General features: G+C 40.8%; 3 protein-coding genes across 4 annotated transcripts; 1 reads left to right on the forward strand and 2 right to left on the reverse strand.

Annotated features, from left to right (window-relative positions):
• The first annotated feature begins 44 nt into the window (after nucleotides 1-44).
• Nucleotides 45-4,422, forward strand: prlhr2a (prolactin releasing hormone receptor 2a). The gene is given in 3 exon segments (XM_041788327.1): nucleotides 45-92; nucleotides 94-563; nucleotides 3,786-4,422. Coding segments are annotated over 3 exon segments (1,155 nt in total).
• Nucleotides 4,423-8,555: 4,133 nt separating this feature from the next.
• Nucleotides 8,556-29,631, reverse strand: rab11fip1a (RAB11 family interacting protein 1 (class I) a). Of its 2 annotated transcripts, XM_041787533.1 has the most exons (6): nucleotides 28,891-29,631; nucleotides 15,865-16,301; nucleotides 14,828-15,734; nucleotides 12,042-13,748; nucleotides 11,604-11,691; nucleotides 8,556-10,008 (listed from the first exon to the last, which is right to left on the reverse strand). In XM_041787533.1, the coding sequence occupies exons 1-6, from the start codon at nucleotides 29,238-29,240 to the stop codon at nucleotides 9,805-9,807; spliced, it is 3,693 nt and encodes a 1,230-aa protein (XP_041643467.1). In that variant the 5' UTR covers nucleotides 29,241-29,631; the 3' UTR covers nucleotides 8,556-9,804. The 2 variants fall into 2 exon arrangements, with proteins under 2 accessions (XP_041643467.1, XP_041643469.1); XM_041787535.1 differs by lacking the exon at nucleotides 12,042-13,748.
• A 2,570-nt stretch (nucleotides 29,632-32,201) lies between these two features.
• On the reverse strand, nucleotides 32,202-99,646 carry adgra2 (adhesion G protein-coupled receptor A2). The gene is made up of 19 exons (XM_041788426.1): nucleotides 98,686-99,646; nucleotides 66,358-66,429; nucleotides 45,945-46,016; nucleotides 44,858-44,929; nucleotides 44,686-44,757; nucleotides 40,908-41,071; nucleotides 40,306-40,519; nucleotides 40,003-40,167; nucleotides 39,726-39,924; nucleotides 39,495-39,644; nucleotides 39,244-39,405; nucleotides 37,519-37,719; nucleotides 37,207-37,396; nucleotides 36,542-36,750; nucleotides 36,328-36,455; nucleotides 36,116-36,239; nucleotides 35,886-36,034; nucleotides 35,125-35,214; nucleotides 32,202-34,974 (listed from the first exon to the last, which is right to left on the reverse strand). Exons 1-19 carry the CDS (start codon nucleotides 98,991-98,993, stop codon nucleotides 33,555-33,557), a joined length of 4,161 nt encoding a protein of 1,386 aa, XP_041644360.1. The 5' UTR covers nucleotides 98,994-99,646; the 3' UTR covers nucleotides 32,202-33,554.
• Between the last annotated feature and the right edge of the window lie 2,027 nt (nucleotides 99,647-101,673).

The raw sequence follows: 101,673 nt of genomic DNA on the forward strand, positions 1-101,673 counted from the left end.
AATACTCAGCCCAGAACAGTGTTCCATATAATCCTATAATATTTATGTATGTTAATCATTGCTTCTCCTTTCCAGGTTGACAGCAGCCCTCCGGGGATGGAAGACACAGGCAGCAGCTGGTCAGCAGAGCTCACCACTCCCTGCACCATGCTGCACGAGCTGAACGGTAACGACAGCGGTCAGGTGTTCGAGGTGGCTCTACAGAACACCTCCTCTAAGCGCAGCAGCCCTCAGTTTGTTGGCGTAGAGCTGCTGCAGTCCTTCAAGCTGCTCATCATCCCCTGCTACACCCTGGTGGCTCTGGTGGGCGTGTTCGGAAACTACCTGCTCCTCTATGTCATCTGCCGCACGCGCAAGATGCACAACGTCACCAACTTCTTTATCGGGAACCTGGCCTTCTCTGACATGCTGATGTGCGCCACGTGTGTGCCCTTCACGCTGGCCTACGCTTTCAACCCCCACGGCTGGGTGTTTGGCCGCTTCATGTGCTACCTGGTGTACCTGATCCAGCCTGTGACGGTTTATGTGTCTGTCTTCACACTCACGGCTATCGGTGTGGACAGGTAAGGGTTAAAGAGCCAAAGGGATGTGGGCAGACTGTATAAATCAATCTCCTAGGGGGTTTCTGTAGAGCCTCATCATCATGCATCGTGTGTTTTACTATCACATTCTGTAGGGTGCCACAGGCTATGCCAAAACTACAAGAACAACGATGATCCTCCTCAGGCATTAGTCAAAGTTGTCACTCTGAGATGAATAATTCACAGAGCTATGAATTCTAATGTGTATAATCAAGAGTATAAACCGGGTTAAACCTGAAGAAATGCTTCTAAGATTAAAACATCTCTTCTCAGCACAGTTAAAGGCTTTCTGTGTTGCAGCTCTTTTCAGATCAAAACAAATCTGTGCATCAGACACACCTTCCCATGCCCTCCTCCCCCACCCCTCCCATCCTGTTTCACTTTCAAGCTTCTGTGTGGCGGTGAGAGCTGATAAACATGATAAATGGACTTGAGCTTATGTAGCCCTTTCTAGTCTTCTGCATACTCAAAGCACTTTTCACATCACAGATCACATTTATCAATCACACCACATTCACACCAGGCTGCTATGTAAACCAACAATGTATGCCAACAAAGTAAATTCCCCCACATTGCCTCAATCTGAACATTCATCACATAGATGGAATGAGACTTGTAAATAGTCATCATACAGTATTTCAGCTAAACTGATAGTAGTAATGAGCATTGCATTCTTGGGATGCACAGTATCATATCAGGATCAGCAGATATGAACATTTCTGCCGATATTTGCGACTGATACAGTACCCATAAAAAGTATTCAACCTCTTCAAGTCAGTGCTGTGATTGCAGCTGAAGGTGCAGCTACAAAACACTGACTCTGTGTGGATATGTCTTCAGGCTTGCACATCTGGACACTGCTATTTTACTCCAGTCTTATTTGCAAAACTGCCCAAGCTCTGTCAGGATCAGACATGAAGGGCCCTTTTGAAGCCCTGTCTACTGGACTGAGGTCCGTGCTTTGACTCAGCCACTCCAGAACATTCACCTTGTTGTCCTTAAACCATTTCTGTGTAGCTTTCTCTGTGCTTCAGGTCATTGAAAAGAAATCTCTCAGCTCTTGCAGACTGAATAAGATTGTCCTCCAGGATTTTCCTAGAATTTGACACATTTATTTCAACCCTTACCTTTACAAACCTTCCAGTAGGCTGCCAAGAAGCATCCCCACAGCATGATGCTGCCACCACCATGCTGCACAGTGGGGATGGTGTGTTTGTGGTGATGTCCAGTGTTTTGTGTCCACTAAACATAGCGTCTTGTCTGATGGCCAAAAACATTTTGGTCTCAGACTGAAGAACTTTCTTCTCCTTCTCCATGGAGTCACCCACATGCCTTTTGGCAATCTAGTTGAAATTTAACATGGCCTCTCTCACTAGTCTTCTTCTTGCACGGTCTCTCAGTTTGTGAGGACGGCCTGATGTAGGCAGATTTACTCATGCGCCATATTCCCTCCATTTCTTGATGATGGTTTAACTGAACTCCAGGGGATTTACAGTGCCTTGGAAAAGTGACTGACCTAATTCAACAGAGGTATGGCCAGTTGGTGCTAGTAGTCTCACAGTGAAGTGGGGATCACCTGAGTGCAGTGAATATGTCTCAAGTGATTGTAGTATAAAGACACCTGCGTCTGGAAGGTCCAGTCACCAGTTAATCAGTATTCCTGGCTACCATTACGCCATGACAACAAAGAACTCTCCAAGCAACTCAGAAAAGGTTACTGAAAAGTGTAAGTCAGGGGATGGATGCCACTTTGTTGAAATTTTTTTTTTTCACTTTGACTTCAAAGAGTTTTTTAACACTTTTTTTGGCAAAAAAGCCAAAGTATATTGACCATGATTGATTTATAAAATCAATAAAAGTGTATAACATTCAAGGGGGTGAATACTTATTATAGGCACTGTACCTTAGGAGGAATGTTGTTAATGATAAAGTTTGTCCCTTTAGCTCAGAATTAAAGAAGTTACTTTTCCTTCTGATTGATTGATTTTAAGGTTTATTTATTTCAGCCAGTTAAAAAGTGTCAGAACGGTTGTAGATGTCAGGTCTAAGGTCAAGTCAGCTGAATTTCAACCTTGAAGTCATGCCTCGCAATCACTAGAGTATTTGTCTCTTTAGAAAGGAGAACAGACTTCTACAAACCTAAGAAAAGACTTTCACTCCATCATGACACCACAGGACACAGCTTTGCACAGTGTAGGCGAGGCCGTCTCTCTTCGCTTCCAAGGTTACAGTGTTAACAGCTGGAGACGAAGGGTTTCATAGAAAGAAAGGAATACAGGTGAAACAAAGACAAGCTAGAGGAAGCACCACCCCTAAATACTCAAATGTCCCTTATTAATGGGTTCTATCAATGAGCTGTCATTTATACAAATGTAATGTTCAATGTGGTACAAAATAAATGACTATAAAAGACTGTTAATTATATATTAAAACAGTGAATAGTTCATCCACAGTCATAAGAGAGAACATCTTCAGTCAGCTGTGTCTGCTTTCAGTATTCCTTAGAAAGCGTCTGATAAGATCTGCATTAAGTTTGAGGTCTTTTTGTTATCTATTTTAAGAAAAGGTAGCAGCTGACTTAAACACCTTTCTCCTCTGATTTGCTCTGACCTTTAGAGCAGACAGAATGAAAAGTTCCTGGGACTGCATACTTAAGTATACACCAGGTATAATGGCTTTGAATGTGCTCTCCAGAACCTTTAATGGACCTTCAACAATGTATCAGAGTTTCTTTGAAAAGTGGGCCTAAGTGCAGATCCTCTTTCAGAACTCTTTCGTTTGAGTTTCTGAGCTTTTGAGTTGAGTGTAAACTTGTCTGAATAGAGTATTCAAAGTTTGGGTGTGTTTATCAGACTGTACAAATGTTCTGCAGGGCTCCAAGGTCCCATAACCATGAGCTGTGCTTGCGAAGTCTTTCACTTCTCTCTGGGTCGACCTTGTCAACAACTGGCAGAGCTGAATGTTTTTGTGAAGCTAAAGCAAACTTTTCTATTGAGTGCAGTCAATTAGACATTGGCTACAGTCTGGCTCTTTTGTCTGTGGAGCTTACAGATCTGTTGTTGACAAGCAGGGATCATGAATGCTGTTCTTCTCCCTGCAGACACCAGAGAGCAATTAACTTCAGGTTGTCATGCTTCATTTGTCACCATCTGTTTGGATCATTTATATAATGTAAATTAACACGGACCTCCTCTTTGTTTCTAGATACTACGCCACGGTTCATCCTCTAAAAAAGCGCATCTCCGTCTTGGCGTGCACCTACCTCCTGTCCGGGATCTGGCTTTTGTCATGCGGTCTGGTGGCCCCGGCTGTGGCTCACACGTACCACGTGGAGTTTAAAAACGAAGGCTTCACTATCTGCGAGGAGTTCTGGATGGGCCAGGAGAGGGAGAGGCTAGCGTACGCGTACAGCACCCTCTTCATCACCTACGTCCTGCCTCTGTCGGCGCTCTGCATCTCCTACCTGTGCATCTCCGTCAAACTGAGGAACTGTGTCGTACCAGGACACCACACGCAGAGCCAGGCGGAAGCCCAGCGCATGAGGAAACGCAAGACCTTCCGATTGGTGAGCCTGGTGGTGGCGGCATTTGGCATCTGCTGGATGCCCATCAGCGTGTTCAACGTGCTGCGAGATATTGACATCGACCTGATCGATAAGCGCTACTTCTTGCTCATCCAGCTGCTCTGCCATCTGTGTGCCATGAGCTCCTCCTGCTGTAACCCTTTCCTCTACGCCTGGCTGCATGACCGCTTTCGTGCCGAGCTCCGAAAAATGTTCACCTGCCGCCGTCGAATCGGGATCTCGGCGAATAACTGTGCAACAGCCAGCGTGGTTCTGTGAGGCTGCTGGGTTTAAGGAGAAGCCTTGTCTTATTCTGGTGTCATTCAAGTGATGCTGCACGCAACAGAAGTAGATGTGTTTGTCTTTGGCAAGGGAAGGTTCAGTTAAAACTGAGATTATTGGAGGACTTTCACTGCAAGGATCCTGGTCTAAAAAAGTCCAAGTAAAAAGGTTAAATGTGTTTTATCCTGTGTGATGATTTCCATGGCTTCAGCAAAGTTCACAATGTGCAGTTTCTGTGCAGCTTTTTTAGTGTCATCATGTTCGCTGTGTGGAGTTTGATGTTCTGCTAGCTTACAGTGAAGTTATCAAGCTCTAAGTCTGTCCAGCTCCTCACTTGTCTTTAATTTAGGATTTTTTTTTTTTTTTACAAACCAGTACTCTACAAGGGTTATCTGTTTTCTTTAAATGCATGATTATGCTCTAATGAGGGAGAAAAGCTGTTGAAAAGTGACGCTGTTAGTTTTGTCTGTATTGCCAATTATCTCAGCACAACTTGAGCGTAGATGTAGCTGCTTGTAATGCATACATTTTCCGTTCTATCAGGTTGTGTGCATGATGGGTGATGGTGGCAGCTCCACTCATGGGAATGATGTTGCATCTCTCTGGTGTATAAGATGCAGAGGACAATATAAGTGGGGGGGAAAAAAAACAAAAAAAAAAAAAAACAGCTGTGAGTGGCCGTTGCAGCATGCCACATTGCTGATTCATGATTAGAAGTGCGGCTTATCACATGCTAACTATTTGGCTGTCTGTGAAAAGTGTCCAATATTTGGTTTGGAGCAACTTTTACTGTAGTTCCAGATGCTTTTGGTAGAAACAAACCTGGACGGTCAAAAGCTGTGATTTAAGGTAGCAAGTGTGCAACATCATTTAAGAGCCGAGCGCTCTGTGAAATAATGACCACATTTCTAAAATCATATACTAAAAGGAAAAAATAAAGCAGATGGACTAAATGCATAGTCTTGTCTAGGTATTTTGACTACAACACTTTACAACACAATAAGACAATTTTATATGCACACTAATAAAATTATTATTACTGGATTTCTGAAGTTACTTACTGTGTTAATTTCTTTCACTAAAATTATGACAAAAAATGTTTAAGTACATGTTCTTTCCATGAAGAAGACTGGACTAAGAGTAAAACTAAGACTAGCTAAAAATAGAGCATATCAGGTTAATTTCAAATCAATTGAAGCACTGATAGTCTGTTAAAAACTTAGCAGATGATTATCGTGTACATGCACAATAATCACAGACAACTAGTATGTATTAAACAAAGCAACATCAATGGTTATCAATATCAATTAAACAAATAACTACTATAAAACTAAACCACAACAAACAAACTATGCACAAACAATGCAAATCAAAGCGTGATAAATATGTGAGCGAGAAAGAGAAACGAGAGGGAGAAGAAGGCCTGTCATCTTAAAATGGTGGTCGTTTCCCATGTGGCTTTTAGATGATGGACTTTAAAAAAAAAAAAAGAAGCCCCCCTGGCATGGCTAAAGAGTCTACAAACTTAGTGTGGCAACTCCACAACACAGAAACCTAGTGGCCGGACTTTGATTCTGACAGCAGTCACTCTAGTTTTTGTGTAAGTAAAGACACTATACTGGATATAAATGGACACAGCAAAGTAAATCAACAACACATAAGCAGAGACAACAAGACAACAAATTGAGCTTTCAAAGAAACACTTCCAACAGCTAGTTCTGCCCACATCAAAGCCTCTTACTTGTGATCTTGGAGTGTGATTGGAGTCTGATGTCCAACCCTGATTATCAGATTATGCTGTTTACATGACTATGTGAGTATTTGTAAGCAGATACTGACCCCTAAATGAAAATCTGATGCACACAGCTTACTTTTTGCTTATTAATGTGATTACTCAGTGCATTATTCAGTTTATTCTGTTTTTCTCCATTCTATTGTATCAGCAAGGGATGGGAATTCATAGTGATTTCAGTACTTGAGCACTTGCAGGACCTTATGAACAAATACTAGAATACTTAATATTTTTCCATGAAAAAAACAAATACATTACACACTGATCAGCTGGTGTCTGACTATGTTTCCTCTGTTGTTCTGCCCATCCATACCTCGAATCCAAATTAGATCATCACCATAACTTGATTATTTTCAGTTATCGATTCATAAGTGAACGTCTAAACAGGCTCATTGATTCGAAAAGTCTAAATAAACAAGGCCTAAATAGGCCTAATGCTGAATAAAAAATGCCCATGTGTTGAGCATATATTAATGACACCCAGTCATTACAGACACAAGTAAAGTCTGTTTGTGGCATCAGCTGATCTATTTCTAACAAATAAGCGCTTCAGAACCTGCTTTTGTTATCATGAAATAAGACGGTTATCTGGAATAGTCAGATACATATGGTGTAAAATAGGCATGAAGAGATATGTTGGACCTCAAACAAATATACTTGCTTAATTTGGAGATTTTGCAGTGTACTACTCTTGAAGACATGTAAACAGACTTTGATTTGTGAATTCTGTGTAAATTCCCTTTAAGTTTGATGCATTAAATGCTTAAGGACTGCCTAATCTTGAGTTTTTGCACATTTCTCAGTCATGTTGAGCTACTGATTTTTGTAAACTCTAAAATACAAAACCTCTATTTTTAAAATGTCTTTCACCAAAGGACAGGGGAAAGATAAGGAAAATGCGACATTTTTATTATTGTCAGGACCGCCGACATCCTGGAAATCATTTTTTATTGTCTAACTTCCCTGCCTTCCATCTTTCAGCAGAGTGGAACATTTTGTGGTCTTTTAAAAAAAATGACAGACAACTGGGCACTAATCATTAGTGGGGCAGTGGTATACTGTGAATTTGTGGGTGATTATTTTCTGCTTTGGACTTGCTTTGCTGCAGTAATTACAGCTGCAGGGTGGATGTTGGATTGAGTGGAAATAAACTACAGAGCCTTTTCTCACCATAGCCAGTGATTCTCCTTAAATAAAGCTGTGATGATTACTGCTCGGTCTTTATCAGGCTTTGGAAACACTGTACTCATTAGAAGGCTAATTTCTTTGCATCTTTTGTCCCTTTGTAGAATTCATAGTCAAAATGAAAATGTATAACACTCTCATATTTCTTTGTAGATGTAACCTTGCATTAAAAAGAGATGTTAGGTAAGAGCAACCTTTCTACAGAGATTGTTCATACCTTGTTGATTTATCATAATAATGACTGTCCAATTAGTCACATTAACTATTGTAAAAAATATTAAAATGCCCATCTGAAGTGTTCGGATGCCAGAGAGGCATCTTTTGTATATAATAAATCATATGTTGTTTCCATGGCAAAGTCTGTTTTTTTTTCTTGTTGATCAGAGACATGCTGGATGTAAAAGACACAAACATGTTTACTAGAAAAGACTGAATATCTGGTACTAGCTGTTAATACAATAGAGAGCATGTTTAGCATGAATGATTTTCATTCATCAATTCTGATTCTGTTTCTTTCTTTCAGTGGTAATGTAATCATTTAAATCAGGGATAGACAACTTTGGTTACTCAGAGGGCCACATTTATTTTATTCTCACTGCTAGAGGGACACTTTTTTTACAAGGTGTGGGAAACTCTCAATGTAAAAATCAGTTATTCATACTTTAATGTAAGGAACAAATATATTGCTTCCTGCTCCAGAGATTCTGTGTGGAGAGGGGACAAAATTCCAGGAGGACAACCATCACTGCAGCCCTCCACTGATCTGGGCTTTAAGGCAGAGTGGCTAGACAGAAGCAATGAGTTTCAGGACTGCAATATGACAAAATTGAAAAAAGTGAAGGGGGTCTGAATACTTTCTGAATGCAATGTTTATCATCATTTCAGTTTATTCCAACCCCAGCCCCGCTTCGACAGATGGCTGACAACATAAGTCTACTTCTGCTCAAAGTTCCTGCCCATTAAAGGGTAGGTTTATGTCACTGATTCTACATACATTGCTAGTGCTGAGCTAATAGTGATTAGAGTTGGGTCTTTATAATAATTAGTCAAAGAGTTGGTCTAGACCTGCCCTCTTTGCAAAGTGTCTGAGATAACTTCAATTATGAATTGGTGCCATACAAACAAAGATTGATTGATACCAACACACTCAAACTGGTGAAACAATTAGTGTCTTTATTTCAAATAAAACCACATTATTTCTCAGCATCACCTCTGTGTGAAGTTTCACATGAACTCTAGTTTCATTTTCATGCAAGACAAAAACACTAAAATACATCAGGCTGCACGTTCTGTGAGCGCTCACTGCAGATAAAGAAGAGAGGTAGCCAGCTGTACATTCAGCAGACAGAGACGTCATGAAAAAGGCTTGAAAGGCACAAGTATGTGCATTAAGGAGATAAATGTGGTCATATAAAGGCATAAATGCAGGGTTCATTTATTAGTGTAGTTCAATACAAAGACAAGGCTGGTTCTTTATCACAGACACAGAGTCTATTATCCTCTGATCAGTAATTATAGATTAGCTCAGGTTTCATTTTATAAATACATCACAACAATCACAGGGATCAAAACATCCTACACTATTATTAGAAGAGTTTGATGTTATTATTACTTGCATATTATTTATTAAGTATGTGCACAGGCTACGCATCAGCCTCATGGAAGAAAGCTGCTCTATCTACTGTGTGAGTCACAATATGTACAGTACATAGCAGCTGCTTGCTTTTTTCTATTGCTGGTTCTCTAAAGAATACCTCTCTGATGCATTAATAGGCACAGGATGAGTTTCAAGGACTGGAAGACCAGCTGACATTCAACTGTGGTGGGTACAACAGAGAAATAGTGTTCATTTCTCGACACACTAATACATGCCAGCTAACAGGCTCACAAAGAAAGTAAAAAAATAAGACCTCAAAGGAGGAAGAAAGTCAATGTGCATTTTACATATAAACATTTGGAAGTTTGCCTCAGCTCATAAAGTCAAAAAGTCACAGTTAGGACCTGCAGGAGCTGTGCAAGGAATTCATTAAATTACTGAAATAAAATAGATAAAAGTTAGAATGTACAAAGGCCAGATAATAGCTTTTATATATTATGTCTTCTTTGCATTATTAATTTCTTAAGCTAAACCCAGGTTTAAACAAGTATAGTATATGAATCAGGTTGTGGCATATATTTCCATGTAACATGTTTCTTTTTAAAGAAAAACTTAGTACCTTAGTGTCAGAGCTAATACATTCAATTGCTTAGAAGAACATTTTTTACTTGCTTGTTGTTAAGTGATGTTGTATTTCTTCAGAGAAGATTTAAAAAGTGCATTTCCTCTGAGATCTTCAGCACACAGTGGTAGCAGTACCATCTCACCCAGACATGACTGGGGTGCTAGAGAGGCTCTCTTTGTCTTACACAGGCTTTGCAGACTGGAGAGACTGCAGGATTGTGGGTTTCTCCTCAATGACACGGACAAGCAGGTTGTCAATGTACTCCTCCAGCTCTACGATCTTAGCGTCCTTCTTGGACAGGTCGGTCTGCTGCTTCACCACCAGTGTGATCAGCTCCTCCTGTGTCAGCTGAGTGTACGGTCCGCTTTCTACAGAGTCTCCCACCTGAGAATACAGAATAATCAAAGGCTAAAACCCTCCTTCATTCACCTCCCTCCTCATCCTCTCAGTATAGCAAACCTTGAACCTGTGGTTTGTAGATGTCTTAAGCAAGTAATTATGGTAGTTGGAAACTGAGTAAAACTAAAAATAAGATGAAAATAATGCAAGTTTACCTTTAGATGTTTTGGTCGAAGTGCTTTTGCAAAATCTAATACCAACTTCTGCTTTTCAGAGCAGACTGATATAAGATTACTGATGAGAATGCTCCTAGGAGGCTGCAATAGCTCAGCCTGCTGAGACTTGGGTTGGAAACTAGTGGGCTGAGAGGTGCCGGTTCACCAGATGAACAGATCAAGCAGTTGATCTAGATTCCGACGACAGTGCAGGGGTCTGGGAGTCTCCATGAAACAATTTAAGCATCAAACTTGTATTTCCCTGCAATCTGATGAATATTTAGGTAACAATTTGTTGTGGTAAGAGATCCTTGCAGGGTAAAACAACTAGCAAAACCTGTGAGTGGACCTGTAGGTTATTCATACTACTGGGTAATACCTAGTAACTACAATAAATATAAAAGGAAAATGTAGAGTTCATTTTATTACAGGGCTCCTGCACACTTCTAAAAATCAAATTTAAGACTTTTTACACTTTTCAAGGAACCACAGGAACCTTGTATTAAAAAAAAATCTACCGCTTCATGCATGATGCTTTTATTGTTGCCATATATAATCTGTTATTTTTCACACTGTCATTTAAAAAGAGGGATTCCACTCATGCAATCTTTTTTAAATCTGTTATTTTACTTTTAGTTGATGCATCTTGTAAGTCTGAGCTTTCTTTGATGACAAACTGAAACACTGATGTGTTACACGGAGAACATTATTTTTGTGAAATCAAAAAATGCCAAGTTGCTGAGTATTACATCAGTAAAAAGCTATCAAGATGCGTTGCTCCTCCTGAGCCAAGCGGAAGAGGGGGACGCATGTACTGAGGAGAACTCCTTATGAATGTGTGCAAATGTGACATGAAACTGAAGGTTTCAGGTGAAGGTGTTTTGCTGACTGTACCACGGTGTTTTCCAGTGGTTCTGAAGCATATTGTCTCATGATAATGATGACAGCTGAAGCTTGTGGAAAGCTCTGAGCCAGCCTGCTCTGCATCCATTTCTGTCAGACTTTGGCAACGGCTGCAACAAGTGCATGACTGTGCATTGCCACATATGTCCTGTCATGCATGTTTACTCAGGTAAGGTGTCTGCCTGTACCAATCATGTGCTTAGTAGTGAAAATAATTTCTGTCCTTTGGGAATACCACAGGAATCCTGTGACCTGGGGGACTCCTGAAAAAAATGTCATCCTCTACCCTTTATTATTCCTAAAATAAAGGATATATGGGATACATTATGAAAGGGTAGAGCTTTTTGTTTCAACTCTTGAACCAAGAGTATCAGATTAAGTCAAAGTGTGGTGAGACATTTTCATGCTATTATCTCAGAAATCTTCCTACAGGATGTCAAGGTTAAATGTCAGCAGGTCTTTCCTGCTGTCAGTTTATCATTTATGAAATATTTATCACTGTTTATGCCAACACAAACGTACCTGAATCTTCCCTGCTGTAGTCTCACGGGCCTTTAGGTCTTTCACAGCGGGGCTCTCAGCTGAGCTCAAGGGCTTCACAGGATGAGGTCTGGAAGGAAAGGACATCCATTATAATAAAGCCCCAAAAAAAGCAAAAATATGCACAGAAACCTCACAGAGAATAACACAAGTATATTAAAGTGGAGCAAGAAATGAAACAACTTCTTCCAGTTTTACAATTTTTTCAGAATTTTCCCACTGTGATCAAAGCTCAATGTCTGAAATCAAACTCAAAGAAGGCCAAGACATCAGTTTTCAAAGTATTCACACACAGCTCACATTAAGTCCCAACACCATCAGCCTTTCAGTTCAACAACAGCAGCAGCCCTTACTTCTTATGCAAAGTCTACAAAAACATTCCACGAATGTATGCTCTGTAAGCGGCCTGTTCAATCTCACCTGCGTGCAGATAAGGCTAGCCCACCTCCATTGCTATTCTGAGCACTGACAGGCTGAACCTCAGAGGGTGAGATCCACACTCTCACTGGTGCCTTCCCCCCTGACACACCTCCTGCCTGCGATGCTGGCTCCTCCATGACTACAGGGAGGGGCTGCGAGGAGGTTAGGGTAAAAGGGTCCGCTCCAAAAGCCTCGTCTCCTCTGTAACGGGAGGTCGGTGGTTTCACATCAGCCTGAGCCTTTGATGTTGAGGACTCATCTTTTGTGTTGAGGCCTCCATTAGCTGTTGTCATGGTCGTGTCATATGCGGGTTCTTGTCGAGATTTGGAAGTCTTATTATCCAAGTAAGACAGGGGAGAAGGGGTCTGTTTCCGACGGCTGGAACCGCTTCTTAGGAAATTAGGACTGATGTCATCTTTTTCCCTGTTCTCAGTTCGTCTTTCTGAACCACTGCCATTGAAATTAGAAAATGGATCTGTTGGGCTCTCTGTACTAAAAATGTTATCAAGATCTTCTGGTGTTATGCCACAATCTTCAAGTCTGGAGTCTTTTTGGACACTGCTGCCAAAAACATCTGAAGCTTTGCTCTTTTCCGGCGGTGCCCATGGGTCTTTGGTGATGAGCTCAGTACTAGGAAATGGGTCAAACTCTGCAAAGCTCTCCTTTAAATCTTGGCTTAGATTAGAGCTAGTCTGGATATTACTGCTCAAGTTTTTGTCAGGGATTACTGACACAACAGCTGAGTCGTCTTCTTTCCCAGATTCTTTGCCAGCAGCTCTCTGCCTGGGTTTTGCAGTGGGTGGCTCTTTGTTCACACCGACTTGTGTTTGTCTTTGATCATCTTGTGTTATATCTCGGTCTGTTTGGCTGGTTGGTCTAGTTAAATTCACTGCTGCAGGTGAAGGGTGTAACACCTTCCTTACTCCATCCCTGGGCTTCACGGGGAGACCTTCCCTGCTGTAAATGTCATTATTTATAGGTAAAGGAACTGGAGATGGGTTAGGCCTGATTGGAGGTTGGAGAGCTGTAGTCTGGCTCCGTCTTTGACTTGACTCTGATTGCAGAGGTGCAGGTGCCACTGACTTTGGGGGCGCTGGAGCTGCTGCTTTTTTTGTAGACACAGGTTTGGTCTCATGAGTTTTATAAAGATCCATAGCAGGTCTCTCCTGTATTTGTGATGGCCTGGTTTTAGGCTCCTCTGGGCCATCCACACTCATTTCTGGACCCACACACTCAGGCAAAGAGTCTCTGTTTCTCTGATTGACCTCTGCAATGATGTGGTCCCATCGAGTTTGGCCTTGCACTCCGTGTCTCTTCTGAGGAAAAAGTGTGTCATAATCAGGAAGTGGTAGACTTGGCTTGTTACCTTGCTGTGGTCTATCTACATCTACATATGCAGGATTGTTGAACTCTCTAGCAGGCACTTGGGTCCCAAGTGCGGGCTGTGGGGGAGGCAGAGGGGCTCTTTTCTTCTTTTCTGCCATAGTGGGTGAAGATCCCCCAGAGGACAAATCCTCTGTGCTGCCACGAGGAGAACCAGGCGGGCTTTCACTTAATTTCAGAGGATCCAAGGACAAGTGGAGGTTGGTAGTGTCAGGGGACTCAGATGGGACACTAGAGAGGGTGGACTCAGTGGAGACTGGGGAATGGCTCAGCTGACTTGGGGATTGGGAGTCAGTAGGTTCAGACTCCAGAGACTGAGATGATCTGCCAGGGAGTGAAAACAAAGGCCTACAGGTCAGTGTGACCATCACCTCAGGTCATTTCCATCAAGGTACAACCCGTCACCATTTTAGCTTGAATCACAAATGTCAACATAACTTTAAATCTAATTTTTCAATAGAGCTTTTCACAGTTCAATTTCCCGCCAACTTTTCACAACTTGTAGAATTTTTTCTCTACAAGGCTGACACAGTTCAATATCATGAGCTGATCAAGACAAGGAGCTTCTTTATGCACATCTGAGGCGGTTACTTATGCTATTTTTAGCTTTGGCTCGCCCACATGTGACTGTCGAAGACGACAATGTGGCGTCCTCACTTTAACCCAATCAAACTTACATTATTCTATGCAATTCAACATACAAAACAAAATAATGACAATTTAATATTCAAACTAACTTTAAATACTTAAACTACTATCTATCTGTATCACACAACCTTGACCATGACTTGTTTAAGACCAGTGAAAATGGCAAAAACAGACCCCTTACCATTGTGAAGGAAATGTAACTCCAGTCCACAAACACCAACAGAAAAATCTCCAAACTAAATCTGACTACACAAGATATCCTTGAAGAAAGTAACACTGTGGCGCAGTCACTCTTTATGAGCCCCGCTCAGTCTACTACCTGTTCCACAACATCCTCACAAACACAAGCCACACCCAGATTCCCATCTGCACCGGGCCCAAACTGGTCAAACTGGCCCATCAACCCCAGGGTTGAATTCAAAGTTTTTAGTAATTCAAGATGGTCACATGCTTGAGTCAATGTGAGCAGAAACAGGATGGAAAGTTGTGAAATTACCCAGTTTCGGTGTCAAAAGACATGGTGTTAGGTCATATTTCATAATGTAAAACCTGTTTTGGTCTCTTAAATTCCATTTTATTTGCTTTGTGCCTCTTGCTTGTTCATGCAAAACAATGAAGAAAATGACAACACTCTTCTGAAATTAGCATAAGCTCTTATTCTGGATGAATTAAATGTAAACAGTATGTGTTGTTTCAATTCAAGCTTATTGAAGAAAGTAGTCAGTATGCAGTAACACAAAGAGAAAGAAGCCTACCTGGGTTTGACTGCAGACACTTTAGCGGTGCGGTTCAGAAAGACCATAGCAGAGGGAGGCTGTGGGTTATGGTTGGACTTCTGAAGATCAGCTGGACTTTCATTCATGCTGACTCGAGGATCTGAGCTGAGGGGGATGTCCTCAAAGGGGTTAGTGGAGCGGTGGGACAGTGGTGTATCAGAGTCAGCATGCAGGGTTGGTGGCAGCTCCTCTTTAATGAATGGTGGGACTTCCTCCTTCTTCTCCTCCTTCTTCTTGATGATTCCAAACAGAGAGGAGAGTCTCTCTGTCATGGAGGCCTCCTCCTGTTGTTTCTGCTCATCAGCTTTACGACTCTCCTCTTCAAGCTTCTGTTTTTCTGCTGCTTCCCGCATTCTGAGTTCTTCCTCTTTCCTCCTCCTCTCTTTCTCTTCCTCCTGTTTCTTCCTCCTTGCCTCATCCTCCAAGAATCGTCTCTTCCTCTCCTGCTCTTCCTGTAGTCTGCGCTCCTCTTCCTCCTGAAGTCTTTTGGCTGCTGCCTTGTATTTCTCCTCTTCCTCCAGCCTCTTGGCCTCTGCCAGGCGCTTCTCCTCTGCCTGTCTTCTCTCCTCCTCCTCTAGATGGCGCCGTTGCTCCATCATTGACCTCTCTGAGGATTCTATCTGTAGAGAGGGGACAGGAACATCTACAGGGACTTCAGTGAATTTGCGAACGTCCTCCACAGATCCCCGGCCTGAGCTGTTCAGACTGAGAGTAGATCCACTCTTGGACTCCTCCTCGGTGTAAACATGGCTGCCATTGATGCACAGGTTGTTTAGGTCACTGTTGCTCTGCTTGTTGCGACCTAGTAAGGAGAAAGGACCCTGGGACACCTTGCTGTCAGAGCTGCCTGATCGCTTGTGTCCCAGGAATTTGAATTTCTTTTTTCCTGAGGGAGGAGAGACAGCGGAGCATGATGTCAGTGTTGACATGCAAAACACCATTATTTAACTTTCACTGTGCTGCAGAGAACCGATGTGTAAACATACAATGCACACAGAGTAAAGGGGTTAAATTACCTTCAGGGGAGTCGACATTGAGACCAGATGAGCGGCTGCCGCTGAGTGATGAATTCTTCTCAGGAAGAGTTCCAAGAGTTGACATGGACTGAGAGATGTTTCGCTGCAAGTTTGATTTAGGAGCAAAGAGTGTTTTGAGCTTAGATTTCTTTTTGGTTCCTGGGAACTGATTGAGTGACTGTGCGTCAGGCTCTCCTTCACTGTCGGTGAGGACCTGGCTGACAGAGGGAACTATGGCTGAAGCAGAGTCGGAGAAACCGTCCTTTTTCTTTCCACGGACTTTGTCCTTCAGCTTGGAGATGCGGGAGCGCGGTTTGTCCTGCATAGAAAGGTCAAACATGCTCGCTGACATGTTGTTTCTCAAAAAGATGATATCCAGCAGCACCTCCCCACGTGCCTTGTCCTCTTTTCCAGTTTTGTCCACCAGCTTGAACCAACTGCAAATAAAAATAGATAATTAGATTAGAGTACATCTGAATTCAGATCTTTAAAATCAAATAGATACGTTATCAGGTTAATATGAATCCACTAATTAGTAAGACTTGTTTTCTCTAACACAAAACAAAAACAGTAAGACATTTTCCTCTTGATCCTGATGCATTTTTTTAATTGTTAAAAATGAAAATCATCATTTTTAGACTCTTAAAATTGTTCAACTGGTTGATTCCTTCTCTACACATTAAAGCAACTGAGTCCAGTTGAAAATAAATACAAATGAATTTTTTTCTGTTTAAATTGATTTCTAAGAATATTTTTCAAATTGGTGTTTTGTGCAAAAATGTACAAATAGGCAGGTCTAACAGGGACATTTTTTTCTATCTGGTATCCATTTCTTGTCCACCTGGATGAGGCTGATGATGGGTGAGAAGTGTCAGAAAATCAACGTATGGCTAATTTTAATGGCTGACAGCAAATTTCCAAAATTTTGGTTTATTTCGCTCCTACTCCTCATCTATGTCTTTCGTGGTGTTTGCTTTGGTTTCATTTTTCAAATGCAAAAAGCTACATATCAAACATTTAAAAATGCAAAAGCACACACTTTCTTCCCCTTAAATTTTATGTTTTACTCCTTTAAATTTAGCATTTCCAGATTAGCCATATTGTGAGAATGTGTGGGGAATATTTAAAACCATGTTCAGACAAAATATACACCAACATATAATTCAAGTACGTGTTTAATTAGAGAAAAACACAGGCTAAATGATGTACAGAACTCCCAGTTTGCAGGATTTATGGATGTATTGTTCTCATACTGTCTACATGTCAAACAATCAAACAATTGTGAAATCCAAAGTTAGAAAGAAATGGAAACATTTAAGTAGGCATGTAAAGATGCATCAGTTTAACATCAGTACTGGCAGATCTCGGCCCTACTGACAAACATTGACCACCAGTGGACTTTAGAAAAAAGTGGAAGAATTTTCTTTTATGACTACAACCAAAATCATTAATCCAAGAAATAATAAAAATCCTCAAAGAATGAAATAATTATTCTTGCAAACCTGCACTCAAAACTGAATTTTGGTTCCACAGAAATGTCATGTTATTGGTGTTAAAACCAAAACGAACCAAAAGCGACACCAAATTATGTTTTGGTCTTGAATTTAATTAAATAGAAATCTGACCTGTCATCATTGCATGGGAAACATAGAACATTTCTTGAAGTGGGATTGAATAAGGTTAAGTGCATGTTGTGCATCAAAAAACTATATGCTATAAATAGCCCTGTATAATAGTCCTTAACAGGTCTGACAGTAAAGGCTTGAGATTTGTTGTTTATCTGCTTTGTCTCGTCAGACTTGAGGCTGATAGGTGTCATTAACTGTGAACAGCTTGTTCCAGTTCCTGTTTAGAGCTCCACGCCAGCCACAGATACAGACTAACTATCACAGCCTTGTTTACTCCCACTAATGTGCACTGTGTTGGTCAGGATCAGCTTTAGCTCTTATTGTCTGCAGGGGAAAGGTAGGAGTGTTCTGGAGAGACCTTTCTAAAACCAGCCAAAACAACCAATTAGAGCCATTACATGCAGACGCTTCCTGCCTGTACAACTAAAGCCTTGCTATTATTAGACGGCTAATACAGTGACAGGGGTGCCCATTATGACAAGCTTTCTCCCTTTTGAACACTTTTATTCCACGGTAGACCCCTCTAGCTCTTCCATTTTTTTTTTACCACTGAGAAGTGGTAGCACACACATCAGTGCACGGAGATCACTTTTTCAACATTATTTAGACAGCACAGCTCAGCAGAACTAATGCTTTAATATTGGAAAAAAATACAATAATGCAACCAAAAAATTCCAAATAACAGGAGTAACTCATATACAAACATTTATCTCCTAACTTTAACACTTAGCTATACATATATGATGACATAAACAGAAAGAGCTAAAATATTTCTCTCTGATATCATCATTTTTTATTCACCTCAAAACTTTCCACCAATTAAAAAAACAAGTTCTTTAGTGCATGTGGTCTTTCTAGACCTGGCAATTTATGTCATATAAATGCTGCAATGAGCTTTAATATGCTTCATTTCTAATTCAAAGTCCACAAAACAGAAGTAATTTTACAATCTTTTAACAAAAACAAAAGCTCAAATATTAATAAGAAATACACGGATAAATCTTACACATATGAATACTATGCCAGTAAACCTGTATTTGCATTCTTCCACAATCAATCTTGCGTTCTGTGTCATACCTAAAAACTTTTGGTGTTATTCCTTTCGAGGAAATAATCCTTCCGCAGCAACCTTCCTCAAATATATCCAGACATCCAGCCTTCATGTCAGACAGTGACATTCAGTCTTGAGACTGGTGGTGGGCATTAACTTTGCACCTCTGTGAGAGAAGAATTCCTCTGTCCAGGTTGAGGAATGGACAGTGAGGTGGAAGGAATAGAGACACCACTCTGGGATGGGCTGTAAATCTCTTTGTTGGCTGGTACAGAGCTGTGAGACCTCAAATTGTCCCAGACATTTACAAAACCCTCTGGATTAGACCTCACCTGCCCCGTACTCTCACCTGGTGGTGACGTTGACCTTTTTAAGAGGTCATCAGGGACTGAAAATACAAACTCATTCTTATTCGGCCTAACGGAGAGTATGGGCATTTTATATTTTGTTTTATTTTTAGGCTGCCAAAATGTTTGTTACTTTTACAGATCTATGATACAATCTCTGTTATTTGAATGATGATGGTGTCCATAGATACTGAAATTTCAATTGCAGGCAAACTCCAGCACACAATTGTACATAACTTGTGAGGGTGTGCAGGATTCTGTTTGTGATTTTTGATGACAATAAACAAAAAAATCATTATTAAATGTCTGGGACTGCTATTTTTGTCGCTGTGGTATCAAAATGAGTATAAATGTGTTCTAAAATCTGGTATCATAGAAACTTCACTAGGAACAAGCTAGATTAGCATAGACACTGCCAAGATGTTAACATTTTTAATCATGATGAAAGTGGGAAGTGGGTTCTAGATTGCATTTCTCTGCTGGAAACTGTGGCAACCAGTTGAATTTAATGTGTACCTGTAATGTCAATACAATACAATACAATACAATACAATAACTTTATTTATCCTTTTTTCCTTTTTTTCCTCTATGTTACCATGGAAACATGTAAAATCCAGGATGGCGGCATCCATGGAGGGGACCCTCCCTATGTATGAATTAAAGGTTTATTCTGAGTTGTTTTTTTCAAAATAGCTATTTTTGAATTTAGATGACTAAACACTTATTTAGATAGACCGTCTTAGAAATGTTTTGCTTTATTTTACCAAGTTTGTTCAGCTAAATGCTACTAGGCTAAATATTACACACTGCACCTTTAATGTTAGAGTAATTGACTTCCTGTTTAGATATACACCTGCTCTTATTTTAAAGGGGAATAATGGATCTTTGGGTAGATCGAAGATTATAACACAAACTTAAGAATGACAAAAGGAATTTGTTATGAATTAAAAAGGAAACAAAGGAATGGTAAAAAGGTTCATGTTCAATAACACAAGGTGAGGATGAACCTTACTTGTCCAATGAGCTGAGTTTTTTTTTCAAGTGAAATGAGACATCAAGGAGCAGTAATGCACTTATTTTGTGTCACTGTGGCTGCAGGGAGACACTGCAATGGTATTATCACTGCAACACTACAATAAATGTGCAATAAAGCATGCAATTAATAGAAACTGATGACTAATTCTGGACCTTACTTGCATCATGACTAATGCCGACAGCCCTAAAATAAATGCATCATTTAAATATACAGATGATTTTGGTGGTGGCTTTGTCTGGTTCTTCTTCTCTGCACTAAAAATGATAGTTCATGTGTGCAGTGTTTTTTAAGCAGCGAAAAATTGATTTACGGTTTAAAACGCTTTCATATAACATGGCCCAATTAAGCAAAATAAAAGTTAAGCAAAACTGTAATGGATTGGAGCATAAACACGTGTACTCGCCATTACCAACATCATTTAGCATTATCGAATGTATTTCTGATACTGATACTGGAATAAGAATGAGTCTACTATGATATCAGTGTCGGCAGATCATGATTTTGTAACTGTGGGGCAGAGTCTAGGACAAACTGTACAACAGGAACGGAATTTCTTAAATTTGTTTATCCTTAAACTGTAATAGTGTGCTTTAAGGGCTGAAGTTTTAGGGCTGAACTACATTTAAATATTGGTCTCAATATTGGTACTGGCTTTTATTTTTATTTTTTTCAAAACACTGGCATATCAGATAGCAAAAATCCAATATCCTGCATCCCCACTGTTTCCCTATGATAATGAGTCAGGCCGGCCACTACAGGATTTTAAACCTGATCTGAGGAAAGATTTGCCTCCCCCAACGTTTGTGGGGGCGTATCCCTACCGGCGCCTGTTGCAAACCATTATTTGTCTAAATAATCTGCATGTGTGTGGTGTAAACATGATTATTTTACTGCTCCAAATCACGTCATATCCTCCCAGACTCCGAATTGTAAATATCAAACATGTTTGATATTTACGATTGTAGGTCGTGGTGCCTCTGATGGAGTACCCACAACAACCAATAAGAGCAAGCAAATGGGGGAGCATCACCAGCCAAATCAAACGTAATTTCACTGCTCATTACCATAAACACAACTGTAGCTTCATTCCAACCAGGATTTTCATCCTGAGTCTTTCCCTTGTTTTAGGATTTTAGCTGCACCTGTGATGAATGTTAGGACAGCCTGTTGTGGAGAGACAGCGAGAGAGTATATCGACAGACAGCCATGTTTGTTTGTTTTTCTGAAGTCACGTGATCACACGAGGTCGCTTGCAGGTTGGCAGGTGTGTGGTCTCCAGTGATCTGACAGTTTAGCTGAGTCGTCTAGTGTGGGCGCTCAGAGGATTAAGGAGCAAAAACTGTTTGAAATTGTCCTCATGTCTGTGGTCTCCCACATTTTAAAAATTGTTTAAGATTTAAAAATCGTCCAGTGTGTGGCCGGCCTTAGTGTCTCAAGATCTATACAATCTTCATTTTTTTAAAAAGGTACGGATGCACTCCTCTCTTTTGTCCCTTATCCATGTTCAATTGTATATTTTGTTCTATCCAAGGTCCTAACTGCAACATTTTTCATTAATAAAATTGAGCAGTTTAAATTTTTCCAGAATGTGAGTTGCGATTTTTAATTTAACCTGATTTTTTGTTCCCAAGGACAGACCAGAAAAAAAACACTGTTCCAACCTAGTTCACAGAATGTCAGGGGATCCAAAATAGTATGGAGAACTGTGTTATTAACTAAAGAACTGCTTAAGGTCACTGTTTAGTTTCCCTTTTTCATTATTCAAAAAATTGGTTTAATTAAAGATATATTGCATACATCACTGAAAAAATGAAGTGATGGTGAAGTAATCTATCAGTGATTTGAAACACAAAGCATAGCGTGTCATTAATCAGACAGTTATCTGCAGTTCATGTGGAGTTTACTGTTGCAGTTTTCATTAGTCATCAGCGTCATGCACTGAAGCAGACATCCACACAGGCTCTCTGGATAACAATAACAGTCAGGAAAGAAGCTTGGGAGTGAACCAACATTCCTCAAACACTTCAAACATGCAGGGAGGAGCTTTTCACTGAGTGATGTAATGAAAGTTAGTCTGGGCCTAATTCAAACATTCCTCATTTCCCTCCCTTAACCCAACAGGCCAAGTAAAACAATCGCTAGCTAAAGTCTGAGCACAACAACACAGAGATCAACCGCGCTATGGCCATTAAGGAAAGTGCTGGTTGATCTCGTCTTGCAGCTCAGTCAACAGGACATAGACAATGCATAGTTACGGTTATTAACAGAATAACAGGGTGTACATGTTCTGTTCTGTTTGTGCAGAATAAAGCGCCGTGCCCGATGAACGCTGTCACCGGTCCTGCTGGGCAGGTTCCCTCAGTTAACCGTCAAGGGCATTTCTCCTGTCTCATGTCTAATCATTAACAGAAGTGTGCATCTATCCTGTGAGAGGACACTAGATGAGGTTCAGCTGATAATATGAGGATGTATCAGAAATGTAAATACAGATGACTTCCTCCATAATATCATCCAACACTCTAAAAACTGTTCAACCATAATAATTCATTTTAAATAGCACCATTACAGAGTTTAACCTTCAGGCAAACAAAAACTTTATGAGCTCATATTTTGTTTGAACTTCTGAAAGTGTACTTTGAGTTAGATTTATAAAGAAAAAAGTTAAAATAAACTTCTAGATCACATAAGTTTTTAGTTTCACTGCTCTTTTATTGTTTATGAAACATAGTGGCTCAGGTGTCTCAACAAGTGAGCTCATTCTGGGGAGCAACTTAGCAACCGAAAACAATACAGTAACTCAATATTCAGCCCTGAAAACAATATTCAATTCACAGAAGTATCATAGGTTATTATTATCATGGACACATCATTTCAGGTCTTTTCTTGAGAAATTATACCAAAGATTTACAAGGATCTAGCTGTAGTTTTTAAAAGCTTTTAGTAAGTCATTGTAACACTACTTGTTGATAAAGGCACAATATGTAAAGTTTTAAAAAGCCAGAATCAACTTGAAGATAGATAAATCTATTGTTATATATATGATTAAGGTACTTACATTAACTCAAATAATTCCAATAGTTTTCAAAGAAGTAAATTCCTTACATTGTCTAGATGTAACTAGGAGTTTAGATTGTTAATTTTTAATCAATATTCCTTTTGAGCTTGAGTTCAAAAAGTTATAAAGGTCATCATTCCATCTTTTTAGTGCTAAAATAAACATTATTCATCTTCACAACTGTGATTATTTAAGTTTCTTGTTAACAACAGAATTGACAACACCATAACATTTTATTTACATTTACCTGAGAGTGGTTTAGTCTCTGACCTCCTTTCTTCCAATATAAACCACCTCACTTGGTGCAATCATCTGCTCACAAGGCTTTTCTTATCACTGCTATACAGACTATACCCAGCCTTTCCTATCCTTTTCTCCAGATGACATAACTGTCTCAGCTCGGATCTCTACCTGCCTTGCTGATATATAAATGGATGGAGGAATGTCACCTTCACTTCAATCTGTCCAAGACTGAGCTTTCTGTCATTCCAGTCAGTCCCACTATACAAAAAAAGATCAATATTCATCTTGGATCAAATAAACTCATGCCCACTAAGCCTGCCCAGAATCTGGTTGTCATGATTAATGACCAGCTAACCTTCCAGGTTCATGTGGCCTTGATTGCTCAGCCTTGCCATTTACTCTCTTTAACATCAGAAGGCTCAGATCCTCCCTCACAGAGCATGCAACACAGCTCCTGGTACAGGCTCTTGTAATATTGCACAACTTGTTTCTGGCAGGCCTCCCTGCATGCACATTTAAACCTCTGCAGATGATCCAGAGCACAGCTGAATGTCTGGTCCTCAACCAACCCACGACAGTACACGTCACTCCACTGTTCATCTCCATGCTGACTTTCAGTTGCAGCGTGCATCAAAACCCTACACATTACCTAAGCAGTAAGTAAAACTATTCCTGTTTACCTGGAATCCCACATCCAGGTCTACACTCCCTCTTGTCCACTATGCTTGGCTAGCAAAAGGCGGCCAGTATTTCCATCATGAGAGCCCTAAGTCACAAGCTTGATTCTTCTCATCTGTTGTCCCCCAATGGTGGAATAATTTACCCAACTCCATTCGATCAGAGCCCCTTGCTACTCTCAAAAGAATTCTAAAGACCCAAAACTTTAGAAAACCCTATTCATTTAGCTAGACTCTTCTCTGCTGTTGTCCCGTAGGAGAATGAGTCTCTCAAATACAGCTGGCTTGCACTGTCCCATTCTAGATCTGAGGAGAGCTCTTAGTGAGCAACCCAGCACTTGGTACTGTGGCCATTATTTGTTGGTGAAGAAAAATTAATTGATGGTGATGAAACGAGGTCTCCCGTTAATTATTGGTTGTTTTATTGCTGATGTTTATCATTAAAAACAAAAAACTCTACAGCCTATGTGCACAGCCTCTTGCACTGTATGCCAGAACCTCAGCCCAGTCCGATTAGACTTTGTGGTAGTTCACAATGTTGTTTCCTCCTGTCTAGATCTCGTACCAATTCCCGTTTGGATAAAAGCATCTACTAAATGAGATTGTACCATCATAATACAACCGTCTGTCCCCTTGTTTTATATCATTGTATGCTGAACACAGATTTCAACACTGCATTCATATTTTTCACTAATGGGACTTGCTACAAAGTTTGGGAGCACTTTCAGTGCTGATCTGAGCAGATGAAGAAGAAAACTGTCCTGAAGTAGCTGAAGCCAGTGCTATGATTGCATGCCACTCCAAGCGCAGCTGGAGTTGAAGGTAATGTATTATGTTTTAGTTTAATACACACTGCTGATGTGCTTTAGCTTATGTTAAAATGTTACTGACTATCAGGTATTGGAAAAATGCACTAATAGGTTGTAATGTACCTGGGTTTCATCTCCATCCCAAGTTGTACCAGGACGTGTCTTGTCATGGCAGCTATCTATCACGACACATGCAGTGGAAACTCCAGATAATCATCAAAGACGACAACAACATAAGGAAACGGGAATTGCTACTGGAAGTTGCTGTATCTCATGTTTTGAGCTCAGTTGTGATGGACCACTTTTGGTCTCTGCCATTGGCTGCAAGTTCTGTTGCCCAAGCTCCCCTGTGACATACAAACACATCTATTTAACTTGTTTGTCTTGACTATGGTACAGTCGGGGTTTACTGTATAGCAGGTAATCACTTCCATGATTCCTGCTACTCTGCAAGTCATGTTATTGCTTTGATTGAGAGACCCCTGGCAGTAGAATTTACATGGCATAACTAAGGGGAATTGTTAATTTGTAGTTTTCTGACATTCCTGAGCCATTTCAACATTAAAAACAATAATTAATGTGTTTCCCGAGCCAACTAGGTCTGTCATTTATTGTTTGATAAACTGTGTTAATAAATACTACAGATTTCTTGTACAAACTGAAAACTATACCCCTTTGACCTAATTTTGTATTAAAAAACAATCTTTTGTACTTTAAGAATAGCAGAGCTTTCTTCTAGCAGAAAAACAAAGTTCTCAATGTCACACTCTGTCTCAGCTCTGAGGGCCTCCAGGATGGAAATCTAACACCCCACGCATCAGTGCCAAACCAGCAACATCCCATACCCACACTGCATACTGGATCCTGAAGGAGACAGAGGGAGGAGGCCAGGAGAGAGACAATGAGAGTAAAGGCATTCAGACTAGGAGTGTAGAGACTGAACTTTGCCATTAAAGTGTACAGTAAAAACAGCCTGAGCAAACACAAGATAACGTTTCAGATATGATGGTACAATAAAGAAGTGAATGAGTTCACACATGCTGCAGGCTGCCTTTGGTGAAGAGATTACTGAGTTTTCCACATCACTCAGTCTTTACCAAAGGTCGTTTTTGAATAAAAGGAATGGTTTCAGGAAGTTTTACCAGGGTGGGAAACATTTCTACGAGTCTATATTAAACTCTTTATTTTTAGAAGACCCATTACATAAGAGGGTGCGCAAATAGAGATTTAACGCTACTGCAATGTTTTATTGTGACGCCTGTTACACCCATGTCACGCCCACGCTACGTAGTACCACAGATGTCATTCTGACTCATTCCTGGGTGTGCACAGTCGATCTGTTGTACACCAGTAAATAGCCCCGAAGAATGTACGGGATCAACAGCAGCAGTGTGGGAAATGATTTTCAGATAGGTGTCAATTACAAGGCTGGTGGTGACAGAGATGGCTTTCTACATATTTACAAAGAATACCGCTAAAGTGTCACACAAACATAAGGGCTGGTCTACAAAGAGGAAGAAGACACAGGGGAGTAATGACATCAGAGTTATCTTGGTCTGTTTTTCCCACAGTCCCCAAAGTTTCTGTGTTTCGTCTCAGACGCTGATAAGAAGAGGGAGGGGAGAGAGATTCCATCTAAGTCAACATTTTAAGGTTAATAGCTTTTTTCCATTTTGAGACCTGTAAACAGTACTCTGTTTGAAGGAGGATATCTCCACAAAAGGCTTCCTGGGAAAAATGCATGATTCATTTGAGTAAACTCAAGCTGAAAACACACGTAGAAACTTTTATTTGCTTTAAACTCAAGAATATAGAAATCAACTGGTAGGCTTAATACTTTGTTTTTCTTATCTCTACAAATGCAGGACAATGTCCAAAGTTGTTGCCATGAGTTGTTCAAGAAAAAAAATTTAATTACATAAAGCTTTATGAGTTTTTTATTGTTTGTTTGCTTTTTGTAGGAGAACAGATGAAATGCTGCACATTTGCAGTGGCTTTAATGGGCTTCAAATTCAAATTGGATGCCTCAGGTAACAATTACAGTTTAAAAATAGCATTTTCATAACAATTAGTTAAGCAATTGAAATGCTCTTATTATTCAGAATGAATCATCCCAATCACTGGATGCAAAAAAACACAAAAAAACAAAAAAACAAAAAGAAAGAAAGTGAGAAAAAGTAAGCCACAGCAGTTTTGTAATGGTTTAAAGAGGGTAAAATCTATGTTTAGTTTCATCTAGGTGTGTTTTAAAAACTCAAGAAGTGAAGTCATTGGTTTGACTTCTATGAGTCAAACGTGACATATTGAACTACAGGTTTATAGGACTGAGATATACAAATTGTTTGAAAAATGTGTTGTATATTTGTCACAGTTAGAGTGAGTGGGTCTTGCACAAATTGTTTTGGAGGGGTCTACAGCTATTAACACACAGGGGAATCAAGACAGGCCAAGTCAGGGTAAATACAGAACATACTAAATTAAATTCAGTACCTTTTAGGAACTTTTTCAAGATTGTCTTTACACATTTTAAGACCCTATCACACCTTCAATTTTTAAACCATTATATAAACAGCACAGTTATGCAAGTGTCTTGTGTAGTATTTTTCATTTAAGTATGGTTTCTTGAAGCGTTTGAGATTAGAATACAAGAAAAAGACCCCAGATTGGTATTATAAAGCTGCTGACAATAGAACATCAGATTATTTTATTTTTACTTAAATGACCTAGAGTAGCTATAACACAATTTTAAATATGTCATGTTTTGCACTGCAGTTAAAACTACAACAGCAAATATTTAGGGCTTGAGAAAAATCAAATGCATTATTGCGTATTTCAGCATACAATATTCTTTAATTCAGATTTTGATGCACTGATGTGTCCATGATCATTTTACTATTGCAGCTGATAAGCTACAGCTTACTATAGTTAAGTTATATCAAATTTAGGACTGTCAGAACATCATAAATCCTAATGGCTGTTAATCTCAGATTTTATGTAGTTATTCGCGATTAATCACACCCTAGTAATCAAATTTGAAATTTCCTTATTGTGCATTTAAAATTGTTATTGTGTCATTTTGGATTTTTTTACTGTTAACTAAGGGTCATGACTTCCTGTTTGGAAACAGACCTACTAACCGCAGAAGAAAAAACTATCGATGGATTTAAAGAAAATAAGGTCATGGTAGAAAGGTAAAAATTTGATATCATTAGGTGCTGATGACTTTTCACTTGACTGACATGTTTGAAAGTTTTTTGAAGTGAAATGAGACATGAAGGAGCAGTGGAGGATTTAGTCCATTTTACACTGAGGCTGTAGGGAGAGGCTGCAATGGCTTAACAAAGGAGAAATTAAAGAGACAGTGAATCATGCAATTACAATAATTCAGTGCCCTAAATGCAAATTGTAGTTAATTGCGATTAATCCTGACAACCCAAATTAATTCTTATAATTTATCTCAATAAGTCAGGGTGTAGTGTGAATTCTCACAGCATACACGCTTAGTAGGCTAAAACAAAATATAAGGGAGGCCTTTTTTAAACTTTCCAGTTACAGAATTAAGGCCTCGTAGTCTTGAATTTAAGACTTTTTAAAACTCTTTAAAGGGATAAATTTTCACCAAATTGATTTTTCAACTTTAAATACTTTTTATGGCCCTGCGAGTTGAAGAAAAGTGTGCAGGCTTATTAGTCAACATTTCAGTAGGTGGTACTGGACTGTATGTGGACTATTTTCATACTAGGAAAGTTTGCAGAGTGTAATACTTGTAATTTGTCTTTTTTAATCATGGCAAAGTTTCCTAACTAGAAAATTTGCTTCCAAGTTTACTTTCTGGTTTAATGCAACTACAATACATGAGAAACACTTTAACAAGGAACATTATCTTGTAAATGAAAATTAACCTTTTAAAAAGGGAAACACCTACAAGAATACATTCCTCAACACAAAGTGGCCATCAACGTGTTGTGCTATTTTTAACCCTTTCTTCCCCTCTAATGTAGCCTCATTTCCCCAGATAAAGTTATATTTCACTGTAAATTTGTGCAGGGTTGAAGCGCCAAAACAAGAAACAAACTTGAGGAGACTTGAGTGAAGTTTGCTCATAGCTTCCAGCCAAACATGCTGTGGGTGTTCTGGGTAAGTCTGCAACATGTTGGGGCCTATACAAAAGTGTACTCACTCTGTCTTTTTGCGGGTGTTGTTATCATGGAGATCCAGCAGGTTCACCACAGCCTGACCCAGGAACTTGTCGAGCCCCACCTGAGCCCGGTGCATTACTATGATATACAGGGTACAGCGTTCAGCGTTTCCTGGGTGGAAGAGCGGCAGGTCAAACGAAGCCTCTTCTTTCCACACAGGAGCGACACTTTTCTCGGCTACGGAGGTCGAAAACTTATCTTTGGCCACCTGGATGATGGCGTAGGCGTCGTTGCTGCCATTTTTACCCTTCGCGCGGAGGTTACGAGCCTGATGAACCGTTACCTGGACACTCGTAGGAAACCACTGCTGGCTCTGGTCGGCCAGAGACATCGCGAAAGTCCGGTAAGCTTTACCAAAAGTTAGTCCCTGCTGTCTTAATAGTAGCTTTCTACCTTTATTTGTCGGTTAACCTATTCCTAAGCTAGGTTTCCTTCCTTTGGCGTCTTCTGTGGCTGGTGGTTTAGAGTTACCTAGCTCGCCTTCAGTTCAGGAAGCTCAGGTTGATGTCGTAATACCTCTCCCTCCTCTTCGTAGCGATATACCTAAGCCTCTAATAACACTTTAGTTGAGCTAAAACTCGGCAAAACAACCTGAAGCTAGTACTAACCCGTGTAACCCGACCAAAACATAACGCTGGTGTGACTAATTCCTTTAAGAGGCTTTCATGAAAACATTTTCCACTGCCTTGCCTCCGCTTAGTAAAACAACTTACTTCCCTGATGTTGTGAGTTTCCACCCATACTCTACAAAGCGCGGTCTGATTGGCTTAGACTTCTGTCAGCTACAAAAGTCAGCCAGTGATTGGACAGTGTAGGAGGAAGGCGTTGTGACATTGTGGACCGTTAAGCAGCATTTCCAAGCACTGATCAGGAGTCAGTTTGGTGGAGTTGAAGTCATTGAGGAATTGCTCAAGATTACACATAACACTGAACTGAGTTCAGCGATGCTCATTTAGCATCAAATTAATCGTCAGTTTATTTTGGGTCTATAATTTAAAGAAATTGAATATTGATATTGTAAATAGAAGTGAACAAGAGATTGCCCTCACATTTAATTTAATAGGGAAAACCGATAGAAAATGTTGATAACCATTTGTTGTTAAAGGAAGCTGAATTCAGATAATGACTGACATTATGAAATGTGACCATATTACTGTTGAAAGTCATGCAGGTAGACACAGCTCATTCCTGATAGTGAAATATCTTCACCCAGCCTTTGATTAAATAATTTAACACAACTGGTTTCAGGTAATAGTCCATTATTAGCTCATAGATACTGGAGTCTGCTGTTAAGAACAAGTGTTTCATAACTATTTACCTTGTGGGTTTGTGTAGGCTCACACTGATGACCACTCAACAGTCAAAGAGTGTCAGAAACTAGAACTTCCTTAGCCATGTTTCTAAAATTTGATGCCAAAATATCCTGCACTGTCTCGTTACCTTTTTACCTACAGATTGTAACAGAAGGGAAAAATGGCAAAATTTCTTATCTTAAATGCACATTTGCAATAATTAATGTAAATTATGTCCATTCAGCATTCTGGCACCCTTTGCACACTCTGTAATCATAGCATCATTGCACACAGATGGTATTTACTGGTTAAAATACCTAACAAGAGCTTGTACATACAGTGCCTATAAAAAGTATTCACCACCTAGGATGTTTTACCCGTTTATTAATTTTATGAATCAATCATGGGCAGTAGTAGCCTATAATTTGGCTTTTTTGACAAAAAAAAAATACAAAGAACTTGTGACAACAGATTTCTACAAGGAAATGTCAACTAGATAAAAAAAATATATGTCATGTAAAATAAGTAGCTGCATAAATATTCACTCCCTTCAAATCAGTATTTAGTCAATGCACTTTTGGCTGCAGTCACAGCACTGAGTCTGTGTGGATAGGTCTCAACCAGGCTTCCACCTCTGGATTCTGTTATTTTACTCCATTCTTCCCAGTAAAGCTTTTCAAGCTCTGTCAGGTTGCATGGGGATTTGGGCCCTTTTCAAGTCCATTCTCAAATTCTCTACTGGACTGAGGTCTGGGCTTTGACTCTGTCACTGCAGAACATTCACCTTGTTGTCTTAAACCATTTCTGCATGGCTTTTGCTGTATACTTTGGGTCATTGTCTTGCTGGAAAATAAATCTTCTCCCGAGTCGTAGTTCTCTTGCAGACTGAATAAGATTGTCCTCTAGGATTTTCCTATATTTTGATGCATTCATTTTACCCTCTACCTTTACAAGCCAGGGCCAGCTGCTGAGAAGCATCCCAACAGCACGGTGCTGCCAGCACTGTACTTCACAGTGGGGGTGGTGTGTTTGTGGTGATGTTTGGTGTCCGCCAAACATATCATCTTGTCTGATGGCCAAAAAGCACTTTTATAGTCTCAGACCAAAGAACTCTCTTCTACTCAACCATGGAGTCTCCAACATGCATTTTGACAAACTCTAGACCAGATTTATAATGAGTTTTGTTCAACAGTGGCTTTCTCTCTGGCACTCTCCCATAAAGCTTTGACTGGTGAAGAATGTGGGCAACAGTTGTATGCAGAGTCTCTCCCATCTCAGCTGCTGAAGCTTGTAACTCCACCAGAGTAGTCATAGGTGATTTGGTGGCCTCCCCCACTAGTCTCCTTTTTGCACGGTCACTCAGTTTGTGAAGACAGCCTGATCTGGGCAGATTTACACATGTGCCATATTCCTTTCATTTCCTGATGATGGGAGAAGTCAGGAGAATATTCTGTGCCAAGGACATTTTTTCGTATCCATCCCCTGACTTATACTTTTCAAAAACCTTTCTCTGAGTTGCTTGGAGTGTTGTTTTGTCTTCATGGTGTAATGGTAGCAAGGAATACGGATTAACCAATGACTGGACATTCCAGACACAATTGTCTATACAACAATCACCTAAGACACATTCACTGCACTTAGGTGATCCACATTTCACTGACTGTGAGACTACTAGCACTAACTAGCTACACCTATACCTGTTGAATTAACCCAGTCACTTTAAAGGTAGTTAATATTCATGCAATCACTGATTTTACATATTTCTATTTGACTGATATTACTTTGTAGAAATCTGTTTTCACTTTGACATGTAAGACTGGGGTTAAAATTCCTTGTTGAGTAAGAATACATGGCCAATAAAGCTGATTGTCATTCTGATAATAAGGTTTAGGTTGCACTCAGCCATGACCTTGAATTTGAGCACAGATATAAAGAGAAGCTGAAAGAAAAAATGAACACAATGACACTGAAATTTATAGTGAATCAGGAAACAAGACAAATGTATCTCAAAGTTTATATTTGTTTTCCATGAGCGCTTCCATGAGTCACTGTCACAGGAAATAGATAAGTCTTTGGGTTCTTCATCCTGAATATAAACTATTCAGGGCATATCAAAAATCCCATAGTGCACACAGGAAATACAATAACACCATCTCAACAGACTGAATGTATTAAGAGACCATGAAGTTTCAAATACAGTATGTTATTGTGTGGATCTCGTAAAACTTCCTCTCAGAGAACATTAGGAAAAAGCCTTGACAACAGGCTGCATAGTAGACACACAATTTCCTCTTCACGTTATTTCCTGAATTGCAATTGTATCAGATTGTTTAAAAAGAGAAGTATGGCCTTTGCTCATCGGTAAACACATGAAGGAAAAAATTGACCAAAATAGTTAAAACGTACATGATCTACATGCATTGATGTTTCTTATTAGGTCACTGGTACGTGAAAAAAATGGTGGATACAAATTTGACATTTTTAATTAACATCTTTGAAACCATTATGAGGTTTAATGTGAGGTCAGAATAAATTAAGATGAATGGTAAGTGAGAATCACCCTACTGGACAGGACTGAGAGCTTCCTACACCATCCTCTAGGGGGCAATAATTTGTCAGGTTGAAGTGAGAATTGAATCAAGTGAAAGCCAATTACTTTCAACTCCTGCCTTTCGTTATTTCTTACTTTTTTAAAAAAATGAGCTCTGTCAGTGCTAATGGAAGTAAATACAATGAACATAAAAAAATCATCATTCTTATTTTCAAAAGCCTTGTATAGCCTTTTCTATTATGAGATTTTGTACAGCCACACAGATCCAATAATTCAGTATTTTATACATGTTAAACACACACTAGCACACACTCTCACACACAAAACATACAGAAGCATACATTAGCACACACAACTGAAGCAAACCTAAAGGTGAAAACTGTCCACAGATTAAATGCATAAAGCTGTACTTTGGAAATGGAGCATGCAGTGCCCCATTTCATGCTATAGTTGATATGCATAGAAAAATCAGTAATAAAACAGTAAAGCTTTCATTACACATCAAAAATCAACATCAAATGCTAATTTCAGAGATGTCTTGTATATTTTTTGTGAATTGAATAAAATAAATGAGTATCTTATTTTGAAAATGACAATAAAAAACCTGCATAATAAATTTAAACAATTCACAGCAAACTATTTATAATACTACAGAGGCAGATGTACCAGTTTAGGGTCCTGGCTGCCTCCATGATTTTATATTTAAATTATATAATTATAACAATCAAAAGACCATTAAAACATAACCCAATCATCAAGAGTCCATTAAGGTCATCCATAGAAGTTCACATGTAAGAATAGGTTACACTGTGGTTTCACTTTTCCACAAACCACTCTTCATCCCAACGGAGCTCTGTGATTGGTCGGTGCCACTCATGTCCTGCTCCAGCTCCAGCACTGAATTTTTCAGGGTGCCATTTGGAGCAGCGGCCCCCGGCACAGTGTTAGTGACACTGTTCAAAGGGTAAGAGCAGCGCTTAGTGTCTCGCTCTGCAGCAGCTGCAAGTTTCAAATTGTCTCTGCTGGCGCAACGTCTCTGAGCCCCGTGCATGGCCACTCTGCTGGCCATAGAGGGCAGCAGGGGGAAAGGTTTACGACTCCCACTGCTACCCCCATCACTCCCCTCTGAGGGGCTGGTCGCCACTGACTCCCCAGCACGCTTCCCATTGGTCAGTGGGCTGGCCTGGGTCTCTGAGAGGCTGTGATGGAGGCTGCCGTTCTCACTTGTAGCCTGTTTGTAAACCACATGTGAAGAACTGAGGTGATCTAACCCAGAGGGTCCTAAAGCTCCCAGGCTGCCTCCTCCTCCAGCAGTCCTTAGAGCTTTGAGGCGATAGTGACCCCTGCCCTCACCTCGATGGTGATACTGGCTGCTCCCTTGTTTAGTTCTGCTCCCCACTTTCCTCCTCTGAGGGTGCAGTGGGGCTGCAGAGTTAATGGTTGGCAGAACATTGTTTGTGGGCTTAGTGATGTTGTCAGTACTGGTGCTGGTGTTGTTGCTTGCAGGGGGACGGGTGGTGTTGTTTGGACTGTCTTGAGCTACCTGCAGCAGGTTTGTGAGTTTGCAAGGTCCAGGCCCCACGCTGCTGATTCCACTTGGTGTGGATGATGACCGAGCTGACGAGGAGTTATGAGACTCAGCAGGCGGATGGCAGTTAATAAAAAGCTGTGATCCCTGCTCTGAGGTCTGCACTCCACTCAGAGTGGTGCAGGTGTGTGTGTAAGTGGACATGGGTTGGGAGCGGCGGTAACCTGGACAACATGCGAGCCATGACGCCTGTACATCCAGGCGTCTGAAGCAGTGATGAACCACCAGAAACACCCCCAAAACTGTAGCAGTAATCCCATAGAGACTGCTGAACAACAAGCTGGAGCGACCCGTCAGCCACATCGCCATCGCCCCACAACACCACAGAGCCACAAACAGGAAGTGGGTTCCCACCAGCACCACGAACTGTGTCTTCAGTGAGTACTGGTCCTCTGGGGCCACAGCAGGAGTTATAGGCCCCACCACAGAGTCTGTTGAGAGGAGGCTGGTGCTTCCTGCCAGCGCAGGCTGGCTCTCAGTCACAGGGGTGGACAGCGTGGTTCCTGTGCATTCTTTGGCTACACGGTGCCTCAGGCGGACCCCAGTGCACAGGAAATAGATCCAGGTCACCAGCACCACCAGGCCAGCAGGGACAAAGAAAGAGCCCAGACTGGGGCGCCACAAGAGCCAACAGCTGCAAGAGGCAGAAAAAAAGTCAAGAGGGTCAGTGTGAAATAAAGAGACGTCTGTGAATTCATATCACAGGAAAGTTTTCACTTCACCAAACAAAACAACAAGAAGTCAAGAGATCAGGTGGCTCAAGTTTAAAGGCAGAAGTACTCACTAAGGGCTGTTGTCTCCATAGTTGTTGACATTGACAGCGGCAGTGATTCCACAAATGATAAGAGGAACTCCACCCGCTATCAAATAGAACCTTAAATAAGAGAGAAACATATCAAACATAGTTTCCCCGCTGTAGATTAAAATGCAGAGCAGCTTTTGTTTTATTCTACAGGATACTGTTTGACCTTTAGCTGCTACAATGTTTTTAAAGTGAGCATGTCAGTGTCATATTCCTCTTTGTGTTTTTATGTCTCTCAGGCTGTCTATAATCTGTGTGATTCTCTACTCTCAGTGGGCAGAGTGTTACAAGGGTCACTATGGGCTCCGGGAGCCTGTGATTTATTGCTGACTGTTCCCATGTGGCTGAGCAGACAACAAAGAGAGGGTGGGAGGGCAGTGGCACAGTGTATGACAGGATCAGAGGGGCAGAGGAGGGAGGAGACATAGAGGGAAAGACAGTGCAACCCTTGAAGCACCCTCCTCAGATTTATGATGGCCCCCTCTACTTCTGTTATGTCGGTTTCATACATTCCGCCCTCCGCCTCTTTTGGTTCTTATTGACTTATAGCGTTTTCATGCCTTACAGCAATACTCTGTTATGTCCATCCAAGTTTCTAGGGCACAATGGTCCACTTTGATTGCACACAGTCTGGGTGGCCATGCAACAGACTGCCCACATCTGTCTGAAACATCTACGGTAGTGACAGCAAACAACAATGCCCCAGTGCAGGAAGTGGGTGAAGGTGATTTGTGCTCACTGACCTGAGCATAGGTCGCTGAGTAGGAGGAGCAGGGGGCTCTCCTTCAGGCTGTCGGGGCGTTCTCCACACAGCTTCTTTGTAGAGAACCCTGGCACTGACTCCGATCCACAGCAGGGTCGACAGAGAGGAATAATGCAGCGCAATCCCCACCTGTCAAACAGCGCACTTTGATAAGAAATCATGCTTAAATTCCACATATATAATGAGGAAAAATGTAAAATCATCACTTACTGCTTGGCAAACCACTGGGTAGCTGGTCAAGCTTATACCTCCTGCATAAATAGCTGTTGTCATCGCGATGTGGAAGCAGGTGTTCAGTAATGTGTGCCAGCTTTTTCTTGATATGTGAATAGTACTGTAAGAGGCACAGAGGAATATAATTACAATGTCAAGCAAATAAAAAACAGCAGAAGAAGTCTGATTCTGCACGTTTATGGCCGTACCTGTGGTGAAGTATGTGTGTGATGATGATGGTAAAGAGGCAGAGGAGGAGCAGTGCAGTGCAGGCATACACCACAGGGTGGAGCATTCTTATAGAGATGGGTGTGGAGTTAGGAAAGTCAGGCACCTCCTAGAAGACAAAAACAGAAATTAAAGCCTCATTCATCCTTTGTGATCCTGAATGGATCATTGATAAATGACTTAAGGCTGTCCTACCTGCAGCACAGCGTAGTTGCTGAGCAGAGAACAGCGCATGGTGGAGGTGCTACTGTCACTGTAGACCAGCTGACAGCCCTCCTGGCTCCAGCTTCCCAATTTCTCCAGTGCCTTAAGGCTCCACTGCGCTGCCACAGCATCAGAACCAGGGGACAAATGGCGCAGAGAAACCCAAACGGGCTCAGAGTGGTTCCACATACTGCAGCCATCTATTATGGCAAAAGGGGAAAAAATCAAAACCTGGATTGGTGACTGAAATTTTCATTGTGCATCAAAGAGAAAATCAGTCATTATGTAGATTGTTTTTAATTGTTTAACAAAACAGTCTTCTATTGCCTAGTTGTGTTTCATGATCTTTAATATTTCTGCAACTCCCAACATGTATGCACAAAGATTTTTACCTCATTACATCAGTGCTTTACACAGAGTCTATTCCCAGTACTGACAAATCTACAAAAGCACTACCACTGGTGGCAAATCTGGCTTTCTTGTTGACCCCGTTACTTTATTGTTGTTAGTATTATGTCATATCTTGCACTGTTATCCAAAAGGACAAGTATAAGAAATGGCCAGGATATGCTAATTGTCCTCTTGGGTGTATTTTAGGATTTCCTTTACATGTGAGAGAACAAGATTTTACTCTAAAATCTGGGGCGTTTCCTCACCAAGGCCAACAAAGATGACAGGAGTGTTGACGCTACGTCTGCGCGAGTGTTCCCCAGTGCTGCTCAAGTTCATAGACAGGGGAAAAAAGCTGCCTGTTCTGAAGGCTACAAACTGCAGTTTACAGTCTGCAGGAGCGTCAGGAGGAAACAGAGTAGCCGGGAGAGTTACAGAGGCCAAGGCTACTGAATTCTGGAGAGAAAAAAGCACAAGACAAGAAAGTTGTGGTTAGTACTGAGGAAAATTAGTGCTAGAATAGCTGTGATCTCAGTTACAGTGAAGTTACAGTGGCTTAAGGGGTTTTAATTTTTCACCTTTAGGGGAAAATTGTTGAGCGAGGTGTTATGGGAGCCAGTGCTGCAGCGAAAACGAAGCTGCTGCTCTTGAGTAGACTCTGGCATTTCTACTCCCTGGCCGCCTGTTGAGACGTCCCGTCGCTGATAGGCAGTGCAGGTTATACCAGTGAAGTGGGCTGGTCGGATAAAGTGGGCCTCCATCACAATGTTCCTGGACACCTGTACGCATCAAAATGAATACAATCAAATATCAGCTGTTAAGACATTTTAATCTTAGCAGTTCTTTTTCATGTGCACTGTTAGCACCAATAGCTGCCTTCTTGTAGTAGCAACTATGACCCATGCACTATAGGGTAGTTAGCATCAGCATTGTCCCTACCTGGAGTCTACATGTACAGAGTCTGGGTCTGTTGATGGTGGCGGTAATGTTTGGGCTGTGATGTCCAGGTGGTAAAGTAGGGAAGATAAAGTTTGTGTCCATGCTGGTGAGTGGTGAGGACTAGCATGGAGACTGGTGGCTCTGGGATGCTAGAGATCACTGTTCTCACTTGACAACCCTGGCAAAGCGCAGGCTTTCTGCTGCCCATCGGTCTGCAAAGTTGACTTGTGGGGACCAATATAAAGGGCTTAACTGAGTTTAGGGATCTCCTCACTAAGAGCTTATCTTTTCAGTGGAGGACAAGTATCCTATGTTTCCTTCCTCATGTTTTTACTTTCTTTTAAGTCTCTTATGACACTCTAATCATCCAAAAATGGGGAAACTTCTTTTTTAAGAGGCAGCAAAGGCAGATAGATTTTTCAGACTCCATGTCTGTAATCAGGCAAATCCATGTTGAAAAGCTTCAATCCATACCGTTTGTGCCACACTGAACACGGTTTGGACCAATCAGTGTTAGTTGTACCTAAAGCCATTTGCGATGGCTACTGGTAGTGCAGTGATAAGCTCGGATTCAGTTATAGTATAACAATAGTTTTCCCAGAGCTGGACCACGTTTCTGTTTGAAATAAATACTGAAAGTTTCTTATCATGGAAAATATGTTTTTGCTTTTCTGCCAACTTGCTTCGACATGAGTTTGTGATAGTCATGGGGGGAAGGTGTTAGTTGTGATGTGAGTGGATATGTAATATCTGCTAGTTGAATGATTAGCTCAGATGAAGCCACAGCGACAGTTTTGTCAGAACTGGATGACATTTCTTTATTAAAACAAAAGCAAAGAGCCACACTGAAAGCTTTTTATGACGGAAAAGATGTTTTCACTCTTCTCCCGACCTGCTCCAGCATGGGTTTGCGATCGTTATAGGCAGGGTTTGCCAGTGGCTGCTGCTGCTACCGCAGTAGCTATTAACTTTAGTGTAGCTGCAGAACAGTGGCAGTTTAATCAGAACTGGACTACATTTCTTTTTAAAACAAGAGCAAAGCGCTACACTGATATCTTATCTTAGTAGAGATGTTTTTGCACATCTCCCGACCGGCCTTAGCATAAATTTTATTTGTACAGAAGCTCTGATTGCCCTGTCATGAATGTGAGGGTCAGAACTCTTGTCCAATCACCTTCAGAGAAATTTTTGAACCGCCCTACCCTTCCCAAAAGCTTCCTAAGGGAGCTTTCCCAGATGAATGTAAAATATATCCATGCAATGGCGATGTGGAACAGTCTATCTGGCGTGTCAGGTTATTAAACAAGATAACTGCAAAAAAACTGCAAATGTAAAACCCAAAAAGTCAGGTCAAAAGTCCCTACCATGGAGAAATCCTGAGCATGACTGTGCAGCTGAGGCCAGGCGAGGGTCTCCAGAGAGTAAACAATGGAGCTGCAGGCCCTCTTTTCTCTCTGGGCAAGTGCGAGGAGCTGATCATCTACCTGCATCAGGTTACTGCCCATCTCCACCAACACCTCTGACAACTGAAGACAAATCCACATGGAAATTATAGAGTGAGTGAATGGTACAGTAACACAGGGGAAGAACAATACACACTTCAACCTTTTCTTACCTCTCGTAACTGTTTGACATACTCCATAAACTTCTCCATCATTTGTGCCACATACAACACATCGACAGAGTCGGTGAAACCTGCAGCCTCCAGTGTGTATGTGCGCACCTGATGTGCCAGAGTGAGGGCGTTGGACACGTTGATGGGCCTCTGTAAAACAAAAGTACGAATCAGTGAGGGAATCCAAACTGATTATGTACTTTATACGATTGTTTGAACAGCATTACTTACCAGGATAAAAGTGTGAAGCACTCGAGTGATACCATTGGTGTAGTGACAGTCTGTATAGTTTGCATCTCTCCACTTTCCATTGTCATCACAGTATCTGGAAGCCTTTTTCTGCTCGATACCGCCCTCCATAGACAGGGAAGGGTATCGCATCTGCAGGCAGTACTGATATGAGGTGATGCCTGTCAGAGTCCTGGGCCATCTGAGGATCAAAACACTGAATGAGAAAAGAAAACTTTGAATCAGTAGGCTTGCATTAAAATCAGAACGAGTTACTAACCTGAACTCCCCACGGTTGTTGACAACTTTATCTTCTGGACAGAAGGAGGCGCTGTTCTCCAGCACCAGTATTTCTACACTGCGGGATGTGTTGCCCCGCCCGGTGGAAACCACACATTCCCACTCTCCTCTGGCCTCTGCACGCACGTTGTATAGAATGAGCTCACTGGATAAAGAGAGTAGAGACGGCTCATGTAAAGATTACCACTGCATGTGTGTATCTGAAAATAGTCAGATCTTCCTCCCAGTGTTTTTCACTCACTCTTACATGCACAGGACTAAAAGTTTAAGTGTTTTTCTGTACCTGGTGATGAAGGTACAGTCATGCAGGGCATTGCTCTCCAACTGGACACCCATCTCAGGGTCAGACTTCACCAGCTGGCCATTGTGACGCCAGTGTAAGGTAGTAATTTTGTCCACTAAGGCGGCAGTGCAATGGAAGGGCAGTCGGTCACCTTTAAAGACTACCTGACGCTGGGATGGCAGCAGGGACAGGGTGTGCAGCTCCAGAGGACCATCTGCAGGAAAGATGCAGATATGAGACATCTTACTGACTTATGTCTGCTCTTCAGCCATTACTCAACATCAGTTAAATTTTTCCACAGAAGCTATTATGAGTCTGCAGCTTGACAGCAGATTAAATGCAGGCAGCAGCAAATTGGTAAATGCAACCCACAGGATTAGTTGTCAACACAGTTCCATGATACTTTTAGAAATACATTCCTGCTGAGCTGCTTCTTTGAATCTGTTTCAGCACTTTTGGTCTTTTTTTTTTTTCTAAGAAATACTGCGACGATTCTAAGCAGCGTTAGGAGTGCACTGTCACTGTCATCCACAAGCCAACAGTCTCTGGAACAAAGCGGTGAACCGCCTCATTCATGTTTCCCATTCTAGCCTGGTTCTCACCACAGCTCAGCTGGCTCTCCCTCAGTCCTCGCAGGGGTTTTCCCCTCAGGTTTCTCGGGTAGGCACATAGGGTCTCATCCCCCAGCCGTGCTGAAGTGCTGCGAAAGTAGCCAGGTACCCAACGTAGGCCACAGTCACAAGAAAGGTAGTCTGAATTAAAGTTCCTAGAGATAGAAGGGATGGACTATTATTATGTGAGATAAAGATTGTTAGTCAACATTGCAGTATACAGATTTACCGCTAGTTGCATATGAGAAGCACAATCTATCCCAACAGTTAATAAATAACACTTTGAGGCTGCTGGTTTGCAGTTACGCTTACACTACATAAGTACACATATGAAAAAGAAAGGACTTAAAACAAGTCTTGCTCTTATTTTATATATCGTTTAATTAAAGGGAAATAAATTTCAAGCTGTAACTTGGTCTTTTTTTAGTGCACTTTGGGGTTTCAGGAGAGTGTTTCGTATTAGGGGTAACACGAGGAATAACGCTGTACAAATGCTAATTCCAGAAAAGTTGCAATGTTTAGTAAAATGTGAATAAAAATAGTAAAGTATGGCTGGCAAATCGTTTTCTACTTACAATGCAAAGACACATATTTAATGTTCAAATTGATACACTTTTTTTTGTTTTTTTCTTTTTCTTTTTGGAAATATACACACATTCTGAATTTGATGCCTGCAATGTGTCTAAAAAAAGTTGGTGCAGGAGCAGTTAGATCACCCTCTAACAACACTCTGTAATTTGGGGACTGAAGAAACTGAATACTGAGATATTGAAAGTGAAATTCTCTTCTCATTCTTGCTTTATGTGCATTATACGTTACTTAACAGAGCACGGTTCTCTTTGTCATGTTTTGCACCTCATGACGTGCAGTACATTTTCATTTGGGGGCCAGCCTGGACAGCTTGCAAGCCAGTCTAATACTAACACTCTTTTACTGTGAAGCCATGCTGTTGTAACTCTTGCAGAATGTGACTTGGCATTGCCTCGCTGAAATTAGAAGAATATGTTGTCTGTACAGATGTATATGTTGCTCCGAAGTTTTAATGGCATCTTTACTCAAAAGATTACTTTTTTTATCGCAATTAATATTAACATTTCTGTACTTAATCGAAATTAATCACACCCTTTTTATAGTATTTTAAAATTCCACTATTCTGCATTTAAATCTATTTTTGTGTCATTTTGGATTTTTCTACCATCTTAAACTAGGGGTAATTAGCTTCCAATTTTGATACAGAACTGCTTTTACAAGTAGAACAAAGATTTTAACATGAACTTAACCACAAGAAGGAACTTTTTATGTAACGAATGAGAAGTAAGTGAACAGTATAAATGTAAACGCTTGTTAACACATAGTTTAAATGACTTTTGACTTGTCCAATGAGCTTTTTAAATGTATGGAATGAGATATTAAAGAGCAGTGGTGGACTTATTTTACACACTGGCTGCAGGGAGATGCTGGCATGGCTTAACCAAAGCTTGTTGAAAGTAGCAATAAAGCATGTGATTAATCATGATCAAAAAAATGTTGGATCACAGGTGTTTGCAATTAATGCAATTGATCTTGACAGCCCTAGTCTTTAGAGATACAGTATGCAAGTTATCAATGCCATGGGCACTAATACAACCAAAGCCCATGTTTCCACTTCAGGTTAATCCATCTCAGATGAGCCTGAGCCAAGTGAAGTCGGCATTGCTTCTGGATGTTGTTAATTATTTGCATGGTAGAGTCTTAACTTATATTGTGCTATCTGACAAGATAATCCAAAACTTAAGACAAAAATAAGGATCCTCGTGATCAGTGGATTATATTTTGTTGTAACAATGCTTCTTGACAAGAAATCTTATATCTTTTGAAAGCCTGTTTATTTCCCTTTTAAATGTCGCCACATTTGTAAGAAAGATGCATTTGTGGGATGAGCAGCAGAGCTGAATATGAGGGTTGCAACCATGAACATTTTTCAAATCTTCTGCCAATGCCAAGCAGCTTATTCTGCCGTTGCTACTGACTCTTGTTTTGAGCTTCGGGTACCCCTAGGTGCTGACAATAAGATGCCTCATCGTCATCATTGGAGGCAATCTCAATGCAGAGAAATCAGGGCGAGAGTCTGCGTCCAGTGGCAATCCCATATCTTCACGGTCTAGGACCAGGGGCAGGGGTTATCAGGGACTACCTCCAGAATTTGAAAGTGGAATGGATGAAATGGCCTGCCAATATTCCTGACCTCAACACCACTGAACACTTGTGGGATCAGCTTGGGCGTGCTGTTCCTGCCAGAGTGACCAGCACAACCACATTGGCTGACTTATGTCAATGCTGGTTGAAGAAAGGGATGCCATCCCACAGCAGTGTGTGGCCAGGCTGGTGACCAGCATGAGGAGGAGGTGCCAGGCTGCTGTGGCTGTTTATGCTTCTCTCACATGCTACTGAGGCTCCTGTTGGTTAAATTACTAAATGGTTAAATTGCTAATATGTCTTGTTTCTTCAGACTTCAATCATCCAATCCACCAAACAAGAGTGAATGTCAGAATAAGCTGGCATTGGGAGATAAGATTTGGCAACTTCATGGGTGCAACCCTCATACTCAGCTCTGCTGCTCATCCTGCAAATTCATATTCCTCACAAAGGTAGCATCATCTATGAAGTCAGGGCTTGACAATTAATTGATTTTTGATTGTTATTTCAATTTTGGCTTCTCATGATCATAAAAACATTATAATTGAAGAAAAACGATTAATGTGTGCTTCAAAGAGTATTTTTGGGTTGTGTTTTTGGCTGTGTTATTAGTTGTTTTTTGCATGTTGCAAATTTTGCAAGTTTTACAGGATTGCATGTAGACTGGATATTTATTTTTATTTATTGTTTTTTATTGCTATTATTTAATATATTGTTATTATTTGACTTGTTACTAATTTATTTTTGATTGTTCTTTTAAGTTGTGGTTGAATAAATACTCAAATTTTGAAATCAATGAATAATTGTGCTTATTAATCGGGATTTCAATATCAATCAAAATAATCGTGCTTATTATTTTTGCCATAATAGTCCAGCCCTACTATAAAGGATATAAACAGGCTTTCCAACAGTATAAGATTTAATGCCAAAAAGCATACAACAAAGAAAAAATCTACTGAACACAAATTTCTTTACTTTTTTGTGCTGGGTTTATTTTTTTTTATGGGGCAGCATTTCTGACCAGATTGTCCAAAACATATCCAGGCAAAACCCGAGGGGAGTTGGGAGGGAATTTTAAGAGAAAAAACAAGATTTCCAAAAAATAGTATTTATTAGTAAAATCTATAATTAAGGCCTAATGTAAGGTGAAGATCAATCTTATCAGGTATTGTGTGGTTTGCTTTCTTTTAGGTCATTTAATTCTGTTTCAGAACAAGCTAAAAACTCCTGATGGCATCTTTTTATAAAAAGTGTTTTAAAGAAGAATGCGTAGTACTGCATATAAAAAACAGAGAACCTTTGTTTGAATTTAAATTGTTTGTAGACAGAGCAATCCTCTGATTCATGATAGCACAAGTTTAAATCTGGTAGATCTCCAAATACCATGAATGTATTCTAATTCAAATAACTAGATGCCAAATAAATCCTCTGTGCTTATTTGACTTCTTCAACAGTCATTGTAAAACACTGCTTAGCAAAATAAATATGAACTGAAAATAAATGTTATCTTTGTCTTGGATATTTATTGTTTTATTCAGATATGGAATGGTATGCAGGGTGAGTGAACTGTATGGAGTCAGACTGTCTTACTCACACTAGCTTGAGGGATGGCAGCTCCTGAAATACTCCTGGATCCAGCGTGGATATGATGTTGCCAGAGAGATTCCTACAGCACATAATGTTGAATGTAAACAAGTTAACTTAAGAGCTTGCCCACTTATTGTGAAAGTCAGACACTTTAAGGGAATCCATGTATCTTTTCTTACAGTTTGGTGAGGTTGGTCAACCCCTGGAACATGTCTGCAGTCAGGCAGCCAATGCGGTTGTTGGAGAGGTCGCTGGAAGTGAAAAGACAAAGGAATGTGTTGGATATTTTTGAAACAAAAGGACTTAGCTTCAGTGTAGATTGTGTTGTTTTGACTTTTTCAGTATCCATGTTGTTTTAGAGATATCTGATCAAACAATACACTCCCAACGTACAGGTAAAACTGTGCAGGAAGTCCTGTTTATGATAAAACAATGATAAAGGGGCTCTCCATCTCAAAAATAGAAAGCTTAGATAATTTAACATCTAAATAAGCATGTCCACAGTCCCTAACACTTTCCCTTATCTCCCCTCAATGGGATGCCAGTGAAGGTTTATCAGCAAAGGGGTAAACACAGGGCCCCTGTTCTGCCGTCCACCTCTGAGTGTGATGTATAGCCGCAGCCAGAGAGGGATCTGCTCTGTTGCACCTCTGACATTACCCAGCAGAGAGCTGTCCAGAGCATGTGTTTATCTCCCCCCTGTTTGTTTTGAGAAGCCCCAGACCTCGCAGGGAAAACACAAGAAGGGGGAGGAGGGACAGGGAGTCATGCGGGGCAGCATGGACAACTAACTACGATCCACGCCAAAATCAGACGTCAGAGTCCGAAAACACAATGAGCGAGAAGCAAAAAGCTGTCCTGTCGTACATAATGTCGGTGTGGAGCCTCTGCTTGGTCCTCAGGTTCTTAGCACTACAAGAGAAGCATCAAATGGTCTTGCTTGGTTTGGTGAAGAAGGCCTTTATTGTTGCAGAAACACCAGGAGCTCAATATAACATCTAACATGAGCTGCCAAAACAGAATCTGCTGAGGATAAACGTGAGTGGAGCTAGAGGGTCTGTCTCCTCTGTAACTGCTGGGTCAAATTTCTGACAATCTTGGCAATCAACACTGCTCATATAATTACAAAACTACTACCTGACTCCATCATTTGTCCCAGACCCAAATATTAAATTCAAAATTTCCATGCCGACGTTAAAAAAGTCTATTAATGTGTTTGCTTCTCTTAACACCAGAGGAATGTGAATCATGTTAATGTGTACTTACAGTTTCCGAAGCTCAGGCAGGCCTTGGAAAGCTCCGGGCATAATGGTGCTGATTAAGTTGTGCTTGAGGTCCCTGTGGAGACAGAAATATTAGGTCAATGAGAAAAAAGAGGCCTACGCAGGAACAATGTCAACATATCTTTAACTATTTATGCTACATTTTTAGACAAACTCTTCTAATTCTTGAAAACGTCAAAATTCTTTATGGTAATTGGAAGCTGAAGTCAAATAAGCCTAACACGAAGGCTGGAAACAGAGAGAACCTGCTAGCATGGCCATGTTAGGGAGGTAACTCAGAGCCATATCTTAAGCTAATAGTGTGTTTGGTGAAGAGTAGAGAACCTGAAGGTAAAAGACAACTGAGAATTTACTATGGGCTAAGTAATGTCTTTAATAAACCAAATGAGGTTGAATAAATACCTGAGAGTCCTAATTAGTTTCTCTGGAATTAGCCAGGTGAGCTCTTTCCATTGTTTATGCTAAATGTTTGGAGTAAACACAAGATACTCGTGACAGGAAGAAACTCCTAAACCGGGCTATGCCCTCTCAGGTCAACAGTGCAGACCAATGGGCAGCAAAAAGCCAGCAACAACCTTGCCAAGGATGTCAAGAGGAACCCCCTTTGCTGGTGTTTCTATCAGTTAATCCCATGACAGTGATCTCCAGCGCCCCGGGGCCATGCCAACACAAACATGGAGAGATTCTTTATCTTACCTACCCTACCATACAGCCATCGCAGCCCAAACAGCATCTCCACCTTCAAAAAACTAGGATCTGCACATGCATACTCCAGGTAGTGACAATGCTGATGCTTATCCTAGCACACAGCTCATAATTGCCAAGACAACAAGACAGATATTGGTGCTAACATTACACCTGAAAAAGAACTGAAAGAGAAAACAAGAGCTAATGGACAGAGAAAAGTCAGAAGAGAGAGCTTTATGAGCAGAGACAGGGTGAAGTGCCAGGAGGTCGGGATGACGAGGCTAACTTGCTAGCTGAAGCTTTGTATTTGAGACCTAAAAGGGGTATCAGTATATTTTATTTCCTAGACAGTTGGCTTATGACACTTAAAAGATAGAAGAGGACTAACCTTTCTTTAAATGAGGCTTCCCTTTTTTCATTATTTATGCTAGACTAAGCTAACTGGTTGCAAGCTCAGAAAGTGAGTAAGCATATTTCAAAATGTTGAACCTTCATCAACACACAGGTTTTTGTTGTTTAGTTTTGTTTTACTAAAAAGAAAGCGCTGGTACATTTCTGTTTTTTCCTGGCTAAGCTAACTAGCGCTCCAGCTCAAAAAGAAAGTGATCAAGCACATTTTTTAAGTGTTGAACCTGGCTACTTAAACTGGTTCCCCTCTTTCCATTCTTCATGCTTTGAGAGAGGACTTATCATATTTTCTCATACCAAGGGCTCGCGACACTTAAAAAGGAAGTACAGCCTTCTTTCCTTAAATGTGGTTTTTACTGCTATTTCCCCTCTCTCCATTTTTTATAATAGGCTAAGCTAACTGGCTACTAGCTCAGAGAGAGTTAGCATATTTTCTTAGTGTTCTCAAAAGTGAACTTTGGAGACACATTGGATTTAAACTTTCTGTTTTTTCTCTTTCAGTTTTTATGCTAGGTTAAACTAACTGGCTCTCGAGCTCCTAAGGAAGGTGAGTAAGCGTGTTTCCTAAGTGTTGAACCTATTCATAAACACTGAGGGTTTTTTCAGCATAAAGAAAGAAAGAGCCACATTTATTTAAACCTGGCTCTTACAGCTGTTTTCCCACATTTTTTAAAATCCAATCAGTTGACCTGCCACTAGCTCAGAGAGAAAGACAGAGACAGTGACAGAGCAAGTTAGCATATTTTGGTTACAGAAGGAAGGTGAGTTAGCGTATGGCCCAAATGTTAGGCCATTTTATCAACACTTTGGAGTTTTTTCCTCTTAAAAGAAAGAGCAGACAAATTAAACCTGGCTCCTCCAGCTGTTTCCCCACTTTCCTTTGTTTATGCAATAAGCTAACCTGCTGCTAGAAAGGGAAGGTGGAGACACATTGTTTTAGATAAGGCATCTCCTACCGTTTCCCCACTTTTCATCCTTTATGCTAGGTTAAGCTAACTGGCTACTAGCTCAGAGAGGAAGTTAGCATATTTTCCTTAATTTCTTCAACAGTGAATGTGTCTTTCACTGAAGTGAATGGAGAAGGAGTCACATTGATTTTAAACCTGGCTACTCTGTTTTTCTCTTGTTCAGTTTTTTGTAGATCAAGCTAACCGGCTAACGCGTTTTGAAAGAAAGTGAGTAAGCATGCTTCCTAAGTGTTGAACCTTCATCAACTCTTAGGATTTTGTTTCTCTCTGAGTGTAAAGAGCAGGTACATTTCTTTAAACCTGGCTCTTCTGTTTTTACCCCACTTTCTATTTTTTTATGCTATAAGCTAACCAGCCACTAGCTTAGCGAGAGAGTGAGCATTTTTTCCAACATGCTAAACTTTTGCTTCAACATGAAGGTTTTTTTCCATTAAAGGAAGTGGAGACACATTTCTTTAAGCCCTGTTAGCTCATGGGACACAGCGGGGTATTCCTACACACAGATAGGAAATCTTATCCCATCAGCCACCTGGGCTTGAGAGTAGGGATGCAGATTCTTCACCAAAGAAAATATTAGTTGAATCTAAAAGTGCCAGCAAAGTGTCTTGTCATGTTTTTTTTTCTTCTCATGATAATGTAAAAAATTATAAATATCAATTGGTATAACTTGTTTGAAGATCATCCAGCACTTTTCATTCAATGCACACAAACACATCCATTTGTCAAAGTCCTCAGCCAGATGCTCCTCTCCATCTGCTTTACATTTTGAATCCATGAAGTTTCAGACGGGAATATCGGGTTAAAGCAGGTCAAGAACGGGCTGCTATCAGTGGGATGTGGCTGATGTGGTTAAATTGGGTCTTTGTTCCTATACAGCATATAAAAACTCTGCTTCCATTGTAGGGAGAGCTCAAAAGTATACATGCTGCGGCTACATTTTTGTCCATCTCAGTTCTGCCAAAGATGTCACTGTGGTAGGCAGACCTCAGGGGATTTTTCTGGTCCTTTTTTCCGCAAAGATAATCTGTCATCACTGCTCTAAACCGCACTGCCTCACACCATGTTCAACCCCATGTATCTCTAAATCATTGTGCTGTCCACTTTCCAAGAGATGAGCTATTTTGATCAAACTGGGGCAAGAAAATAGCTGTAGAATATATCTTCCTAAAAAAATTACAGCGTGTGGTATGGCTGCAATGGAGCCAGAGACCAGAGGTTTGCTGATGGTCAAGGCTCTTGTTAAGCCATCGCTCATATCTGGATTATAGACAGCAGAGACAGGTTATAATGATGGAGCAGAAGTTTTTGGCCCTGGACCAAGAGGCTGAGGTCTGTTGTGTTTGTCTCAAAGCAGACAGTCTTGGACAGCTCAGCAGAGATCTTTGAGTGCATGCCAGCTTGTTAGATGAAACACTTTGCAACAACTTTACAGCTTTTTAAAAGAGTGGAGAAGTTTAGGATTCTGACTAAAAGAAGCAGAAGAAAGAGAGTGAAGGCAAAATGTAAAATTTATGATGTATTAATAGAGTTGAGAGGGGGAAACATTAAAATCAATTTGAGCCTTTTAAAAAAGTGTTAATCTAGATGTAATACACATGTTTCTGTGTGTCAGTAGCTCTATTGGATTTGCTGACCAGAGCAAGGGAGTACGGCTGTTTCTGGTCTGTGTGTCGTGGGGCTCATTAGTGTGACGATGAAAGGCGAGGCTCAGCCCACTTCTTCCTTTCTCTGGTGACCATTTCTCCCTCCGTTTACGCCCTTTTCACACTCTCGCACACGTGAATTCGCTGTGTAACAGTGACCTCCATTCAAACAGTTACCAGTGAAGTTAGCACAATCCTACAAGTATGTTATGACTACACCCTGATGAAGTTACTGCATTGCTAATTTTCTTTAAATTATCTTAAATCTCAAGCTTAAAATGACTTCTGTATTATAAGTAGATATTATATTAAATATTACATGGTCAAAGGATGCAATTTATTTGGGATTTTTTCCCCTCTTTTAACATTTCTGGGTCATAAGCGGACATAGCTATTAACAGTATGAATCAGTTTGCATAGAATAAATAAATCTGCAATCTTGTTGGGTGCAATATCCCACCAGGGTTATAGTTCATGAGAGGGAAGAAAAGGAGTCAGAAGTCTAATCAGGACCAAAGATGAATAAAGCTTTGTAAATCACTGAGACTTTTATTTAGTTGGAACACATTTTAGTGTTTGTTGGCTCACTCATGAAGATGAAAACCTGTGGTCTGGTCCTCATAAAATTAAATTTACAATAGTGGATGAGCTGTCTGGTAAAAATATTCAGGGTACAGATACGAGCAATCATCTCGGTATTTTGCCCAAATGATGCCTTCCCTGTCTCTCCTGGTAAAACATTACAGGTCAACCAATTATTGGTCTGGCTGATTATTGAGGCCAATTTGGCTGATTATCTGTACCAGCATTTCATATTAACCGCTAACTGCTAAGATCAGCTAATCAAAAAGAGGGCTACTTTGGCTCCACTTCAAGGTGTGTCTTCTGCTCTCGCTTTATTTCCACGTTCCACAGTCTTACCAATTGTTCTGCATACAACACAATCTGATTGGCTAGATGTCACATGAGTACCAGCCAATTAGCACTTCAGTCTGGGTGCAACAGACACATTGGCATCACTTCCTGTTTTCCTGTTGCCACTGTGTTTCTCCGTGTCGTTTCTCATGCTGATAGATTAGGGGCTAAATTGTTTATTTTCTTTCATTTTTTGATCATGCAATTTTTTTTTTTGTCACATTAGGTGCATTTTGAATATCACAACAAATGCATATCGGCCCCAAATATTGGTTATCAATCTCACGAATTACTTACATTACATCAAAATGAATGGTTGTAAAAGGGGAAAGCGGGGTCTTTATCAATTTAAGAGGAAAGAATAAGAAAACTGTACAGTTTAACGGTTACTGAGAGCCCAAATCCAGTGGCCAGGAAGGTATGCATGAAAATTATGACTTTTCTGAACAAGGATTGGCATCGTAACATCATAAAATTAAGTTGTGTGTGTCTTTACTGACTCTCTCTAGAGAAACAGCCCCATCTTTTGCCTCGAGATGTCATAAACCAACACCTCATACCTCATGTGTGTTTTTCAACCATGTTAAATGATATAAACTTAAGAGGACATTAAGGTGTTTTGGAATTTGGACTGTATGAGGTGCTTAGCCATAGTAGTTGTATTAGCGTCCAGAGATTTCAGTGAGCATTGTCCCTTCAAACTGGATGCTATACAGTGCTACTGACATACACCTTCTCCACATAACTGAATGAGTTTAAGGTAAAAATGGGCCAAAAAACAATGTTGGCGTGATTTTATGCTATACCGAAAAGGTGATAATTGGGATCAGCTGGCTGTTAGCTGATAAAGGCTGGGTGTGTTACTGTGTCCTGCATGAACCGACACTAAGCTTCATCAAAGAGCCTTTCTTGGTAAAAAAAACCAAACAAACAAAATGCTTCAAACAATTTTGATACAGCGTACAATGAGTCAACATTGTTTTTTGGCCTATTTTTACCTAAAACTCTGAGAAACTGTGTCTGTCTGCCACGCTGTATAGCCTAGCTTCCTCCCGTGGGTTGTATTTGAAGGGGCAATGCTCACTGAAATCACTGAAGGCTAATGCCACTACTATAGCTAAGTACCTCATACACCCCCCCCCCCCCCCCCCAAATATCCCTTAAAAACATCTTTAGTGAATGTGTGAAGAATCTCCTAAAAGGCAGGCAGACTACAGCTCCTGCTTTCATAGAGAAATCGCTGGCTTAAAGTCAGTAGGAACACAACAACGGTGCCACATTTATCCACTTTACTGCTCTCTAGTTTCAGCTCAAAGCCACAGAACTCTTCTTTCACACTCCTTTGCCAATTCAAGATAAAAAATGTCATTAATGATGGAATTTTGATTATGTGAAGAACATAATGCAACACATTAATGTTTGATCCCATTGTTGTTGTTTTCTAATCTACTGCCATTCACTTTTAGGACTTGTTTAACCCAAACGGGGCCTTGGTCACTCTGGAGTACATGAAGTGACATTAGATTGCACTTAGTGCATTTGTTGAGGGTGCAAGGCAACAAGTGTTGTGCAGCTGCATTCCATTTATTTTGGAAGGTGGGTGTTGGAGCTAATGATGATATCCCACCTGTGCTGACCGTTCCAGTACCGATACGTTTGTAACTCAGGAAACGTTGTTTCAAAGTTGGAATTCAAGCTTTGGGGGCATTCAGAAAGACGTATCCAACCAGCATCTCTGAATTATCTGGAACGTACCATTAGAAACCAAAGGGTGAGGGCGGGGACAGCTGGTGATGCAAGCAGGGACTCCTCTGTAGGCTAGACTGTCCCTGAGCAGTCTATGTAGGCTAGGCGCTTGGAAAGACTCAGAAATGAGATGCACCAAAAAGAAATAAAATCATGACTCTCATTTTGCTTTTTAGAACTTTTCTTTCTTTCTTTCTTTCTTTCTTTTTCCCACAGAAAGGCTCTGAGAGCCAAACAATGGTACATGACAATGAGCAAGCACCCCTGAAATATGAAGCTCTCCAAAGTGGCAAAAGTGTGCACCAATAGGAGAATGCACACCAAACATCTGCATTTCTTAATGTCTGCTCCTGCACATCTGGCTTCATAGGGTGTGATGCTGTGTGTGCCTTGGCCTGAAGAGTATCCACAGTCCATTACGTCTGATGCACTCTCTTATCACCTAGCTGGGGAATGTGGATGAGCTCACCACAGTCACAGGACATGAGGTGGGCACTTAGCCCAACCGAAGCCCAACGTTTCACCACCATAATCCCTGTTAAATCTCTGCTTGCAGTCCCTCTCAGATTTCTTTCTAGTTTTATTGCAAACCTTCAGTTTGAACAGCAGGCCTCACGCTCGGGCGATGACTTGTGTGTGTGCCCTCTGGAGGAGACAGCGCCCTGCCTGACAACAGCTTCACAGCTCAACGGCCTTCACACTGATGACAACAGCTGTCACCGAGCCAGAGGGCCAGAGCCGAGACGAGAAGTACTTCAAAGAGGGCACGAGCATGTAAATATCCGAGTTACAAAGGTCAGAAAGAGCAGCCATGACTTCAGGAGCAGCATGTACTCCCTCTAAGAGCTACATGATTGCTGGTGACACATCATTGTTGTGTCTTTGAGTTCTGCTTTGTAACCTTGAGAGTGCATTGCTTTCTCCCCTTAGCCACATGAGGTCTGCGTGACAGGCTTGAGCCCCCAGGAGGGGCCATTGTCTGCTGTCGATGGGGCCTAACACCAGCGGCTGCCATTAAGAATGTCTTTTCTCCCTAAAAACTCCTCCCAATCAATGGGGCCTATGCTCTGCCATTCTGGAGAGTAATTTTTCTGCAGGGACGAGGGATGAGCACCTGGGCCCCATGCAGGCTGGAGAGGAGCGATGTGCTCGTAGGGCAGCGAGAGGGTAATAATGAAGACATGGTCTGAAAGCGCTCCAGACGTGGAGTGCTCCATTATCAGGAGCACAGCAGCCGGGTCTAGAGTGCTCCACTGACATTGTTTAGGCCCTGGCCCCAGAGGGAGCTGGGAAAATGACTGAAGTCGGGAATGGCCGCTCATTATCGCCAGACTGGAATCAAGAATTTCCTGTTCCTGGAATTTTTTAATGGAAAGACATGGCACTGCAGGGCTGACTTAGTCCGATTTACCTCTGGATGCAAAGCAATATAAGAAAGTGCCTGAAGACAAAAACAAACATACAAGTCCACAGATGGATTAAAGGTATGTTGGAAACAAAGCAAAGGGGGGTTGCTGGCACCTCTGCTCTCACAGAGGTCACTGGAGACCATTTTTGTGCCGCGTGTCATTTCCTGTCTGGTTGGTGTCTCGAGCAGAGCCCCTCGCTCGTTTATTTTTACAGTTTCCTTTTTCTCCCTTTTTTTTACTAGCTAGCTTTCCCCTGTGGGGAGGGGCAGGTGGGTTAGTGGATTCAGTACTGAGCAGAATCGTCCCTGTGTTTGGCCCCGCAGACCCCACCTCCCTACTCCTCAACACACTTGCTCACAATGGGGGCTCTGTAGCGCCGGCCCCAAACCTACTCCTGCCTTCCCCCCTCAAAACAGGAAACCGGGATCTGCAGAGCTCTTGTTTTTCTTCTAATTTCCTGCTTTGCTGCCCCTTCCCCAGATTATTTTCTTTACTTTTTTTGTTCCTCTCAGATTGGTTACACCTAATCAACCTTTTGTACATGCTCATCTGGAAAACAGTTGCATTGCCACAGCCATGAAGCTAAATGAGCAAAGACATTTCTGTTAAATAAAACTCTTAATTTGAATCAAAACTGGAAACACGACAAAGATATTTCCTGGCGTAAAAATTCAGCACCTGATCATTCACTGCTGATATTGCACAATGTGTTATACAAATGGAGCCCAGGACCTGCTGATGACTGACAGTGATATAAACTCTGGATCAGATTGCATAGCATTCAGAGGCATGAACAGAAATAGAAATATATACTTTTATTTGAAGTGTAAAATGCCTCAGGCTGATTATATGTTTCTATAGTTTGCAGCGAGAGGAGCCAGAGATAATCCTGCCAAGGAAAACTGTGTAGCCCCGCACTGTTATTGACTTTAGCTCTGGCTTTTAGAGTGATGGGGTGATACCATTTTGGCACTTCTGCTGGTTTTCATAAGCTCTACCAGTATGCACTACAGTCAGAAAAACTGACAATTACTGAACAGTAGAGTAAAATATTAATGGTTAAAGAAACATTTGTTGGTTAAATTTAAGTTTAAGAGACTAAGACGTGACAATAAAGGTCCATAATTTGTGCATAACTTTTTTTTAAATTGCATGCTTTATCGTCCCTTTCAGCATAGTTTGGTGGAGCCACTGCAGCCTCTCCCTGCTGCCACAGTGATGTAAAGTAAGTCCATCCTGGCTCCTTAATGTAACATTTCAATTTCAAAAACTCAGACAGCTCAGTGGTCAAGTCAAAAGTCATTTGCACCATGTGTTATCAATCCTTTGCCTTTAAATGGCTCACATATTTCCTTTCTAGTCCATAACAAGTTATTATTTGTAAGATTCATGTCATTATCACTGATCTGCCTGAAGTTCTTTATTTCATCTCTCTAACCTTAGTTTAAGACAGCACAAAAATCCAAATTTAGATTCTCTTTTTCTTTTGAGGCTTTTTGCCTTATTCAGATATAGGAAGTATGGGGGGGGGGGGCGCTGCTCTACACAGACCCAAGATCAGGAATCAATCCCACAATCAGTGCACTGAGGACTCCAGTCCCTGCCAAGGCCGCCTATAAGGGGGAATAAAGGGGAGAGCATTCAGATGCACAGCCCAACATGACAGTCAGCAAAGTCATGGTCCGTTGGAAAGTTAAGCTGTGATAACCATATTTTCTAGATTTTTTTAACTGACTAATCACTTTTAGCAAAGCAACAAAACAATTAAGTTTGATTTATTTATGCTGTAGTTCAAATATAGCCTTTTCAAAATGGAAACCCATTTAAAAAAAAAAAAAACAAAATTATCTTTTTATTAGTGATGTAATTATTGTGGATGGCCAGATTGAACTAAATCATTTGTAAAGTGAAGTCAGACTTCAAAGCTAAACCATCATGTGCACAAATGCCAGGATGCCATAAAATAAAGCATAAAAAACTGAGACAACTTCAATGGAAAACAAATTACATAGTTGTGAAAAAAGTCAAAAGAAGTGTAAAATGCCTCAAACTGGTGAAAATGTGGCAAAAATTGACTAAAACTGGGAAAAGATATAAAAAAAGATGGAAAAAAGGGGCAAAAAACTTAGTGAAAGCAGCAAACACTGGTTAGCAGTTGCAAAAAGAAGATAAAATAGGGTAAAAGGGCAAAAAAACGGTCTAAATTGATAAATCAGTGGCAAAAAAGTGGTAATACATTGTGAAAAACAGCATAAATGGGCATAAAGAGGAAAGAAATAGGTTAAAACTGGCAAATAGATGTAGCAAACGTCAGCAAAAATGGCAAAAGTTAATGAAATGGGTTAGCTGTAGTAAAATGCCACAAAATATGGGTTAACAGTGGGGAAAAAGGCAGTAAAAATTGGCAAAAAGTGGCAAAAATGGGTATAAATTGGTAAAGCGGTGTTAAAAAGTGGCATTAAAGTACAAAAAACAGCATAAATGGGTCTACAGTGACAAAAATGGATTAAAAGAGGCAAAGAAGTTGTAAAAATGGGTGGAAAACATGTTGGAAAGAGGTTAAAAAGCAGTATGAGAAATATATCCAACACCAGAACCCAGTAATAGTTTAACACGCTCACTTTCAGGTCCAAAATGAGGTAACTGTTAGACAGAACTCTAGCACCAATGCCACTGGTCCAGCACATAATAACATAAATTAATCACAGCTAGGGAGGGCCCATTCACTGGGTTTTCAGGGGCCCAGCAGACTCTGTGGGCACACTGGCCTCTGTACAGGTAGAAGGACACCTGCTCCACCAAGTGAGCCAAACTGGCATGCAAACCAAAACAGTTTTAAATGCAAAATAGAGGAATTTAAAAAATGGGAGATTAACTGAGGTTAACAGCAAAAATCTTGCCATGAATTGCGATTTTAAAAAAGTAATTGTTTAACAGCCCTATGTTAATTTTTTATGCTTTTGCTCAGTCTTGAGTAATTTGACTTTAATCACTTTTATACGGTTAAGTGTAACTGTCTTCTTGAGTTGGTTTATTTGTTGCTGAATGTAGCTCAGTGTAGAAATCTTCTTGGATGATCTTCCCTGCTGAGTTATCAGCTAAAGTGATAGTTGATTTTTATTTCTGTCTCTTAATTAAATTAGCTCAAAATTTTTGTGGTTTGTTAATACTGATGACAATGTTCATGTCTCAGGTGATGAGTTTCTGTATTTGGTGTTGAGTCTGGGTTTGTGCTAGGGTTATTCACATTCATGCTCTCCTGTTCTTCATGTTTTTGCTTTTAATATTTTTTGGGCCAGTTTTCCTTTTTCTAGTATGCAGAATCTGAAATGGTTTTTTTTCGTACTGCTTTCCTAGAGAAGTAATGGTGATATTTCCCATGGATCAACCCATGGACACACGGCTACGGCATACATGTCACTTCTAAAAGGAAACAAACAACATCTTTAATTCAAATCATCAATAAACAGGGAGACTCATGTCCGTGACTGGATTTTCAGCCAGTAGGTGGACTACAGCTTGTGGAGATCGGAGAAGGGGGAGGACCAGGGAGAGACCCAGGGAGCGAGAGAGGGGAGCCGCAAAAATAAAGAAGGAACACAGACGGAAGTGGGGGGAAGTAAGACCAGAACGAGCTCAAGTTCCTCTGCCATTGAAACCATATCAAGTTTTCCAAATGAGTGTGCGAGAGCGAGTTACCGTCGTATAAAGCGTACGATTTGGTAATGGGCTTATGAGGGGGCTCACTCGCTGTTTCAATAAACCCCCAGAGCCGTGACTGAGCTAGGCTTGCAATACAAACACACCCCGTTCCTTCAGTTTATCTGAAAGACACATCTGGAGTCTATCAACTCCGGCAGCACCCCCCCTTTCTGTTTCCACTCTCCAGCACGCTTAACCCCTTCCTCACCCGCTCCACCCCTTCATGTCATGCACTCTCATTAGGTGACCGTAACCGAGGGGGGGCACTCGATGGCGTGTGCGGGGAAAAACACATACAAATGGTAATTTTTCAGCAATTTGCAGCCTTCACAGCTGGCTCCTACAACCTGAACCATGTCGTAGTCAAAGTGGTCTAGACTGAAGGACTCCTTGCCATGCTAACACATTTCTCCACTGTTTTCACACTCTTAAGTGGTGGCCACCTCTGTTTTGTTCCCACTTCTCACAGTCATTTGCTGAGCCTGTGTGGAAATATTGTTCATCTCCCACCAAGAAAAACAACCTCAAATTTATATAAGACAAACTGCCGGAGCGTGCTTTCCTTCTTACCCCCTCCCTCCTTCTCTCTCTTTCTCTCTTTGCAGCCATCATACCATCTTTAGCCATCTCGGCTCCGCTTCCCCTGTGTCAGATGGTAAAGTTGTTTAAGTTGGACTACATCCTAACCCCAGCTGCTCAGAATGGCAGCGGTGATTTCAAGGTCGGTTTCATTGAGGCTCAGGCTGAGCTTCCTGGATCCCCCCCTTTTTTTTAAAAAGTAAAACAGATATTATCAAGTCAGAGAGTGATGAATTGGCCTGAGCATTCTTAACCATAATGTGATAATAGTATATATGTTTGGTATCACGCTAACTTTTCCTAAACATGTGCAGATATCTCTCCTGTGGGAGTTATTGCTCACAGGTTTCAGTGCAGACTTCCCTTAACTCATGCTGCTCATACATAAATCACAAGCAACTCCTTATTGCGGGTCATTTCTGAGGATGTTGGATATACAAAACCCACCTAAAGGCTTGGAGCACTTCTGCTGCACATTGTATGTCAGTGCCGCTGTTTTGACTTCATCTATCATTGCATCTGTATTGGACTGCAAGTTTTTTTTATTTGCATAATTCTTGAGTTTTAGCTTCTCTCAGATGCTCATGTCTGCCACCAGTCTTGCATCTAGCACAGCAAGCCTAGAAGTTAAGTTACACCTTTCTGTCCTGGAATATTACGTTACTGATTCCAATATAGTTTTGAGTTTTGCCTCATATCAGTTCCCACCCACAATTGTGCTACGAAACATTTACTGTACATAATATTGATGGAAGGTTACTGATTGCTGCCATTTTGCCATCTTTAACTGAGGTTATTCTCACTGCTTGCACAACATTGTTGTTGTTTTTACTAATCCTTGATATCTGACACCGGTTCATGTTTGGGTGTAAGTGGTTATTGTAATGGATTAGCTCATTCAGAACATTTACATGTTGTTAAAAGGGTGATTATTTTGCTAGTCCAACTAAACATTGAATTTTAAAATGTAAACATTTTAGTCTGACTTGGTACCAACTTTGTTAAAGTTGGACAAGCACACCTAGATTTGGTTTGACTTTGTTTACACCCAAACTAGCCAAGGTGTTCTGCGCATACGCCAAAGTCTCTGTGCTAGGTGTTGACCTGGAAGGTGCACAGCATAAATACAAGGACGAAAGAGGAAAGCCAGAAAAAAATTTGCAAAAAGTTTTGCAGTAAAATTTGGTTTGAGCATTTGGATACCCAGTGACTGCACTTCAGTACATGCAAACATACTATGCATTAACAGTACATCTTCAGTGATGATGTGATATCACCCTCTAATGCAAACAGCTCATTATTTCTGTGGTTTTCTTACCTGCAGGATATGTGCAGGGAAGCTGCTGGCTATAAAATGAACTGGGGTTGAATTAGCCATGAACTTTTAAATAAAAGGATGATAAAATATCTATTGAATACACCTCGTGGGGTACTGGTTAGATAGAACTAGAGCCCCATGCAAGACTCTTTTCTTAATCCTGCTCCTGCAGGATTTCTGACCATTACCAACCGCTCCCGCAGCACCTGCCATCCACTCCTGCCCACACCCACGCCTGCATTCTGACAATCCATGTTAAATTTTCCGAATAACAGACATTTAATGAAAGGTAATAAAGATATGTTCACTTAAGCCCCACCCTTTTTCAGTTTCTTCTCTCTTAGAAAACATCCACAACCTTGACATGTGTGACCGTGCCACACACACTTTTTTGTGGAGCTTTGATGAAGCATCACATGGCGCACATCACTGGCTATGCAGAGACAGACCCATATTGATACAAGGTTACGCTGCATCGGCAACTACAGCTGACCAAACAACAGTTAAATTGTGATTTCTCAGTCTATGATTCTAACAGCAACCTGTGACACTTCTCCTGTATTATCTTGTTTATTATCAGCATGGAGAAGTGCTTTAAAGAGAGCTTGCTCTGATCAGGGATCATAGCGCAGGTGTATCATCTCATACAATTACATTTCATTGTGGGCGTGTTTTAACAAAGTCCAGTTGTTTCTGGATCTCTTACAAGCTCTAGGAATGGAACGCCTTCAACATGGGTGTGTCGTCATTCCCATCTCTGACATCTGACTTCAGAGGTAAATGGAACGCAGCAGAAGTCCCCAAATGATGACTCAATGCAACATTTTGGGATTTTATAGATAATCTATACATTTTTATGACTTTGTTGTGGTACCAGTTTCGAACCAGTACACCCACAAGGCTTCTGAGAGGTATCAAGGACAATCAGAGCATTGGTGTGGCGTGCAAATCAACACAGACAGACACACCGCCAATTATTGTATAAGATGTCCAAATGTTCATTAAGAGAGCAACTGGACTTGAACAAAACATTTCAATTCTCCTCCAAAAGGCTTATTCAGCTCTAAAGAGGAACCAAGGAACTGAAGAAACCTTTTGGAGGAGAGGCGAAATGTCTTCAAGAACCCAAAACAAGTCCAGTTGCTGTCTTGAGGAACATTTGGATAACTATGACCAGGATGAATGAGAACCTACATGGACGCTAGATTTAATGACAACTCAATTCAAGAAAAGTTATGAGGGAGTTGTGATAAGTCTTTTAAAGACAAGACAGTCGGGAGCCAGCTCACATTTGAGAGACTGTTTCCCATTTTTCCATTTTAGTTGTTTTAAAGCTATAAAAAGGCAAAAAGGACCCAAATGAAGAGCCATTTGGTAACTGATAGACTGGCTATTACTTCTCAGTTAAGCCAAATAAAAAGTATCACAAAAAAACCCACCATACGAGGCATGCTTTTGTCTACCAACAGAACACTGCTGATCATGTCAGATGACGTGGTGTTCTCAAGCAGCAACCTCCAGCCCTGAAGAATGAAGTCAATGTGGAAGTGCCAAAAAATTGCAATACGGTGAGTGTCCACTTGAGGCTGGCTGCAGGAACACTGCAGGTCAACAGCACATGTTAAAAAGCTGTTTTTTACACTAGAAATAAACTGGTTTACAGTCTGGTTCAAAAAACGAAACGTGTCTCATTAGCTAGTGTCTTCATGTCCTCTCACAGTATTGGGAATTTTTTTTTGAACCACAATCATTTTGATTGTATTTAGGAAAAACCTCACTGTGCACTCTTTGGCAGGTCTCATTTGATTGACAGATAGCTTGACAGGCAGACGCTACCACCAGAAGGCTAGCTTTAGTGTTAGCTAAGCTGACAGGAAGTCAAGCTCAATGGGCAGGCTCTTGTCTACCGTTAGGTTGATCCAAAGTTTAGTTGAGACAGCAATTTTAGTATGGAGGCCGCCACGGATTGGCTTCAGAAGCAGTTTGAGTCCACCTATTGTAAATAAGCAGCTGATCTCACACAGGCCTTGTCCAATTTCTTCTACAGCCTATGGCTGTTCTTCATGCGTACTAACATGCATTGCAACTACACGACCAACCTGGATGGAGGTATCCCAGGCTACCTCTGTATGCAGTCCAAGCTATCGTATATCAAATCCCCTTTAGTACGCATTGAGGTGCGGTCACACATAGTACAAAGCATTAAACCAACGTAGTAAGTTCATTTTTGGACTGATAAGGTGGCACAATTGTCCACTGTAAAGTTGTTTGCATTTTTAGTTCACCATTAAAGTTTGCCACTTACTAACTTATTTGTGGAATGTTTATGTGATCAGCTAAGAAGGTCCAATAGGAGCTGGCTATAAGGGAGCAGATTACCTACTAGAATCTGCTTGTTTAGTCCAACTAAACAGCCAAATCGAGCTAGCCTGACTCAACTGTGGATGTAAACATAATGATTGACTCACATGCTGACAAATACCCAGGGCTGCATCAGAAGTATAACTCAAAAATAAGGTGCTGAAGGGATCCTTTGAGGCGCTCTTGTTGACAAAGTCTATCATGCTGCCAACACCTTGAGCCTCTAACCACAGCCTTACTCCTGCCTTTCAGACCTGTCCACTGCACGCACCCTGCTGCTCCCTTATCCATCATCATCGCTGCCCTCTGCTCTCCTCTCTCTGCTCCCTCTCTCCCTGTACGGCAAGCAGACCTGGTAATGAGGGCCCCTTGTGCCCTGCCTGCTTGCCTGCCTGTCCTGTGTCCCATGGTGCAGTGGGGCCCAGTTGGACAAGAGCCAGACTACCTCGGTCCTCTTTGCTCATTATTCTCATTACCTCGCCTCAAATCAGCGCAGGACAGGCTGCTGGGATCTGTCCGCAACTCATAAAGGTCCCGGCTCGTTAGTGGAGCTGCCAGCGTCAGCTCCCATCAGAGAGGGCAAGAACAGAGGTGGAGGTGCCTTTAGGCGTGCCTGAAGGTGTCTTCTCTAACAAAATGCCAGGTATGATTCAACTGGTGTTTTATCCCAAAGAAAAGCTGGAACAAAATGAGGTATTCCAGGATCTAAATGTAGCTGTTGGATGGTAAAGCCCATTTAAAAGAGCTGCAAAAACACAGTAGTCCAGTTAGAGGGCAAAACAAACAAGGCTAAATTGCTCCTCTGCACTTGGGTGGTTTGGCAGGTTATGAAGGCAACAGTGGCTTTGAGGAGGTTTGTCCCAATGAAAGGGCTAACTGTGTAGATTGCTGCACTGTCTGGCCAAGGCCGGGAGGAGGGTGGGAGTTTTATTCTCTGACAAACAACAGCAGATCAGACAGCGTTCAGCATTACATAGACATCTGTGGGTGTGAGTGTTCGCCTGCTGAGAAGGGCCTGGAAATGACGGGACATGAGGCAAAGGTGCCCTAAGGAAACAGAGTTACGGTACACAGATGCAAGACGGACAGAGAGTGAGAGTGCATGCGCAGCCAGGGAGCAGTGTTTATCCTCGGCACATAGGGGAAGAAATGCAGTGTAATTCCCTGATGTGTGTTTACTCAGCCCTAGTGGGCCGGCCTTTGATTACAGCACTGACCACAGAATATGAGTAACTGCTCACTACCGCTGCAAATGACAAGCACATGTAGACGACACACTGGAAACAATGAGACGACCTGGAGAGTAATGGCTGCCTGACAAGACCAAACAAAAACTGAAAATGCAACCTAAAACAGTGCAAAAGTCCAAATCTTGACTGTTTTCATTCCCTTCAAACCTTTCCCTCACTGAATTTTAATGCTGCATTTTCACATCAGACAGCAATTTTAACCATGAGCTCAGATGTAATTATAAGCTGTGTAAGGCTCAATTAAAGGTCGAAAACGTCAGCGTGAGCGAGCAGACCTCCACCACTGTGTGTGTCAGAGAGCCAGCAGAGGTTGAGGCAGAGGAGTGAAATGAGGCCTGCATGATTTACGTTATGTCCTCTCCTTACACCAGACGACCACATCCCTCTCTGTGTGGAGAAAATTAGTGTGTGTTTGTAGTCCTTTCTGTCTTTTTCCCAGGTCTTTTACTGATGAACCTCAAGGAAAGCTCCACCCTGCATCCCCCCTGCTAGTTTTATCACTGCTGCAGCCACAAGGGCCAGCTAGTGGGTGAGCTCAGGTTACCCGACCCGGCGACCCCACGCCGCTACAGGGAATCTTGTCCGCACATACAAAAATAAGCAACATTGGCTCATTTTACATCAAACGCTTTAAACTACAGGTCTGCTTTTGCTTTATTTTACTATAAGATATTCTCTAAAGTCGTTTCTGTTTACAGGATTTGGTTTTGTCTCTTCCTGTAAACAGATTTATAAGCGTCTCTGGTTCAAGAGAAGAAGACTATAGAATTATGCACCCAGGGTGTTCTCATACCAGGCGTAAAAACAGCAATTCAGCAGATTTTGCTTTTGTTCTTGACTGGCTCATCTGGTGTGAGCTCCAGCAGGTAGCTCCTAATAAGCTAACAACTGCAGCTAATTACCATATATATTTTCTTCTTTTCTTTCAACATTTTTTGAGAAGCTTGTTAGCGTCATGGGTGGCAGCTCCGAGAGGCATGTGGAACTAATATACCTTCAAAATACACATCCTCCTGCTCCAAGAAAATAAGTATGTCTACCAGACTACAGTATCCAGATTGAAGCTGCGCCATGTGTGTTGTTAGCTACCGGGACGCTATAAAGCTTTACTGGCATGCTCTGTAAAACCCAACACCTTCTGGTGGGAAAAAAGCATGTAAGATGTGATTCTCACACCAGAGTTACAGAGACAAGCATGCTAGACAGCAGCACAAAGTGGTATACTCATATCATTTTCCTTAGTGCATGCTACTAGCTTGCTAATCAGTGACTTAAATCCAACACAACTCTGTCTCTCCATCTATCTATCCACGAAGGTGTAGACGCTGTTCGTTTTACAACAGATTATTTCCCACGCTCCTTTTAATATGCAAGGCCATCCAGAATATAGCCTGGGTTGTGTCAATCCTCCATCAAGCCTGATGGTGCACTCAGGCAGGTCACTTGTCACAGCTACACCTTTCTTCAGCCTTGGTTATTGGCCCAAACATCCCTACAAGTTCTGCACAGTACTGTACATGTACATACTCAAGTATTAAAAAGTTAACAGCACTTAATAACAGTAGTGTCATTCAAAACTGCACACTACCGTTTTTCACTAACAGGAAGTATGCTTTAACCACGTCTTTTTTTTTCTTCTATTTGTTTTTGATAGCAAATCACAGATGTAAGGAAATTATCATCTAAATGTGTCTGCTATTTCCACCAACTTTTAAATTCACCCTTGTTATCAGTTATTTTTATAACCATGCTCATATGGGGCTTTTCCATTAAATTGGGCAGCTTGGCTCTCCTTGATCGGACTTGGCATGGCAGCCCAGTGTGGCAGGGGACTTTTCCTCCACAACTGAGCTACCTGTTTAAGGGCGTGTCAAGAGCTGAAAGTGAAAGCTGAAATTAGATAGCTGTGCTACATTAAGAGTTGTTTTGTTCCTCCAGAGGAAGAAGAAGCTCCCACTATTTCCACTTTAAAGTTTTTTCTATAAGTAATTTCAAAGTTTGGTGCAGCAGCTGCAACCTAAACTCATCTGTGAAGCATCCTCAAATGATGAACCGCTGGGACGTCACCCCAGCGTGCTTTGACGTGGGGCGGTCCAGAGCGGGACCATTCTAGGCATGGCTTGTAATGGCCAAGCTAGTGATGGAAAAGTAAGCCAGCTTGGTTTTGATTGGCGTGGCCAAAAGTCACAGTGGGCATCCCCAACAGAGGCCCACTCTCAGTTGAGAATAGTTCAACTTTTGGAACAGCGCGGCTGTTAAAAAAATCGGGAATACCTTTGATATTAGCTTTGGAAACAGCAGAGCCCTTGCAGTAAAGGTGGGAAAATGGTGACTATGGACACAGGCCTTAAATATGATTTATACAGGCTAAAAACCCTTTTCTAGTGCTTGATCTATATTACACCGTTCTACATTACAGTGTCAGTGTAAAAAAAAGATAAAGAGTACAAAACATCTCCCTTTAGATAAAACTTGAAAAATATAAAGTCAGTGAAGGTTAGAGTTAGGGTGGATTACACTGTAATTGAAGGGACAGTGGATGGAGTTGGACAACTAGTCATGGGTGCCCTGCAGCACAACTATTTGTGACCTATTTCCTCATCTGTGGGATACTCTGCACATTTTGCACTGATTATATTTCTTATTTATTAGCTGTTCATAGATTTCTGTATCTTTAATTGCAATATTCTGAATAACAGCAACAGCTTGATTTCCCCTTGGGACTGAATGAAGTTTTTCTGGTTTTGAGTCTGATTCGGAAAACCAACAATGTCACCCTTATGGGGGTGCTAGTGGCTAGTCAGGGTATCACCAAAGTCTTGAGGATTCATGGGGATCTAACTGTCTTCAGCATGTTTTATGGCAGTCCATCCACTAGTTAGCTCTTTTATTAGAACAGGTCATGTATGTAATAAAACATGCTGCTAGTATTACTAATAAAGGGTGCTTCCACCTTCTTTTCTTTCTGTTTGTCCCCATTCATTTATATTTCCCCAGATATTATCCTGTCTATCAGCTGTCTAACACTCCATTTAAAGAGATAACACTGCTACTAAGAAGGTCTAGACTCTCTGTGAAGTCCAGGCAAAGCTGCCAGCACACACCTCATCCAAAATATCTCCCTTATCTTGTCCAGTGGAGTAGGGCTTACCTGATAATGAAGGGCTGAGGTGTAATTATGTGAACTTTTCAACATAACTCTGTGATAGCCAGTGTGAGTGTATCATCCTCCCTGCTGGACCAAAGCCCATGATTGAATAGCAGAGCACAGAGCTGCTTAGATCTCAATGATATCCTGTCTGTATGTCTCACAGGCCTTGAGGCAAGCTAGAATAACAGCTTGTACATCATGTAAAGAAGCATGACATTGCAGGATGGTAATAATAGGATAATAAACAGTGGCAACTCACAGTTTCTCCAAAGCAAAAAGTCCACTGAAGGATCCATTTTTCAGGACTCTGATTTTGTTGTGGCTCAGTATCCTATAAGAGAGAAACACCAGAGTTAAAAACTTTGCCATCTTAGCCTTCACTGCTGAGAAAAAGTTCAGGTTTAGCCAAAAGCAGAATGAGAGGATCACAAGTGTAAGATGAAAGTCAACTGAAATGTCCTGCCGATGCTGTGAGGAGATTATCCTGACCAGAGACGTTAGCTTAAGATGTTTTCAATTAATGCTAAAGACGGAATAGGACATCAAGATTAGGAGGGAAGCTGTAATCTTGATAACCATTCTGCATACATTTTTACATCAAAAGGATGTCTCTCCACATCAAACGAATGGCGGCACAGGCCATGTTAATTAGCCTTCTCCCCATTGGACAATCATTTGGCTTGTAGGGCTCTTATCAGACTAGAGGGCAGACGACCTGAGGACATACTGGAAGTGAGGGTGAGATTGTTTGGTCTGACAGCGCTTCATGGAAAGTGAATATTCACAGAAGGCAGTTTACTCTGAGGGACTGGCCTTAATAGAGGCCAATGCTGTTTTCTAACCAGGCTGTACACGTCTCATTCTGCTGTAAACTTGGACCTTTTAATATCAGACCCTTTAAGGACTCTGTAAATTTGTATCCGCAAGGAGGGGGGATAAGAAACCTGTTTCCATGTTATATATCCGTGCTTAATAGGAGGCTGGAGCCCACAGGTGTCAAACCTAATCTAACATACAACTACAATCAGGGGAAGAGGAATATTCAAACACAGGAAAACAGCCCTAATAATAAAGTCAACATGGTGGTGGTTTAACCTCTTTTTTTTAGCAGTGATGTAAACTTAAAGAGTTTTGTGTCACTGCTGGTAGAGGTCAGAGGTCAAACAGGCTTAAAAATAAATCCCCTCTAAGTAACAGTCTGACTGTTGTTCTTCTTTAACAACTACTGGAAAACTGACTTTTCTTATCAGTGGAATCTTAAGAAACTACCAACCATCCATTAATCCATCCATCTATTCATCAGTCAATCTATTCATCATCCATTTAACCATCAGTACATCCAACTATTCATCCATCCATCCATCCATCCTTCATTTGATCCATCTATTCATCAATCTTCAAATTCATCCATCCATCCATCCACCAATCTTTGGATCCATCCATCCATCTTTGAATTCATTCATCCATCCATCCATCTTTGAATCCATCCATCCATCCATCCATCCCTTCTTTTGATCCATCTATCATCCATCTTTGGATCCATCCATCCATCTTTGAATCCATCCATCCATCCATCCATCCCTTCTTTGGATCCATCTATCATCCATCTTTGGATCCATCTGTCCAACCATCCATCCATCCATCCATCCTTGGATCCATCCATCCATCTTTGAATCCATCCATCCATCCATCCATCCATCCATCCATCCATCCTTCCATCCAGCCATCTTTGAATCCTCCATCCATCCATCCATCCATCCAGCCATCTTTGAATCCATCCATCCATCCATCCATCCATCCATCCATCCATCTTTGAATCCATCTGTCCATCCATCCATCCATCCATCCATCCATCCATCCATCCATCCATTCATCCATCCATCCTTGGATCCATCCATCCATCTTTGAATCCATCCATCCATCCATCCATCCTTCCATCCAGCCATCTTTGAATCCATCCATCCATCCATCCATCCATCTTTGAATCATCCATCCATCCATCCATCCATCCATCCAGTTTGCAGTTCAGGAAGTTTGATTTCCCAGCTTTACATTGGTTGGATTCAGTTCAGGTTGGATGAGTAGGCCAAGGCCTATGTTAATAACTAAATGCCTGTTTGAATCTTGTATCTTGTGTTATTAAGCAGGCACCACAGTATCTTTGATACCTCTGTGCTTAAGTGCCTCAAAGACATTTGAGAAAGAAAGTGTATCCCATTTTAGTGTTCAGCCCCTCCAAAACTGAATATCCTGTTTGGTACTGCAGATTACCAGCAGACATGGTTCAATGTTTCCACAATACTGTGTCCACTCCTTGGACTCCACAGACCTGCCCATATCCCCTCAGCAGGAGCTCAGGGCGCAACAGGCCAGAGGCCCTGCTCTAGCGACAGCCCGGCATCATTAACACACCCTTCAGCTTCCCATCATCCTCGCTGCTACCACATGGTGCTTAATGGGCTGTGGGCGACATTAAGTGTGTTCTTAATCGAGAGAGCGGAGCTGTGTGAGCGCCTTTAAAAGAGGGAGCGGACTGTGAACACTTGAGATTTACAGATTCAGCAGCAGCAGCAGTGGCAGTACCCCCAACTCCACCCACCCCCACCCTCCTGTTTCCTGCCACATCAATAAAAATGCAGCCCTCAGCTCAGCACCTTCCAGCTCACTTAATGACCAGATTTAACCATCCAGTCTTAGTATTCAGAGACAAACAGGCCCGACTGACTTCACTGACTTTCCTGACAATACCAGAATAGAAAAGTTGGTGCAAAAGCAAACAAAAGGTGAAATCAAATCCTCTTCCCAAGACATAATAAACATTTCCTCCCATTATCTTCCTCCTATTATCGTCCAAAATTAGAACCGGAGATGTGTTTTTAAACTGCAATCAAGAGACGGGTGCTGCTTTAATGATAATGACTATAATACGGAAAGTGAAACTTCTGATTGTTTTACTTTGGATTCAAACCAAATCATCTACTGCCATGCTGGGCTGTGAAAATGTGCCACTCGGCTTAATTATAAAATCCAAAATCTCCAATTCTGAAGGCTCAAAAGTTGAAATAATCCCAGATCAGAGTTTGTTTCTAGCTTTAGGGGAAAACATGTCATGTTCACAAATCATCTGTTAACTGTGGAAATAAATCAGTTATTAAAGAGGCTTTTTTAAATCTAAGTTGACGTCAGACGAGAGTCATTGCCCTCGTGATTTAGCCCATATTTGAACCTACAACTCGTGAACCATAGGGTCTCTCTCCTCTCTCTGGGCACAGTATCTCTCTTATAACTGGATGCAGACCCCGAGATGAAAGCTGCAGAAGATCCGGAACTGCCTGAATAATTCAATACAGATAGGAGAGGAGAAAGTCACATCTGGCAAAAGAAGCAAGCCGTTTAATTCAACACAGACAGTTTAGATACAGATAGAGCCTTTTTGACTCTGCTTACCATGCAGAAATGGAGCTACTTGTCGGAGGGCTTTGCATATTTTTGGCTTTGTGTTGTGTGCATGTATGTGCATGCATGGACTATAAAAAGTCAAATCTCTGCTCCTGTTTTTGTCTTTTAGTAAAGAAGAATCCATTAGATTTATTATAAGCCACCTTTACCTTAGAAGTTAGGACAAGGATCTTATTTAAAGATATTGTAAGAAAGAATATGGAAAGAAATTCCAAAGGGGCAAGCAAGTTTTACTTGCTAATGTAAGTAGCTAGTTCATCACAAGACATTTAAGTAAAATAGGCAAAAACTAGAAAAGCACTCGAAGAGCGCAGACCTCTGCCATTAGCCCTATCTCCCAATAGTAAAGAATCCTTTCAAAAATTCCTAGATAGAGACGGTGATCTGGATCAGACCCAAAATCTAATCAGTTCTTTCTTATGCCATTTCTGACATTTCCTGAAAATTGCATCAAAATCTGCCAACAACTTTTTGAGTTATGTTGCCAACAAAATAACAAACAAACTAACTAACAAACAAACTAACAAACAAACCCTGCCAGTCACATAACCTCCTTGGCGGAAGTAACTAATAACAAATATTCTTACTAACAAGCAATTCGGACCTTTTTTCTGCTTTTTCTGTCTTAACTAACTCTGCCAAATGATTGAAGTTTTTTGATGATTAATCTGAGAATTTCTTTAGTAAATAGCTACGAATGCCCCTGTTTTTAAATACCCCTTTTTTGCATTATTTAAGACTTCTTTTACTTTGGTTTGAATTTTCACTGCCTTAAGGCCAGCTGAGACTGCACAATTTTGTTGATCTTTCATGATGGCACCATGTCAGACTATGCTGCAAAACTCTTGTCCTGTCTCTGCCAACAGTCTGGCTACACTACAAGAGTGATCCTGAACGCTCATCATATGCTTATTGTCTCCACGACTGCACGACTTTGTGTGAGTTTACAGGTCGTAAGAGTGTCTCTCTTAGCAATAACAGAAGCATAATTGATTATGTCAAACTATAAGAGTGTTTGTTGTTCATCAGCCCTGACATTTGATGATGATGTGCCATGATGAAGTCAGGCCAAAATCTGGCTACCTTTGTGTAGTCTGACAGCCTTTAAAGTCCCTGTAAAGTGATACAAAAAAATCTTTATTTCAGGTGTGTTGTATGACAGGTCACTGTGATATGAACCACAAGGCCAAATTTGAGTTATGAAAAACATCTCTAAGTTTATAAATTAAGCTTCAAAATTATGAAATTTGAATGTGAAATCTGCTCTAGGATGGTGTGGGCGTGTCTGTTAAATGAGCTGAAGCCACACCCACTCAAGAGAAATACAATCCTCTCAAATAAAAAAGAAAATACTTCTGACCAAAGTGCAGCTCATAGATATAGAAGTTGGGGATTAGATTTACTGTTTTCTGGCACAAATCTCTCTGTTATACTTTTCAAGGCCACTGTGGCTGATAGATTTGGGAAATTTACCTCACAATAAACAAAATCAGTGTATGTAGCTGGCTGTTAACTCCCAATGCAGGCAGAAACATCAGCTAAGAACATACTGTACTGAGATGAAGTGCCTGATGATTTTATATCATTGTAGTGTTAGGGGGCAGGGTCATTCCCATCAAGAACATTTCTTTCATGGGCTATGTTTACTCTGCTCAAATAAAACCCAGCCAGGAAAGAGGTGAACAACTTCATAAGACTCTAAATAAAAAATTTAGTCGCACAAAGATCTGTGTTTCACATGTTTATAGCAACCTTATTCCAATATACCTAGTATGTTAAGGGACAAAGTTTGAATTTCACTTAATGGGGACTTTAAACTACAGGTAACTGACTTCTTGTTTGGATACAAAATTGATTTTGGAAAAGAAAACTTTGAACTGATGGAAGATTATGACATTAACTAAACCATAAACCAGAACTTGCTATGGACTGAAAAGGAAAAAGATGATTTGCAGATTATTTTGAATGTCCGCTGAGATGTCTGGGAGTCTTTTTAAGTAAGATGAAGCATTATGGACTTAGTTTACATCAATGTGGCTGTAGGGAGACATCTAATAAATCACGATTTAAAAAACCTCTAATGATACACAAGTTATGAATCTTAATTCATTGTGTTTAATGCATTAATGCTTACAGTGCTAGTCTTATTATATCTGGATTTGTCAGTAAAATTAAGCTTTTACTGTAATGAGATTTTCTTTTTACTTGCTAAGATTTAACTTTTTGCATTGTCAGTCTTCAGTTTGCATGGATCAGTGTGTCTATGCTACAAAAAGTTGTGATTTGGGAATTTCCTCTATTGAACTTGCACAGATGGGCATCAGTTTAGCTTATTTGATAGAACAGGCATCCTTATATAAAGGCTGACTTTCTTGAGGCACTTGTCGCAGGTTCGAATCTGGATCCTGGTGGTGCTTGGTGCATCTTTCTCCCCCAGCCAATCAAAAAAGTCAAAAGGCCCCAAAATAATCTTTGAAAAATAAAATAACAGATTTGTTCGTTTATCTTCTGTATGCGTGCATGTTTGATGAAAAATGAATTCACATGTGCTGCCCATCCTATCACAAAAATTCTCATTTGTCTCAAGTTAGGAAATTTCAACACATAATATTTTGATTATCTTTGCTACTTTGTGCACCAGGACATGAAAGCTGATTTCCACAAATAAACAAATCCCACAAAATGACTTAACAGAAACCCTCCCACAGACAACAAAAGGGGCAGATTTCCAGGAACGCGGGGGAGTTTAGCAGAGGCCGCTCACTACTGTATAATCCTAAAAGCCTGATGTTTGGAGCACAGTCGTAGTGAAGGACATTGTTCTTTCATAAACAATACAGAGAGTACAACTTGGAGGAAAAGAGAGAGAGCGAGGCATAGCTCTGTAAACAGACAGAAATAGTCGACGTTCCCATCAGGCTAAACAGGAAACCCAGCCAATTAGCTGTTTATTCAGAACCCGGTTTGAGAGGTCAGGGGTTGCAGAGAGAGCACTTCCTGCTCATGCACACAGATGCAGGCGTGTTCAGAGCCAGGTGACAGCTGAGGCAGACAAGGGTGCAGCCTTCATCATGTACACAAAGGTTAACAGGGATTTACAAGCAGAGAAGATAAGTAGCTTCTTAATTATGGGAGTCCAAGCAACTTAGATGCCTAACGTCATATTTCTGAGACTCTACTGCACACGAGCGGCTTCTCTCCCCTCGTTTTAAGTGACAGATCAGATGGTAAATTGAGTTAAGCTGCCTTCAAGGGCACTAAACTGTATAATACATTGACAGTGTGTTAATCAAGTCCAGACTCTGGATGGTATCTCTCATTCACTTAACCCTTTCAGACCACAAAGCCCTTTAAGAAATCACACAGGCTAATTGAATCCATCTCAAATCTATGTCAAAAAAGGGCCACATGTCAGGCTCCAGAGTCCCATTCAGCCATTTCATGTAATTCATTTACACGAGGATCAAAAGGCAGGAGGTCATATGAAAGAGGCAGGTCAGACAGAAACACAGACTCCAGCCCAGCACATGTGTACTCATGTTCAAGGGGTTGAATGGGGTCAATACAACAATAGCACATATGGTAGGAACACATATGTATTAACACAGCTTCTCTTCATGCTCAGCTTTGGTTTTTATTAACACTTGTGTTGTTTGTATTAAGGCGTTCCCCTTTTTCAATGATAAGCACAATAGTACCTGTATCATGTTTTGTCCTGTGCCGTTTGTGTGAAGGGAGGCCGACTCACTAGCTGTGAACCCAATCTACCAACGACTACGAACAGTTTCCTTACCTCATAATATGATATAATACCATAAGACATAATATACAGGAAAAGGATACAATATGATCTAATCAGATGCAATGCTATACAGTACAGTATGATACACTATTACACAACATGATACAGTCAGAAAAAACAGTTAAGATAGAAACAGTAGAATATAATATGATGCAATAAGAAAAAATAATAATACAATATGATATGATACAATATGATTTAATGTGATGAGAAACAATATTACACGATACTCTATGATCCTGTATAATATTGTGCTGTAAGATATGATATGAAGAGATACAGCATGATGTAATCTGATGTTCTGTGGAACAATATGAAACAATATTCAAGGATACATTATGATATAATAAGATAAGATTTGATAAGAAACGATAGGATGTGATGCTATGTGATGATATACTATAAAATATCATATGATGTGATACCACACATCAAGAAACAATAAGAACAAAATTAGATACAATAAATGGCGTATGATAAGTTACGATATGTTACATTACATTACAAGAAAGTGCAATGGGATGCAATTCTATATGGCTTTATACAACATTATACAACAGGATGTAATGTAGTGTGGTTTGAGAGGATGCAATTTGACCAGATGTGATGCTTTATGATTTGGTATGTAACCATACCATGCCAGACCATACCAGACCAGACCAGACCAGACCATATCATTGCATACAATACCATACCATACCAGACCAGACCATGCCATGCCATGCCATACCATACCACACCATACCATACCATACTAGACCATGCCAGACCAGAGCAGACCAGACCATATCACACCACAGCATAGCATAGTATAGCACAGCAAACCATACCATAGCAAACCCTTCTACACTGTACGATATCACACTATATCATACCATGCAATACCATACAGTACCATACAGTATCATACCTTAACATGCCACAATGTCCAACCATACCATAGGAGCTCAGTGATGTAGGTGGGGGCCAAGCCATTTAGTGCTTTACAAACAAACAGGAGGACTCTGAAATTGATTCTGTAGGTGACAGGTAGCCAGTGCAGGGAAGAGAGAATGAGTGTGATGTGATCTGTCTTTTTTGACCTTGTGAGGATTCTTGCTGCTGCGTTTTGGATGAGTTGGAGCCGGGATAGACAGGAGTGCATGATGCCAAAATATAGTGAATTACAGTAATCGAGACGGGATGAAATGAGTGCGTGGATAATTTTTTCTAAGTTGAAGGTGCAAAGAATCGGTCTGAGTTTGGAGATAACACGGAGCTGCATGAAATAACCTTAACTACATGATTGATTTGTCAAGTTTTAAACCTGAATCGAATATGACACCAAGATTTTTTGCATGTGGTTTTACAGAGAGGGATAGTGGACCAAGATGAGATGAGATACTGTCAGTGAGACGCTGTGGGCCAAATATGATTCTCTTATTATTATTATCAGCATAGCATTGACACAATATGACATGATACAATCAGATAAGATTCCGTAACAAACTCTAGGGTGTGATGTGATGCAACACTATTTGATAACTTGTGATATAATGTGGAACAAATGCTGGGATTTGAAACAGCACAACATGATAAAAAATACATGATCGGATAAAATACAGTTGCATAATATACTATACAATGCCATGCTATGTGATTTAACATGATGCACTGTGATGCAATTCAATACTATATGATATGAAAGGATATGATACAATGTGATGTTATCTGATACAGGACAGCATGAGCTGTCCATGGGTATCATATTCTATATGATACCCATGATATTAATGCTATCATGATTCTTCAATAAATACTAAAGTCCAAAAATCATGAGACATCACAACATCTAATTTACCAGATAAAAACACCCCTTAAAATGTAAAGAGCACCAATAGTTTACTTTGCACAATCAGCACTTTTCCACAATCAGGTGTCATAACTTCATTTAACTGCTGTCTGACTTATCCCTTCATCTTCTTTTTTATCTTCCCGTCTTCTTCATCTCTGGCCAGTTATCTTCTGTTTTTTATCGCCCTCATTTATGTCACAGGCCTCACTGTGAGGAGTCACGATGTGGTGACAGGGTGAGTCAGAGTTATCTGTTTTAAATTATACCATCAATATTGACATCAGCAGTTCCTTTATTATATCCCATGAGTCAGGAGAAAGATACAGAGCAGTATCAAACTTTCCTAGCACCCCTTTTCTTAAACAGCTTAATGTCTGCCTGAGGAAAATTATCCTTTGTTTGTCTCTGAATGAAACCATAAGTAGAAAATTTGCACACTCTTTTTTATGGAGTTTATTTCTGTTCTGTATTAAAATTAATAATCTGGACCTGAACATGGGCTCAGAAAATATTTTACAACAATTTACTTGATTGCAGTAGTTAAGGGCCACATTTTCCATGGTAAAATAACTTCAGGTAATTGAGCTTTTCAGCATATTTCTGATTAAAACCTCTAAAAAAAACCTTTCTTATCTGTCTGATGCATTGCATTACACAGTAAGGGCATTAAAATGGGTACAGATACCATAAAGATAATATTCTTTCCAAACTTAAAAAAAACTTCATTGCTGAAGACTTCAATCCAAAAACTGCTAACCAAGCCAACTTTAGAGACACTCATTTGGACAAAGTTTGGATTTATAGGAGCATAATTAAAGGAATACTGTGTGTATGTGGTTGTATTTGAATTCCTTTCATATGTCATTAGAGAGGGCAGTAGTTCAGTGATAGTTCAGGGCTTCTTTAGTGCCAGACAGCGTGTGAAGAAGAACTAAAAAGCATACAAAGAGTCTTGTCTCGTAAACCACAGCCGCTCCTCCCTGCGCCGTGCCACTCACTTTGTTGGTTTGCTCAATTTGCTTCCTAAAGCCACAAAGCCTTTGACGGCCACGCAGGGGCATGACAGCATGTCGCAGATCCTATTTGCTCTCTGATTTACTTCTGCTCTCCCTCTCTGATTAACACATGTGTATGTCAGCTGGGTTAAAGTACATGTCTGTGTGTACCTGTGTGTACTGTAACTGTCAAAGGTTGCATGCTTCCTACAGCTGCTTTTGGTTTTGGGTCATTGTCGGCCAGTCATTTCACAGAGAATCATCTCTGTGGTGGAGCTGAAAGCTCACAGTGTTGTGAACAGAGTCCTTTGAGCTCTCCAGATCACAACCTGGTGCAGAGGAACAGCGAGGGAAAACAGCGAGAAAGCCAAACCTAACAGGATGTCCTGTTTGCAGTCTGTTAGCACTGAGTGTTTGCTGTCAATATCTTTGCACCTTCATCCTGTCTGCCTCTCCAATGATCTTAAATCTTTTTTTGAATGGGAAGAATATTCAGGAAACGCTCCATCCTGGTTTGGCCTTCAGTCCCGGACATGAATGAGATGCATTTGAATGAAAAGCGCTGATTCTGATTGGCCCATGCTGCCCTCTAAATATTTATACATGCTGGACTTAAAGAGTGAGCTCTGTGTAGCTGCAGGCCTCTCCAGCAAACCACAAACAGAAAAAGAGTCTTACGGAGGGATTTGGGTTTAATAAGATTTCATCTGCAGGCTAAGCTTCCTGCTCTCATTACTTTTTTATAATCTTTGAATATAACTTATGTTTTCTTTCATTTTGAACAGAGTATTTCTGCAGCATCCACCTGAAGCTGCAGCAGTCCGTCACAGCAGATAAAACAGCATGGAGAGTTTATCCAACACTTTCAGGCCAACAGAGGCAGAGATACACAGGTTCAGGCTAATAAAAGGAGTCAAAACAAGCCAACAGGCCTCTGTGTAAACATCATTTAACTCTGAAAAGGTCTCTTACCCTCGAGGACCACACGCGAGGTGAAAGACAAGAACCCTTGAAAGAGATTGGTAACGTGCCATAAATCCTGTCCTAATTCGGAGACCAATGGGAGCCAGATAATGAGAGTGATTTTCAATGAGAGTCTCATTATTGAATTAAGTCTGCTTTAATTAACATGCTGACTCCATAATACACACGCTGCTGTTCTGTGTCACAGCACTTCATAACATGTATATAAAGAAACAATCATTTTGCCTTGTGGGAATTTTCCGTGGACGTAATTGAATTCTGCTCAAAGAAATGTGATTATCCACTTTTACACTAACAGCGCTGCATTGTGTGAGCACTTTAACTGTGTATGTTACAGCTGAGAACTCTATACAAATCCATCAGCCTGTGTTTTATTGCATTTTCCCTCTTTGCTTTCCATTGGAGAGTCTCCTGCCTGCCAGGGTTGTATTTAAAATACGGCCTGTTGGCGGTTCACGGAGGAGCAGCATTTCTCTTTATATACACATTACACACGTCATACTCCAAGTAATGAGGACAGGCAGAGAGGATCAACAGAGATATTATGGTTAAACCAAAACGGATTAAAAACTCTTTAACTTCATTTGGCTGTTCGCAGGTTTTCTGAGGTTGCTTCCTCTGTCCAAATGTCAGGTCTAATAGATGCAAAACCAGATGACACAGAGCTGAAGTTTCACCCTCATCTTGTTTCAGAGACTGTTATGAACTGAGGTCACATCAGTGTGATGGGATACAGTGATTAAACCTGTGTTACATGATATGTTACATGATGGCAGCATGTGTAAAGTAAACAATGAAGGAATGAGGGAATAGCTTGACATAATGGGTAGTACACATCATCTAACAGTTAGTTAAGAATGACACAATTACTGGAGTTTGTTTTTATTTATAGTCTCTCAAAGTCTACACCCAGTGTTTTTAACCTTTGGGTTTTTTGTGCTGATATGCAATTGAGCAGATTTTAAAGGCTGCACTCCTAATGCTTGTCTTAAGCGAAGGTAATTAGCTGATGAAAACACCCTGATATATACCAAGTGGCAGTCTATGGGGCTTGAAAAATAAACAAATATAATAGAGCCAATTCAAAAGCATCAGAATCTGCAGTTCCTTGAGTGGCAACTTGAGGCTGGCTCTGAAAGTGAGTCAATCCTATAATGGTCCCATATTAAAATAACTAACTTTAAGTACTTAACATTTACACATTTAAAGCCTAATTAAAACACTATTTTAATTTTGCAGATGAGCAGGGACTGATTTTTCATGTAACTTTAATATTTGTGTTTATTTTAAAGGCTTAACATTGCTCATGATCAGGGCCTGACCACTTTAATTGATAGGTGGTAAATTCAATCATTAAACTTAACCTCTTGACCGTGACTGTGTTGCTTTTACCTCTGGATTGTTTGATGGAAAAATCCGATAAATAAAGCACCCATAAAAGTATCCATCACCTTGGATGTTTTACCTTTTTATTGATTTTATAAATCAATCATGATCAATATGAGCTTAGCTTTTATGACCCAAAAAAAAAGAAAGCACCCTTTTTAATGTGAAAATCAAAACAGATTTCTACAAAGTAGTGTCAATTAAACAAATAAATTTAATGTAAAATATGTGACTGAATAAATATTCACCCTGATATAATGACTGATATAATTCAACAGAGGTCCAGGCAATTGGTGCTAGTAGTCTCATAATTAGTGAAATGGGAATCACCTGAGTGCAGTGAATGTCTCTCAAGTGACTGAAGTATAAAGACACCTGTGTCTGAAAGGTCCAGTCACTGGTTCATCAGTGTTCCTGGCTACCATTACACCATGAAGACAAAAGAACACTCCAAGGAACTCAGAGGAAAGATTATTGAAAAGTACAAGTAGGGGATGGATACTGAAACATTTCAATGGCACTGAAAATTCCGTGGAGTTCTGTTAAATCCATCATCAAGAAATGCAAGGAATATTGCACACGCGTAAATCTGCCTAGATCAGGCTGTCCTCACAAACTGAGTGACTGTGTAAGGAGGAGACTAGTGAGAGAGCCCAGGAAAACAACTATGACTACGCTGAAGGAGTTACAAGCCTCAGCAGCTGAGATGGGAGACTCTGCGTACAAGAACTGTTGCCCAGGTTCTTCCCCTAGTCAAAGCGTTAAGGCCCGGTTATGCTTTCCGACGGCCGCATGGACAAAAACAGATGCGGAAACGTCTGGTGCATTTATACCTAGTGCCGGCTTCCTCTTCACCGCAAACTGATATTTTCCCAAAAGCTATGGGGCAGTGTCTTCAAGAATAACGTCTGTAACATGTTTAATGCATGTCATAGAGGAAGATTTGTTGATCACAGAGAACCACAAAGAGGAGCTGCTGTGTTTACTGTTGTTGTTACAGCATAAAAGAGAGAGGAGATGGTCCATATGGCCACTCAGTCAGGAGAGGAAGGACGAGGGGGAGTACAATATTTTTGTACAGCCAACCCGAGAGATAGATGAGGAAGTACATGGCAGTCTCTGTGATCTTTCAAAGAACAATCATACAGTTGTTTATATTTTCTGACTTCTGTCACCAAAAACTCCTCAAAATCGGCCATTCTGACGTGTCGCATCCACGTCTGTAAAAATTTTGGGGATGTGCGCGGACAGACGAAAATGTCCGCGCGGAACCCCCATGAAGGGGCGTGTCTTAATATTGACGTCACGTTCGACGCGCGGACACTTACGACCTCACGGATGCGTCAAGCATAAAACAGGCTTCGTGAGAGAATGGCATAGAGATAGCAACTGTTGAGGAAAACTCAGACTAAATCTAGACTTGAGCTCACCAAAAGGCACATGGGAGACTCCATGGTTAAGTGGAAGAAAATTCTTTGGTCTGATGAGACCAAATGGTGTTTTTTGGCCATCAGACAAGATGCTGTGTTTGGTGGGCACCAAACACTGCACATCCCCACAAACATACCAACCCCACTGTGAAGTATGTGGTGGCAGCATCATGCTGTGGGGATGCTTCTTGGCTGCCAGCCCTGCACGGCTTGTAAAGGTAGAGGGTAAATTGAGTGGGGTAGAATATAGGAGGACAATCGTATTCAGTCTGCAAGAGAACTACAGCTTGGGAGAAGATTTGTTTTCCAGTAAGAAAATGACCCAAAGCATACAGTGAAAGTAAGCACTTATCAGCAGCTATTTATGTCTGAACTGACCACAACAGGCTTTTTTGGCTTGCTCAGTCCTGGGACTACATTTGCTTGTGTGAACAAACTGAACAAAATCGTTCAAATTTTGGCACCTCCAGCTCTGGAAAAACATGGCAACAACAACAATGACCTTATGACTTCAAAACAGCAGTTTACAATTGGATAATTAATTACATAAAAGAATAACACTCTAACAAGGTCTGATCAAACTATGGCTGTATCTGACACCACATACTGTGACGATTCTAAGAGATGTGACGTCACATGGAGTTTGAAATATGTAAGAATTATAGTATGCAATTACAGCAGTTAGCTAAGTATCCAATATGCAGTATATATGTTTAAATATACAAATAGTGGTTTCAGATACAGCCTGTTATTGCTTTAATATTAGTTTCAGTCAAATGTAAAATATATTTGATGCATTTACAAAGGATTAACCAGCTCCAAAAGGAACAATGACTGTAGCCTGCAGAATGCAGCATAAAGAGGTCATATTTCAGATCTACACAGCTTCTTTATAGGTTGGATTTTTGTTTTTATTTGTGAGCGATGATGCATAGCTCAGCATCGAGCATGCTCATGTGCTGTGCAGGGATTTTTTCTACCCTCTGCTAATTGGTTTGGCTGTAACAGTCTATACCTTTTGTCATTCTTGTACATTCACACACAGACATACAGACAGCCTCTCGCTGTGTTGGGGCTCTGTAGGGTCTGCAGCAGTAATTGGTGTAGACCTTCATTAGTGGCTGGGAATTCCTGGTCATGGCATGTCACAGGATGTCTGTGTGTGTCATTTGAACATTCAGTGCATTGTTTTACTGTGCACACCTTATATTATGATATGGACATGGACATGGAATCAGGCCAATCTATCTGCTTTGCAAGGTTATGATTTGGGACCAGATTCAGGCAATACAATGTTTTGACTGAAAGTTAATGGACTAAAACTGGACTAACATTTTATTTCAGTTGTCGTTGACTAAACCTAGACTGAAGAGTAGAAATGACGGAAATGTGACTAAAACTGATGGAAATGTTATCCTTAAGACAAAGACTAGGGCTCAAATAAAAAATAGCTCTTAAAATTAATACTGATAAGCATTTTTCTTTAAGAAATCAGCTGATTTACCTGTCCTAGCAGGTAACACAAAGGTATTACTGATGATTTAATTATCATATAAACATTTTTATGATCAACAACAGTCCTTTTACTGCTGTAAAATGTCAAAGAGGCAAATTCTTATTTCAGTAAAGTAATATTCATTAGTTGTAACACAGTATTTTTAAAGATAAACATGCTTTTTTATCACCTAGAACAATTGGCTGGAAAACTCTACCAACACTTGATTATATTGTTGTATTAATTTCCTTAATCTGTAATGAAGCTTAGCCTAAATTCAAGCAGGAAGACTGTTTCATTTCCATCCATCTTTCATTCATTAATGTTCATTCTTATGTCTCCCTTTCCTGATCTGGTAATCAGCTCACTTACTACTGAGACAGTCTCGATCCAATCATCCTGCTGCTGTCATATTTAAAATCTGCTCACCTCTCCTCCACAGTCAGTCTATCTGTGTGACTGCTGCAATCCTCCTCCACCCCAGCTACCTCCAAGTCCTTTCTAACTCATCTTATCCTCCTCCTTCTATCACCACCACCAGTGTCTAGACTCCATAAGGAGGGTGTCCTATCCTGCTGTCAGCCTCACCACTCCTTCAAGTTCATACAGACAGTACAAAGGAGTCTTTGACATTTCCCATTTCAAACATTTCCAAACTTGTAAAATAGATCATCGTTGTGCTTGTATTGAGTCTCTCCAGACTGAAATGAATACAATGAGAAACCAATGAAAAACAAACAAAAACTAAAGTATTTTTCATAAAGCTCTCATATTTCTGCATTTATTCCTGTGTAGTTCATGCAGGACTAGGCAGTCATAAATCCAGCTATGATCAGCTGATGATCAGCTGATCCAGTTATCAACTTCTAGCTCCTACAGCCAATCACAGCTCTTTTCTCAACACAGTGGTGTATCAATGACATACTTCTCACTAATCCCTACTTGTATTAATGCCAAATCTGATGCACCATGCTGCTGCTTGCAGAGCTTAACTTCCTCCACCCCAGCCTCCTCTTTTATAGCACAAAGCTGTTGCACGCTCATATTCAGATTCATGCTACTATGGATTAACTGCTTTTAACTAATTTTATTATATCAGTACCCACTGTCTATCCATATGCGTTTTTCTAGCCATGCGCTCCCTGGAAAATCAAAGCATGCTGCTTGACTAACCCAGGGTGCATCTTTTGAGCAGAGCCTTTTCCACAAAGTAAAACTGTACAGCCATTTTGCAATAAAATGGTTAAATATATGACAAGAGAGTTCTTGACTGTGAAAACCAGTGAATACACATGTTTATTTGTCTATTTGTGTGCATTTACTTCTCAGCTTTGTAAGTTTTGGGCTTGATCTGTTAAAGGAGACAGAGGGAGGAAGTTAAGCTGCGTTCGATCAGGGGTAAAGAGCAGGTTTGCACAAAAAATGCCAGAGCCAGCACTGGCTGTGGCTGTTATTGATTCAACATGCATGCAGATTACTATGTGAGGACAAAAAAAAGTAGGAAAAAGACCAAATTAGAATGTGTTTATCTGGTGTTAATTACAGTAAAGTTTCAGTGTGTTTATCATCTCCTTATATTTTCTAGTCAACCAGATTTAAATACCGATCTCCCTCCGTATAAACCCTGACGGTAACAGGTCTAAATTTCACAGAATCTCAGAATATTTTCTCTAAAATGACCCGTCCGTCTTCATGATAGCACGTTTTCACTTATTCCAGTGGCTTTCCAGTATTTGGCAGCTCCTGTGTGTCTTCTAAAGGCAGGAAGTGATCTGGACTTTAATTTTGGTGGAAGATAACATGTTTTGAATAAAGAGTTTAATTTTGTCTCCGATGTCTGAGGTTTGGCCAGACTCAGTGTGGCTTCTTTTTCGTGTTTATAGTTTTGGGAAAAGTAAATTGTAATTCAGGAAACGTGTGTAAGTGGGCTGTGGAAAAAGAAAAATAAAACAGTAAAAGATTCATATTGGTCAGGCTGGGTCACTCAGCCCTGTAAAATGAATGCAGTGCAGATGTTTGGATAATTTAGCTACTGTGCTAGCTGTGCATTGCATGATAAATTATTATTATTATCAGTTTTGTTGGTATGAATATAATTCATCATATAATGACATAAGCAGTGGCTGCTTGCACATGTGTTCTCTTTGACATTTGGTATTCCCATCAGGCTTCAGAAAGCTGCATCAGCTGAACCAAACCCTGGTTTCTTTTTGCTAATGGACACTTCTGCAGAAAAGAAGAGGAAGGTAGAGGGAGGAGGGATGAAAGAGGAGCCATCTCTCAGGCTGGGAGTTGGCTGTGTCATCTTTGTTACAATAAGTACTTCATAAGAGGCCTCCAGACTGTGCTGACTATTCAGCGCCCACGTCCGTCCCTAATAGCTTAACCCTTTCGTCGGAGAGCCACCTAACGCCGCCGTCCCAGGAGCCCCCTGCACCCTGAGCCTGTCCTCAGAGAGTCACAGCTCAGAGAGACTAAATGCCCTCGAGCACAACAGGCACTTTAACAGCAAAATGCATGTCAAGATGTGAATGTGCCCATTGTGCCCAACCCTTCAGAAGGGCTTCAGCGGCCACCAGGGAACACTGCCAAGCTACAAGCCTCGTTTAGAGGAGCATCCCAGTAATTGCATGCAAAATATTTTTCTGTGAAATAATTTTTTGATTGAGTAATTAAGCCATCGAACAGGGAGAGAAGCCACATTAAAGGGAGGAAAAGATTGGTGTCACATGTTGCAAAGATAAATGAGTTTCATGATTTATAGTAAGGAGAGAATCTTGCATTACTTCGATTATTATCATACTTTCCTGCCTCCAGGCTCCAGCGCGCTCCTGCATTTCATATGTGCAACCACTTATTATAGAGCTCACTGCATTGTGCTTGGGTTACCAGCCTGTGCCGGGGAGTAAGGCTTTGTGGTTTGCGGCTCCGTTAGTGTGTGTGCAGATTTAGATGCACAAGTGTGTGACCTATCAGATTTTATTTATACGGAAAGTGTGTATGTTTAACTGGATGTGTATGTGCATAAGTGGTCCGAAAGCTTCCAGTCTAAAATTAAAAATCTGGGTTTTTGAAATGTCTCTAATTAGAGCGGGGAGGACTGCGGACTATTTTGAGAGCTGCGGCCGTGCACGCCCTTCCCATATGTATGTGTGCAGAGGCCGACCCACTCTGGAGAGGAGGAGAGGGGAAGGTCTCCCACTCTGAGGATGTCTTATTAGAGTTTGGCAAAAGGAACCGTCCTGAAGTGTGCGCCTGTCGTTTCTCCATGGTTTACTGAAGCTGAACTTTAAAGATGTAAACAAGTAGCTGTGATGAATATTAACAACCAGAGAGCGAAAGTTCAAATCCCGCCGCCGTGCTCTTAAGCTGCAATAACTTATTACAATATTTAGAGTCAAAGACAAGTCAAGACAAACCAAATTGGAAAGTTTACGGCCGCCGAGGAGGAGCACAACAGCCGGTTTAATCGCCGTCTAAAGTGTTTTTATACTTTTAATGAGGCAATTTAGCAGATTTAGTCTTTTCAGACAGTGAGAGGAATGTGCTGGATGCCTGGCTAACATTGTCTCATTGTTCTGTCTCATAACCAGCCTCTGTTTTCTGCTCCCAAAGCAAAGACTGCTGGGAAAAATCAGGCTGCTTTTACAAAGAGTCGGCTAAAATCTTTCTGCTCCAGATACTCTCACCGTGTCTTTAGAGTGCTGTTCGTCTTTGTTTTGTGTGGCCACAGAGTATCACCATCTCTGTTTACATCCCCACCATCCCAACGACTGAGCATCAATTAGATTTGACATCAGAATGTATTAACTAATCAAAAAGCATGTGTGACGGCGTTTTGGTAGACCGACATGTTTCCAAAGAGTGATTGGATTTCAGCTGCACATTCATACTGCGTCTTTAAATAGCGGTTTATTCCATCAGTGGAGATTTTAATAAAGGTTTGATTTCAACATGCCTCTGTCCCTTTGACTGTAATCCCGCTCCTATTTACAGAAAGAGTGATGGACGAAAGAATTGGTCTGACAGATTTTTAATATCTTGTGGTTTTAAGTTACACTAACAGCATAACCAACATTGACGTGTCTTGGAGTGGTGAGGGGGAAATACAAAAGAGGGGAAAAATGTAGCAAAAATCAATACAGCTGTATTAGAGGACATGCTAAATTTGGATGCATGTGCATGACATTTTTTGGTCGTTTTAAGCCTTTTAAGGTGGCTGCCAATCTAAATAAAGAGCTATAAATGATAGCTAACACTTGTTTGTATAAATAAAAACTTTCAATATAATGGAAGCTGACAAACACTGGCTTCAGGTCAGTTTTTATTCATCATTTTGGCTTTTTAGGCTCTTCACGTTCTTCACATGTGCAGGTCATCTGAACCTGCTTCAGCTGGTTTGACTGAAGCAAAGTCCCAGATTTGTTTGACTTAGAGTTGATTATTACGCGTCTTTGTTAAATACTTCATTCTGATTGGCCAAAAGCATAGTATAAAACATGGCTGCAAAGGGGTCGACCAATCAGGGCCAGTTATCTGTTTAACAGCATTAATGTCGCTGACTAAAACTGTGACTGAAAATTTTAGTCGACAACTTTTTTTCATGAGGAAGACAAGACTAAGACTACCTAAAAATAGATCTTTGGGGCACCGGTTTGGCTTAGTGGGTGGGATGGGCATCTGTGTACTGGGGCTGTAGTTCTCGGCGCACTGGTCTCAGGATTGATTCCCAGTCACAGCCATGTTTGGTGCATGGTGCAAAGGCAAAAAAGCACACGTCTGACATCAGACTTTCAAAATCCATTGTATTCATCACCGTGGATAAATCCATCATAATACAACGTATCTTTAGTTCTCCTGCCTCTAAGCTGCAGAAAAGCAGGGCAAACACACTAGTATGCTTTGGCTCCAGATTCAAGCAAAGAGAATACATGTTTTAATTGAAGGTTTTAACTAAAATGTAGTCACCTTTATGGACCAAAACTGGACTAAAATGTTTTTCGTTTTTGTCAACTAAAATATAAAATGGTAGAAATAATTAAAATGTGACTAATTAACATTTTATCCTTAAGACTAAGTCTAAAATTAATAGAATGTATTTGTTAAAGCATTGGTTCCCACCCTGGGGTTTTATCAACAAAAGATTTGAACTAAATGTTACATTTTGACAAAAGTGTGTCATTTTTCAGCGATCGTTTCTTTAAATCATGGATCCATCACCAAGCAAAGAATTGTTGTAGAGAATCCTGTTCTTGTATTTGCAGCTGCAGACCTGAAAACTTGACACTAGAAAACACAACTTAGATGAGTTTCTAGTCCAACTTTGCCTTTGACAAAACTGGTAGTTTTTCCAAGTCTTGCCTCCACTTCACAAATGCCACACTTCTCCAAAAGAACTGCTTTCTACTGAGAGTGCTGTGACTGCTGCAGCAAAAACAGATGACACTGAGGGTGTTTTTGAGCCCAGGATGCTGAGTACTGAAACAATTAGGATGAGTGCTGCAAATTAGTATTCACTTTAAACATGATCAAACTCACATGTGATGGCTGCTCCTGGTTTGTCTTTGTGCAGAGCTTGGAAAAAGTATTTGCCCCCTTCCTTATTCCTTTTTTTTGCGCACTTGTCACACTCAAATCTTTCAGATCATTAAACTAATTTTAATATTAGACAAATATGGCCTAAGTTTATACAAATGCAGTTTGATGATTTCGTTTATTAAGGGCCATCTAAACCTACCTGGCCCTATGTGAAAAGTAGCCTCCCTGTTAAATCATGAATCAACTGTGATTGATTTTTGGAAAGCTGAGTTCAATCTCACTAGCAACACACCAGGCCTGATCACTGCCAGATCTGCTGAATAAAGAAATCCCTTAAATAGAACCTGTCTGACAGAGTGAAGTAGGCTAAAAGATCTAAAAACAACACATCATGCTGCAATCTGAAGAAATTCAGTCTTGAAAGGGTTACAAAGTCATTATTAAGGCTTTGGGATTCCATCAAACCAGAGTGTGAGCCATTATCCACAAATAGAGAAAACCTGGAACATTGATAAACCTTCCCAGGAGTGGCCAGCCAACTAAAACTACTCCAAGAGCGTACTGATGACTTATTCAGGGCATCACAAAAGAACAAAGAACAACATCTCATGACCTGCAGGCCTCACCTGACTTTTGAGAAAATATTCTGTGGACTGACGAGACAAAAGTTTAAGTTTTTGGAAGGTGTTCATCCCATTGCATCTGACATAAAACTTGCACAGCATTTAATCAAAAGAACACCAGGCCAACAGTGAAACAGTCTGAGACTGTCTGCCCAAGAAATTGAGGGATAGAATGTCTTTGCTTTGTCCCTGATAACTTTGCCAGTTTTGAGCCAGATCTTGGCTAAATGTCTTTGCTAGATGTTATCTAAAACTACCCTGATAGCAAAAGTCCTTTGGCTCAGATATGGACCAAAACTCTCCCGATGTGGTGTTTTGGTTTAGGATTTAGTTTTGGGAAGTTATAAATGTGAAATTCTAGAGAATACTTAGGGTAAATCTGTTTAACCTTAGAGTGATGCTAAGCTGCTAATGCCTCGGTGCGCTCTCCAAAGCCGCTGGATGACTTGCACTTTTGTCAGGAGTTGGTTCTCAAGCGAAGCACATCAGAAACACTAACACACTGCAGCCACAGGCATTCCCACTATACACATCCATTATCTCTGTCTGTATCCGTGTGCCTTCGACCCCTAACGGGAACTTTGGGGGCTGCTGTGGTTGGACGCCGGGAGAGGGAAGTTAGCACTGGCAGAGAAAAGTCGAAGTCAGACATTTTTTGGAGTAAGATAAGAAGAGAGCGCGGTGAAATGAAAAAAAACTGGAATAACAAAAAGCCACTTGGGGGTATGAGATTACTATGACAACATATCTCTGTGTTTCAGCCAGATTTTGAAATATGGCAGAGTTTTAATCAACAAACACAGTGGGGTGAGAAGTGAAATACACATTTATCATCTAAACAGGCTGCAGCGTCACAGCAGGAGAGTAGATCTGTCCTGATTCTGTGTTGTTACCTTGACCTATGAGGGCACCATAAACCTCAGGCCTGTGTGGCATTGGCAGGTGCTGAAGCTACGTATCCAGTGTCAGGCCTTTTGTTTGCTTTTTGATTTATTGCTGACCAATGCCCCACCTAACATGTGTGGAGGAGAGCCCCCTCCCCCTCCTCTCAACACCTTTCTCCACATAAATAAACCCTCCGGCTGCAGGAATGCCAGCGCTCTCTCTGCTGAGCCTCCTCGATGATAACTCGACAGTTTCAGATGCTTCATACTCACGTCTCAACATCTACTGACTCACACAGCCGCCTAAAAAACCACAAACACATCTGTGGCCCTTTGGGCTTAGTCCACACGAGGGCCACAAGTTAAAACCCGACGATGTGAGTAAGGAGATAAAGCAGTGATTAAAGAGATGCAGATTAATACTCTAGAGATAATACTGTTGGGATGAGCTGACTTTGAATGATAAACGGTAACAGACTGTTTCAATTGAATACAGAGCAAGCAGACTAATGTGGTGTTATGCATAAAACAAGGCTCCCTGCCCTAAAAGCTCCTGGCAGGATGTCTTAAATAACACATTTAACCTCCAAACATTTGTGTCAGCACACTAATTTCATTTGAATGTGTTGTAAATGGATTATCTAAACCAGTTCTTTAAAAAAATCTCAAATAAAATCACACTGGAGTTATGATACGCTTTCAAAACACAGTCAGGATTCATTTTGGTAGAGGTTTTCAAACATGAGAGTGAATTTAGAAGACAGATGCCTCTCTGACATTGTTTCAGTAAATATGGAGCTTTACATCCAGGAGCCAGCTTAGCTTAGCACTAATGGAAATGGGGTAAAAGGCTTAATATTGTACACTTGCTGCACTTGCTGTACACTGCAGTGGATGGTCAGTAAAAGCGCTTACTTCAACAAAAATGTCACCTGCATGTAAGGCAAGTCACCTGCAAGGTGATCACAAGCAGAGGAACTTGCAAAGAGCGGACTCCATACACAGGCAGTGAACTTAAAGCAGTGGTTCTCAGCGTCATTTCCTTGAAGCTCCCCCAACTCTTATCTAAGATAGTCTGGACCCACGCAGGACCCACAACAAAGACATGATGCATCAGTGCTACTCAACCCTGCTCAACCTTGCAAGACTCACAATCCAAACCTGGCATATATATTATTATTTGGGTTAAAACGCTAATTTGAGCCATCGCTTTTTATCTCCATTGTCAACTCTGTCAGACGATGGTTTTGTTCATTTTACAAAAAAATGCTTTATCCACTGTTTATTTTATTCTGCTTATTTATAAAAAATACCAGGAAATCTTTATGCAACAATAAAAAATTCATTTAGAGAGCTTCATTTATAATGGATAAAATAAAAATCATAAAAATCTGAGATGAGTGAAAAATAAATACTAATAAATATAATGGCTGATGCAAGTATTAGATAGCTGGAAACTTGATATTCATCTTGAATTAAAAAAAAACAAAAACAGTTTGGTGTGCCTGAAGGAGCTGACAATAATAAGGTGGGCCAAAAAAAGTCCTATTTTGGAAAAAAAAAACTGTTGAAATAAAAATCTGTTCCTTATGCTCATTGAAACCTCCATCCTCACAAATCTCAATTTTAAATGACTATATAGTAAAACAAAAGCACAAATCAGGCTCTGAATATGTTTTGTCCCTTTTCTCGAGAATCAGTGACATTTATCTTTGATGTTCTTTCTTGCACACATCCAGTATAAAACTTTACAGACAAAGATAAAGGATGAAAATCAAACTTGACATTTTAAGCCTACTGTATAAGTGTGGGTAACAAACAGATTCATGTGACGTGCAATTCATTTCTGAGGTCAAAATCAGTGTTAATTTTGGCAGCTATATAATTTTAGTCTTAGTTTTAGTCTTTAAATGAAATGCATTTTATTTTTAGTCACATTTTAGTCATTTCTATCCTTTTGGTTTTAGTCTAGTTTTAACCCATAAAAATTCCTCAAATTTTAGTCTTATCTTTTTGTCTAAGCATTTATTTTCTTGCCTAAATCTGGTACCAAATCATGGTAGTGTGTTCTCTGCACCCTGCCAAACCTGGGATCCCTGCTCTCTACAGTTTGAATGTCTGACGAAAACGACATTACGTTTTAGTCTAGTTTTAGTCACCTTGATGAAAACTAAACTTAGTTTGTCCGTTTTAGTCATCACAGATCTATTTTTGTTAGTCTTAGTCTAGTTTTTGTCATGGAAAAAAGGCTGTTGACGAATAGTTTTAGTCATAGTTTTAGACGACGAAGTTAACACTGGCCAAAATTTCCCCTTTGAATGTTTTCTGGGGGAACCATTTTTCCTAATAAGATTTTCAAGAGCCACAAGTCGTCACAAAAGAGCCACATGTGGCTTAAGAGCCACGTTTTTTTTAAAAGATATACTTCTGTGCTTTTTAGTGCCTTTATTGGACAGAGGGGGACAGTGGATAGAGTTGGAAGTGGAATGAAAGGGGGGAGAGACATGCGGCAAAGGACCACAGGGTGGATTCAAACCCAGGCCGCCCACGTACATGGGTAGCACATTAGACATCTACGCCATCTGCGCCCCAAGAGCCGCATTTTGAGTATCACTGTGATGCATTGTTGTCAAAGCTGACATCAGTTTTACTTGTTTTCTTGATAAAATCTCAACTAGACTAAAGTACATGTTCTTACTTACAGACCATTGTATAAACAATTCATTCATTAAGTGTGCCATACTTTTCTAATATCAGACCAGTATTTTAAAGAAAACTACACTAAGTATTTGCAAGTGAACTTGTTTTTTTAAACTTTTCATTCAGCGGAGTCGCCAGTGGCTTAAATAGGATCACTTTATAAAATGTTAAAATGTGACACCAATGTTGGCTAGCACTAGCCTGTTCATTACTGCCTGTTGCAGTTACCTAATACTGACATTCCAAGCTTTCCAAGTTTTCCTTCAACTAAATGTGCACTAAACAGATCATCATGGTGAATCCGTGGACAAATAGCAAGTCCCTTAACCATCTAACCTCGCACAGCAGATGAATCGGCCAGATTCCATGGCTGTCATCAGACTGGTCCATCTTGCAAAACTAAAGCCTATAACTATTGTGTCTGAGAACTGATCAGGCCAATCAGTATCATTTGAGGAGAATGAGGCAGTTGCTACAGGCGGGGTTTAATTGCACCGCAGTTGATGTAGCTCTGATTTAGCTTAAGTGGCAGTGTTATCAGAGCTGGACCACATTTCTTTCTTAAAGTAAGAACAAAGAACAGCACTACAGGCTTCTCACGATGGAAAAGATGTTTTCACTCTTCTCCTGACCTGATTCAGCATGAGCTTGCAATAGTCACGGACAAAGTTTTGTTGTACTGTAAGCTGGAATATATACTTGCTGATGGTAGAGCTCTTAGTTCAGATGTAGCTTTAGTGTTTTTTATAAGATCTGGAAAACATGTCTTTAATGAAAGAGGAGCAATCTACAACATTTGTGCCAGACCTGAAAACAGTTTGGTAGCAATGGCTGCCACTGTTGCAGCAGTGAGCTTGGATGTAGCTATAGTATAGCTGCAGTTTTATCAGAACTGGACTACATGTCTTTATGAAATAAAGAGCAAACAACCAAGAGCCACACTGAAAGCTTTGTTTTTGATAATTTCTCGACCTGCTTCAGCGTAAGTTTGCAATCGTTATGGGTGGGGTAAAGTTGTACTGTAAGCCGGTGTTTACTTTGGCTGCTACCTCAGTAGCTCAGTTGACCTCAGTTGTTTGAAATGTCCCCAAAGATAATTGTGTCATCACAAAATAAAATACACTTCAGTGTCTTTGCTAAGAGTTTTACAAAAAACAGACTTTGACTTCCTATTTAGAAATGAAGGTCAAATGCTTGTAGAACTCTTTTTAAAATTGCCTATTGGAGTTTGTGTCCATTGTACCTGAGTCTTTATCAGTTAAGCTGTTCTAAAGTATCTAAGAAGATTTTTCAATTGTAGCCGACATACCTGTAATTTACAACAAATGTTTTATCCCAACATTTAGAAACAGTTTGTGCTGTTTTGTGTGACCAAATTGTGTACATTTTTAACCTTTAAAAGGTCTCTTCATGTTTACAGCCCCCCAAAACAATATTTTTTAGCTTAGATAAGCTAAAAGTTTTGCTCTTTTGCTCTCATTCTCTAGCCGAGCCATAGCCGACATGAGAAGAACCAACTATGTTAATTTAACACTAAGCTTACCAGCTAGCGACTAACATAGCTTTGCTAGCTTAGCTTTAAAAGACTGATAAGAGAAAATAAAAGCTTGCCATGTTAAAAGAAGTGATACAAACAGTTTACTAGCAAGGTTTATAGGTGCAGAAAGCAGGTTTTGTTAGTGCGGGCTAACTGTTTGCTCATGTTTTCAGCCTGTAAGCTAAGCTAAAAGAAGCCTGACTGAACAGCTCTTTTTACTGACACATTTTCTGGTTAGTCATTTTTTGTTTGTTTGTTTTATGACTGACTGGTTGTAGCTGTGATAGTAGAAGAAAATAGAGCGGATTTATCCATCTTTAAGTGTTTTGTAAATTGGCTGCTAGCAAACAAGCTACAGTAGCCTATACTAATCTGACAGGAGAAGACAAAAGGAAGGTTTCAGGGTTCATGAGTAAATGTGGTTAGCAGCTGCTTGCTAGCTGAAGCTAAAAGAGTAGTGCAGACATGTTTAAGTGGCCTGCATCTTTGCCTGTGATAAAGGCAGTCCCTACATGTTCTAAATATGGTTTAAAAGAGTAATCTAAAGCTTATAAAGGTAGCACTGTTGTTCAGCCGAGTATAAACTTTGACTTTTACAACTCTTTTATGACCCTGACCCTAACCGATAAAAATATTACAGCCCTCTCAGGAATATTTTTATCTTACACCATGAACAGCAGCTAGCAACACTGACATATCAGTCTCAAGCGCATTCATGCAGACAGCAACTGTGTCCCACCGCAGCTGTCTTCAGCGAGGGGGCATCGGACCAAGGCCGGGCAAGCTGACCCCCCACCCTGAGCATCTGTGCCCGGCCTGGCGCCCGCCAAGCTGCAGCCATCAGTCACCCAGGACGATGACAGTGAAATACGCCGAGGGAGGAGCACAGTTTAAAGCTGGGTAGAAACCACAAGCTCAGAAACATGAGCACATTTCACACATAGACTGCCACTGTACGCTCGCTTCATTTGTCTGTTCTGCATTAAAACATTAAAACAAACACAGCTGGCAGCTCCCAGTGCAGACACGGCTCTGTTCCTATAGGCTGAGAGTGCTGAGCATCCATCAGGGAGTTTCTGCATCACCAAAATAACAACAGTTTATCTCAGAATCCTTAACTTTGATGCAATGCCACTAATAATTGATGTCTGTTTTGTTACTACTGCAGCAAAAATAGAAGTTGTTGGCAACTAATTTTTTCAATTGGCAAAATTTGCAAGCAAATCCAAATACACAAAACACTCTCAGTATTAGATGCATTCATTCTTCTCCTATGCAGCTGTCTTATGAAATGCATATAGTTTTGGAAGTTTTAGAACTTCTTGATGCTACTTAAAGCATGCAGAACCAAAAAAGATTGAAGTTTCTGACAATCATAGTTTGTCTGTATGCAGTAAAGACTGATTAAATTATAGAGAAATGGTGAATGCTGCATGCAGGAGCCCTGATTCCTTCTCCTCTTCCTCCCTCTCACCCCGGTGTTGGAGATCTGTTAGTCAGGGGCTGGGGAGTTTTCAGTCCCCGGGGGCACATCCCTCTGAACCGCCTGCCAAGCTTCTCCTCTCCCTCTTCTTCTGTGCTCTCCTTCCTTGTTCCCCTTTTTTTCTCCTCCTCAACTCTCTCTGTTCAACTTCCCTCATTTATTCCTACTTTCCCTTGAAACGACAACGCTTTCACACCCTTATCTATTTCCCCTTTCCCTCTTCCGCTCCTCTTCCTCTTGGAGTGATCCAGCTCCTCCTCTGCAGCCGTGCATAATTAGGCCTAAACACAGGGCTGCGCAGGCTCACATCTGGAAGGAGTTTGGACATGGCAGTTTCCTACCAGGACGGCTAAATATTTAGGTTGAGAGTTACTGCGTGTGGATGAACTCATGATAGAGGGGGGCACGATAGGGAGAAAAACGGGGAGCTGGAGATAAAGAAAAAGAGGGAAAGTGGGATAAAAGATGGCACATGGATGAGGACAAAGCAGCGATAAGTCTAAGTTAGCTGGTGTAATCAAAGAGGTGTGAGGAGCCAAAGGACAGGGTGATACCACTAGGCCGACTGGTTGCTCCTTTACGGCTGGCAGGAACAACAAACAGCCAACTAATAGTTTTAATAAACAAATCCCCGTTGGGATTTCCCATGAGGCTGAGGGGCCTCAGCTGGAATGTTTCACAGGGGCCAGCTGTTGTGCATTACACGTAGCAGCCGGCCCCGGAAGCCCTGAGCCTGGTGTCCTCCAGCCTTCGCCCACTCAGCATGGAGGAGAGATTCCTGTCAGGCCGTCCGACAAGGGGAGGGACCGAGGCGGCATAGGGCACCAAGAGAGCTCCCCTGCTGCACCTGGAATACAGTGTGTAGTCTCTGAGCGGGGCCGAGGAATGTCAGGAATAACACGAAAATCAACACAACTTCTCACATTCCACATCTGGAGCTAATGTCATGAGCGAGGATGGGAGCAGGGCGCTGGAGGAACCAAAGCAGTCTTCAGGAGAATGAACTTTCCAGACAGCACAGTCGAAGGTGAAGCGTGTGGGATTGTTTGCTCGGCAGTATCATAAATGTGACACAGAATCCTCAACCAAAACAGCGCGACCAAAATGAGTAGACACAAAGATGGAAGATTATCTTCAATCACCTCGGCCACTGCCACCCAAACTCCTTTCCCCCCTCTGGTTTGCAGCAATGTGTTCTCCAGATGTTTATCCTGCCTTTATTAAGCAAGAAACATAAGAGCCTATAAATGGACTGCTGGCTTGTTTCAGCTCTCCTGGGGCATAAATCCCCTTACTTTACCTCATACGCTCGCAGCAGAGGGCCAGTCGAACATGACTCTTTTTTTCTTTTACTGTGCCCATGTGCAGCTAACATTTCTCCCACTGGGTCGGAGCACAGAGACTGTAACACACTGTGGGAAACATCTACAGAAAGTCTGACAACACAACACCCCAAAACTGTGTGTCACTGAAAGATTAGCAATGCATCCATCATGAGAGATAGTGTGTTTTGGCACACTGCGAGGCCCTTACAAGTTCCATCCAAAGAGACCACACAAATAATTTCTTCATAATTAAAAAATATCAAACCAAGCTCGGAACTGTTCCTGTCTAATTCCCACCAAATGGTTTCATTTTCTATGAAAAAAAAACAAACAAAATAAAATATGTTCTTTGCTCATTCCAGTTATGTCACCCACACCATGTGCGCACGGTGTTGGTGGGAGAAAGAAGGAACTGTGTGAGTCAAACTTCAAGGGACAGACGTGTCAAAGAGGCAGGGCCGTGATGGCTGTTACAGTCAGCCTGCCCTCTTGCTGATCTCTCAATGCTTCACATTGACGCGATGCTCAGCCCTCCTCTGCAGAGTTTAAACTAGATCAAGATGTAAACTTCTGACCTAATAAGCCTTATTACTGCAGCAAGAACTCAAGACAGTTAAACCTGGGGCCATGGGTTCAGAGGCGTGAGTGTGGGCCTGATTTTGATGCTCCAACCTCAATTTTTCCCCTTGAAAATACACCAAAAACAGAGGGAAAATGGCCTAGTCATTTATATGACGTATTTTTCTAACTATGTGTCCTCAGTAAGTTCACTTGGAGAGTTTAAACCAAGTGTGCTCTGCAAAAACTCATGTCTTAGCATGTGTATATGTTTTCTACTTAAAACTATCTACACTGTAAGACCAAACAGTCAAATTATGTTAAAAAACAGAGTTGTGTTAACTTAAAAATCCAAAATAGCTGTTTCAGCGCTCTTTTTCTGAATCAATAGAACACATTTTCAGTTTTAAGTAAACAGTACTTAATCATTCTAAGTGTTTTTGTCAATCCCCACTAGGCATCACATACTTTTGCCCCATGAGTGCAGTTACTGACTCAGTGGGTCCCGTCTTATACAGTGGATGGTATACTGAGCATGTTAGAAGACTTCCTGGTTCAGTGAGAATTTCCACTTCCTTTAACTTGTATTCCCTGAAGTTTGACTACCTTGGGTGGCATTAATGTCCATAATTAAAGTATGTGATAACCTGACATGTCAATCTGGAAAACCACTGATAGACAAAGTTTGGGAAAGGGTGGAGCCTTTGAAAAAAAACTCAGAGGGTCATTGGATGAATGTTCTGTCTATTACATCTTTATGGGCCAATCAGAACAATGAAACACATGACGCTGTAGTCCCTACCACGGTGCGCGTGCGCTGCTACTACTTTTGTCATTTTTTGAAAGAAAATAAGTCACTGCTGTTCTTTGTTCTTCTTTTAACGAAGAAATGTCGTCAAGTTCTGATAAAACTGGCGCTTTAGCAGCATCCACACTGATGTCTTCCACCATAATTGCACCAACCTCTTGTTGCTGCTTGCTTACGTTACGACTCCACTGCGCCTGAAAGTACTGCCCCTCTTCGCTGATTGGTCATTTTCTAACCTGGCCCAAACGGTTCAGATGAAAGTACTTAAACGTGTTGTTTAAAGTTGGATTTAAACAGAGCTTTTAGGTATAGGAACATTTCCACAGTGCAGTTTAACTAGTAGAGGTCAAGTTAACCCAACATGAATGTTCAAGTCATGATTACTCAAAAAAATCTATTTCCACTGCTTAAAAACTTTGACGTAATCGGTTTCAACAAAAATTTTTAGCAGTTTTAACTTGTTCAGTTCAACTATGTAATTGTAATTACTCTTATTTCTGGCCACTTTTTTTTTAATGAGTTGACTTATAAATCCAAAATATGTCTTTGTGTCCTGGATAAGTTCACTGAAGAGTTTAAACCAAGTGTGTACTGTTAAAGCCCATGTCTAAACGTGTATATGTTTCTACTAACAAATATCTACACTGCAAGATCAAACAGTTGAAGGATGTTAAAAAAAGAGTTGTGTTTACTAAAAAAATCCATATTAGCTATTTCGCTTCTCAAATTATTGTTACTTAAATTATTTGACAGTCAACTCTGAACCTGCATTGTTTTCCAAGAATGCCTTTGCATTAGGCACTTTTGCACCATGAGTGAAGTTACTGACTCAGTTAGATAAGTCCTGCCTGTGGGGACCAAATTCAACATAATGTAAATTATCTATTTCACTTAAGTCATACTCAAAAAATGAAAAAAAAAAAAAAAAAAAAAGTATTTCTACTACTTAAAAAATCTTGCCGTGATCAATTCTAACAAATATTTGGAGTATTTCCTTATTTTGAGATATTTTGACTAATTACAAGCAAATCAGGACATTTTATTTAAGTGTCCTGAAATAAGATTTTATCTGGCTGTTGTGCATTATAATAAGTGTAAACAGATAGTTTAGTAAGTTTGAAGATATAAAGTCTAATCCTGAGCTTTCGCAGTTCAACAGTTCAACTATGCCAATGTATGGTTGTCCTTAAGATCAACCGCTTTTACTTCATAGTTGTAAACAAAAAATCCACTCAAAAAACATTTGACTTCATACGAAAATTTTCAATTAAATTAAAGTTTGTTTTTTAAATTGAAAAGCATCAAAAACTTGCTGCAAACATTTCACAACCTGAAAACCAAAATTCTGACTTCTGCAAAAATATAGAAAACATAATTCCTTGTTGTAGGTTAAATATTTTTGCCGTGTGGCAGGTTGTTTATATTTTGCAGAAAATTCGGTATTTTATGTATAAGCCTTTCATTCAATATTTATGAATTTTGTTGATTCTTGTTATTGGTTATTTATTTATTGATTTTTGCGATCGTGAAATATACATAGAGTTCCCCCTTTAGGGCCACCGTACAAAATCTGTATACTGGCTTAAAACACAACATAATGAGAATATAGGTATATTTTATAGGATACTGTAGGAGGAAAGGGGAGCAGTGGCTTTATGATCAATGTAAGACTGTGAAATGAACTCTCAGTGCCACATTTCACAGCAGATCTTAGTCAACAGTGAACTTGTCAGTGCTCAGACTCACAGGGTGACGGTCCTGTTGGGCAGCAGGCTCCCATCCGGAGGTTCACTCAGCTCCTCCTTGGTGCAGCTGACCCTCCTCCCCACAGCCTGGCTCTGAACACCGTGCGCTTTCCCCCGATCCTCCGTGCAGCTGCAACCGCTGGTGGAGGCCAGTAACCCGGGACAGGCCGTGGAGAGCCTGGGCTCACAGCAGCACAGCAGGAGCAGCATCAGTACCAGACGCCCCGGCAGCGAAGGGATGCCAACGCCGGGCGCAAACATTGTCCTTCGGCTGGAGCTCACCTCAGCTGCACCCCCGCCTCCAGTCATCCCATATCTCCAGCATGAAGATCACAGAGGAGGGCGTGAGGAGGATACGGAGCTGGCCTGTTTTTGTTTCAGTCTTGAATGAGCTGCTAACGTGGAGATCTTCCACTCAGCAGTAGACTCTCACCATCCGGTCACTCCAGGAACATTGAGCAGTCTTGGTTTTCCAGCGGTGTCCCGTTATGTCATGGCAGCTTTGGCGCACGGCAACTAAACTTACAGAGAGAGTCCATCCACACGTCTCCAACACCTACACACAGGCGCAGGAATCTCTCTTAAAAGTTGTTCCTCGACCCAATTATCTTGAGAAGTTTTCACTGTTTGAAGGATACTTAGGGAGTGCCCTGATAATCCCCCCTCTCTAAAAGTTAATCCAGAGGTTGATAAAGTCACGACGGAGCAGTCAGATCCAGAGCCACACTGTCATCTGTTTGAAGAAGTTCAGTAAAAGTACAATCTCTAACTTTTTTCTGTTGTATCGCTGCTCTTAAAAAGTTTTCCTCCGCGCTTTTCCCGTATCCCCGAGGTTTCCGTAGACTTCTCTAAAGAGACACTTCCGACACGTTCAAACAGGATAAAGAGTTCGGACAAGGAGTGAGCTGGTCCTGTTCAGCTCCTGTGTAATTCCCAAAATCTAGCGGTTTTTGCCTGCTTGCCTCTGTCACACTCAAACTCGCTCTGTTACAACCCTAAGTGCGCCTGTTCCGTCTGCGCCTGCGCACTGGTCCCCGCGGTCCTAGCGCATCCAGTCAGGCCGGAGAGAGGCAGAGAAGAGTTTTACATGGCACTAGAGAAGAAATGCACCTGAGAACACCTTATAGACCGTCATCATACTTCATAAGTCCCAGCAGGATACTCTGTGTAATAAAGGTAGCCTGAAAAATAAGGCCTATGTTACTTTTACAGCAATTTGTGTATTTTACAACGTTTTTGTTTTGTAAAAGCTGAGGACTGATGATTCACGTATCTTTCAAAGACCTTTTCAGTGAAAGGATGTGTATTTAAACTTCAGTTTTTTAGTTGAAATATCGGAATTTGATCATTACACGTTGCTAACAATGGAAGCTGTGAGAGGACAAATATTCGTGTATTTATTTTTTTTTCTCCATTTTTATGTCATGACAAGTAAATTTGGTTGTTTACTTTCTGGAAAATCTCCACTTATTTCCTTTTTTTGTTGGAAAACCAAACTACATAGAAATTAATATCCTTTTTTACTTTAGATCTTGTGAATTTTATTAATACTATAAAAAAATCATTGTTATTTCTAAATAAAGACATAAATGTGTCTACGTCTATAGAAAACCACTAGGAATTAGCTTTTAACTGGTGGGTCGGGACCCAAAAGTGGGTCGTGAAGCCCTTTTTAGTGGGTCCCGGATGTGTATCAAGGAAAAAAATTGTCTGAGACTCTATAAGCTCTATAGGCCCAAGCTCTACAATTTTTCTTAAATGGCCAAAAAATGGTCAGAATTTGGGTCGTAATCCTCCTTGAGGAATTGATGGTGGGTCCCACGACTCAACCAGCTGAGAACCACTGCCCTAGGGTGCTGTTCAGACAGGTGGAAGGGTCGCCACCACCTCTGGTCGTGCTGCTGACGTCCCAAGGACCTGAAAACTACCAGCAGTCCCTGGGCTTGTCACCAGGGGGGAAAAGGCCCAGATAAAAGAAATACGGTGGAGCTTGACCTTGGCTGCTGAGCAACATACGTATGTTAACATGTGTAGCGCTTGACTCTGCCCCCCCCCACCTATTTTTTTAAAAATGGTGGCTCGCTTTAGCTAAGGCTAACATAATCAACGTTACTAGTGATTAACATTACTACATAAACCAATGTAGCAAAGTAAGCTTTTGCAACATGAGCTTTAGCAGATGTAGCTAAAGCTAACTTAACTACGTAGATTATTAGCCACTTTGTGAGCTCGGCTTTAGCTGCATTAGCTAAGTTAGCTGTGTACCTAGGTAAACATACTGTTTACTTGGCTTTATTCAACATTTTCAAATTATTTTTGCTGGTCAGGTTTTTAACTTTTAGTATCCTATCCTTTACCTGAACCCTAAACGGAGGTTTATTCTGATTTTATTTTGAAAGTTTTAGCGTGTATTTCCATTCTTAAAGAGACGGTGTCTCAGGTGAACGGTCTGTGAGAGTGGCGGTCAGAGATGTACAGTCTGCTGTCAGACCCCACTCTAACATGCTGCATAAAAATAAAAATAACCATGCTGTTTTATAATTAAGAATAGCCTACTGAAATACTATTTGTACTTTGTTTAATAAATATGTAATTTTATGACACATGAGCATGTGTAATTCTATATGCAGCCTGACATTTGAGCTAGCTTGATGCTAGCTTATTTGATAAATCCCAGAGAGGACAGGCATTAGTATGAGGAAACAGCATACTAACAGTCACTTTAGTATTCAGCAGGAGTATATGCTGTTTGTAGGCAGGGATGTTCCTTGGAGAATGATTTCACATCAGTTTAAATGCAGATTACAACTGAATTTTAGCCACTGGTAGGCGCTGTCCACACGTAGGTGTGTATTTTCCAAAACACTTGTGCATTTTTTACCTTTTTTACCCTCGGAAATGGCATTTTAGCTCACTGTAGACACATTTTTAAAAAAAAAAAACTCCTTCCAGGGCAAAGATTTTTAAAACTTCTGTTTATCCCGTTTGC

The sequence above is a fragment of the Cheilinus undulatus genome, linkage group 5 (genome assembly GCF_018320785.1).
Source record: "Cheilinus undulatus linkage group 5, ASM1832078v1, whole genome shotgun sequence".
In the NCBI taxonomy this organism is placed as follows: domain Eukaryota; kingdom Metazoa; phylum Chordata; class Actinopteri; order Labriformes; family Labridae; genus Cheilinus; species Cheilinus undulatus.

Bases quoted from the DNA above. Each gene is read 5' to 3' on its own strand.
- adgra2 (XM_041788426.1), bottom strand. From the start codon at position 98,993: ATGACTGGAGGCGGGGGTGCAGCTGAGGTGAGCTCCAGCCGAAGGACA. The intron at 44,930-45,944 runs GTAAGTACACAT...TTTCACTTCCAG, and splicing joins CTGCCTGAGCTTCGGAAACT to CGACCTCTCCAACAACCGCA. The intron at 39,645-39,725 runs GTAAGTAATGCT...TTTGTTTTACAG, and splicing joins TGCTTCACACTTTTATCCTG to AGGCCCATCAACGTGTCCAA.
- rab11fip1a (XM_041787533.1), bottom strand. From the start codon at position 29,240: ATGTCTCTGGCCGACCAGAGCCAGCAGTGGTTTCCTACGAGTGTCCAG. The intron at 11,692-12,041 runs GTGAGATTGAAC...CTTTCCTTCCAG, and splicing joins CTAGCCTTATCTGCACGCAG to ACCTCATCCTGTGAAGCCCT. The intron at 10,009-11,603 runs GTACGTTTGTGT...CTGTATTCTCAG, and splicing joins CTACAGCAGGGAAGATTCAG to GTGGGAGACTCTGTAGAAAG.